Below are 144,179 nucleotides of genomic sequence, written 5' to 3'. Positions count from 1 at the left end.
TTAGAAAACATTTTAATAAATAAATTTTATTTACCAAAAAATACGATAAACAATAATGAATACAATATTATAATTTAAATGTTTGTTTTGTTTATATTATATTATATAATACTAATAGTATGTACATGTACATTAACTTTATTTTTATAAGAAATTACGTTTATGATATATTTATCAGTTTATCAAATTTTTCAAAATAAATAACAAACAAAGTAAAAACACGTTTTTAACTAAACCTACTTTTTTCTTAAAAATGTTGACTAGACTCGGTAAAAAAAACTGGACTCAATAAATATTAAATATGTACATTCCATCTAACGGGACTCAATTAATATACGTATTATTATGTACTTACCCAAAATGATACTCGGAACTATTATTATTAGTTCTAACTGATTTAATAATTGATTCATAGTTTAATACAACTTAACAATTTCTTGATAATTTACCCAACGACACTTGGGATATTAACATATATTACAAAATCTTATTTTGTTTTCGCTGGTTTGTGTGTTTTTCTTCAAAAATATAATGTTATACTTGTATTTTATGGGTGTCATAAAAATTCCAACTACTCGTATTTTTTTTTCAGGTTGTCAAACGAAATGTACTTAAAAACTGCTTGTGGTCTTCTCTATAGCCTATATTAAATATTATATTTTCAAATTTGATTTCATAATTTTTTTACTTTATTCTTTATGACCTTGTACAAAACAATGCTTTTTACGTTTTCTTTCAAGTAGTTTTACTATACCTTAAAAATAATTGAATTAATAGAATAATACTTTAAAATTTAATATAGTACTCGGTTAAATATTGGTTATCATGGGTAAAGAGTATAGACAAGTGTAGATTTAAAACGATCAATAATAATTAGAATTTTACTGAATATATCTATTATTTATTTAATCAGACTTCTTTGCGCACGCCTACGCGTGTGTGTATGTCATACTGTATTTAAACCGTTCAAAAAATTGTATTATAAATATTAAATTTGTTAGAATACATTTTTTTTCACATTATGTCACTTTGTAAAGGTAAAAATAAAATCTTGCATACAGCAATTTGTTTAACTACAGATGAGGTATGAGTGTATTTTTTTTTTTTTTTTACTACATGTTTTTGACTAAATTTTAATTTATAATTGCATTTTCACACAAATAATATGAAATACATAAATAGTAATAACAGTATATAAACAAATGTAGAATTTTTACATAAATGTAATAATAATAGTATTAACTTTGTCGGATAAACGTTATATTATGCCTAAATAATACTATAACACCTATAATATAATACCATAATCATATACAATATAATGTGCAAAAGAATTATTTTTATTACATTTATGAATATATTACATTAAATATATTAAGATTTATATAGGAAAATGTTTAATATAAATTACATATTTTTATAATTATGATTCATTAACTATAAATCATAATACGAAAAACGCGCGTCATTATTTAAGCTTTGACGATATCTACGACAAAGAGATACCTATACATAATATATATATATTTCTATAAAGTAGTATTACGTTCACCACCCGAACAGGGCTTAAAAATATAATATATATATATATATAAATATATTTATTATATACCTTACATTTATAGGTTATTATTGAGACTAACGGGTTCTAAATAACAACTGTAAAATGAATCACACGCAACAAAAGAATTATAAACACTTTCGCCCATATTCGCAAATGGATCATTGCTATATCTTTAAAAACAATGTAATATAACATTGGCTGTATATAAATGTATGATATATATATATATATATAAATACAACATATAATATATAAATAATAAGCGCTTAGCTTTGATCGAATTCTTGAAAACCGAAACGATCGCTACAAACTTCGCGTACGTTTCGCATTCCAAACACGTAGTAGTTTATGACAGGGAAAAAATACCTTATAAATTGTAACACGCAGATGTTATTAGAAAGAAACAAAAAAAAACCGTTGGCCGAAGTCTGGAAAATCGAAAAAATATAATCGTATCTCTTTAAACCAAAATCATTGCTAGCTGATTGGATTTTCCATTCGTCCGTTGTTTACACGATGACAGACGGTTCCTACAAAAACTGCGATAAAATATGTCACATATAGTGATAATACGATTAATCGCAGTAAACTACGGAGCTTATTTCAATATTATGGTTTTGTGTGTACCTTACTGTTTACATTTTTTTTCACCGAACCTAAGTTATGGAAATGTGTCAACATCATCATCGTTAGTCATCTTAAACGAAAACCAAAAAACTACAAAATCAATAACAATATGTATATCGTAATACTTGCAAATATTAAAATTTTAGTTTAATTGTTCAAACTTAAAATTATTTTAACTCAATCAGTGGGATCATTTAACTTTAATATTTTCAAAAATAGACGAATGGTTTTAATTTATATTATACACATAATTGCATTAAACTAATCATTAGTCACGTTTTAAACTAATATGCTAATCTATATGTACCTAAAGTTCTCATTACCGATTTATCAACTAAGTATTTGTTCAATATGGTCACATACTCACAAGTCACAACATAATGAGATTAATTTAAAAAAAAATTTTAAGTCATAAAAATTAATTTATAATAAATCTCCCATATGAAAAACAAAGTGCGTAGCTCATAATATGTCTATATCTATATTTTTTTTCGTAGGCAGAGAAAAATAATAAACTGAATTTCGTAATTAGTTTTGTTGTAAGAACACAGACACTATTTTGTATCTTATTTGTATATAATACAGTAGTATTTATTAATTATAATCGAATTAGGTTCTATAAGTTAGATATTTCGATTTTAGATCATTATTTAACAATGAAAAGCTATGACTGTAAGATTGGGTTTAGGTGAACATAATACTGATGTTTTTAATTTGTATACTTAATTCAACTAATGAAATTTATGGTAATCCTCAAAGATGTCAAAATCGTAAATTGTGTAGAAACTTGTTATGCTAATATCAATTAAAACTAAGAACTATAATTAATAAATAAATAGGAAGTGTCACAAACCGGTAGTTTCTTTCGTGAGCTGTTTGATGTATTAGATACTATTTTACTTAACTCGATACTCTTACTGGACCTGTATGTTCAATTTATGTATCCATTTAAATTTTAAAAGATAAACATACAAATATTTAATTAGGTTTTAGATTAGAAAACACTATATGTACAACATAATTCTATGTTTGTGATACATTTTTTGCTATAGATAATGAAGTTGTATTATAAAGTTTATATATAATATTATATAACCTTTGTTGATTTTAATATCTGTTGTACGTAGTATATAAATATTAGCTTAGTCTAAGTTATTAAAAATGAGTTATAATAAAACTCATTTAAAAATAAAAACTACATTTTTTATAGAATTTATGTTTCAATGTTTACGTTAATAGATTTTTTAACTTGAAATACAATATTCAATGATCCCGCTTCGTGAATTGAATTAATACTTACTGCGTTAACTATATTACTTCTATAATTACATAGAAAAGAATATTATGTGTGATAATATTTTATAATATAGAATAAATAAATTAAATATATAAAAACCTTACAATCATAATATCATATGATCACACGGATATAATGCATTGCATTCATCAATATTTTCGTCCAAAATAAACAAAAAAAAAAATTACCAAGTTCACAGTCAAGTCCATTTTCAGAAAAATAATTATATATAAACAAACTATGGATTACATAGATAATATATATCTTACTTCAAAGTTAAAATACTTTTGAAAATGTTCAAATTTTTCATAACGTCCTTACTAATATTTTACCTCTAGCATATATATTGTAATCCACAAGTTGATATTTTCCGCCAAAGGATCTATACAACTACAACTGCACTTCTGAGAAAAAATAATATGTTTTGACTTTCATTTAATTTGGTTCATTTTACGGCTATTTTGTTTTTGTCAATAATTCATCTGGACATATTGAACTTCCTAAACTAAATATCTAACAGTTTTTTTTATTTTTATGTTCATCCTATAAGTACTTTTACGATATCAGTAATTTATTTTTCAATGTATTTATACTGTTTTATTAACCCGTTCACTTTATTGACTATAATAGCAGTTAATACTATTTATATTTTAATATAGTGTAAAACGTAAAAATGTGGCGATCAAGATAAAAAATAATAATTCAATAAATTATTCAATATCAAATGATTTAAAATCTTCATAATGTTATACTATAAAACTATATTGTCTCGACAACGATATTAAAGTAAACCATCTGCAAATTTGTTTCGATTCTATACGATTAGTATTATAAACGGGTCATTCTTGCACATATTTTATTGCAGCAGATATAGATAAATAAAAATGCGCCAATAAATCTTTTCGATTATTGTCCGTAACCTATAAGTAGGAAGCCGTTCACAAAATCAATCGAGTATTATTTTCATAAGTAATCACAAAGCAGAGACTTTTAACAGATTGGTTTTACTTTTTGTCGTTTTGAATAAGGGTGGCGATGAGTATAGCGGCGGGTAAACATTATACATAATATTATCATGTTAAAATGTATACAAAAACCTGCGCAGCAGTAAACCCAACACTTATAATATAGTAAAACGACAAACGGCTACCGCATAAGCATCGGGTCAAGCACGAATAAAATTGTTTTCATTAATTCACCCCCTCCTCTAGCATACACACCATCACCTTAATCCCTCTCGATCTCGACGCGTAGGACTCTTTTTCCGTGGCCGTCATACGTATGATTATTATATATAAATAATAATCCTTTCGTCAGTGGTGAGGAGCACAGCACACAATAATAATTATGCAGCAATAGTTGGGCGCGGGCACTCACACACGCACACACACACAAATCACACAAAAGAGGGTTTATAGGGAAAAGTTAATGAAGAACATTTGTATGTATATACGTATATACGTTTGGCGTTTGCGAGCGCACGTACACATGAGTTTCAACAAGAAACTACTCTCCGCAGTCTCTTCGCAGCCGTAAACACACACACATATATATATATATATTATACCCATTGTTGTCGGGGCGGCGAAAGGCTTCCGTAGTAGTACGCGAGAAAGAGAAAAAGCCCATTTAAGCCGGTCGGAACATCACAAGAACGACCACGCGCGTACAACACAGCCCTCCGTGCGCAACTCTCCCCCCCACAACTATATACGCACCATATTATATATTATATTATACATCATATATATATATATATATATATAGTGTATATAATGTGCTAAAAGGGGACACTGGGGGAGACGAAAAAAGGGCAAACGGTAAAAATAAGGGATTTTGTCGGAACAACGGAACTATACATATTATATATGTATATACTACGTTATGGTGTCGTCGTCGTCAGCCCGAGGGTCACACGACGAATATGTGTGGACCTCACCCCTCCGACGACGATCATCGCCCAGCTATATACTTATCGACTATAGACTATGACACCAACACTTTATATATACGTATATACATTCAATGCGTGTCCGTGTGTCCGGAAAACGAAACTTATTAACTACGGCCAACGACGAAAAGCCCCTCGCGACGAGTTTTCCAATAATCGAAAAGTTATTATATTATTATTGATACTTTTTTTTTTTTATTTTACAATTTTCGATTTGACTTTTCGCTTGACGCCAAAAACGAATAGCATTACTGTATAAAATGATTCAATCGTAATTGAATTTACATCGTATACTTTTCAGTATTTCACTGTCCCGACAACATATTATGAAAATACGCACAAATAAAATAAATAGGTACGTTTTTTTTAAATTATTGTACACTGTTCAATTATTATATTATAATATAGTTCTCACAGAAACATTTGTTCCCTTGAAAGTTTTTTTTATTATTATTAAATTTAATAACTTATTGAATTACTTTACAAATGACACCGGATCAATATTGTAAGTATATATATAATTTATACAATTCGATTAGCGTACTAAACTATATTTGCTTACAAATATTCAACCCGACGGATTCAAATATACTCTTTAAACAGATTTTTACTTTAATCGTCATACATACTAATTCCATTCTTCCATACAATTCGTCATTATAATCAATCCAAATACTTTCAAGTATAACAATTCATATTTAAATTATCCAATTCCATCAATAAAAAACATTATTTTATAGGCTATATTATGTTGGCCGATTTTTAAACAGTAGCGTGTATAGGGCTTAACCAAATATTTTACCAAACCATACAAATATACCACAATACACTAGAGAGGTAAAATATCCAGATTTTAAGAGGTAATTAAATAATAACGGATAGATTTGAAGCTGCGCCTAAGAAGCAAATCAAAGTTATTCGTGTTTGAACAAAGAGTCACGTCAAAGAAGAAGATTAACGTGAAAAATATTTTGAGTTATAAAATACAAACCCAACAGGAAATTTTTCCAGAAAGTTTTCAAAGTTCTATTTAACAACCGTTTACAAGGCTCTTTGAAGATTATTTTCTATATAATTTCCAAGCCCGTATTTTTTACGTATATATTATAAATTATAATAAAGAAAATTGAAGTATATTTCACCGAAAATATTATTATTTTACTTAGACATATATGGAGATTCAAGATATTATTATAGTTTATAGTATTTTAAACTACAATATTGATTTATAAAATAAATAAATCAAAAAAACTTTTTCTCAAAACATGTGAATTATTTAACATTATGTAGTAAGAATGTGGTTCATAAATTCATAATAATAAGTATAAAAATGTGATAATAAGAAAACGTTATTGCGTTGGTGATTTAATAATTATAGTGGGTAATTCTTAATAATATACACCTATTTGTATTTTTATTTGTGAAAATTGTCTACGCGTCGTGTTACATCTTTTTTATTTTTATATTTTATGTAAAACCATTACTAAAGATTATTACACAATATAAAAAGTAGGTATTTAAAGATTACTAACTCAGAAACTACTTGATAAAATGTTGATTCAGATGCTTCAACATGTTAAAAAAAAATCATGCGCTTGATTGACAATCTACAAAAAAGGGATGGTGTTCATTAAATAAAAATAATAATAAGCATAATCACGGAATACTTCTTAAATGGAATACACAATTTAAGTACATATCTGGAAAATATATAGTCATTAACTTTAGTATTTACTCATTAATTATTATTATTTAGTTATTAAAAATTCCAAAAATCAGAATTTAAATAAATGTTGGTATTATTAAAAGATAAAAGTGAATAAGAAGTCACTCTATATTATTTATATAGTAAATAGTTTATAATAAAAAATAAATATTTGAAATCGTTTAACACTATGTTATTTAAGAATAAACTACTATGAAAGAAAGTCGTTAGATTGTAAACCTTTTAAAATATTATATATACGGTTAATTAACAAATATTTATGATTTCACTTTCACATTAACCTTTATGACTATTATAATATAAGTTTATATTATATAGGATTCTGATTGTTTTCTCTGTCTCTCACTCTCTCTGTTTCTGTTTAAATTGATAATTTGTTTTATGTTTTAGGGGTTGTTTTATATCTCTTATAGCTTTTGAATTAGTAATTTTTTTTTTCATTCATAAAATTAATTTATCTTTATTACACAGTATAATTATTACTTACTACTTAGTGAAATAACCATAAGTAATTACAAAGATTTTTTTTTTTTATTGCTATGAGTTGATTGGTAAAGTATTGCAAGTGGCACTTTAGATTGAATTTAGAATTCACAACAGAGAGCATTGGGATTGAGTTTTGTTTATATACTTTATAAATACAGTTTTTCTTAAAACTAATAAATTGATTCTCTCGGTCATTTAAGTTTAAGTCTTCTTAGAGAATTATCAGAAAAAGAGCTTAGTTATGAATCATAATAACTGTGTATATAAGTTCATCTGAACTGGTTTTTATAAACACAAAAACTCACTGTTCACTTAACTGGGATTTTCTTTATAATAGGTATATTGTGTATATTATAAATATTCATATTAAAATAGTTTAAGTGTATAATACGACTTGCACATATTATACGGATACGTATAATGTATGATAAATTATGTATATTGTACTATGTATACCATATAGAAAATATTATGGGGTAGATAGGAACGATTTTTATCGCGATTTAAGATTACATGAAATTAATACACACAGGAAACTCTTTGAATGGCAAAAAATAAATACAACTATCCATAATTCATTAATATTCGTATCAATTCATTATTAAATGATAAAAAGGGGAATGAGCCTGCATATAGTGAATCACCCTGTATAATATACAATATGCATACCATAAAATGCATATTATTTGGACGTATAACAACCGCATGTGCGTGCGCGTTAGAACGGTTTTTATTCTTTAGATTTTTTATTTATTTTTTTTATTTCCGTTCCCACGTACACGCTTATGTATATATTTATGTATTTATGTCATACGCGTATGCGAGCCCGCGCTACGGCGTGTCAAGCCAAAACTAGTTTGGCGAATTTATTATTGTTTTTTATTTCATCGTCCTCATCTTCGCTATATTATTATATAATTGTATTATATTATGTAATATATAGCACTGTAGCACTGCAGTTGTGCAGGGGGTATAATATACAGGTATAACGCGCTTCGGAAATAACTGCAGTCGACGGCGGAAACGATTACGTGACTCGGGCGGTAAACGGTAAACTATATTATATTTATATACATATAAATATATATACGTACATGGCTGCGTCGCGCCCAAAAAGTTTGACTTAATCAGCTGTTGGAAATAACCAGTGCCGGGTTCCACATGAAGCCTAGATATGAATAAAAATAGGTAGTACGAGATACTCCACAGTCTCCACACGCCCTGAAATAACCATTTCATTTTTTACTTTATTTTTGCAATATAAACAGCTGATGCCGTATTATCATGTATAGGTGCATGTTATTTTCTTCACGCATATTGCAATATTTGCAATATAATAATGATTGTATAACAGTTTGTTAAAATACTTATTTTACAATGTAACCACAGTAGTTATTTAACTCATCTGTAGTACCGGATTTTTTTTTAAATTTAATTAAAACATCATAAAATTACAATATAATAAAAGCAAAACATTATTGTTTATTATGTTCGGTATTAAAATTGTTCAACCCCGTTATAGTATAGGTGTTAATAGTATAATTAACCTAATATTACAAAATATATCAAATATAATATAATAAATCAACAAACTTGGTTTGAACTAACTATACGGTAACTTTATTATAATTTAAGCCGAATACCCGAAATACCTTTTCGTATAATAATAACGAACAGGCAAATCAGAGTAGGTACCCATATAAAACATTTAACCACCTCCATGCCTTTGTATACTTGCGAAATTCACGATAATTAGCTGAAAATAGTATATATATATGATTTTTAGTTCGTTCTTATTCGGAGTTCAAAATGGAAAAGCTTTTAACTTAAGGTCACTAAATCCGATCCAAAATACGAAAATTATCTGATTTTCCATAAAATTATCTGCACAGAGAAGATCGCGTATTATTGCGTGACGGCATCGTGCAAAACAACGGACTTCTTCACGTATTTTAGAGATAATTAATAATTACACAATAAATACTATCCCTACCGATTACTTGAGTTGATACAAAATAAAACGATTATTAAATACGATGGACTTTGATATAGGTTACGTTAAAAATTTTTCCAACACACATTATTATTCCAAATAATTAAACAATGTTTTTAATCAAATTACGTAATGTTATACTAGTATCTTTTTTATTATACGGTCCGCATAAAAAGTTTATATTAGTTTATATTATAAACTGTTGCAGTTATTGTTTGATAACGTATAATTGATGAATCGTTTTAAATAAATAAACTTTTTGACTTTTCATTTGAATTATATACCTACTATATAAATAAATTAAGAATTACAATTGCGATTATTTAATGATGTTATTGTTTTACTGTTAGTAATGGAAAATCGCACACTTATTTGCCACAACAATACGTATAATCTATAAAATGCACATTTAAATATCTTAAATTATTTTTATGAGATCATAATTATTTAAACTAAATTTTCTCAAAACACATTTTGCGCACAATGACAAAATTACCGTTATATTTGTCATAACTTGTATAACTCATTAATATTTAGTATCTACTATAATTTTTATACAGTAGAAAATATAAATAACGCGATTATGAAATAATATTATAAATGTTTAAAGATTTTAATAATCACGATATGCTAATCCGGTACTCTTTGTTAGACGATGATGAGATATTATTTTTCTTTATTATTGATTCTTTTTTTGTTTGTTTCATATAATATTATGTATAATCATTTTAGGATTTGCACGTACACTTACACGTGTACATGGTATTTACTGAAGACCTGTATTAAAGCATCTTCAGTGTGATTGGTAAAAATGTTTTCCGGGACAAAGCACGCAGTTGACCGGAAATCCGTGTGATTGAACACGTATACCAGTGATGAAATGATCCTTGTACCGTGTGTTTCTACACTAATGGCAAAATAAATGCAATGTATTTATATAGGTGATATTTGGTAACACTAAGTGACCGTAAATCGTTGATATGAGATTAAAAAAATAAGTAGGACAGACTGCTGAGACCACTTTAGTGCAGGCGTGTTGTGATTTCAAATATATATTTTGTATAGCCATAAAAGTATTCGTGAGTAATAATTTGTATCGAATTATAAAATACGATTTTGAGCTGAACGTGCTGTTATATTTCTTCAAAATATTGACGGGTTTTGAGTAGATTTTTTTTTATGTTTAGCTAGAAAATGTATTGAGGAAATTAAAATATTACCTTTTAAAAATAATGCACAGTACGCCAGTGCGTACATACTGATATACTGATATTAACAATAAGTTCCCGTACATGAAATTTTTATTACCCAAAAACCGTTTATCCTACCAAAAAAACATTAAAACACACAATCGTGCAAACAATAGTTATACGAATCTAAAAAAATATCTATACCTACGTCACTTTATATTCATTAAATTATATTGCTAATAAGACGCAAGTTTTAATGCCAATACGAGTAAACATAATTGTTCCAGTATTTTATGGGAACATAAAAATAAAGTTTTCTATAACATTGGCATGTCATGTTCATTTTGACCTACATCCGGTAGTGCGACTATAAACGTGTCCTTTTTTTATTTATTTATTTATTTCTGTTGCCAAGCTTTAAAGCCAATTTTTATGCTCTCTGAGTTTGAAATTGATCCCTCTACTCATGTGTAACGTATTAGCTCCGAAGGTTGTTGTTGTCTGTAGTCTCATAAAACCAAAAATAAACGACAATTGTACAGGGATATGCGGTAACGTATTGTTGCGGGAACATACACGTTTAAACGTGAAATTTGAATTATTTCCACCGTAGTATTAATCTTGGAATATTTTTTGCGATTGAGAATCTTAAAGCGTACCGTTTCTAGAATAGGCAATTTCAAAATCATCATAATCACAAAATAGAGATATAGCCGATATATAGGACTAATTACAAGTCGTAGCTGTATAGTTATAAGTTACTAGTTTACAATATTATGTTATATGGAATAAAATAGTATAAATAACTCGTAATTATACTCAGAGACAGTTAAACGCATTATTATAAACTGCGATCATAAACCTTATACCTGCTATAATATTAATAGTCATAACACGTCTCGTAAAATATCGAAATCGGTACACAAACACTATAAATGTCGATTACAATACTTGTTGTTTCCGCGGATGGCTCTTATTACTGGAGATGTGAATAAAAGTATCATCCGTCTCTAATTCTTGGTATACGCACAAATAATATAATTAATTCCGCATCGCGTTTAAAACGTGAAAACCGTTTGATAAAAAAAAATGTAATCCCGTAGTAACCTAACTATGCTTATAACAGTTATAACTATATTCAATAATAATTATAATAGCATAATGTTAAATGGTGTACAATATTATTCTACCTAGTAAAACGACTCTAGTATAATACCGCGTGTAATGTATAAATGTATAATTTATAAATCATAGCGGCGCTCCTTCGAGACTACGCCGTGTTTGATTACCTTTAATCATCACATATTATATATAATATGATAATCCGATAATATTATATATCTAATCACTGACCATCGAGGCCCGGAATTCCAACTATGTTTTACGGATCTTCTCGCGCTCTATGTAAAACACAGCAATACATTTAAAATAATTCTAAACCACGGTTGGTTGTGGTCAATGGTCATAATACTATACCATATAGGTTGAATATTTAACTACGTCTAACCCACAATCGTATGGTGGATAAAATATTTAATCTGTAAGTACCTATATGAGTGTATAATATTATACGCAAGTGGTAAATATTTGCAGGAGCTTACTAATTCTTATGCGTTATTGAATTATATTAAAGGTTTGCGCCATATAAACCATTAAAATTTAAAAAAACCAGCTTTCACCATTAACCGTTGTAAAACAAAAGAGTATAATAAATTAATTGTAAAAAACTTTTCACAAAACATTTTAGGTCTAATGAACGTTTAGGTGTTTAGGTGTCAATTCCAATATGATGTCTTTCATCACTGTATGCAAATGCAATTTGTTTAAACTGAAATATAAGGTACTTGCAATTGAAATTTTATAAGATTTTAAATAATAGTAATAATTAATCAAATTAATTATTATTCTCTTCCCGAAAAAAAGTTTGTATAAGAACGACTTTTTAACGGGCCCCTGTAGAATTATATCGGGGTCATTGATGAACTAATTAAATCAGCTGCAGTCGAATGTCTACGCATGTGCGTGTTCTCGTAGTGTGCTCGATTTTTATATTTTTACCTCTATACCATCGGTTTTGAATTACATTTTTGTTTAGCTATATACACATATACAATCAATCTACAAATATAAAATAATATGGTACATAGATGTACGATATCGGTATAAACAATACAAATTACATAGTAAATAATACTACCGAGTAATCCTACCACACGTATATTTTAGGTACATCGTGTAATTGGGTTACCAGTTGGAATTATAATATAATACTATATTTGTTTTTGGTCGTTAAGTTTGCTAAATTGAATTGAACATTGATTTTATTAAAAACTGTGATCGTTGAAATATTTTTATCTTCATATATTTTGACAATTATATAGGTCTAAATATTACAGTCTTCATATATAGATATAAATTTGTACTTGATTTTTTTTTATTCTTCAAATTATTGAAACGGTAAAGTTTTGTAGGAAATACCTCATGATAATTCAAACACGCGGCTGTAGTCTGTTTACTGCCAGTGTTATAAACACGAAAAAATAATTTAAATATTATGACATTACGGTGTATGAAATTATGTTGGCTTGGACTATTTTATAGCATGTATATCGTTGTAATGGACTGATATAATACTTCAAAATTAAATCAAAAACACTGCAGTTTTGACGATATTGTTTTGAAAAGTTCGATTGTTTATCAATTCAATTACATTTATTAAAACTTCGCACGCTATGTACATTATCGTTATGGAGCGGACGGCGACGCATATATATAACAGTGTACACACGGCTACCGAATATATTGTCAACCCTCTCTTATAAATAAAAACAAAAAACGTTCGGGTGAACTAAGAATAAGTATACAAAAAAAAAAAACATACAATTTTCATCTTTATTTATATCCCACGACCCGTACGTGACATTATTCCGGGCAGGTCGATGTGTACATGCTGCTGGGGTGGAGGTCGTCCCGAGCGAAATGATATAAATTATTGTGTCCGTGGAGTCTAGTTACTCGGTGAGGGTCGAAGGGGTTAGTGCTGCGGGTGGATGAACGACTGACGGGAGGGTGGGCCTATCAAAGGAGCAATGAAGCACGTGGATTATGTTTCCGGTGTGGTGGCGGAAGACTACTGTGGGTGGCGAGTGGCAGGAGAGGCGGGGCCGGACTGGTTGAATGGATATCGATTGTTTGTCAAATCCGCGATGGGTGAGAGGAGGACTGAAGATAAGTGGAAAGTTTGATAATTCGCTGCCGGTGTATGGTAGGTAAAGTGGTGACGGGTACGGAGAAAGAGAGAAAGAGAATAAATGGATTTTTTTATTTGCCAGTTTTTGGTATAGACATTAGACGGTAACAACAAAGGTGGACGACAGCAAGTATTGCAAAATAAGGGTTGAGTCTACAGTCATACTTGTTTTTTTTTTAAGTGTTTGACATGTATATCTACCACTTATTGTCGACAATAGTATAATCAGTATAATAATAAATAAATTGTAACTCTTGCAAGACTTCTCGAAATTTCAATAAACACAGTCGTTCTTGATTGGTTATACACCTACTAAATCAGTTAAATATATATATAGTATTGAACAAAAACATTGAAACGGTAAGTCGATATATAAGCGTCACGTTTACAGGAAAACCATTAGGTACTATTAAATATTAAAAGTATAGTTTACTTTTTTTTCTCTAAGCATAAGCAAACGATCAAACCAAAATTTTTCCGAAAACATAAAACTGCACCATTATAATAATATAATAGGCATATATTACAGTAAATAGTAATTATAGTTACTATTACATAAGTAATACTATATAGTTTATTTTGGCTTTTTTTATAAATATAAAAATCAACAGTACAGCCAGTACAGTAGACACACCTCATAAAACATTCGACGCAATTTTTATCAACACCTCCATTTCGGCTATAGAATATCATATTACTAAGATTTTTACATTTATAACTGTGTCATAATCACGGAATATTTAAACAATGGATAAATAAAACACAATGTAGTCTACATTCATATACGATTCAATGGCGTACAATTGTGTGTCGTGTGCAGCACTGTGAAATAGGTAACTTACTCACAAATTATAGAAATTAATATACTTTCTAATAAAAACTAGTCGATTTTAAGCTATCGTAGGTTTGCATAAATGTCAAATATATCGGCGGATTTAAACCGTTTTGACTAACAGTATATTTTTACCCAACAACTTGAAAAAATGGAATTATTTATGAATTCATGATTTATATTTTTATAGTTTTTTATATTCTGCGTGGCGTTTCTTCATTTTGATTGAAACATAAAAATGTTGTTTGAAATAACATTTGCAATAAAATACTTCATATTTATATACCTACTTTTTGAAAAAATATTTATTACACAGAATTTGTTACAGCCTATAATAGAATAATATTTTATAAGTAGAAATGATATATAATAAGCCATAAATATAGTTGGCTGATAGGTACATATTTTTATTTTAACTATTTCAGATATTTTCTTATAAGTTACAAGAATTTCACGAACATATTGACATAACAACATTATGTAGTGAAACCATGAAATAACCACTAAACTATATTGTAATTATAAATGTTATAAGACTGAGAAATATCAAACTAAACTTTTCACAATCGTAAATAAGTTGTATGCAAAAATTAAAAATAATTATAGTATTTATAACAGTATAGTTTTCTTTCAAAGTATATGTGTAAACGAATATATAATAATATATTCTATGTCTGAAATGGGCCTATTTTGGTTCCGGGTTAGTTTTGGAACAACTAATCAAATAGTCATGAAGTTTTTTAATTCATAGAGCACACCAGGGAGCAGATTTTAAGTATAGTTTAAAAGCGAAATAGAAGATAATTAACTAAAACCGAGTTCGGAGCTACGTCGACTGTCGTGTTATGTCCAAAAGTTGAGCTCGGTCCAACTTTAGAATTTCCCAATTTCCCGGAAGATCATGGTTAACGAATGATTCTATAATTACAACGACCAACCAGAATACGATAAAAGGCAAACCACAAGACAGATGAAGTGCTGAAGTAGTTGTCGACGACGTGATTTCAATTCAGTTGTATCTAATTCCTATCCTTTTTGTTCCTGTGAAATTGAGCGATAAAATAAGAATACATACCCGTGGCGCTATCTGTACAATAGTTAAAGTATTTTTTAAATACCCATTCATATATATTTTTGAACTGTGTAGAATAGACTACAGAATAAAAATTTAAATTGAGCGAAATCCAGTATCCCAGCTAGTATATCATAAAACCAAAATAATATGAAATTAAAAAAATAATAAGAAGAACTATCAGTTGTTATTTACAACAAAATATATTAGAGAGTCAATAGAAGAGTGTCACGTGTTTGACATGAAGTAGTGCAAGGAATTATACTTATGAGTTTATTACTAATACAATAATACAGTACAGTGTGTTTAATTAATTAATTGTAATGTATTAACTATTAAGCTTGCATTTTTCGTCTGATTATAATCTTTAACTTTTTTCGTATGTTATTTTTAAATGTTATCGTTCATTTTGTGGATATATTTCCATTTGTACAGGCAGGTGCTTATCAAAGTAAATAATCATAATGTTTATCTATCGGTGATTACTGATTATAGTTCTATTTATATATTTCGTGTGCATTTTATAAAAAATTATAACACCTATTGTAGTATTACTAGTATTAGATATATAAACTAACAAAAAAATTAAAATTAAATTACTATGTTTATAATTATTATAAATGTATAGTTTATCTTTATTGAAATCCAAATTGATAAGTTTAATTTGTTTGAAGGCAATTAGTGGATACATAAATTGAAAGTTAATTACTATTTTCGATCGATAAATATTATGAAAATGTTATAAAATTAACCATTCCAAATTATCGTCTAAATCTTAACTTATCAATTGAAATTTTTTACAATTTCAACTACTTATTTAAAGTTAAGTACTTAATCCTAAATCAAATATTATGTTTATTTGAATCAAATATAATATAAATATTAAAAATTATATTTTATTGTTTCTAAGTAGAACATTTTCTTCTTGTATATATATATATAGATAAGTATGTAGTATTTATTCCCCAAAGTCAAAAATTTCTAAGTTTGGTCGTAAATGAATAAGTGCCAATTGGCAGGTTTTAAACATGTGGTTCAAAAACGATTAAAAAATGTTCAAACATTATGTATGATGTATTAAAATAGATTTATTTGGTAGAATGGTAGATATAATTAATTTTGGTAAACTTAATTATATATATCAAGTGATTCAATTCGTATTCCTCATTTATGAGTAGAAACGAATTCCAGCGCACAACCTAAATATATGATTCACATTATAGGTATGAATGTTTTCATTAAAAGGTATAATACCAACCTATACCTATTTTATCTCTCCGCATAGATAAGTCAGGTTAAATATAGTACTTAATATTAAAACTAATTTAAATTTTAAAATTAACATCACATCAATAACTTTAGTACTATGAAGTTTTTAAAATAAAACCACGGTGTTTATTATAATAAAATAGAATAATATAATATCTATTCATCAATTATAGACTAGTGATTCTTAACCTTTTTTCATTTATGTCACCTTAAGCCACTAGAATCAAACACTACGTCACCCTAACATCAAAATAATAAACAATCTCAACTGTAGGTATATTTTAAAATTATTCTTTTATACATTATATAAAAAAAAAATACAGTATGTAGAAAAAATAACAAGTATACTTTATTTGAGTTGCTGGATTTTCAATAAACTTTGACACTTTAAACTTTAAATTGGCAAATAAAAAAAATAAGAGCAAAAATAATAATAATTTGTATACATTTAATGGGAAATTCGAACCAGGCAAAGATTTCGTGTCACCAATAAGTCGGGTACATATCACCCCGATTTATAACTACTGTATTCGACTAAGAATAATTATCATCTATAATATTATATTAAATAATATATGTTACTGTAAATTTTATTTTATTTTACTCGAACATAATATATTATTATATACTATACATAATATATTATATATACTCATACATAAATTCATCTATTTATGTAATTTATTTTAGAGAAATTTATAAACCAGTACTTAGTTATTTATGGAGGGGAGAAATAACTAGTGTAAGCATATTTGAGAGGAAACTCATAAATATAATTATAAACTTTCTGATCATCGGAAGCAACTAGTATTATTAAGTATAACCTTTTTTTATTTACGAATTATGATATAATCATAAAAAGAAATTCGTATACTTTAGGAGGTAACTATAGTACGTATCGTATGTATCGATAATCACAACACTAAAGCTGAAGAATGAAGACTTTTTTTTACTATATATTCGTCTAATCTTATTTTCTATCGCAATTATTTCTTGTTATCATTTCTATTTTATTTTATACTTATAAAATCCTTGTTCATAATTTTAATAGTATTTAATATTTAAAATATAATTTTAACACTCGTCAATTTGTATTATTTTTAATTAAAAAACTCAAAAACTTTTTTTATTTCAAAATAAATAAATAAAACTTCTCTTACTTTTTTTAGTGAGTTGAGTTTTGTTTTGTTTCTTATTTATATTATTTTTCTATAAACGAGAAAGATAAATAATTAACGTTATTTTCGTTATTTGTTTATTTTTTGATAAGTAAACAAATGCATAGCACTTAACAAACACCATAGCTATTACAAATTACAATAAAGTTCATGTTTATCGTATGCAAAAATTAATACTGCGTTCTGAAATTGACTTAATCGAATTCAAATTTACTATAAGGTATTAATTTTTTAAATTTAATTATAGATATTAGTTTTGTAAGTGAAAATGCGTTGGTGTATCATAATATTATTTGAAAATACGCTAACTTTTATAGTCGTTTGTTAATACTGTTAATAGGCACGTCAATGTCGCTAGGGTGTAATAAGATATATGCAAGTTTCTTAATTGAAATACTGTAATTAACAGAACACTACGCATCTTGTGAATCTAAGTTGTATAATATAACAATATTATACTTTATTATTCTGACAAATGACAATAATGTTTATTAATAAAAACGTACGATGAACATAAATGCGATAAATTATGTCTTAAAATTGTTAAATAGCTTTATTTATTTAGATAATTTCCATTTAACACTAATTTAAAAACTTTCTTACAATTTTAAGCTTAATCATTCATATAATTGCTACTTAATTACAAATATTAGGAAATTATTTACTAAATGAACACATTTAAAATATAGTTTATTGTTATATAATATTTTTTAATAGTTTGTTAATATAAATATATAATTAACTACAAAATAAAAATGTATTCAATAATTTGTATTGATGTATCGCAGACTACACTATTAATAAAATAGCAACACGTTATGTTGTTTGTACTTCTGTAGGGTAATTAATTGTAGACATCAAATTATTCATGTATATCTATTGGAGCAAATTTTACAACTAATAAAAGTAATCTAATTTTCTTTATTAGTTTTATATTTTCAAACTTTTAGTTATTTTTAAAAAGCTTGAAGTGTAAATCCCTTAAAATTGTTTTGTTCATCGATAATTAAATTTAGATATTGGGAAGTAGCTTAGGTATAAGATAAAAAATAATAATTAATAATTAGTATTAATTAGTGATAAGCATTAGAATATGAACATTAAAATAATTCCTGTTTTTATTTAACCCATCGATGAATAACAAATGTTCTCTTAAAATATTTGTACTCGCAAAGTATAGTATTGCATACTCCATGTGTATCAAACTATTTATATTCAAAAATCGCGAGGGGATCATAAAAAAATATTTAATACGTGTTAAAATTTAAAATGCATACTAGAGATGTTATAATATACCCAATGTCGTCATATGGTAATTGCCTGTATGGGATATTTTGATGATAATGTCTATATTTTAGTGTAAAATGGAATAATTGGGCGTGATTTTGGTCTCTATTTTCATTTCAAAAATCATTTTGGTTTATTCTGTGCATTCGATCGAACCACTGTTTCCGCTACCGCGACATCATCCCCTTATGACTTTGGCAACTTCCCAACACCCTTATGTGAAGTTTATTCAAAACGTGTCCGGTTGTTACACAATACGCTGCTACTGCAATCATTTGCATTGTACAATGTTTCAGTACAAGTGTACAACACTATATTATATTCACCAGAATTGTTGAAAATAGCAAATTGCATAAGTTCAAATTATATTTTTGAATTTGTATGACTAAATTTGAGCTAACATTATAATATTCATGAATAATATTAACAATGTGAATTACAAAAACATAATAAATTCACACACTTCAAGTTATTATTGACTGTGGTCTATTGTTTATAATAATGTTTTTAGTGGTTATGAAACAATAAAAACATAATATTGCGGATTTATTTAGTTGAAATTGTATACAATATTGTTAAAAAAACTTGTAAAAAGTTAAGATATAACTTCGATGCGGATAATGATTTTGCTTTATCAATATTGAATATTTTAACGAATATTATTACTTATTTGTTGTATCAATTTAAATTTAGAAATAAAAAAAATATTAAGCATATTTGTGGAGCAGGTAGTAGATATTAATAAATTTCAATATAATCTATTTGGTTCTTATAATATATAGTTATATTAGAATATCGATATTCGTATTTATATGAGTGCTCAACAATTATACGAGTACATATTATATATTCTTCAATTACATAATACTATTTAAACGGCTGGTTACCTCAGAGCTCTGAATAACACTTTCTCTAACGCTGACAACATAAAACGCATTTTTTTCGTGTTTAATTTATTAGCACAAGCCATTGTTCTTAGTAAAGATTTCCATAAAAATTTAATTACTGCCTCAAATTTGAAAATAACAAAAAAAATAATTTAAAAACATGATTTTAAGTTATAAAATTTTAAACATATTTTATATATAAAAATATGTTTTCTATTTAGATACATTTTATGAAATAATCAAATAAAGAATTTATTCATAGCATTACTTTTTTTTTTTTTAAGTACATTATATGCTACCTACTATTCAGAAATAAATAATTATGTTGTTCAACATCACTACGTTAGTAAGCCTTCTACACCATTAAATTAAATAATTTATAGTTGATAAGTGTTTGACAAAAAGTATATTCATCGTTTCGCTTAGTATTTAAATTTAATTACTAATTACGATTGAAAAAAAAAACAATTCGTTAAAAAATATATGCAGATCGTATTTATATTATCCATATTATAAAATTTAATTTATTACATTTAGTATTATTTTTAAAAACTCGATATAAATATTATAGAATATTATGTTTTCTATTTTGCTTTAATGTAAATCCATAATAATAATTTCGGAAAGTTATAGTATACGTTACGCAAATATTGAAATATAATATTCTTGTTGTTCTTTAGTGCTCTGAAATATATGTTTATATAAAAATTGAATCTTAAGAGTTAATCCAATTTTGTAAACTTTTATTCGATTGAAAATTTAAATTATGTATAAATTTACGATGAAAAATATTGTTTCATACATTTTTATTATTTAACTCTTAAATTTAAATCGTTTGTTAGCAAATTAAGAGTATAACTAACTAAATATTAGAAGTTAAAAGTAGTTTAATATTACACATAATAACGTAATAATACAATAATATAGCTTATACAAAAGCTAATAATTTATTATTATTCATATATTATATCTACTAATATTATGACTATAAACGCTCTTTTAGTCACACAAAGGCCAAAAATGATAGTATAGAGTATAGCGCACATACGAAATTTAACTATTCAAGTATTTCAACTTATCACGTATTCCTTATTACTTTATTATAGTTATTAGTAATTTGTTTAATTTATAAAAATGTGTAAATTTAAAATCATCATATCAACAATAGTAACAATAAAACGTAGAAAACCTCAAATATTTAAATTTTATTACATTCGGAGCCCTCACTCCAACAATTTAAAAAAATGTATCGAGAATATTTTATTTAACCTAGAATATTATATTTATAAAATAAAAATATCAACTAATAGTGATTTTGTCATAATGGAGACAAAAGTTATAACATAATTATAAAGAACATAAAATGTGTTAAATTTCAACACAGCATCCGGCATATCAAATAAAGTATGAAGTCCTCCCCTATCTATATCATTTTTTATATTGTATTTACATTATAGGTATTATATTATATTATATTATATTTGTATAAATTAAAATTATCAAACTTGTAGTACCACGCTTTAACATGTTAACACGTTTTAAGTATAGTAAATAATATGAACAAATTATTATAATATGCATTTACTAGGTCCGCTGTCCTTTGGTTTTGGTGTACCTCAGTTCGGATATACATGGACATCTAGGGTTGTTTGGATTAAAACTTTCCATTCACGAAATTTATGTCAAGTAACATAGTAGCATTTACTTTATGGGGTATTGTTAAAACCAGTGTTGGGAATAGATAACTAAAAAATTATCTAGATAAGATAAGATAATTTTATCAAAATATTATCTAAATAAAAATAAAGATAACTTGGTGAAATTTATCTAGATAAAGATAAATATAACAATACATTTATCTAGATAAAATATATAGATAATTTTCATTTTTTTTTTAAACTTATTTGTATTGATATTTAATATTTATTTTTTTAGTTAGATTTTGTCATCACTATGATGACATAATATTTATGATAACAACGGATTGAGCCTTTTATTTAAAACAATTTAATATTATAAGAATGAAGCTTCATAACATTTAAACCATTAACCAATACCACTACTCAAAATGATGTAGTTAGGTGATTATTTGGTAATACAATACTTATACTCCTATTTAGTTATACATAGGTATGCAAATAATAATGAATAAATAATAATTCATACATGTTAATACAAATTAATCAAGTAGAAAAATTATTAATTTATATAATGTCAAGGAAAAGTTGGTTCTAAATAAATCTTGTCAAATGCCTATGTATGTACTTATAGGCTATAACCACTTGGTAAATCATATTAAACAAATAACCTTACCAAGGATGAACTTCACCTTTAATATTTAAAACATATAAATAGTAAATAATACATTATAATCAGTGTTTGGTAACAAATAGTTAAATGCTAAAGTGTATTGTTTTATTACATTTTTTTTTGAGAATTAAGCCATAATAGCAAGTTGCTACTAGAAACAGTACCTACACGGTATTTTTTTAATTTAAAACATAAAACTGTGTATTTTTGGAATGCTGATTAGTATATAAATTTTACAAATATTGAATTATGATAGTATGATTAATCAACTGATCTAATAAAATATGAGGGGGACATGGGGTACTAATCTATACTACTATGAGGGGTACTAATATAAATTGCTTAAGTATTAATTTGCATCAACAAGATAAACTACCTACACAATATACTTGACAAACAAACTATGTATTAAAAATTGAAGTGTCGTTTATCAATCTTTTTTTAAATAAAATTAAATTTGAATAATTAAACTTACCTTTATATGGCTTAAAAAATTACCACTTGATTTTGTGGACCCACAAACAACTTTAGGACAGTTTCGACAAACAGCTGTCATTTTAAGATTTTCCACATTTTGAATCTTATAAAATTCGTCAAATAAATATTTATAATAAAGTGCAAGTACATTTGCAAGTGAAACATGAGTAGAAACGAGAGTTGTTGGGTCGTCCACATTTTGAGCTTCTACTGGTTCGAGGTCCAAACGAATTTTTTTATTTGATGTGGAAGTTATAAATCGATCCATGATTTAACTGCTCAATATAAAGTCACATTCACAAGTAATAAAATGTTTTTACGTTTTACACTTTTACTATAGAACTAGACAACGGTCGTCTTATATGAGAAATCGTTAGTCGTTACTAATCACGTAGCAAATATGACTATTGACTATTGAGTATAAACATAGACTGAATAGTAATTAGTAATTCACAATAACCACATTTCACGTGCATGTACTATCCTGTATGTATGGATAGACTCTTTAGTCTTTGTCGTTATTCATTTTATCAAATATTATGATATCTACGAATTTAATTTTGGTTTATTTCCCCATCCATTTTAAAAATAAACCAAATACCTAATTTATTTTAATCATGCCCTTTAATGGCTTCAGGCTTGTAGAGAACAATGTATAGTACCTACATGCCCGCACGCAGGTTCACATATTATCCGATTATCGTAATATCGTCGTTGGCAATAATAACAAGAAATGTAGCTATTCTTCTAATTTTATAAATAACTAACTGCGCAAATGCGTAACCGCGGCACGTTTTATTATATTATAAGATTTGATTTCTGATTTATATATTTTATATTAGAATAGTAACATTGGTTTTGTAATTTTACAGAGGCACCATACTAATTATCTAGATAAGCCATTTTTTATCTAAGCTAAACATTAGATAAATCGTAACATAATTATCTAGATACTTTAAAAGATAATTTATTTAAAAAAATCTTACTTAGATAATTCCCAACACTGGTTAAAACAAACACAAAATGATGTAGCTAAATTGCATATTCAAGACGCCGTGTTATCATAAATTTACCATTATAGAACAACCGTCAATAATGCTGATACTGGAATGAAGGATCCAATAATGGTGGTATAAATGCTACCATATACCGGTACAAGAAAACGGAAAAAATGAATCTGTGTTATATTTTATTTTCTATAAATAATAAACATAATATACTTAATTGAATTACAGAGACTAATTTGTATATAGAATAAAAAATAACAGTGATATAATACTAATATCAGTAATACAGTACAGTAAATGAAAATAAAACTTAAAAAAGCTAACAAAAATAATCATCCAACGGTACTCGGTAAACATAGTAAAAAAAATTGGTATAGATGTATAAAAATTAACATAATATAAGTCTACTGGTATTTTAGTAGAAAATACAGCAGGGATCAAATTGGTTTAATGTTGTAATACTCTTTAATTCATTAACAATAATATATTTTAAATAAATTCCATTCGATTTTTGAATAAAAATAAATACAATAATGACGTCTATCTACAATGTAGATTCTACATATTGTATTGCGATAAATATACGTGGTGTAAATAAATATTATGTAAACAAATGTATCACCATTATTTATTATTGGTTTTGTTTGTCTTACACAATGCGCGCATATCGCAAACATGTTAATATTCTTGAAAAAAAATTGTACGCACCGATAAAGTCGAGTACGATATTAATACACGCACGACTAGAATATTAAATATTTATTATATACCTGAAGAGCGTGTGTTATAATAACGCCGTAACTGAACTATAGTTCCGTAATTTAAGGATCCAATTAGTTTCGAATAGCTATTATATTGCACGTTGATAGTGCGCATTTCACTCTCAGAAAATATCATGTTTGCCGTTGCAGTGTAATACGCGGTCGGACGGTTATTAGAATATCATACTTGCACACGTATATACATATTATACATGTATATACGCCACGGCAGATAGCCATTAGTGTGAAAATACGTAGTGGTAATTTTTTATTTATTTCCTCCCCTCATTCTCACCCCTTCTCAAAGATTTTCGAATACCCACACACACACATACAAGATACAAACACACGTATACACGTATATATTATAAGAACCTAGTGTGTGTGTGTGAGAGAGAGAGAGGGAGAGAGAGAGAGAACTCTCCAGAGAGTTTGTACAATAAATCACAGCTTGTCAAGTCGCCTTACACAAATACACGGAAACGCACACTAAGAATATACGTCCTACACATCTCCGAAAGTGAGTGTATGCGTGTGTGCGTGTGCGAGAGAAACGAGTCGAAAATTACACGCACGCGCACACTGTGATACGATTGAAAACTATGTATATAAATATAAATATATATATATATATATATTTATATATGATATGTATACAGTGATATACGCAATATAAAAAAACATACCGCGTATGAAGTAGCTATTCGGTAGTCACGCGTAAGTAAATAAGGTCGTGTCTCATACGTTTTAAATCGATTTCTGTACATGTATATAGTTGTTTTTCGCGGTGTTTGTTTGTACGCTGCAGCAAAGTAAATAACGAAATAAAATACCATAATTGTATAACATATATCGTAGGTCAGTGACTCGGTGCTTGTAATATATTCGTGTACCTACGTATTATTATGCGTATATTATATTATTATATTAATGAAATGCAATTAACTATTGCACTATAATCATATATTATACTGTACTATAATGATAATAATATGGCGCACGGCGTGCACGTGATTTTTCAGAACTGATGAAATAGTTACAACGTTTTACTGTGGTTCGATTAATTTCTTATGCTAGGCGACTTGCGTCTATTTTAAGGATGACGAATCGGAAAAATGTGTAAGCGACGTCTATTGTATTCTCATGGTTGTGGCGGTCGTGGGGCAGAAATGTACCGTCAAACAGTGTTAAGGATTTTATTACGCGCACCGAGTCGAAACGGATTGCACTGATGATATACAACTGGCGCCGTGTGTTTATAATGACATAGTATCTTACTGCATATTATAAAGTGCAAAGTGCAAAATATCCTCTTAAGTATTGAATATCAACCTTAACCCAACAAATTGACTCGTAGATCATATAGGTGCAACTAGACCTCAAAAACGTTGGGTGCTAAAACTGTTGACAGCTTACCAATTGATGGTATTTCACCCAAATAATAATAGTTAAGTATAAGAAAAAAGGGGTGCTAAAGACCATTTTGCAACCCCCTAATTGCGCCACTGCTCGTAAAATGGTTTACTGTAGACGTGAATAGTGAATATAAGGATTTGAGAAGAGTGTGTAATGTGTATAATATATTAAATAGTTAAGCGCTCGACGTTTTGTATACAATAGTTATCGTCCCAACTATACAATCGTTCTCTCTTTACTACTATCGTAACTAAGAAAATCTTATATTATTTTTTGACAAGAACAAATATACTTACATACAAAACTAGATTAAAAAATATATGTTTATTAAATCAATGATATATGAGTACTTATGTTTATAATAATATGATCATTGATCATCTTCTTAATATACTTATGATCTATAATATATTATATATTATTACTAAATTGTGTTAAGCTCCATAATAGTTTGCAGTTGTTTTACTTGTTGTTAGCTGGTATACATATTATTTTCTAAGCTGTTTTGATGAGTAATTATTTTGTCAAGTATAAAAAGTTATCTAGTTGTTGTAAAATATCCTCCGATTGTCAAGAAATATAATATCAAAATATTTTTCAGTATTTATTAAAAAATTAAGACAATCACTATAACAAGGACTTAAATCGTAATAATATATATTTTTAGATCTTCGAGTAGTCAAAGTTATAAAATGTTTTTGTTTAAACAATAAAATATTTCGGAAAATATTAACTATTATTGTTAACAAAAGTTAACCAACTTTGAGTTAATAATATCAGAAAAAAAAATAATAAAATTTGATATTTTCATTGGAATGACCATATAATATATCATTGGTGTAGATACCTAGCTATAACGTAAAAAGGACAAACATTATTTATAACTATCTTTTTAATTTACATACTTAGTGTTTATTGTTAATTGTCAACTATGTTTATAATTGATATATTATTTAGTTAAATGGTATTCAAGTTTTTTGATTTTTGTTAAATTTTTTAATATTTTTCTGTTACAACCTGTCAGCGTTGTACAAAACATTTTGAAATTCTGATTGTAATATGTGTAGACGTCAGATAAACTTTATGTATACAGAATATTATGAAAGGTGTAGAGGGGTGACATATATGCAATAGTCAAAATTGAAAGTCAGTGAGAAGATGACGGAAAGTTAACACCTCTGAATATAATTTTGTCTGAGAAATATAAACTTATTAGTAAATAAGATTTAAAACTTTTTTAATTTAAATTCATTAATCAAAAGCATATTTTATTATTAAGTGCCGGAATAATATTAATATAATATAATAATATATAATAATATTAATCAACTTAATTTTATACATTTTGTGGAACCAAATATATACCACCAAATGAACCTTAATAAATGATAAATACTAATAATACAATGTCGCCATATTAGTTGATTTATGTAAGTATATTTGTACTTGAAAATATTGAGGGTGAATCATTTTTTTTGGAAGCGCGTAATAATATTATGGTAGTGATTATGCTATGCTATGTAAATTATGTTATATTAATAATATTAGCCAAACGGAGCGCAGTAGAAAGTCAGTTTCTCTTTTATTGATGGGATAATTTCTATTGAATAATTGCTACTGTTATTTGGCCATGGTTCGCACTCAATTACCTGTACCATAAATTACAAAATAAGGCAATTAAATAAATTTATTTTGATAAACTTTTCTCAAAATAAGCAAAACGTTTTTTATGAATAGATTGCATATTTTATGTTGTTTTATAAGTATTAACACAAATAAATTTTAAATTTTAAATAATTTTATAATTGTTATATACTATAATTTTAGTGTACCTATTATTTTAAAATGGTTTTTCAAATTCCAGTGAAACAACCCTTAACAGCCACCTCTAAATAGCGAACAATTTTATGGCTAAATTTTAATGATTTTTATCGTAATGATGATTTAAGTATATTTTATTACAATGTGCATTTTACACGTTTCATTCGTTGAATTAGTTTCATACAAATACAAAAAATATGTAAGTATTAAACCAGCGTAAAGTATAACAGCAATTAATATGTACCTACCTAAGTTTACTTTTTTTCAATTATAAATTATTATTTCCAAATTATTACACCTTCAATTAACCGTGAAACATAAAATGCTATCAAAACAATAAACTTTTTTTTATATGTATAATTATACAATTTTATATTAATTTACAACAATATGTGTATAAGTTCAACTATTTCATAAATAAAAACTAAGCTAAATTTATATTAGGATAATAGGATATAGAAACTTGTAAGTTGGTACTATCGAGATACTATCGAAAAAATAATCGATTTTAATTTTGGTGCAAATTACAATTCCTATTTCTGACTACCTGAGGATGGTACAATTATAAACGCATTTTAAAAAAATGGTTCAAATTCCGCATGTATATATTTTGGGTCAATTTTGGTACGAATAATTTATTATAGCCATTATACCAATCTTATCCGTCGAATAGAATGGCCGCGATCTCATTCGGTAAGTAAGTGATTTTGTTTTAAATAATATAACATAGGTATGATAAGTATATTCATAAATATATACAAATAATATGTTATCATTTTTTCATTAACCTTTTCCCCTCTATATAGTGGACTAAATTTTATTAACCGAAAATGCCAGACATTTAGAGGTTTCAATGTTATAGGTACCTCTATGGATTTCTACTTGCGTAGCTTTTTAAATGATAATTGCTAAACGAAATAAGAAAAGGCAGAAAAATGACTAATGAGTACCGCTCTGCTGTACGATCAGTGTCGGGTGACTGAGACAGTCACTGTGATCGATATGTTTGTATCCAATGATTTCAATGATATATCAATGTTGATACGAAAAACGATTCTGATCGGAAATAGTCTATCAACGTATACGGGTATCACCAAATATATTAATTCAATATGTCATGTTTTTTGATATTGCTATTAGATAAATAAATAAATTTTACTATTACGGTAATACGAAGTCGGTTAATTTAATTTTTACGAAATATTGTATTTGAAAATATTGTGTGCACTTCAAATGTTTATAAAAATAAATCACACCTATGTATTTTAAATAAATTTATGGTAGAATCACTAAAATCTATAAGATAAATTTATGTGGAATCTTTCACTAAATATAAAATAAATAAAACAATCACCATTGTTATTCAATTTAATATACATTCATCGCTTCGCTCAGAATTAAAAGACTAAAACACATGTGAATTGTTAATTAATTATTATTATTATTCTTAGTATTTTGTAACGGTAATGTCGATTAAGTATAGTAACTTTTAAATAACACTTCTTCCTTTCTATTTACAATATTTGCATGGACTTTGAACTATCTATAACAAAAATTCTACAGGTATCAATCAATAATTTTTTTTTAAATATAATTTTGAAAAATTGTGTTACATCGTGTTTATTATATAACTAATAAACGTATAATTTAATTGTTTAAAATAAAAATTTAATTTTATGTCTTATATCGAATATGCGACTCAATATAGGACTTAGTCACTTATAATACTGTAGATTTACAACCATTTTTGTGACTTTTATTTTCATTTGGCCCATTGAGCATTATATTTATACTGTAATATTGTATAGGTTATATTAGGTTAAAATTACGGTTATAATTATTATCTATAGCCGTGATTATAATATTAGATACCTACGCATGATTTCTAATGTACATACTATGGTTGTTAACTACAAGATCTGGTCAATATGTATCATGTTTTATTATTAACTACAGTAAAACCTCGATAAGACGGAATCGCTTGGGACCATGCAATATTTCCGTGTTAATAGGGTTTCCGTTTTGACGGGATTCAAAAAAATGAAATTTGAAAAAAAAGTACCAAAGACATTTTCCGTATTACCTACCAGGGTTTCCGTTTTACCGAAGTTCCGTCTTATCGAGGTTTTACTGTAATAATTATTATTGGTAAGCTCTTATTATATTTTGTTATCAACATTAAAATTGAGCGCTGACGTGATGTTAAAATATTATGAAATAGATTTCAATCAGTGCTCAGCAATTGTAGGAAAAAATATAGTAAAGACTAAAGACAGTGAAGTAGGTACTTCAATAAAAAATATTTAAAGATTACATCGCTGATTAAAGATTGATAAATTTCAATTAACATTAAAGTGATGTATAATTAACGATAAAAAACATACAAATTGACTACCTATTTACTATATACAATAAATTAATAAAAACCTTGTTTGTAAAATAGAACGGTAAGAAATAAGAATAATAAGTTAATTATAAATCGATTAGGTATTACATTATACATAATATACCTATTGTAGAAAAAAATGTTCCACGTGTTTTTCAAGATCAAATTCTTTGATTTTACAAAATTAAATAAAAAAATAAAAAAGTTATAACAGTCAATACAGTCATAAGACGCGTTTTAGTTTCCTATGAATTAGTGACTTTTACTTAAGGGGTCGCTATATCAACATTTCTTTTCTCTATCTATTTCATATACATAATATAGGAACAAAGATTATTCCGAATTTCCACGATTATGACTAGTTCAGTTTAGGGCAAAGGCTGGTTGCCTTAAAATACATTAAGACCAGGGCCTAAAATACATCTGATTTCAAGGGACACACTTATTATTAATTAATTTTTATACCTTCGGGCTTTGACAGATTTCTATAGCAAAAAAAAAAAATGTATGGACGTTATTGTAATTCCCAAAATTCCTTTTTTTTTATGAATCATTTACAATACACATAAAATTATTTATAAGATACTGGTTCTAAAAAGTAAAAATACATAAAATAAATACAAGTATAAGTTTAAAATATTTCATCAAAACTACTATACTATGTGGGAGATAGACACTAGACAGAGAAAACAAATATTGATATAGCGGCTTTGTGGGTCCTTAAGGACTTTTAACTAATCGATGCGTGTAATTTACTAACCATACTTCATGATTAATTTTGTTTTGCTTATAACTGTATTAGCTATGAAATAAATTTGTATTTTGTATCGTAGTATTGTATTATATCAAACCACATAGGTTTATTTAATAGATTTAAGGAATTTATTAAAATTAATAAATAATCAATTATTATCAATTCAGGTATACAAGTAATCATTTATCAATAATTTGTTCATTTCATAATACAATAAAAATTCACTTCAAATAAATAAAATCATAACATAGATATTAAAAAATAAAAATAAAATTGTATTCTTGTAGTTGGCAGTATAAATTTAATGGAAAGATTAGGACAAACTTTCCTTTATAAAATGTTAACAATTATAGAATATAAATTTAAACAATTTTACAGCTTAATAAAGATTTTTTTCTGACAACGTTTATCTAAAGTTTCTATTATTAACACATAACATATAGTTACAAGATTAAATAGCTATATATTATACAAGTTTATTATTTTATTTTTTTTTTAAATCAGTAGATTATGTTGTACAGTTTTTAATAATCTTAAGAAATCAATTAATAACATTTAAAGTAAAAAACTGGTTGTACATTATTGTTTTCATAAAAATATTAAGAAAATAAGCTTATAAAAAATAAAAATATATACACATAGGATAGATAAATCATAACAAAAATGCATTATGTTTAAGTCTCTTTAATATTCTGCTGTAAGCATTAATTGATCTGCCTACAGCTGACCTGCATACAATTATGACTTAATTATTTACATTTATGTATTATTTCATACAGAAGATACTATTTTTTTTATCTAAATATTTTACTAAATATTAATCACTTAATGTAAATTAGTGAATTGTACTAATATTGTTGGCAATTGATCGCGATAGTATTTCTTTGGACATCGATACCTGAGCACACTGGCAGATAAACATTTCAAACTCCTTGGTACATTGTTTGTTAAATGAAATAAATCTGAAATAATAATTATACATAAACAATAAAATAGAGTTAAGTTAATTAGGATAAAATAATTACTCGACAAATATCCTGTATGAGGACAAACCCCAAATTTGTTAACAAAATCTGTGTGAGCACCAGCATTCAACAACTCCATCACCATTTTTCTTGTGTCTAAATAATCACTGTTGTGTGGTATGTGAGGACTTAAAATAAAAAACATGACTATTAATTTAAAAAAAAAGTGTTCCCAAGACAATAATACAAACACTTACAAATCAGTTATGAATTTACCAATGTAATGAAGGGGTGTATTTTTATCATTGTCAACTGCATCTACGTTTGCTCCACAATGAACTAATAGTTTCATTGCAAGAAAATTTGGAAAGCTACAGTAAAAAATACAAAAAATTAGTTATTCTACTAATATATTCAACATAGAAAATAATAATTCATATAAAAAATGTATGTGAATTAAACGCTATTAAAGAATTTAAGTAAAATCTGGATCATAAGAACACCTAAATGTAACAAAGACAATATTATCAGGTAAATCCAAACTGCTATTTTTCAGTTCTTGAATGTACTTAAATGTAATTATCTTACCAGCAAATTCCTGTTGTAAAGATATTGTCAACATTTGTATCATAATTAAGACACAAGTGAAGTAATGTTTGGCCTTTATTTGTTTTGAGTTCAAGTTTATTTATTTCCACTATAACTTTCATCAAATCGCCTACCAACGGATCATCTTTATTACCATTTTGTAATAATGCAATACTGGTTATAATAATTAAACCAAGTGTTGATTTTATATTCGAGTAATATTCATTCTATAGAAATAAATCATTTAATATTTTTAATTTTGATTTTATTAATTTATTATTTAAGGATATATAACTCAGTAGAGTAGCCACAAGTATTCACTATTTTTTTGATTAGAAAAATAAACGGGCACTTACATATTATCCGAATTACTTGGGTTAATCAAGAATTTATCAAACTACTGTTTACAACTAGGTATATACATAAATTTTGAAGGACTACTGTTTTGGTATATTTTTATATATTAATTTACTATTCTCTATTCAGGTTAGGATTGGACTGTTTTTGAGCACTTAGATTGTGGCATGGTTCATAGTCCCCTAAGCTGCCTAAGCTAACACTATGTGTTCTGTAATTGATTGACAATTATTGATGACAGTTAATGATCATTTATGTTGATGCTGTTGCCATGTATACAGAGAACCATAAGTTGCAGTTGCGACCATCAAGTGGTAAGGATGTGCCAACTCAACGAGTTTTGGTGGGCCAAGTGTTTCAATTTTAAACTGAATAGAGTACATAGATATTAAAGTGCACAAGGTTACCAAATTTTAAATTAGGTAACGAATGTCTATAGTAACATTATAACATTATTATGGGTAATTTAGATACCAACATAATTTATCACAAATTATGTAATAATATATGCATAATGGACTTGATGATAATTGTTAATATGTCGACAAAAGTACTTAATATTTATAGTGTATATTAGTAAATTAATATAAATATGTGAAAATAGTGTCTATCCAAATAAAATGTATGTACATGTATAATACTGTAGTCTGTAGTCTAGTTAATTCCTATACGATCTAGTAGTTCGGATAATACATAAGTACCGTAATGTATATGTAATTATAGTATATTAATATTATACCTTTGATAATTCTTTTTCAGATGAACTATCAGCCTCGGATAATCTTTTTTTAATAGTAATCAATTCATTACATGCAGATTGTAAAATATTCTTTAAGTCTAATAATTTGATGATAATATTATTTTTTATCATTTGACAAAATACCTGAAAAAACATATGGATTAGAAATTGTATTACATTACTTGGACTAAAACATGCTAATTTAGAAGCCTAGTATGAAGGAAATGATCCAGAAAAATAATTATATATTTTATGAAAATTAAATGTTATTTATTTTTAAATATATGTTATTTAATATTTGTGATATTGTGAGTGTAGTAGCACATGAAAGCTAGGCAGGCTGTAGGTTGTTGACTACTATAACTTATTAATTTTTTATAAGCAATTTTTTTAATAGATCATGATAAATTTTAAATTCAAATTAATAAATCTAATAACAAACTTTGGTTAGCAAAATTGTTATGTTTAAAAATATAATTAGTGACAAAAATAATGTTTTTTAAATGTAGTTAAAATTTGAAATTATACAAATAAAAATGAAATACCATTACATTTAAATGAAACAGTCTGGTCAAAAGCAATATTAAGAAGTTTATTAATAATGCTATTATTTGTGAAACTACATAATATAATATGTAATAAACTATGCAAAATAAAATTTTTTAAACATTTTTTTTTTTTTGAAACATAAAACGTTACCTGTGTGAATCGTAAAAGATCTCTTTGGATGCTATGTTTATTATGATGAGCTATTTTTAAGGCATGATTCCAGAGAAGAATACATGGTGTAAAATGTTGTGCATCCGCATAAACAGCACCACGGTATATAATTGATTGCAATAAATCTGGATTATTTTCTCCTAAAATCCGTTCTCTAAAATAATAAACATTAAACAAAATGTATATTAAAAACTGATTAATTTTTTTCACTTAAAAGATACATTGCTGTTTTTTTGTATGTTCTATAACTAAATAAATTTACTATTTAATAAAAAAAGCATTTTACAGTGTCAATCATGAATTAATACTCAATGAACTAATAATTAATAAATTATGCTGATATAAGAGTTATTAGAAATAATTTTAACCAGGAAAACCTTTAAACATTAACCATGGAGTACTGCAAGAAATCTTATTTCTTCTTATACTTTTTATTAGACATACAAATTAATAATTAATGATAATTAATGTACATACTAAATTATATGTTTTATGGAAGACACTGTAATTATCTAACATGAAAAATTATTAATAATTTGGTTATTAAGACAAAAAGAACCTTAATCTTAATAAAACAGTGGTTTAAATAATCTTTTCATTTAGTTAACTTTTCTAATTTTATCATACTTTAGTATATAAAAAACATACAGCTGATTATTGCAGATCTAGTATTTATTTTTATGAGTAAAGCCGAACTTGTGCCTTATTGGCTTTTGCCTAGTTGATTTCTTCCTTGCCAAATTTCCACCTCATACATTTTAATTAGATTGACAGCTATGGTGACATTGTTATTATAGCCTACCCATCTATTTTAATAAGTCTCATTACCAATGATCCTCTTATAAATTACAACCCTCAGTCTACTTAATTAGCATAGAAGCATTCATTAACAACAATATTGATTTGCTCAAAATTTTGTCCAAATACAATATACTTTATCAACCCATACTTAAACTTCTAGATAATATCATACAACTACATAATTGATACTATTTCCAATTTAGGTGGTGGCCTCAATTATCACCACCCTGCATGGGATGTTGGTAACAACCACCACAGCAATGTCAATATATAGTTATCTCTAATGCTGTCGACTTGTTGATTCCCCACAGCAGTTTTTACCTATCCCTTATGTGATTTGTTATAAAGATTATGTATAAAATAAAAGAATAGAATGTGAATAATAATTATCAAATTGTATTGATAATAAATAAAACTTACCTAATTATCAGAGATTCAAAATGTATAGCTTCAGGATTGTCTTTTATATCTAATAATTCTTGTACAGTTTGACATTCAACTTTATTATTATAACATTCAACTGTTTTGTTAACTTTTTTATTTATAACTGGATCCTCTTCGTACCTAAAATTATATACATTTTTTAATATGTTTAATGTTCAAAAAATGTACAATATAATCTTTTATAATATGATATTCAAGGCTCCTTAAAAACTGGGAAGAGTTTGGCCAAATATACATATTTTACAAAAGTTAAAACCAGTACTTACATATTTATAACCAATGTAATTATAAACAATTTCTACTTTTATTAGATAGCATTAAATGTGTACAATTAAAAATTAGAAATAAATATCAAAAATATTAAGTTTTAGAAATGTTATTAGTATTTTTTGTAGACACAATGCAACATCTTACATTTGTTCTAATACCCTAGTCGTACTTAAAATTACACCATTAAGTGTAATTCGTGTTAGATATATCATTGTTGAACCATCGATTGTAGATATTGTTAATGTTATTAAATTATAGTACGATTTACAAGCTAAATTTCATACCTCCTTTTCATCGCTCGAAGTAGAATACTATATCCACGGTGCAAGTCATAATGATCTTTGTCATTCAAAAAAGAAGCACCTAGTAACTCTTCAGCTTCTATCTTCTCTTCTCGGGTCAAATTTAATTGACTCTCATCAATGAGGAAATATACAAAATTATGATGTGTTCTTTCGGCTGCCACTAAAATTGGAGTTAAAGCTAAAAAAAAAAATGACAATTAATTCAAATCATTAATTTAAGAAAATCAAAATATGTACATACATTGTTCATTTTTTAGTTGTTGGGCATTAAATGTTATGAGCAGCTTAGCAATTTCCAAATTATCAGCTTGTGCAGCAAAGTGCATGGCTGTAGATCCGCAATTAGTTTGTTTATTAATATCAGCTCCTTTTATCAACAAATATTCAACAACTTCTTTATGATCTAGGATAAAAATAATATTTTAATAATTCAATAATGTTTTGTATTGATAAATAAAAAATAATTATTCATAAATCATAAGCTATTGTAACATAAAATTTAAAAATGTAAATTAATCATACAGCTAAAAATGTACTATACATCTTTTATGATTCAAACAAATAAATAATAATAATAGAATTATTACTATTAGACACTAATAGCTTTTTTCTATACTCTTGTGAGTTTTCTGAAAATGGTTTTTTATATTTGTGTGCTGAAATGTAATAATACAATTATAAATATGTACTTACTATTATGAGAAGCAATCATAAGACATGTGCTATTATATATATTGGTTATATTAACATTTGCCCCGTGTTCAACCAAATATTCAACAATATTTAGATGTCCTAAATAACAAGCCGCTCGTAATGGAGATGACTTAGTTTCAGTAAGAAAATTAACGTTTGCACCATTCTCAACAAGAATTTTTACCACTTCTATGGATCCGGTTCCTAAAAAATCAAAAATTTCAATTAGTTATATGATTACAATGTTATTTAATGTAAACAATTTATACTTGTAATGATTAATATAATTTTCTACTTTAACTAATTGAAAAATATTTGTGTTCATTAACAGAAATATAATTGAACATTACATAGAACACAATAATTTTTTTGACATTTTATTACAAATTCTCTTATTAAAATTTTCATTTTTCAATAGAAATCTGTTGGTTATAAGTAGTAAAGAATACATAATATAAAAGTCTAAACAGTAGTGAAGACTACACATTACATTAGATAGGTTTATAGTGGCAAGAAAGAAATTGAGGTCTTGATTACCAATTTAATATTGTTCAATTTCTATTTAATAATATAACGTCTATGTTTATGAATAAAATTATATACTGACCAGCTGCACACCACAGTGCTGTAGCCCCTTTGACAAGTGAACCAAAATGCACCACGTCTCCTATGTTGTCCACTGCAACATTAAATCTGTTGAACAATTCCCTCACAATTTTTATTTGGCCATTCAAACTAGCTTCCATTAGTAGCGTAAACTTCTGATCACAGTCACTGGTGTAAGTCTAAACGGGACAGAACACAAAACATTGTAAAAAAGGGAAGACTACTAATGGAAATCTGTTTCATAAGAATTAGTATTACTCTATTGATTAAAAAATCTGTATCGACAAAATCATCCATTTCGATTAAATTAATAGTTTCGATGAAGCGCATGTACAAGTATTTTTTGTCAGTCCCCAATTGATTAGTGTAGGATGAGAATGAGTGAACGTGATATGGATCCATTATATCTAAAGGCGAATCTGGTCCATCTAATATATGTCGTGACATTTTTGGGACAAAATGAATGGCGATTACTTTTGGTTGGGCAAGTAAATTCTTCTGCTCACTTTTGAGAGTTCTCTCAAATTTGATAATTTGACATTCGTGTCATCCAGTTCCAGTACATTAACAAGTAAATAGTAATACATAAATAAGTAGTTAACTAGTAAACACTAAATATTAATATTTGTTATTTAAACGATGTGTAGTAATATTATGTGAATGATAATCAGTAATCACTGAAAAGTGATTAGTGGAAAAGTTATGAGTGAAGGTGAGAAGACCAGCGATCGAACGACTATTGCAGTGTACAATTAGTAACGACTAGTGACTACCACATTGATAATCGGTATAATCACTATAGTCTATAATCACGAATTAACAATATCATTGAACAAAAATATCATAAAAAAAGGATAGAAGTACTAAAGGGCATACTAGAGAGCCTATATAATTAATAATATTTATTATCTAGGCTCTCTAGGGCATACTATTCATAGATAATATAAACATAATATAAATAATAATTAATCTATGATAGTGCAACAAGTCTATGAGTACCTCAGGCACAGACTATCTCAGATCATAATATGTCTATATTGCCTGTCCAAGGACTTAAATATATTTATTTATTAATATAATAATATCCATATGTATATGTATCAGTGTATGAAGGCCTTTGAAGATGGTCCTAGAAGATCATGTTTGCAATGTTTGCATAATCCGTAGACCTGATAATACATTTTTTATCAGGTTTATGCACAGATACATATGTGTCTATGGGTCTATGATATCATATTATCACAGAATGTATAAAACTAACCTAAGTCCTAACTTGTAGCGACCGGTTCAGACGTGTTATGCGCCGCACGTTTAATGTTAAATAGGTAATTGTTTTAAATTGGCGGCAGGTAATTAGTAAATGCACATAATAGCACATTGCACACTTTCAAAGTTTCAAACTCCAACGTCCAGTTCAATGGTTTATTTTAATAGAATCACTAGAATCTAGTGATTTTGTATTTTTCATTCAGCGGTCGATACCGCGATTTAAGTAATTTAATATACCTTTAGTTTTGGTGGCTAGCCAGCACCGTGTTTTTGTTGAACAGTGTTATATTAATTATCACAATTCGCATAATATTACATATAATAATTTAAATTCTCGACCTCTAAAGCAAACGAAATGATGTCGACTGAAGGATGCCAGAATAAAGAAGTGCAAGAGTTTATGTGCCGTATAAAGGAACTGAACACCAGAAGATTGTCCGGCCAGTCTGACTCCGATGATATGAAAAACACAACGGACACTTTTCGTTGGCTTCGAAACAACTCGCCCTTTCTTGATGATATTGATAAATGCCGATTGTTGGATTCTGGACTGATTGAAATCTGTTCATGGTACTGCAACACTTATTTTGCCAATGAGTCCCTAAGCTGTAGTATATTGCTACAGTTTTTGGCCAACTTCTCTGTGGGCCATGAGAGTGCTCAGCGGCAGATATTTGATGGTTTCTGTAGCACGTTGAGGTAAATTGTTCTATTTAAGACTCCTTACCATAATAAATAATCAATATATTATGTAATGTACACTCATCTCTTCAAAATTATTCTAACACATTAGTCAAAATATTGGTGCATTATTTATTCATATTGAATATTTAAATATTTTTATTATTTTTTTTAGACATTTTATTGTATCTTCTCAGGATTCCAAGCTATTAAATAATTCAATGATGCTGCTGTATAATCTGTGTTTGTGTGATGTAAACTTCAGAGAAAAGATCTTAAAAGATGCAAATATAGTTCAACAGATTATGACACATTGGACTCTAAAAGAATTGGAATATAGGTATGTACAGTGTTATACATAATACAGAAGGAATATTTTGTAAATAGTAGTCATAGTCATATCCATTAATTTCATAGAATATAACATTAATTTACAATTTTTCAATGTTACTGTTAACTACTTTTCTACTATATAATATTATGTATTGATTATAATAGTAATTAAATCAAACATATTTTTAGTATAATATTTCTAGATTCAATCTTTTCAAATTCAAAAGATTTCTTATTGGTCTTTACAAATCTGCCTGACTGTTCTAAAGATGAATTAATGAACATTATCTCCATTTGGCTTGACAATTATAACAAAGAAGTATCTTTAGATGTCATTGTTGTAATAAGAAATAATTTTTTTATCGATTGTCCCATAGAAAAAATAACGAGACATGTAGTGAATGTTCTTGCTAAGGCTTCAAATATAGAAAAATTCAATTCTGAAGTAAAAAGTCACACTACTCTATTAAAAAAAATTATGGGTATAAGATTAGTTTATTATGATAAAATATGGGTTGTGTGATTGTTTAATAATAACTAATGTACCTATCTTAGATTTGTTGGTATTCATACATAAGTGTGCCAAGGATAATGATGATTCAAATGACTTTAGTCGTGTGAAAGATCTATCAGCTTTATTTAATTCAGATGTACAAACTCACAATAGATTTTGGTTCAAATCAGATCTAATACGATTGATTGCAAATATGTGTTATAACAACCAAGAACATCAAAACCTAGTAAGTATACCATATTGTAACTTAAGTCATAATAACTTTAGAATGCATAAACATATATATATATATAGTTATAACATTTTCTTTACAGATGCGTTCTGATAATATTATTCCCATACTGTTGGAGTGTTGTGCATTTGATGCCAAAAATCCCTGTAAGTTTCATTTATTAATATATTCAATGTTAGGCAATTTAAATTTATTTTATTTATACTATTTTTGATCAAGATTAAATTTATTAACAAAAAAAATTCTCTAGGTTTATTTAATACATTTGTTAATAAAAATTATGCATTACCAATAGGACAGTAGCTAATCATATACATTTTGTTCCAGTGATGCGTGAATGGAGCTTATTTGCACTAAGAAATATTTTGGAAGGAAATCTGGATAACCAAAATTTTGTGGCTAATATAGATTCTATTGGATCCATTGACCCTGAATCATCAGTTAAACTAACCAATACACTTAAAATGGCTTCAATTAAGAATTCTATTTCAGATAGCGATACTATGTTCATCTAAGTTAAATAATTATTTTTATTTCTTATTTTTACTTACCTTTATTTTATAACCAACGTTAATGATAATAATTCATATACCTCTGTAAATTTATGAAGTATTATAATAAAATGTTATAATCTAAGGATTTATAGAAGGAAATAAAAGGAGTTTTTGCAATGGTTAAAAAACAAAAGTCTAAGGTGAATAATTATATTATTTTTTTATGGAATAAACTAAATAGAATCATTTTATAATTTTGTAAATTTTCCGCCCATATGAAAATGTTTGCCCCTAGGCACAAAATAACTTATGGCTCTGACTTCGTGTAGTTATTGAAAACAACTATAACAGTAAACTATTGTATTATTTATTAATTGATTAACTATGTTGGGAAATGTTAACGTTAATAAATTGATTGTTTAAAACATACAATAAAGAAAAATACTTATATACCTATATTAATACAGACTAAATAATAACTGAACATAGCAACGAATAAGTCATTATAGGATTGATGACCATAGATTAGTTTAAGAATACGTTTCCAACTTGTTTGTCAGCTATATTAACTGGTTGATGGGTTGATTGCAAGTATAATTGGAAACACTTAAGGAGATGATAAACAAAATGGTGCAACAAAGTGGACGGAGTGTTGAGAAACTGAAAAATGTATGTACCATCAATAATTCTCAGAGAAAAGTTCTTTTTTGAAATCTTGAATATTTTGATCTGTACTCCTAGGTCTCTATAGTTTCTTTTTAATTTTAAATATTGACAATAGAATAACTTACTATATATACATTAATTTCTGTCTTGTAAATTATTAATTATTGTTTTTTTTTTTAAGGTTTATAATAGTTTTAATATTGAAAAATCTTCAAAGTTGGCAATCTTATCAATAAAAGTATATGCTGACACATTATATAATGTATCAGGTACGTGCACAGGGCAGTGTTTTGGGTGTTCAAATACTCCCCGAAATACTTGGGTTTTTGTATTGTTATTTACTTATTCAATTTTAATGTTATTTTTTCTATATCAATGTTTGTATTTTAATATTTTTTTATTAAAAAAAAAGTTCTACTTTTCAATAACATCCCCCCCCCCCCCAAAAAAAAAAAAAAAATTTCTGCGTACGTCCTTATAAAATATACAATACTTTTGTAATGTTGGAGATATTTTAACCTTTAAATTTCATCATATTTTGAGGAAGTCACCACATTGGATATCTCTATTTTACAAGTGCACAATATGGCAAATCTTGGCAGTCTCTGTTTAACTTTAGTATGTTTAATAAATGAATTCACTGAATTCAGTATTTACCTATAATCTATTTTATAGGTAACAACAATATCTGTAGTTTGTGAGGGATTTTTTAGATACTTTAAGTTTGAAGTAAGTTATATCTTGTACAATACAAGATATTAAAATTTAAATTTAAAAAGAAAAACACTTTTACACTTTTATTTTATCTTAGGGTTTGATAATAGGTCAATTCACTCTAATATTAAAACTAAAAGTACACTATTAAAACTGGTGGGCAAAAATTTACTATGTCATATGTGTGTAAAATGGAGACAACACATGCAGGTGAGCCGTCCTCTTAATATTAAAACTAACTAAGTTAAACATGAACTGCTGAATATAAATATTTTGCTATATTATACACTTTTAAGATGGAAAATATGTGTGTAGTAACTTTTTAAGAATTGATAATGATTAATTCTATAAATTATTAATTACTTCTCCAAAAACAGCAGTTCCAAATTCTTTAAAAAATTCTTGTTGTATTTTTAATTCATCAGAATCCATATCTTCAATTTCTAATTTAGTTTCATCAATAAAATATGGAATATCTTTATCGTTATCTACAATAATATCTTCATTATATTCATTGTTTATTAAATTTAAAAATGTAGACATTTTAGTATGGTCACAATATTGACTGAATTTAGTCTGAAACTTTAAATTAACATTAATATCTTCATCATATAAAATCACTTCATAGAGACTGCCGCCAGTAAAAGTTGTTGATGAAATAGTGTCAGTAACCTAAAATTAAAAATTGATACAATATTAAAAATATACATATAAAAAAAAAAAAATAGTATTTAATATTTACTAACTTTTAAATATAATTGATTTTCAGTCATATCAAATAAATAATCAATTAGTTCATTTAGCTCATTGCCTGTAGGTAATATATCTTTAACGCCACTTAGACTACATTCAATCGCCTAAAAATAAAATAATAATAAATACAAGAATCCATTATTATTTAAATTCAACTACAATATTGATATTTACTTGGAATGGTAAATAAGTAATTAAGTCTGGATGTATTATAAGCAATAAATGTAATTTGATATTAAAAAAATCTCCAGTGTCCACAAAAAAAACTTCAACAATTCCATTACCACATTTTTCAATAATTTTAATGCGGTTATACCTAAGCCACAAAATTGTTAAAATAGCTATGGAATACATATAATGCCATACTAAAATTCTTACAAATTAGTTTGAGGATGTTTAGCTAAACAAATTGCTCCACTAATAACATGTTTTAACTTTGCTGGCTGTTTTTCTTCTACATATTTATCAATCATTGATTGAAGATCACCAAGTCTAAAACATCATATTTTAATTACTAACTTTACTAAAATAATCTTAAGACATCTCATACAGCCAATTGGATTCAATATGCTACCAGTAATCACACTTAAAGTTGAAAGATTATAGTAAAAACAATAAATTTATTGCTCAAAATCTAAAATTGAATGTCTAATTCGAAGATTAATACCTTTAAAAAGGCAGAGTATCAATATTGAAAAAAACATTTATGTTGAGTTCTTAAAATATTTTCCAAAAAAAATAAAAATAAAATTATTCTATAACAATAAAGTTATTATAGTAATGTAATCTTTTAAAGGTTTTTTATATACACAAACAAATAGAATATTTTACCTATCATAGTACTTGACATTATCAACAAAAAACAGTTTAGGACTGATAAAACATTTTACAGCAACTAAAGTGATACTTTGATCCAAATGTGCCCATTGGGGTTGAGGCAATTTATAAATTGACATAAATTCGTCTATGCTGAGTTCTTCTAAAATAACATGAAAATTGAATAAAATATTATGGATAGTAAAATCGTTTATTTAACTTACTATTATTCTCAACATTCATTTTTAATTGGAGTGGCCTGGCAATACCAGCTGAAATACTGAATTCTATTAAATTTTCGATATGTTCAAAATTTATATCAGCAAAACCAATATTAAATAAAACCTCAGGCAAAATTTCTCCAAAGCCATATTTCTTTAAATCTGAATCCCAATATTTTTCATATAATTTTTTTATCCATATAGTAGTTCCTAAGGCCATTTTAATCTGGAAAAAATTATAATTTGAACACATAAAAACCATATGAAACATAGTTATTAAATATCATACCGTAACAATAATTGGATTATTGCAAATATTAGCATTCTTCAAATGTTTTAGAACACGATTGTTAGCATGGGTACACCATGTTTTATCAAAGCCAATTGGTTTAACGGATGCCAAAAACATATCGACAGTAGTAGTATGTATACTTTTTAACAGATCAGGTAACAAAAATACATTCCATTTCTAAACGCATATCAATGGTTTTAATACTAGAAATGATTTAAATTAATAAATGCTAAATACCGATATAGTTTCAATATATCCTTCATCAATTAGCTTAACCCTCACTTTAGGGTTTTTTGTATTTTTGTCGACTACATTGATAACAAGTGCCCTGAAATATTCAGTATTGATTATATTTCCAGAATTATTAATCTTTACAGCAACTATATCTCCAGGGTTGGGGTTTTCATGAAGAACTCTAAAAAATTTAAAAAATATATTAAAACGTAATTTTATTTAGATTTATTTAATTTAAAATTTACTCAGAATTTCTATTTGAAAAGTAAGAACTGAGGTTAGAATTAATGACGTCAGAATGGTCCTCTACATTTGACCAATGTTGTTCATCATTGAGATTATTTGTATTATTCACTTTTAAAAGTTTAGCAGAAATGTGAGATGCATCATAAACTTTTAAAATTTTTACAATAGCTAATCCAGATCTAAAAAAAAAAAGTTTAAGCATTCATGTAACTATTAAATAGTATGGTCATAAATGATAACCATAATTTATAACATATTTAATTTAATTATAAATATTTCAATGTTTAATTATAGTTAGTTATAAACTAATTAATACAAGACTATTTAGAGTAATACAAATTAACCTAGGAATGTTAACACCAGGTTCATCACGTTCCTTGAATAAAATGTGACGACTCTGGCATGTCATAGGTTTAGAACAATAACCAAATTGTTGTATTTCGCTGCAGAAAACACAATTTATCTTTTCTTTTTCAAGAGAGTCATTTATATTCTAAAAAACATTTAAAATTTTATTATATTGTTCATATCAAAAGTACAACACATCAAGATATGTTCATCTCTTACATCTGGAATATACAAAAAGCTAATAACAAATACCACTATAAATTATTTTACAGCTATTATGTATAAATATTATTAGAAAACAGAAAAATTGTTTGTTTTAATATTTATTATAGATAATAATATATACTTTAACTGAAAAAAAAAATAGATTTTCCAATATATGACAAATATTTGTTAACTTCTTCATTTTTATGTAATATCCTCTTAATTGAGTACTAGTCTAGTAGGTTTCGCAACTCAGGTCTAGTAAACACCCGTTATTTATATCTCGTGTTTTTGAAATTCTAATTAATTGATATACAATATATATACTGCAGATAAAAATAGCATGACAATTATAAATGTTAGGTATTTGTATGAAATTCACTTATTAGATATTTTAATAATAATGTTTGGTAAAATCAATGAAATAAAATTAATAATATAAGATAGGTATAACAGCAGGTACAGTATATAATATCACCGATCAAATTATTAAATATTTAATCAATGATAATATTATGGAGTATTTACTTAAGTTATTCAGTTGTCATTATCACTGAAATATATATAATATACTGGAAATACTGCAGTATAATAAATGCTTTAAATAATTTTTGTGCCACGTTTTCTTATAAATTATAAAACACAACAAATGTGAGTAACGGAGATCATTTAAACCTAAGTAGCATAAGAATACTTTCTTGGCGAGGGTCAACTAGACCAGTACCCTTAATTGCTTATATCAATATGTATAATTATTTAGTTGCATTTTAAGTTTTTAAAACCTTGGCATGTTTCAGTAAAATAGGATCCACTGCACCTTTACCAAAAACTTTCATGATTTCTACTACTTTTGGCAACTGCAACATGTCTTTAATATTGTTACTTAAAAATATATAAGTACTCCGGTCTTTATTCTATAAACAAAAAAATAAAAATTAAGTTTTAGTAAGGCGATTCAATTGTGATTAGCACATCAACTTAGGAATGGATGGGACGATGTCCATCCATTTAAACTTTTGACATTTTATAAATCATTAAGATTACTTACATATATTATATTATATTTGAGCTATACAAAATTGTTGCTATAATTTATTTTAATATGCAGTATTTTAGTATTGCTTAATATATATAATTTTTTTTAAATTAAATTAACAACAATATAATTTAAAAGACTCACTTTAAGAACATTGTTAGAATTTTGTAGAAAACTGAATCTTATTGAAAATTTGTGTTTATCAGCAGGAATATCATAATGTATTAAACAATCAGCATCAACAATATAAAAATCAATTAACATATCATCACTACAAATTAATAAACGTTGTTTTTTTTCTAATGGCTTATTCCATTGTTGCAATGTATAAACTAAACAAAAATAAAGCCTGTATATAAAAGTAAGTTATTTGGAGTAACCTTTTATTAATTTACCATTAGAAATTCTCATTTGACATGGCACTATTACCTCTATATTAGAACTATGTTGTTGAATATAATTAGATATTATGCATAGTTCATCAACATTAGATGTAACCAAAACACTTTGACTGCACTTTATTGTATCATTAATATTATATTTTAAGAACTCTGGAATTTTAGAATTAAATAATAATTAACACATATGTAAAATTAATCTTTAAAAACATTGTTTACGTAATATTTTTTCTAGTTTATCATCTTTGACATGTACAACATTAAATCCTATTTTCATATAACGAGCAGCTTCTAGGGGAGATCCAAAAATATATTGCCATTTCAGGAACAACTGGTTTAAAAATGTATCAACTTCTTCATTCCATTTGACTGATGCAGATATTAATTGTATATTATATTTTTCTTTTTCTTTAAGTTTAGTTAAAATTTTAAAAATATAACCCATCTAAAATTTTTTTTTAATTAAATATTTTCTTATTTCAAATGTAATATAATAATGTAGTTACTATAGTTTTATAGTTATCCAGCAGTAGATCTATATTATCAAAAACAAAATGTCTTAGATTTGAATAACTAAATATTTTTGCTTGAGTAAGTAAATTTTGGAGGCCAGTTGGAGTAGCAATTAAAATATCACATCCATTACATAAAGCTGCCTATAAAAATAATAAATATAAATTAAATTAACAACTTAAACTTAGTATAAAGTTTTACTTTATTTTTTTTATCATTTTAAACATCTTAAGAGGTTGCCATACATATAAATTGCTTGTAAATGATAATTGAAAAACAGTTCTATACGGAAAAGAGCCACTTTACTCTATCTCAAAAGAGAATAATCACTTTTTTCGCATACTGACTTTTTCCCTACCTTGCTAACCGATGTCTCAAGAGGATATAGAACCTGCATTTATTGTCTCCATCTTACACATGTGGGACATAACAAATTTTTGTTTACAAGTTTCAATATTGTGCAGTTAGTTTTGATATTAGAGTGAACTGACTTATTATAAAATGTAAAGGTAAGATTATTATTCAGGGCCCCATAAAGCCTTTTATTGATATTGTTATTATTAAGTATGTTATAATCATTTTAAAATGTAGTTTCAAAAAAGTCATAACTTACTTAAAAATAATAATAATAAAAAGGCTACGTGGGACCCTGGATAATAATTTTACCTTTAAATTGTATAATAGGCGAGTTCACTCTAATATCAAAACTAACAGCACAATATTGAAATTAGTGAACGAAAATTTGCTATGTCTCACGTGTATAAGACAGAGACAACACATGTGGGTATTATGTCCTCTTAAAGAAAACACACAAACGTTTACAACTAATATTCCCAATTATAGTGACACCTAACTTAACACCTGTATATAATAGATACCTCTCTTAACAGACAAAATGACCCGGTTCTGCAAAAAGATAGGCATTCCAATGTATTTGTCTATAACGGACTCTTTGTATTACAGACACAGACACTAATATTTTACCCCTGTGATTTAATATCGGACAAAAATCCTAGTTCAAATCTAAATTTAATATCAAATTATAAACTACGAAACAGTTTCAATACACAGCGCAATTAAGTACACGTGAAAACACAGATTACAACCGATTGCATTATCCCCGATTTCGATAACATTAATTGAGAGTATATAGTTAAATGTAAAATATAATAATATAATAATATGTACAATATAATATAATATACGTACAAAAATTTCATTTTCCCTTAAACAGATATGTTTCTAATTTTACTTGTAAAACACTCAAACCTGTCTAAAACAGACACTTGTCTATAAAGGACAATTATTTTGGTCCTGTGACTGTCTGTTATATACAGGTTTCACTGAAGTAATATTATTATAATAATAATTTATTTTTTGGTGGAAGATTTGTAGGAATCGACAAAAATCAGTTAACCAACTGATTATTCTCTTTTAATACAAAATTTAGCTACAATTATAATTTAGAAATTACATTTATAATTGATACAGAAAGAAATATTCGTTGTTTAGATAAATTAGCTATGAGGTATAATTTTAATAATATTTTGAATTAATAATATAAAAAAAAGTAAAACACAATATCACAGAAAATATTAAAATCGGTATCATCTTATATTTGGTTTCTTACTATGAAAGTAGCATTGTAGCCTGAGTAGTTATTTTTGCAAATAACTGTTTCTCTATATAATCTTGGAATCATGTGATAAATGTTTATATTACTGACAATAGTGTATTTTTAAATGTTTTTAAAATTGACTGTATCAACCTTGAAGCTTTTAAGAAAAAGTGTGACATCTTCTTAAGTGTTTCACTTACTATTGTATGTTGTACTGAAATAGACTCATATGCTAAAACAATATTAATCTTTTTATTGGTCGAAGAAAAAAGTCTTTTTGATAAATCTTCTAATGTAAAGCATGTTCCTAAAGAACTACTAAGTATAATAGCTTTGGGCCCAATGACAGCATTTTTCTGAAAATAGTATTGTTTCAATTATTTTTATTTTAGATAAATTAAAAAACAAAACTAAATAATAACACAAATTTCAAGTAGTTAAAAATATTAATATGTTTTCTTTACATAAATCCATTATACATTTTATAACATACCACTTTATCTTCACTGTTCCTCATAATTGAAGAGTAAATACTTGCTAAGTAAGAAACTGATTTTCCTTTTGAAAAACCAATCATTGCCGTATTATAATGTTTCATCAAGTATAAAAATGAATTCTGTTGTATTGGTTTCATTTGTTTAATATTCATTTCATCAAAGGCCTGTAAATAAATAAAGTATACAATATACACATACCCACCAACTAGTATATAAAACATTTAATATAATAGATGCATTAATATACAATATCTATGAAGTTAAGTAGATATCACTATGACTATTAAAGTTGAACTAATAAGACTAATCTAAAAATGAATAATTTACAGAAAAAAATAAGCCATCTACCCAACATAAATAAACTTTTAAATTGGCTTAAAACATGGAATTGCATTGTAGCAAATTTATTATATTGAAAATATCCAACTAAGAAATAAAATAAAAATAATGTCTAATTAAGTATATCAAAAAATTTAAAAACATGAATTTATACCTGCACAATATCATGATGTATATCGGATTGACCCCAATCACTGAGGTGCAGTTTTTCAAAAGGTCCATAAACTGGTGTTGAAGTTGCATTATTTTTTGATCCATCATAATTATATAGCAGACTAAAATAATTATATAAGTATTATAATATATATATATATATGGATTAAATCAGTTTAATTAAAGCAGAAAAAATTCTTGATGTAAGATATAAGTTGAATAATTTATTAGGACACCCAAATAGGTATGCCACCTGTACTTTTGTGACTAATTATATGCTAAGAAGTCATAGTTAAAGTTAAGCACAGGAAATGAAAATAGAACAAATATTTTCATCCCCCACGATATAATTAATACAATTATTAATTAAATGGTATAATCTTATACAATGTACTTACTCAGTATATTTTTTAAAGTCAATCTGATTCGCCATATTAAATTCGATAGTGAGAATAACTAATCAAATAACGGATGTAAAAAATTAAAAATAATTAATTAATAATATTTATAACAAGAAGTAATAATAACCGAACAAATGACGACGAAAAATCAAAATAACTATTATTGGACATAATAGTATGTACCTACTATTAAGTATTCGTTATTCGACTAATGTCCATCATGGATCATACTCGATTAATACTGCGGGAAAACCATGAAAATTTAAACATAGGTATTTAGTCGTTATTATTTAACTTGCCTAAAATTGATAGGTATTGGGTTTAACACGTGCAGCTGCTTAGATCATATTATCATAAGTAATTGCATTGTTTATAAACAGCACGTGCGACTGATAAACATAACAGTATGGACAAGGTGGATATATATATATATATATATATCTAATAATATTATAGTATCAACCTTGATTATGGAGTTGCACCGGCCACACAGTGATAACAATAATAATAAATAATATAATAAAAGATAGCAATGAATCATTATCATTACTTTTTGTTCCAAAGTAAATTTGTTCAAAGATTGTCTTCTGTGATCTGTACATAATATCATTGGTTATAAATATAATATTGATATAGTATTTATAATCTACGATAATATATAAGTGTCTAAAATGTACACTTATTCCAACATTTACTTATTTGGTATTTTAAGTAATATTTGTTACAATGAAAAATTGCCTCACAATCTATTTAAGACAAGACAATAGTCAATACTTCCATAATATTTCAGCTTGGTTTTAGAGGCCGACGTAGATATAGATTTTAATTTCTGTACATTGATTTTCAATCAAGAAAAATGTAAATCATTGAACTAGCGATTTTGTATATTATACAATCAATTAGTACAACGAAAAGTTGCTACTGTGAAGTTAGTGTTGCGAAGAAGATGACTTAGTATGTTCTATAATTTTTAGAATTATAAACATCAGTGGCTCGAAAGATTTTTACAGTTTATTGACTAAAGTGAATTGGGTTAAAATTACAGCTTGGAATAATATTTTACTAGCTGAATTACCCGTCGCAGCCGAGTTACATTCTTCTTTCAATTCTTCAAATCTTGGAAAAAAATTCAAATTCAATTTAAAAAAAAAAAAATAGCGATGCTTTCAAAATATTCATTAATTATGTATTAAAATGTAATAATTAAACAATTATTATAGAGCATATGAATAAGTTAGACTTAAAAGGACGTCATACCCGCATGTGTTGTCACTGTCTTACGAACGTAAATCATAGCAAATTACCGTTCAGCAGATTGATTCAAATTACAGTAGGTGAATCATAATAATATATATTATATTAAAATATTATATGAATATATTCCTTATTATAATGTATTTTAAAGTAATTTCAAGAGAATTTAGGCCTTAAAAAACTAAACATGTAGTAGTCGTAACTATTTGTATACTACATAAATTGTAGAATACTAACCTTTTTTTTAGTTTTCCAAGAATACTTTTGGTTCATTTGATTAGTCGTATTTATAAACAATGTTAGAAAAACACGGAATAGTGATGATTTTCCAAGTATACTGTCGACATCCATACGACATGGTAAGTACTTGGTAAGCACACCAGATGTAGGAATGGGATTTAATTATTATTACACTTACACATTAAATTACTATAAACAAAACAAGTATAGTATTAAAAAATAAATATTAAAATCATAGAATTTAAATTTTTCTTAAAAAAAATTTAAATTGTCAATTTGAAAGCACTTAGAAAATTTGTACTATTTTTGGTGATATTATAATATATGCAAAAGCAACAACTTCTGAGCACTAGTAATGATATATAAGAATGTATGTCAAAATAAATTATGACGTATGATACACTTAGCATATTAGGCTTGGTATTAAAAATAATTGGGAAATGATTTTATATTTCACGGCAACTACTGTCGATGAAAAATATGATAGGACTTACTAAGAAAGGTTTAAGTTTATTAGTATTGATTTGTAAGTTGTAAGTAATACCAATAATACGTTTAAAGTATAACATTACAAACAATATTGTTGTTGTGGAGAATTGTGAATATTATTATTATTACTATTCATCGGTATTGATACCATGATTCATAAATATGAATTCTTCTCAAAGTGAGTCCAGCACAACGAAAAATCTTAGTTGCATTAAAAAATTTGGTGGTCCTGAAAAGGACCGTTTTAAGGGTTGAAGATGATCGATTTGGATCAATTTACTTCTTTTTGGGAGCTGCTGTTTTCTTGGTTGGAGTTTTCTTCGCCTTGGGTTTGACAGCGCCAGCAGGTTTTTTCGCCTTGACCGGAGATTTTTTCGGTTTGGCAGCCTTAGGTTTAGCGGCGACAGCTTTTTTGACTTTTTTAGCTGCCGGTTCGCCGGAAGCGGGCTTCACCTTCTTAGCGGACGTCGATTTCCTCTTTACGGCACCGGGAGCTTTGACTTTTTTGACGACTGGTTTCTTTTTCTTGACTACAGCTGCTTTTTTCGGTTTGACCTCGGCGACCGGTAGTTTGAAGTGACCAGAAGCGCCTGTGCCTTTGGTCTGAACGACTGTTCCGTTGGCGACGGCGGCTTTCAGAAATTTCCTAATGAACGGCGCCAGCTTGGCGGGATCGACTTTGTAATTAGCAGCCAAGTATTTCTTGATAGCCGGTAAAGACGAACCTTTTTTCTCCTTGAGTTCCTTGATGGCAGACGTGACCATCACGGAAGTGGTCGGATGAGTCGCGGCGGGCTTTTTTGCCTTGGCAGCAGCAGCAGCAGTCTTCTTCTTAGCGGGCACCTTTTTAGCGGCCGGCGACGCAGCGACTGGTGCCGGGGAAGCGAGAACGGCGGTTTCTGTCATGGTACCGTTGGTGATGATTTAGACTGTAGTACAAGTGAACTAGTAATATTACTATTGAATATAACGCCGAGCAACGAAACTGTTGTTACATATATATACTATACCGTACCGACTAGTAAACCGTCGTGATTCGCGTCGTTGACACAGCTGCGGTTGTACAGACATTTTTCGCGATTTCTCTGCAAGAAATAGTTGTACGAATCTGGTTTTGAACTTTCTAGAAAGCCAACTAAATTCCAAAAGATTCCATATAGCTTTTCTGACGTTATCTGGTAACATAAAATCACCACGGATCGTTATTCACACGCTTCCAACCGTATTTTCGTAGACCACGTTTAATGGTCTACCGTATGACGGAAAACAATCTTAAAGTTACAAAAACTTCTCAACCACATTCTATACGAGTTTCCCAAGACCTGAGTGTTTGCAGATTGCAAATCGACCGATATGGTGATGAACAGTGGCTTTTCAAAATTGACGATTTTAGGTTGCTGTTATGGCACGGCGTCATTGACGTTTATACCATTGAAATGTTTACACGACGGACTTTACCTATAAATCTAATCTTAATCGTATTCACCTTAAATATTCTTAAAAAATAATCACAGTATTACTCCATTAAGGGATTTCGGTCAAAATTCGATTTTAAATAAACAAAATTTAACTTAGCTGTACATCATCGGTTATCTCGTATCTGATATTTATCATAGTTTGTACGCGTAGTAAACCGACGTCGCAGCTCACACTGTACACTATTATTTTTTTCTATGATTTTTTAGCATTTAACATGTTGTTGCAGGTACCTTGATGATGTCATACTGTTTTTATATAGAGTATCTTATTCTTTATCATCTAAGACATGAATTGATAGCACAGGACGTTGCCGAAACCACCGGGGAACCTAAGACACCATCTGATGTACAATCAGCGTTGACAATGTTTAATAACAAACGTAAGTATTATGTAAATTTTAAAGACAATTCAACTCATAAAATTGTATTCTAAAACTTTTGATATTATGATATCACAATGAAATAGGTAAATATACTAATCTTTTTTGATGCACTGCAATGTCACAGAGAGCATTTTATTCAAACGGGACATTTTTGCGGAGAATAACATATGTATACCGAACATTGTAAACGGAATAAAAACTTGTAGGAAAACAATTACCGAAATAAAATAATATGTGTCCTTAATATTTTGACGATAATTTAAGAACTACAAATGTTATTGATGTGAACGGATTTAAATTTTATATCGACCAATCGAAATATTATATTATATATTTGCATTTTTTCTAACTATCGAAGTAGGTAGGTGATTAATCTTTTGTATAACGTAGGAACAATGTGAATACTGTACAGGGTAAAATTTTTAAAAATAGAATAGATACTTTTTTAATAATTATATTTTTTACAGTCGATAAAAAATAACAAAAAGATTACCTCTGTACTTATAAATTATAACGTATTTGTAATTAAATATTATTAACGCTACTGTAAGCATTTAAAACGTTTTTATTAAAATACATTTTCACAATATGGTTGTGTACATGTGTAATATTATATTCTGTGGTTTTTTTTTCCAAAATTCACCAATAAGTTACATACATTAATGTTTTTTTTTTATTATTATCGCCAAAAACACTCTTCTTATTAAAAAAAATGTGTAAATTATTTATTTATTAGAATTTATTATTTAAAATAATGTTGACGACTTTTTAAATAATAAATAATAATTTGTAAAATTATTTCTTTTTTTTTATACATACATGATTATACAATACAAGATTTTTAAATTTAATTCAATTTAAGTTAGTACACTGTTGTACCTATCTATTAAAAAAAAAAAAATTGATATCTGGCCGGCGATTGGTGGTAGCGAGTAAAATTATTTGTACCTAATGTGAGATAAAAACCTGATGGCAGATGCGGATGATATTGTTGCTAATCATTATTAATCACTATTATCGAAAATGTAAATACCTAATTAATTGTTGAGTGTATATTTTAAGCATTTTCATACCGCCCAAATAGACAATAATATTTTGGGTCTACGCCTCTATGGATGTAATCACCAGGGAGGTAAACTATTGAATATTTATGTCTATTGTCTAATAAGATTAAATAACTTTAAATTGATAATATTAAAACTACAAAGGTCCTTATTTACTTGCTAAAAACACATAGCATTAATGATGTGTAAACGGGGCGGTCTGACGTTTTTACCCGCATAATAAAAGCAATGTGTTTGGTCGAGTTTCTTACAACGTGTTTGAGCGAAACAATATAAAAGATAAAAATAATGATATAAAATCAGATCTATAGTTAATTTTAATCAACCTAAATATGGCACAGTCTTACATGCAGGTCGGGCAACTAGAGTTATCATAGTTCTAAATATCAATTTGCTTGAACAGTGAAATGTGAAGTTGTATTTATAATGTTAGTGAGTTTATGTCAAAATATGGATCTTAAAATTGATTGACAAAATGAAATAATCGATGCATTTCAATTGAAAACCATATTTTTAGTGATTTTAAGTATATTAAAAAAAAAGTTTGCCCAAACGTATTTACGCCCGTCTAAACGAAAAAGATAGTTAATTTTATAATTCCATTAGTTTGATTGTAATATAGAGTCAGGAGAGGATATTATATAAATGTAGTAGTTGTTTTATAATGTGTGGTGGCCCTGAAAAGGGCCGTTTTAGGGTGAAATTAAAACTAAAATGGTTAAGCACGTTCTCCACGGATACGACGAGCCAGTTGAATGTCCTTGGGCATGATTGTAACACGCTTGGCGTGGATGGCGCACAAGTTGGTGTCTTCAAACAAGCCGACTAAATACGCCTCGCTTGCTTCTTGCAATGCCATGACAGCGGAACTTTGGAAACGCAAGTCGGTCTTAAAGTCCTGGGCGATTTCACGCACCAGACGTTGGAACGGCAATTTGCGGATCAACAACTCCGTGCTCTTCTGGTAACGACGGATCTCACGGAGAGCGACGGTTCCCGGACGGTAACGATGTGGTTTTTTCACACCACCGGTGGCTGGTGCGCTCTTGCGAGCGGCTTTGGTTGCCAGCTGCTTCCTAGGAGCCTTGCCCCCGGTAGATTTACGTGCGGTCTGCTTGGTTCGGGCCATTGTTGAATTTGGTTGAGTAGATTGTATGTCTAAGTGTAGAACACGATTAATTTAATGTGGTCGTAACGAAACTCACCATTATTTATATACAAAACGGATTCGTATCTTTCGTTTTCATTGGTCCGCGCATTGTCGATAATCGGAGAGTGGGAGAAATCAAATAGAGCATTTCGATTGGCCGTGCGTGCTCCGTGAAACGTATAAATACAGAGACATTTGATAAACGGGATCAGTCAACGTTCAGTGTTCATTGGAGCAACTTGTCAAGTATTCAGCTAGAAACTACATAAAATCAACATGACCGGACGCGGTAAAGGAGGAAAAGGTCTTGGAAAAGGAGGCGCCAAACGTCATCGTAAAGTACTTCGTGATAACATCCAGGGAATCACCAAGCCTGCCATTCGTCGGTTAGCTCGTCGTGGTGGTGTGAAGCGTATCTCTGGTTTGATTTACGAAGAAACCCGCGGTGTGTTGAAAGTATTCCTGGAGAACGTAATCCGTGATGCAGTCACCTACACCGAACACGCCAAACGAAAGACCGTTACCGCCATGGACGTCGTTTATGCCCTGAAACGGCAAGGACGCACCTTGTACGGTTTCGGAGGTTAATCCACATACATTCCCTACCCACCACGTACATCTTCTAAAAAGGCCCTTTTCAGGGCCACCAAATAAATTGTGCTAGTTTTTGTAAAATATCTTGTGGTTTTTAAGTGCGCCAATTAATAAAAATGAATGTGAGGTATTTACGTAGCCTTGAAGAGAAGGAGAGGCTAATAGAAAATTATTTACGTAAATGGTGGTTTGACTATCGCGAAGATACGATTAATATTTGAAAAAATATCGAATTTATTCAACATAAAATCCCTTAAACTGTGTCGGTGGGTATAATAAATAATACTACATTATAATATATTTCTCGATTGAATTTATAAAAACTTTTTGTCTATTTCTGCTGACGAAACAACATATCATTTATTTTTGTGTAAAATATCGATTTTATTTATTAGCACACAACTGTTCGTGTACGAGAAATGTCGTTGTTTACAACTTGTTAATTGCATTAACAACGTCGCATTGTCAAGGTGGATCTACCAGTCTTAGGATTCCAACATTTGATTACAGTTACAGCAACTGTACGGTTTATTAAATTTTAATAATATAATTATGATTTAATTATATATTAAATTTTTTTTTTTTGTTAATATAGTCATAATAATTTAACACAAATGGTGGCAGACAATATAATTGTGTTGAATTATAAAACCGTTCAGTTGCTGTATCTGTAATTTCTAGTTATTCACTACTTGTACTAATTTATCAGTAATATTAAATATTACTGATGTAAATAATATATTGTATTTATTATATATTTTATAATAGAAAAAAATTACAACTAAACAATCATAACCGGTACTGCTCAATTATTTATGCTTACTATATATGAAACAAAATATTAAATACTATCTATATTCATCATATAGATAAGAATTATAAGTCATTACACACACTACGTTGTATAATATTCACTAAATTTACTGTGAAAATTAATACAATTGAACAGTGTTAATAATAAATAAAATTTTATTTGGTCATAATAAGAACCGAAATCCACACATTATGTTATTTTACATCCGTGTTATGGAATGAATTTAGTGGCCCTGAAAAGGGCCTTTTTAGTAGAATATTATTTATCATGGGTAGTTACTTAGACTTTCTTTTCAGTCTTTTTGGGCAAAAGAACGGCTTGGATGTTGGGCAACACACCGCCTTGTGCGATTGTAACACCAGACAACAATTTGTTCAATTCTTCGTCATTTCTGATGGCCAATTGCAAATGTCTGGGAATAATACGGGACTTCTTGTTGTCACGGGCAGCGTTACCGGCCAATTCCAAAACTTCAGCTGCCAAGTATTCCATGACGGCGGCCAGGTATACGGGCGCTCCGGCTCCGACACGCTCGGCGTAATTTCCTTTTCTCAACAGACGATGGATACGACCGACCGGGAACTGGAGTCCGGCACGGGACGACCTGGTTTTGGATTTGCCTCCTTTCGATTTTCCTGCTTTACCTCTTCCGCTCATGATTATGGCTGTGGTTGACGACTGCTTCGAAGTAAACTCAAACACTGAATGGTCCGATGACAGTGAAATATACACATTATATAGTAAAAAACAGAAAGACAAACCTGTGATTGGATAGATTAAACATTATGACGATATAAAACCACACCGTTTGCTTTGTATATGCAGCTAAACGATGTTGTTTTAAATCATAATAATAATAATTTATGTTCATGAAAAAACTACTATTTTTATTAAACACATTAGCGCTGTTAAATCCTTTTTGTTCCGTCATACCTATTAGAATTTCTCAAATGGCTGTATGACGTGCTATACTTGAGTTAGTAATATATACGGTCGTTTTCTGTAATTCGACATCATACGTGTTAGAAGTGTCTCATCGTTAACAACTAACGTTTTACCATATATCAACCATGGCTCCAGGAGGTAAATCCGCAGGAAAAGCAATGAAAAAATCGTCGGGCAAGGCCCAAAAGAACATCGCCAAGTCCGACAAGAAACGCAAGCCAAAGAGGAAAGAATCGTACGCCATCTACATCTACAAAGTGTTGAAGCAAGTGCATCCCGACACCGGTGTTTCCTCTAAGGCCATGAGCATAATGAACAGCTTCGTCAACGATCTGTTCGAGCGTATCGCCGCCGAGTCCAGTCGTCTGGCCCACTACAACAAGCGATCGACCATCACCAGTCGGGAGATTCAAACCGCCGTCCGACTTCTGTTGCCCGGTGAATTAGCCAAGCACGCAGTCAGTGAAGGAACCAAAGCCGTCACTAAATACACCAGCTCCAAATAATTTACAACTACTGTGTAAAACCGACAATATTAAAACGGCCCTTTTCAGGCCACTACTTTTCACTATCAACTCCATAACATTACTACTACTGATTAATGATAATTTAAAATTCAATTTTTGAATAAAGAATCCCGTCATGGCATTACAGGAAGCCTGGGAGGCGTATTAAACCTGGTAAAGTTTTCGTTATATAAAATACAAATATAAGTAGTAAGTACCTATAATAAAAATGGATACAAATTTAAATTTTTTTGTTGTTTTTTTTTTTTTTTTTTGAAAACGTCTGGTGTCCAAAAATTCTATATTAGACTATAAAACGTGTTAAATACACAGAACATGGATAAAGAAAATTTTCAAAAAGAAACAGAAAACTTTTAATTTGTATACATACCCATTTACGTTTTGAACTCTGGATCAGTTCTGAAAGGAAGCATATATTTACTTACACATTTTTATTAAATAATGCCTTGCTTTTAATATCATGAGGTTATAACTATAATAACATACAGCGTGTAAATAATATTACTGTCGTATACAGTATGTGAGTAGGTGACTATAAACATTATAATGTATTTATGATATATTATACAATATATATTTTAGTTTGTAAATTATTATCATAAGTAGTGCCCGAAAAGCAAATAATTGTGTTTGGGGTGACGGTAGTGTTTCAGGAACGGCCATCACCACGCGTGTACGACAAATAGATTGTAATATAATCTATAATATTATATTATACGAACGCATATTAATGAATTGAAGATTTCGAATCTTTTTTAGTCATATTGTACATATAAACTAGGTATATAGTGGTGCATTTAAGGGGTGAGGGGGGGGGGTGGCAAAAGGGACAAATGCCCCAAGCGGCAAATTTTGAGGAGTGGCAAAATATTCTAATTTTTATTATTGATATTGCTCTAAGAATACTATTATAGTTTTATGTACACCTTCAAGGAATTTTTTAAAAGGGTCAAAAATTGAACAATGGAAGAAAATCGTTTTAATTCATTAGCAATCCTTAACACTGAAGCTGGCTTAACAAAAACTATTAATTTTAATGATATTTTTGAAACTTTTGCTTCTCAAAAGTAAAGAAAAAAATTATTATCCATCGATCATTTTATTATATATAATTAATAATAAATATTAGATATTTAATCTAATATATGCGATGTTAATGTTTGTACATATAATAAATATTGATTCTGTTTTCTATATTATTCATATAATATATATATTAAGAAAGGAATATTCACTTTGAATAAAAAAGATTAGGTTAACGTTAGGATATGTATTACTATTAAATTATCTAATACAAAATCACAAAACAACTTTATGATTTGTTTCATAAAGTTAATTTTTTAATTGGTTAACTTAGAATTTATTTTTTATAAAAACGGCAAAAAATGAGGGGTGGGGGTGGCGAACAAATTATTTTGCCTCGGAGTGCTTATATATAAAATGCCCCTCTGGGTATATAGTATCTGGCCTAGTTGTGAAGCAACATCAAATTAATACGACTCGTAAGTGTGAAGAGTGTTTTGCCATTGGCGTAGAATTCGGTAGGAATGTTTTATAAGTATGACGGCCGTGCGTTGGGAATGACTACACATGGTAGTTATGAACCAAGCTTTATAATATATACCTATGATGATATGGACGCATTCTAATTTTTAACACACCGATTTTGAAAAACCGACGACGTACGTAAAATTGTGGTTCAGTCGGATAGGGCACGAAAGCAATGTAGGATTGAGGGTACGAGAAAGAGGAGACACGGTGTCTGGCGATAAGTCACCAACGCACGTTCTCCGGCACCCCGTGGTATGACGACTTCGCAGGTGTCACACGCTCGGTTGTAGACACGTTAAACTGCCTTTGACGGCTAACCGAACGACACCACCTATTATACAATTACGTGGCACGGCGGCTAGCGGTACCGGAGTGGATAACGATGTTGCATTAACAAATAACGACACCAGGGTCTATTCTAATGAATTTTGTGAACAACGCATTAAATTTCCTCTACCCCTGTATCACGGTTCACAATTATAACTCTCCTCTATAATATATATTCTCTTCCAATAGTTGCATGTATTTTTATGACAACAAAGGAAAACGAATTTTCATCTATTTATTTATTTATTTTTTTTTATCTACATATTTAGTAATTCACTCATTAATGCCTCGACCGAACCGGTTCTAGAGACTTGACATTTTGTACAAAGCTTAGCATGTAGTTTAAGAAAGGATTTTTCAATTTGACCTCTATAAAAGAGATTTTTTTATATAGCTATAGATATATGTATTTTTAATTGTTTCAATATTGTTTGTTATTTCTTTTAAGTGGTTGCTTGGATATTAAAAATATGTCTAATTACTTTAAATACTTTTATTTTTTTATCGTGTACCTACGGTGTTATCATATATACCATTCTAATTCCAATTACAGCTCTTTTAGTATTAATGTAACCTACGAACTATCTATATCATTACACATTCATTAATTTCAGTAGTTTCGGAATTCAACACATAAATAATAATATTATAGTATAGATGTTCTTAATTTAGTGATATTTGATCAGTAAGAACGGTCATCAAATTTTATTTAGTTATATGTTTAGTGGGACAATAATTTTTATTATTGCAGTTTATTATGAAGTATAGAAAATGTAAAAAATTGTACGAACTGCAATTTTACAGGACATTGAATTAATACATTATTTTGGGTTTTCAAGTACAAATTAATATTGTACTTCAAATATTCCAGGACATTGAATAGAAAGCCGATTAATTATAAAGTAATTATCGGCAGAATTGAATTGAAAGAAACTATAAGGACCGTATACTTATAATAATATTATATTTATAACGCATACAAATAGTATATATTATTAAACTATGCTGCACATAATATTGAATCGTACAGGTACATTGGAACTATGTATAATATGTTCAGTGTTATTTTTCGGAAGTTGATTACATCTACATGCTTACACTGAACATAGAATAGACCCTGGTGTCGTTATTTGTTAATGCAACATCGTTATCCACTCCGGTACCGCTAGCCGCCGTGCCACGTAATTGTATAATAGGTGGTGTCGTTCGGTTAGCCGTCAAAGGCAGTTTAACGTGTCTACAACCGAGCGTGTGACACCTGCGAAGTCGTCATACCACGGGGTGCCGGAGAACGTGCGTTGGTGACTTATCGCCAGACACCGTGTCTCCTCTTTCTCGTACCCTCAATCCTACATTGCTTTCGTGCCCTATCCGACTGAACCACAATTTTACGTACGTCGTCGGTTTTTCAAAATCGGTGTGTTAAAAATTAGAATGCGTCCATATCATCATAGGTATATATTATAAAGCTTGGTTCATAACTACCATGTGTAGTCATTCCCAACGCACGGCCGTCATACTTATAAAACATTCCTACCGAATTCTACGCCAATGGCAAAACACTCTTCACACTTACGAGTCGTATTAATTTGATGTTGCTTCACAACTAGGCCAGATACTATATACCCAGAGGGGCATTTTATATATAAGCACTCCGAGGCAAAATAATTTGTTCGCCACCCCCACCCCTCATTTTTTGCCGTTTTTATAAAAAATAAATTCTAAGTTAACCAATTAAAAAATTAACTTTATGAAACAAATCATAAAGTTGTTTTGTGATTTTGTATTAGATAATTTAATAGTAATACATATCCTAACGTTAACCTAATCTTTTTTATTCAAAGTGAATATTCCTTTCTTAATATATATATTATATGAATAATATAGAAAACAGAATCAATATTTATTATATGTACAAACATTAACATCGCATATATTAGATTAAATATCTAATATTTATTATTAATTATATATAATAAAATGATCGATGGATAATAATTTTTTTCTTTACTTTTGAGAAGCAAAAGTTTCAAAAATATCATTAAAATTAATAGTTTTTGTTAAGCCAGCTTCAGTGTTAAGGATTGCTAATGAATTAAAACGATTTTCTTCCATTGTTCAATTTTTGACCCTTTTAAAAAATTCCTTGAAGGTGTACATAAAACTATAATAGTATTCTTAGAGCAATATCAATAATAAAAATTAGAATATTTTGCCACTCCTCAAAATTTGCCGCTTGGGGCATTTGTCCCTTTTGCCACCCCCCCCCCTCACCCCTTAAATGCACCACTATATACCTAGTTTATATGTACAATATGACTAAAAAAGATTCGAAATCTTCAATTCATTAATATGCGTTCGTATAATATAATATTATAGATTATATTACAATCTATTTGTCGTACACGCGTGGTGATGGCCGTTCCTGAAACACTACCGTCACCCCAAACACAATTATTTGCTTTTCGGGCACTACTTATGATAATAATTTACAAACTAAAATATATATTGTATAATATATCATAAATACATTATAATGTTTATAGTCACCTACTCACATACTGTATACGACAGTAATATTATTTACACGCTGTATGTTATTATAGTTATAACCTCATGATATTAAAAGCAAGGCATTATTTAATAAAAATGTGTAAGTAAATATATGCTTCCTTTCAGAACTGATCCAGAGTTCAAAACGTAAATGGGTATGTATACAAATTAAAAGTTTTCTGTTTCTTTTTGAAAATTTTCTTTATCCATGTTCTGTGTATTTAACACGTTTTATAGTCTAATATAGAATTTTTGGACACCAGACGTTTTCAAAAAAAAAAAAAAAAAACAACAAAAAAATTTAAATTTGTATCCATTTTTATTATAGGTACTTACTACTTATATTTGTATTTTATATAACGAAAACTTTACCAGGTTTAATACGCCTCCCAGGCTTCCTGTAATGCCATGACGGGATTCTTTATTCAAAAATTGAATTTTAAATTATCATTAATCAGTAGTAGTAATGTTATGGAGTTGATAGTGAAAAGTAGTGGCCCTGAAAAGGGCCGTTTTAATATTGTCGGTTTTACACAGTAGTTGTAAATTATTTGGAGCTGGTGTATTTAGTGACGGCTTTGGTTCCTTCACTGACTGCGTGCTTGGCTAATTCACCGGGCAACAGAAGTCGGACGGCGGTTTGAATCTCCCGACTGGTGATGGTCGATCGCTTGTTGTAGTGGGCCAGACGACTGGACTCGGCGGCGATACGCTCGAACAGATCGTTGACGAAGCTGTTCATTATGCTCATGGCCTTAGAGGAAACACCGGTGTCGGGATGCACTTGCTTCAACACTTTGTAGATGTAGATGGCGTACGATTCTTTCCTCTTTGGCTTGCGTTTCTTGTCGGACTTGGCGATGTTCTTTTGGGCCTTGCCCGACGATTTTTTCATTGCTTTTCCTGCGGATTTACCTCCTGGAGCCATGGTTGATATATGGTAAAACGTTAGTTGTTAACGATGAGACACTTCTAACACGTATGATGTCGAATTACAGAAAACGACCGTATATATTACTAACTCAAGTATAGCACGTCATACAGCCATTTGAGAAATTCTAATAGGTATGACGGAACAAAAAGGATTTAACAGCGCTAATGTGTTTAATAAAAATAGTAGTTTTTTCATGAACATAAATTATTATTATTATGATTTAAAACAACATCGTTTAGCTGCATATACAAAGCAAACGGTGTGGTTTTATATCGTCATAATGTTTAATCTATCCAATCACAGGTTTGTCTTTCTGTTTTTTACTATATAATGTGTATATTTCACTGTCATCGGACCATTCAGTGTTTGAGTTTACTTCGAAGCAGTCGTCAACCACAGCCATAATCATGAGCGGAAGAGGTAAAGCAGGAAAATCGAAAGGAGGCAAATCCAAAACCAGGTCGTCCCGTGCCGGACTCCAGTTCCCGGTCGGTCGTATCCATCGTCTGTTGAGAAAAGGAAATTACGCCGAGCGTGTCGGAGCCGGAGCGCCCGTATACCTGGCCGCCGTCATGGAATACTTGGCAGCTGAAGTTTTGGAATTGGCCGGTAACGCTGCCCGTGACAACAAGAAGTCCCGTATTATTCCCAGACATTTGCAATTGGCCATCAGAAATGACGAAGAATTGAACAAATTGTTGTCTGGTGTTACAATCGCACAAGGCGGTGTGTTGCCCAACATCCAAGCCGTTCTTTTGCCCAAAAAGACTGAAAAGAAAGTCTAAGTAACTACCCATGATAAATAATATTCTACTAAAAAGGCCCTTTTCAGGGCCACTAAATTCATTCCATAACACGGATGTAAAATAACATAATGTGTGGATTTCGGTTCTTATTATGACCAAATAAAATTTTATTTATTATTAACACTGTTCAATTGTATTAATTTTCACAGTAAATTTAGTGAATATTATACAACGTAGTGTGTGTAATGACTTATAATTCTTATCTATATGATGAATATAGATAGTATTTAATATTTTGTTTCATATATAGTAAGCATAAATAATTGAGCAGTACCGGTTATGATTGTTTAGTTGTAATTTTTTTCTATTATAAAATATATAATAAATACAATATATTATTTACATCAGTAATATTTAATATTACTGATAAATTAGTACAAGTAGTGAATAACTAGAAATTACAGATACAGCAACTGAACGGTTTTATAATTCAACACAATTATATTGTCTGCCACCATTTGTGTTAAATTATTATGACTATATTAACAAAAAAAAAAAATTTAATATATAATTAAATCATAATTATATTATTAAAATTTAATAAACCGTACAGTTGCTGTAACTGTAATCAAATGTTGGAATCCTAAGACTGGTAGATCCACCTTGACAATGCGACGTTGTTAATGCAATTAACAAGTTGTAAACAACGACATTTCTCGTACACGAACAGTTGTGTGCTAATAAATAAAATCGATATTTTACACAAAAATAAATGATATGTTGTTTCGTCAGCAGAAATAGACAAAAAGTTTTTATAAATTCAATCGAGAAATATATTATAATGTAGTATTATTTATTATACCCACCGACACAGTTTAAGGGATTTTATGTTGAATAAATTCGATATTTTTTCAAATATTAATCGTATCTTCGCGATAGTCAAACCACCATTTACGTAAATAATTTTCTATTAGCCTCTCCTTCTCTTCAAGGCTACGTAAATACCTCACATTCATTTTTATTAATTGGCGCACTTAAAAACCACAAGATATTTTACAAAAACTAGCACAATTTATTTGGTGGCCCTGAAAAGGGCCTTTTTAGAAGATGTACGTGGTGGGTAGGGAATGTATGTGGATTAACCTCCGAAACCGTACAAGGTGCGTCCTTGCCGTTTCAGGGCATAAACGACGTCCATGGCGGTAACGGTCTTTCGTTTGGCGTGTTCGGTGTAGGTGACTGCATCACGGATTACGTTCTCCAGGAATACTTTCAACACACCGCGGGTTTCTTCGTAAATCAAACCAGAGATACGCTTCACACCACCACGACGAGCTAACCGACGAATGGCAGGCTTGGTGATTCCCTGGATGTTATCACGAAGTACTTTACGATGACGTTTGGCGCCTCCTTTTCCAAGACCTTTTCCTCCTTTACCGCGTCCGGTCATGTTGATTTTATGTAGTTTCTAGCTGAATACTTGACAAGTTGCTCCAATGAACACTGAACGTTGACTGATCCCGTTTATCAAATGTCTCTGTATTTATACGTTTCACGGAGCACGCACGGCCAATCGAAATGCTCTATTTGATTTCTCCCACTCTCCGATTATCGACAATGCGCGGACCAATGAAAACGAAAGATACGAATCCGTTTTGTATATAAATAATGGTGAGTTTCGTTACGACCACATTAAATTAATCGTGTTCTACACTTAGACATACAATCTACTCAACCAAATTCAACAATGGCCCGAACCAAGCAGACCGCACGTAAATCTACCGGGGGCAAGGCTCCTAGGAAGCAGCTGGCAACCAAAGCCGCTCGCAAGAGCGCACCAGCCACCGGTGGTGTGAAAAAACCACATCGTTACCGTCCGGGAACCGTCGCTCTCCGTGAGATCCGTCGTTACCAGAAGAGCACGGAGTTGTTGATCCGCAAATTGCCGTTCCAACGTCTGGTGCGTGAAATCGCCCAGGACTTTAAGACCGACTTGCGTTTCCAAAGTTCCGCTGTCATGGCATTGCAAGAAGCAAGCGAGGCGTATTTAGTCGGCTTGTTTGAAGACACCAACTTGTGCGCCATCCACGCCAAGCGTGTTACAATCATGCCCAAGGACATTCAACTGGCTCGTCGTATCCGTGGAGAACGTGCTTAACCATTTTAGTTTTAATTTCACCCTAAAACGGCCCTTTTCAGGGCCACCACACATTATAAAACAACTACTACATTTATATAATATCCTCTCCTGACTCTATATTACAATCAAACTAATGGAATTATAAAATTAACTATCTTTTTCGTTTAGACGGGCGTAAATACGTTTGGGCAAACTTTTTTTTTAATATACTTAAAATCACTAAAAATATGGTTTTCAATTGAAATGCATCGATTATTTCATTTTGTCAATCAATTTTAAGATCCATATTTTGACATAAACTCACTAACATTATAAATACAACTTCACATTTCACTGTTCAAGCAAATTGATATTTAGAACTATGATAACTCTAGTTGCCCGACCTGCATGTAAGACTGTGCCATATTTAGGTTGATTAAAATTAACTATAGATCTGATTTTATATCATTATTTTTATCTTTTATATTGTTTCGCTCAAACACGTTGTAAGAAACTCGACCAAACACATTGCTTTTATTATGCGGGTAAAAACGTCAGACCGCCCCGTTTACACATCATTAATGCTATGTGTTTTTAGCAAGTAAATAAGGACCTTTGTAGTTTTAATATTATCAATTTAAAGTTATTTAATCTTATTAGACAATAGACATAAATATTCAATAGTTTACCTCCCTGGTGATTACATCCATAGAGGCGTAGACCCAAAATATTATTGTCTATTTGGGCGGTATGAAAATGCTTAAAATATACACTCAACAATTAATTAGGTATTTACATTTTCGATAATAGTGATTAATAATGATTAGCAACAATATCATCCGCATCTGCCATCAGGTTTTTATCTCACATTAGGTACAAATAATTTTACTCGCTACCACCAATCGCCGGCCAGATATCAATTTTTTTTTTTTAATAGATAGGTACAACAGTGTACTAACTTAAATTGAATTAAATTTAAAAATCTTGTATTGTATAATCATGTATGTATAAAAAAAAAGAAATAATTTTACAAATTATTATTTATTATTTAAAAAGTCGTCAACATTATTTTAAATAATAAATTCTAATAAATAAATAATTTACACATTTTTTTTAATAAGAAGAGTGTTTTTGGCGATAATAATAAAAAAAAAACATTAATGTATGTAACTTATTGGTGAATTTTGGAAAAAAAAACCACAGAATATAATATTACACATGTACACAACCATATTGTGAAAATGTATTTTAATAAAAACGTTTTAAATGCTTACAGTAGCGTTAATAATATTTAATTACAAATACGTTATAATTTATAAGTACAGAGGTAATCTTTTTGTTATTTTTTATCGACTGTAAAAAATATAATTATTAAAAAAGTATCTATTCTATTTTTAAAAATTTTACCCTGTACAGTATTCACATTGTTCCTACGTTATACAAAAGATTAATCACCTACCTACTTCGATAGTTAGAAAAAATGCAAATATATAATATAATATTTCGATTGGTCGATATAAAATTTAAATCCGTTCACATCAATAACATTTGTAGTTCTTAAATTATCGTCAAAATATTAAGGACACATATTATTTTATTTCGGTAATTGTTTTCCTACAAGTTTTTATTCCGTTTACAATGTTCGGTATACATATGTTATTCTCCGCAAAAATGTCCCGTTTGAATAAAATGCTCTCTGTGACATTGCAGTGCATCAAAAAAGATTAGTATATTTACCTATTTCATTGTGATATCATAATATCAAAAGTTTTAGAATACAATTTTATGAGTTGAATTGTCTTTAAAATTTACATAATACTTACGTTTGTTATTAAACATTGTCAACGCTGATTGTACATCAGATGGTGTCTTAGGTTCCCCGGTGGTTTCGGCAACGTCCTGTGCTATCAATTCATGTCTTAGATGATAAAGAATAAGATACTCTATATAAAAACAGTATGACATCATCAAGGTACCTGCAACAACATGTTAAATGCTAAAAAATCATAGAAAAAAATAATAGTGTACAGTGTGAGCTGCGACGTCGGTTTACTACGCGTACAAACTATGATAAATATCAGATACGAGATAACCGATGATGTACAGCTAAGTTAAATTTTGTTTATTTAAAATCGAATTTTGACCGAAATCCCTTAATGGAGTAATACTGTGATTATTTTTTAAGAATATTTAAGGTGAATACGATTAAGATTAGATTTATAGGTAAAGTCCGTCGTGTAAACATTTCAATGGTATAAACGTCAATGACGCCGTGCCATAACAGCAACCTAAAATCGTCAATTTTGAAAAGCCACTGTTCATCACCATATCGGTCGATTTGCAATCTGCAAACACTCAGGTCTTGGGAAACTCGTATAGAATGTGGTTGAGAAGTTTTTGTAACTTTAAGATTGTTTTCCGTCATACGGTAGACCATTAAACGTGGTCTACGAAAATACGGTTGGAAGCGTGTGAATAACGATCCGTGGTGATTTTATGTTACCAGATAACGTCAGAAAAGCTATATGGAATCTTTTGGAATTTAGTTGGCTTTCTAGAAAGTTCAAAACCAGATTCGTACAACTATTTCTTGCAGAGAAATCGCGAAAAATGTCTGTACAACCGCAGCTGTGTCAACGACGCGAATCACGACGGTTTACTAGTCGGTACGGTATAGTATATATATGTAACAACAGTTTCGTTGCTCGGCGTTATATTCAATAGTAATATTACTAGTTCACTTGTACTACAGTCTAAATCATCACCAACGGTACCATGACAGAAACCGCCGTTCTCGCTTCCCCGGCACCAGTCGCTGCGTCGCCGGCCGCTAAAAAGGTGCCCGCTAAGAAGAAGACTGCTGCTGCTGCTGCCAAGGCAAAAAAGCCCGCCGCGACTCATCCGACCACTTCCGTGATGGTCACGTCTGCCATCAAGGAACTCAAGGAGAAAAAAGGTTCGTCTTTACCGGCTATCAAGAAATACTTGGCTGCTAATTACAAAGTCGATCCCGCCAAGCTGGCGCCGTTCATTAGGAAATTTCTGAAAGCCGCCGTCGCCAACGGAACAGTCGTTCAGACCAAAGGCACAGGCGCTTCTGGTCACTTCAAACTACCGGTCGCCGAGGTCAAACCGAAAAAAGCAGCTGTAGTCAAGAAAAAGAAACCAGTCGTCAAAAAAGTCAAAGCTCCCGGTGCCGTAAAGAGGAAATCGACGTCCGCTAAGAAGGTGAAGCCCGCTTCCGGCGAACCGGCAGCTAAAAAAGTCAAAAAAGCTGTCGCCGCTAAACCTAAGGCTGCCAAACCGAAAAAATCTCCGGTCAAGGCGAAAAAACCTGCTGGCGCTGTCAAACCCAAGGCGAAGAAAACTCCAACCAAGAAAACAGCAGCTCCCAAAAAGAAGTAAATTGATCCAAATCGATCATCTTCAACCCTTAAAACGGTCCTTTTCAGGACCACCAAATTTTTTAATGCAACTAAGATTTTTCGTTGTGCTGGACTCACTTTGAGAAGAATTCATATTTATGAATCATGGTATCAATACCGATGAATAGTAATAATAATAATATTCACAATTCTCCACAACAACAATATTGTTTGTAATGTTATACTTTAAACGTATTATTGGTATTACTTACAACTTACAAATCAATACTAATAAACTTAAACCTTTCTTAGTAAGTCCTATCATATTTTTCATCGACAGTAGTTGCCGTGAAATATAAAATCATTTCCCAATTATTTTTAATACCAAGCCTAATATGCTAAGTGTATCATACGTCATAATTTATTTTGACATACATTCTTATATATCATTACTAGTGCTCAGAAGTTGTTGCTTTTGCATATATTATAATATCACCAAAAATAGTACAAATTTTCTAAGTGCTTTCAAATTGACAATTTAAATTTTTTTTAAGAAAAATTTAAATTCTATGATTTTAATATTTATTTTTTAATACTATACTTGTTTTGTTTATAGTAATTTAATGTGTAAGTGTAATAATAATTAAATCCCATTCCTACATCTGGTGTGCTTACCAAGTACTTACCATGTCGTATGGATGTCGACAGTATACTTGGAAAATCATCACTATTCCGTGTTTTTCTAACATTGTTTATAAATACGACTAATCAAATGAACCAAAAGTATTCTTGGAAAACTAAAAAAAAGGTTAGTATTCTACAATTTATGTAGTATACAAATAGTTACGACTACTACATGTTTAGTTTTTTAAGGCCTAAATTCTCTTGAAATTACTTTAAAATACATTATAATAAGGAATATATTCATATAATATTTTAATATAATATATATTATTATGATTCACCTACTGTAATTTGAATCAATCTGCTGAACGGTAATTTGCTATGATTTACGTTCGTAAGACAGTGACAACACATGCGGGTATGACGTCCTTTTAAGTCTAACTTATTCATATGCTCTATAATAATTGTTTAATTATTACATTTTAATACATAATTAATGAATATTTTGAAAGCATCGCTATTTTTTTTTTTTTAAATTGAATTTGAATTTTTTTCCGGACAAAAAAAATCTTTTATAAAATTACTTTTTCTTTTGTGGATATACAGTTATATGCAGTTCTATACAGATAAACATTAAACTGGAATTTTCGTTCTCTTAATACATGAATCGGCTTACCTAATAACAGGTCTTACCACATAAAATAGAAAATAAAAATAACATTTAATTTAAAAATTAACCATAACAAAATTTAATTTATGCTGCATAACACATTATTACACGTATGTCTTTAGGTATATAAATAAAAATTAAGATGTAATTATTTTTTATAGTATTTACTGGTGAATTTATATAATATAGTGATGTATTAGTTATAATTTATAACTAATACATTAAATTTATATTCTTTATAACTTATAAAATATGTATTGTGTTTATTGAACTATTGACTTTTGTATTATTTAATATTTAAAACTTTATAAATATTTATGAATAAGGAGTATAGCGTATAGACGTTTAATAGTCAATAAAATTTAATTGGAAATAGGTATATTGGAGTAAAACCAAATAATCTATTTTCCAACTCATGATTATCTGTAATAATTTATATAAATATATAGATTGAGGAAACGTGTATTACCATTTACCACTAAAATCCGTGAGGGGAACGTCCAAATATCGTCTTTATCATACTTAACAAGTTTTTACTTAACGATAAAATACATTCGTAGGTACCTACTTCTAAATTGTTGACGTAGGGTTCAAATTAAAATCTCCTTTCTAGCAGAATATGAGGAATATTTAATGAGCTAAACCTAGTGGGAATTCTCAAAAGCATACAGATAAGCTGGGCCAGTCAAGTATGGTCAGCGGAGAGCCAACAGTACACGAGATCACAAGAATGAAACCCAGACAAAAAACGACCGATAGGACGATGTAGTAAATCGACGTAATCGTTTTACTATTTAAATATATATTATATATATATCAACGTAGTCATTTTACTATTGCTATTATGTTAATATTTATTAATGTACCTATACCTATTGCAATGATATCACTAGTTACTACGAGTCGTCGTGACCATGCTGTTTACGCATAATATGTTACATTAATTGGATTTCATTTCTACAAAATACACAATAAATAAATACATATTTGTACTATTAAATCATAATCAAAGGATTATTTGTATTAGCTCTCCCAGAACCGTGCCGTTAAGATTTGGCGCCCAGGGCAAAATTAAAAATATTCACCCCCTATTTTATTTATCATGATACATTAAAATTTTTTGGCGCCCCGTTTAAACCATGCGTCCGGGGGGCATGCACTCTAGCCTCACTCCCCACTGGTACAGCTTTGAGCTATATCAATATATTTTCGGCTTCTTTTATAAAACAATTTTTAATTTTTAACGTGTATTCGTTTAGAGGAGACTTTGTATATATACAGGTCTTTACATGCTGTACGATTAGATTAGTCTTATATCCCAAATCATCAGACTTAGATGAGTCATTGGACCGTGCCCTAACATTGCCGCTTGTACTCTGGGTCCAGATCTAAAGTATTAAATTAACTAATTTCTCGGGCAGAGTTATATCACTCTGCAGTCCACAAATTTACTTTTTTATAAGATTAATATAATATAAGTAGGTGCCATCAAATTCCTAGAAATAAGTTTTTTCATTTAAAATCATACTTGTTAAATTTAACTATATTAGTTTTAATTTTTGACTTAACTCCCAATGTCCATCACATTGACCCTGTATATCCTTCAAATTTTATCAAACTTAAGATTAGTGCTAAATAACTATAAAATACATATATATATATATTGATGCAGCATAATTAAATAAGTAATGAAAGGATTAAAAAGCAGTATATTTTGAATAACAGTTATTGAATGCCAACAATATTATCAAGACATGATATCAAAACAATGGCATTTATCGCATATACCTAATTAAGATTCCGCAGTTCATTATTCTATCCAAGAACAGTGCAATGTTATACCTGTCCAATACTAATATATAATAATCCATACTATTTCGACTTAATCTTTGAGAATTCAAATAAAATTATTTATAATCAGCAAGAAAATAAATTATAAGGTTATCTAAAAAGTAGTAAATATCAAAGACTCCTAGCTGTAGTATTATCTATATGTTTTCTGTTACATAGTTAGTCGATATGATCGGACACCAAAATCCACATCTAGCTATAAGCAAATTGTCTTGAGATTTTATCTAGTTAGTTGTTACAGTCAAATCTTGATTGGTGGCCCTTAAAAGGGCCTTTTTAAAGTAATAATAATAATAAACCGTTAAGCGCGTTCACCACGGATACGACGAGCCAGTTGGATGTCTTTAGGCATGATCGTGACACGTTTGGCGTGAATAGCGCACAGGTTAGTATCTTCGAATAAACCGACCAAATAAGCTTCGCTGGCTTCCTGCAACGCCATGACGGCGGAACTTTGGAAACGTAAGTCAGTCTTGAAGTCCTGGGCAATTTCACGCACCAGACGTTGGAACGGTAATTTGCGGATCAATAGTTCGGTACTCTTTTGGTAACGACGGATTTCACGGAGAGCGACGGTTCCTGGACGGTAACGATGTGGTTTCTTCACTCCTCCGGTGGCAGGTGCGCTCTTACGGGCGGCTTTGGTGGCCAGCTGCTTCCTGGGAGCCTTTCCTCCCGTAGACTTGCGGGCTGTCTGCTTCGTACGCGCCATTGTTAACAAGACTGAGAAATAAATTTAACCCGTATGTAAACGCGTTCGACTGATGTTGATCAAATGAATGCACCCGTATATATACGCAAAATCGTATCTTACACACCGCGTTCATTGGTTAAAATACAGCCAGCGAATTTAAAAAGTGGGAGAACCCGTTGTCTTGTTACGATTGGCCGGTTTCACTATAGAAACATATAAAACCAGCTACTCGCACAACAGCTGTACATCATACGACAAATAATTGTAATATTCTATATTAGTTAAAAACATTTCTCCAACAATCATGACAGGACGCGGTAAAGGAGGAAAAGGTCTTGGAAAAGGAGGTGCCAAACGTCATCGAAAAGTACTCCGTGATAACATTCAGGGAATCACCAAGCCTGCCATTCGTCGTTTAGCTCGTCGTGGTGGAGTGAAACGTATCTCCGGTTTGATCTACGAAGAGACCCGCGGAGTATTGAAAGTATTTCTGGAAAATGTGATTCGTGATGCAGTCACCTACACCGAACACGCTAAACGAAAAACCGTTACTGCCATGGACGTTGTCTATGCTTTAAAAAGACAAGGCCGTACACTTTACGGATTTGGTGGATAAAATTATGAAACATTAAAATTTATTTATACTTAAAAGGCCCTTTTTAGGGCCACCAAATTTTTCATTTACATCTAAGACATTTGTATCAACAACTAGTTTCTAAAAATTTTTAAATTATATATCTATTCCTAATTTCTTATAGAACAAAATGTCAAGAAACCAATTAAAAACCATTATTTTTGTCAAAAAGACAAACGTTTGCAACTAGAACTATTTTAACTATTATGATTTTTTTAATACGTATTACTTCCAATAAATTTTTTTTCAAAAACGTTCAATATACACTTTCAAAACAGTATATCTATTATCTATTATTGTATTCATAATATGTTATTACCCATATTACTATCTTAATGATATAACAGTTAAACTTCATTTTATATAAATGCTGATAATACCTATTTCGTTAAGCCTTTAAAATTATTCATATTAAAATATGATGTATTGATGTGGTTCACAACAAAACTAACATTTATACAATTATACATACAAAAATAATAATATGATTCAACATAAAATAAATTTTATGATAAGCCTATCAATTACATATGATTGTAATTTCCCACCAAAGTTAGAAATTTTATTTTACTTGTCTTGATCGTTTGCAATGGAAAATCATTACTGCTGAAAGTTTGGAAATAATATGTTTTACATAGAAACACATATAGTATCACATAACATAATTTTAAATAAACGATAGTGTTTTATAAATTAGAGAACTATAAATCTTTTATATAAATCGTATACACAAAATATAAACTGATTTATCAAACAATTGTTGTAAGCGTGTACTGCATACTTCATATTATCATCATAATTCATCATGATCTTGTTTTAAAGATTAACCTTCGAAATATTTTGTAGTAGAATAACATAAAACATTATTTGAATAACAGTCTCAATTAATATAATTTTTATGGAGGGACAGAAGTTACTGGAAAGTTGGCTTAATGAAATAACAGATGTAATACGTTTTAATAATTGTACAATGGGATACATCAGTATAGTTTAATGCAAAATATACAGCATCAATTTGAGTTTTCTGTATAACATAAATACACTTATGTAAATATGTTACAGTATTTTTTTGGTTTTAAATTGTAAATCTTAATTTATCATTCAAGTGATATTGTTATAAATTATAAAAACCTATAAATAATTTATTTTAAACACAAAGTATCAGCATCATTGCTATATTTTAAAGAACTAACTTTTTAGGCTTTGTTTTGAATTTTAGTTTATAAACACAAATTTAGAATTTTATTTTAATATAGTATTTATTAATATTATACAGTATAAATTATTATTATTTATTTTTATTTTTAGTATATTCTAACTAAGTATATACTAATAATTTTTTACCTATTCATTATAATAATATTTTCTAAACTAAAAAAATGTTAAAATTCAAAATATTTCTTTAACTTAATATTCAGTTAATATATTCATTAGTATCACACATGGAAGACATGTTATTATTTACTTTTTTCACAGTTACAAATTAATATTAACATTAGCTAAGAAAATAAAAATGAAAATGTTTTTTTTTTTTTTTTATCGCGTTTTATTGAAATTATAACTTGTAGATACAATTAATTTCATAATTCACACAAATCATATTAAAATAAAGTATAAGTTATAACATTTATCCATTTTCACTAAAAAGTAGTGCAATAATTTATAACAAAATGTCCATGTTTATGACATAATAATTACCCTAATAGTTATATGTTAATGTATTTATTAAAATTTAAAACAACAAAACAAAAACAAATACTTTTTAAAATAAAAACATCAATAAAATTGTACATTTAAATTAATTAAGACTAGAAAACAAAGTGATTTACAAAACTAGCTAGTATAGGCCATAGGGGTACAATGGGTGGATACATAAGTTTCTTCTTAAAAACTATTATTATTATAGCTGGTTACGAGAAGTAACCAATTGACTAGAAACTGTGTGAATTATCTGACTAGGTAATATACTTGTAATAATAATAACACTGTTTTGTAATGTAAATGCATTGTTGAAAATCATAAAATTTGGTAAGTTCAATTCTGGAAGCAATAATGAATAAATAATGATATAGGAAGCTTAATTTATAAATCACTGGAAGAATCGTAATTATCATATTATAATATGTTATAAAATTCCGAACAAATGAAGCAACTGAGCACCTCGAAAAACAAATAATTACTTCTAATAACAATATTTCTTTTAACATCATAATTACCACAGACTTAAAGGTGTACTACTTAGTTCTACATGTGTCATAGAGCTAAAAATTAACCCTATTTTTAGTAGCAACACTGGAAATACATACGTACAGTAAAATGACGCTCTTAGGATTCAGCAAATAATAATAAAAATAATTATTAACAAAATAGAGTTTTAAATAAATTTGACTTAATATAAACAAAAAAATATATTCAAGCTTTAAAGAAGTCTAATTCAGGTGCAGTATAAAAGAAGTCTTTTCCTTTACAAATAATATATCAATTAATCACGCACTTTGGCGATGATAGAAATAGTGATTAAAAAACATTTAAGCAGCCATAATTGACTTTAAAATAATATGCCTTCTTAATTTTAAGCCTTTAAGGCATAAGAAACTTTCTTTGAATTCCATTTACTAATTGTTTGAAATTATAATAATGATTTGTTTTTTATTTGAAAGTCCTGAAAAATACGCTGCCTATTTATATATTGGTCAAGAAAAATATTTTTTGTTGCACTCAGATATAATAAATTATAAGTCACATATTATTATATATATATATATTATTATATTATTACATGTAGAATAACTAAATGTTCAGTTGATTGCAATAAAAACGCTTGCCAAAGGATAACGGTAGATATGTGACCTAAATTTGTTTGCTATAAAATGTATAGATTATATCGTAAACAAACTTAATAACTTATTATTATCCTTGGCAGTGAAATCACAACAATTTGAAACATTAGTTATAGTGCGTGTTTGTGTTGGAAACTATATTATACTTGCAAAATATATAATTATATGTGTATATAAAATAATTATATATCTGAACTTAATATTAGATAAAGACAAATTGCAATAACACAGGAAGTTAAAAATGCAATCAAAAACTATTCAAACTTAAAGTCGACAAGAATATAAAACAATATAGTTTCCAGACTAAACACATATGTATTACATGAGCATTTGCCTAAGAGCTGTCAAAGGTATATATATATTTATTTATTTATATTTATATGTACTTTATATATACATAAAATGTAGATTAATTAGAAGGTGTATGGAAGTAAGATGTTTGAGTCATAAGTCTTCGATTCAATATTGAGAACACATCAGTCTATTTTGAGTGTTGGAAAATTTTTAGCAACTATCAACTGTTCGTGTGGGAAGTCCAGTGTAATGGTAAAGTGGAAAGCCATGTTTGATACTGCAAGGACATACTCGCTGAGTGCAAACCATGTGAATGCTGAAACCAAGACGACAAATTTAAATGAACAAACACTAATGAGTATTTTAATATTATGTTGAACATTACCCAAATCATGGCAGTAGAACCGATGTTTGATAAAGTAAATTATCAATGTGAATGTCGATGTTATGCAAATAGCGAATAGTATTTTCTTAATTGTATACGATAAACGCTGATGTTCCGTCATAGTTGTGTGCACCATATTGAACGTCTTAATCATGACAATCATGTACAACAATGAGCTGAGCATGAACAAAATGAAAATTTTCTCGTGCACGGCTAAAAACGATAAAACGTAATTATAGATAGTTGTTAAAATGCAGTAGATAATAATATGATAAACTAGGAAACACACGATAATTTTCTCTGTTGGATATGTAAGTTACACCACAGATAGCGGCTATTTCGATGAGATTGAGCCAGTAGCAAAGATTGATAAGTATGTAACTGGTGGACTTGTCGGCAACTTTGGACATCTGGCTGATAAAATAGTTATAGTACACTTGGGCGATGACCATGCGTGGTCCAACGTGAAAAGCGACAGCTATCCGCCACATATACGTCTGGGGTGTCACACCGGTGATGGCACTAATCGATGGTATTACATTGTAGACCTGACAGGATAAAAATAAATATTAATATATATTTATAAATCACATCACTGTAACAATATAGAAAGCCCAAAAACGCAGCACGCGACTAAGGAACATCCGCGAAACGGTGGAACATGATTGTGTTGTGAAGGGCAAGTTTTTCTATTTTAAAAGATATGTGCATACGAATATATAATACATTAATTTATAAAAATTATATTATTTGCAATAGTATGTAATATTATTAAAATTCAAAACATGTTTAAAACAATTAATAATGTATCACCACAATACAAAATCAACAAAATTGCTTATTGAAATCTTGTCAGACCTGCAAGTACAGCGTTGGACAAAATGTTTATCATTAATAGAGGATTTAAGTTAAAAAATATTATATTTATAATTTAAAATTGACGAATTTCTATAGATAAATTAATTGAATTTATCAATACTTAAGGATTAATATTAAAATTAATACAATTTGACTATGTAAAAAAACTAGTTAGTCAAATTTATCGCGTGCCTAAATCTAGATTAATTTTGTTTATTTGTATTATTTATAAAATATTTTTCTAAATTACTAATAAATTACTATCCGGATTTAATGAAATTCATGAATACATATATCAATTATAATATTATAATTGTTATTTGATACAGTTATAAAATATGATACGATAAGTTGAAATCCAAAATTGCTGCCGCCAGAAAGCAAAATAAGAACCACCATCACGGTTCGGAAACCCTTTTCAACATTTTTTTTTAAGTATTTTAACACAGAAGTTAAAAATGTAAAATTTATCAAAAATGTTCATATCACCAAAAGTTGAGTGATGATAAATAGGTACATAGGTAATAAATTCATACTTGATAATTTGTTAATTATTTATATAAAATGATTTGTGAATAATGTAGTACAATTAATACCTACTGGCTACTAACCTACTTGTTTGAATTAAACTCAATAATTAATATATTAACATAATCAGTTATTAATTATTTTACACTAATAACGTATTATACCTATAACTAATAGATGTTCTTGACCTATTTGTGTGAAGTAACAATATGGTTCATCAGTTTCAAAGTTTGAAAAATATTGTTTTACTGTCGTGATTGTAGCGACTATAATAATTGTTTAAATAATATCTAATAAATTGTTCATAATATATGAGTTCAATATAATATTAAACAATTATTTATGTATTATTTAAATGATATGGGTAGGTAAAAAATTATAAAACTACGACCATTAAATATTAGTAATTAAAATTGAGATAAAAAGGATTGAAAGAATCTGCCAACTAAAAACAGTATCTGCAAACAGCGTGTATCAAGGCAATTGATCTTCATTCGGGGTTGATCACTATCCTCTAATCATTCTGACCTACTGCAACATCTATAATAATATGCACTCACTCGACAGTGCGTTTCGTGTACGTCATCGTACTGGAAGACGTACGCGGTGGCCAAGCATGTCAGCAGAGTGATGAGCGGCAAAGACACGCCGACGAACGCCAGTTTGCGTATGCTCAGGTTGAAGAACAACAGCATGTGCTCAAGCGGGTCGTCCACCGGTTCGTTGGCGGACTTGACGACAGCCTTGGCTGTCATGTCGCGGGCGCGCGTGTACAACACCTATACGCAGGACTGTGCGGCCGGGACGACCGAGGTCGAGCACAACACCTGTCGACAGAAACACACGTATAATACAGTAACGAACGATAATAATTATGACGACGTTAGACAAACAAAAACGCGTTACTTTTTCAATGTCCACCGGGTAATTTTAAACGGTGCGCAGGCCGGCCGGTGTCACCTGCCGACAAGTCGCGACGTGGTCGTCGCCATGTCTGTCACCGGGACTGGCACGATCGTCTTTTGCTATATTATAAAATGTTGTTGTCGCGACGTCCCCGTTTGACGACAACAACGACACAGAGCTGCTCACCGCGTAACGACGATTACTGCTGACGAGCGATCACGGCTACTTTACGGCGGCGATCGTGTCGAAAACGGAAGACTTTTGCGCGTTTTATCGCGTACCATCGATTTATGTGTAATATTATTTTATCAAGGCGGTCGGCGACGTATGCGCGCGCGCGCGGCGACGTGAGCCCGAGAGCGAGAGAGACGGTGACGGCGCGAATCGTTGGCGAGCGTGCCGCGCGCGCGCGGGAGACGGGAACGGTGCAAAAAGTTAGAGCGCGCGCGCGCACGCCACCGGCGAGCGAGCGTTTCGCCGTCGTACACGTTTTTAGCACACAGGTCGGTGGCCGCGTATTATTTTTATCCTTCGCCGCGCACATTAATAATTGTCGCGTTTCCCGTTGTGCGTGGAGCGTGTGTCCACGATACGTGGGTACAGGGGACCGGGGTAGGCAGGTACTGTGGTTGTACCATCGTATAACGATCGCGTGCGCTTGGTTTTGTTTTGGATTTTGTGAGCGAAACCGCAGGGAAATAGTTGCGCGCGCGGAGTATTGACGTATTTTAAACGTTGTTGTTATATTGTTATTGTTATTATTATACAAAAACATAAATTGACAACGTCGTCGCCGCCGACCTCGAGCGCTGCGCACACCCGTACACTATATTATACTAATGTCTAATATAGTAGCTGGTGGTTTTGTTGTTTCGTTTGTTATGGTAACAAACGCGATCTATAAACGTTTTTTTTTTTTACGATACGACTGCGTGCCCCGGAATTCGACGAGTTTGTTTCGGTTTCACGGCGATATGGACAACACTAACATTCTATAAATAGAATAGGACGAGGTCGAACGACCTCTTCCGCGTTCGGTTTCTACCGTTAATTTTTTTTTCAATTCTAGAAAGGCCTGTAGGCTGTACCTGTACGTTATTTTTCGACCGCAAGGTTGTAGCCAAGATTCGTTTCACGTTGATATCAGAAACCGACAAAATAAAAAACTTTAATTATATTTTTAGAACCCCAAGTCGTATTATGCAGATGTGGGTATACTCGGAAACGCTTTGCTCTGATTGGTCTAATTGAATTGCTGCCTTTTAAATTTACATTCCACAAGCTACAGATATTACATACATGGCTAAATATCATCGCTTTGACGTTATTGTATACTTAATACCTACAGTTTTTCTTTCAAATGACGTTAATAAATTGTTGACACCGTTAAACGTTTGATGAACCTAAATGAAAACTAAAAAACGCAAACCAATGAACGAATAATTAATAGTAAAATAATGATTAAAATTTTAACAATCTACTCGTCTATACGGTCGATACTGGTATAATTTCAGGATTTAAGTCGCAACCAGTATGCGACGCCGTATGGTATAAATGTATGGTCATATAACGATATAATACCAGTACGTATCGAAATGTCGATAGATATACTATAATATACCATAAAATACGATCATATCTTAGTATACCGGCATTGTTGATACAATGATACCATAATTATATCAGATACCTACTGAAATAAAATAAAAAATAATACGTACAAATATCTATAATATAATTTTATATAGGTATTATATAAAATATATGAAATGTGAAAATATCCTATTTAAATGTATCTTTTAAGTAACGTGCACGTGGTGCAAGACAAGTGCTCTTTTAAAAAAACAAATATTTTACGTCTTTTAATTAATTTATTTATTTATCTGAAACCAAAATCCATATGGTAATAACTAATAATTATTTAAAACATACTATGTTTGGTACCTACTTCATTTTTATACCGTGGTATATCATTCAAGTAGTATTTTAGCAATCACCAATTATTACTAAACACCATTAACCCTACAGGCTATAGGTACTTGTCTAATACCAAATTACACACGTCTTGTCTTACTTTGTACTTTTTGATCTACTAAATCTACTGAATTCTCGGAGCATATCTCTAAAATGTCTGTATATTAGCAGATGTCTGTTTCAGCTTACAGGCGACGAGTGATAAAAAAATCCATGTCACTTCATTCGGCGCTTTTAAATTCTATTTAAGTACTTCATTGTTAATTTATAACACTAACCGTCATGGTTTCGTTTGATACACCTTAATACCTTACACAATGGCCCCAATTAGCTAGTACTGCAAGTTGCAACCCTTTGAACTGTTGAACTTTAATTTTGGATCGCGGTGAATCGTTCGCGATTAATTCACCGGATACTAATAATTTTATACAAAAACCGATGTCATCATTATTCTCGGTTTTCTATAATGTGGTCCACTGTTCCTAGTTTTTATCTTACAAAGTAGTCAGTAGATACCTATTGTATAACATCATACCAAAGATTTAATATAATAAGCTTATATTAATTATTCTTTTTAAAAAAAATGACGTATTTACTAACTTGGTAACTCTTCTACTCAAAACAGAAATATTACAAAAAAAGGGTGAGCAAGTGATGGGTATCGCTCTGCTGTATAGTAAAGATGGAGAGTAGGTCACTATAATAGATGTGTTAAATTTAAATGCAATGACAGGAATCATCATTGTATACGAAAAATGATTCTGAACGGAAATGATTAAGGATAATTATTAATAGGATATATTATATTATTACCTGTATATTTAAATTGTAATATATCGTTATTTTACGCCATTCCGTAAAAATTAAATTTCATACGCTCATAAAATTTGTTCTATATTGACGCTTGAATTTTTTTTTTTTACAGTTATTTGAAGAAAAAGTTATAGAGAATCTAATTGTATTAGGTTTTTTAACCTTAGGTATGAATAGCAAAAATTTTATGAATGTCATTTTTCATTTTCAAAATTCCTTGCAAATTTTCGTGATTTTGACATATTTCGTAACATTGTGACTAACGATTTTTGATTGTTTTTTATTACGATAAGTATAATTTATAATAAACCTTGTATTACATTTTAAAGATTTTTTGGTTAGCCAATTTTTTTTATAGTCATTTCAAAAAAAAAATACTTAGAAAAATCGAAAATTTCAATTATCTAAAAATAACTTAAAAAAGGTCAAAATATTTTTTAAATGTAATCGTAAATATATAACGCTGATATAAACATTTGGTGAAAATTTCAAGTATTTACAAGTTTTTGAGTTAGAGCAAAATAAAAAAATTGATTTTGTCAAAAACTGCAAGTTATGCGTAAAAATTTCCGTTTTTTCGTTACTTTTTTAAGGTTTATCTTGGCGCTTTTGAAAACTATAGGACATTTTTTACTTTTTACCCCCAATGTACCAATTAAATTAATTTTCCATTTCAATGAGGATCTGATGTCAAAAATCAAAGCACTATTACTACTCCAAAACGTGACACAAAAATAAAAAATTTAATTTAAAAAAAAACCACATCATTGTAAAATCAATACATTTATCACTGTTCAGATTCTAAAATATATAATTGATTACCTATGGATATTTTATTTACACTATTTAAAATGAGTATAAAGCATGATTTTTAATCATAACGTCCAGGTCATAAAATAGTTAATGCTAAATTTTCTTTTTAAATCAAATCATTAAGTACAATATTGTACTTACCAAATTATATGTCTATTTGAATACTTCATAAAAAAAATAAACCAAACATCTTTTGAAAGACGATTTATTTGAACCAAATAATCAACAATATTGTCTCCTTTCTTTGTTATTGCCAAAACTGAAGACAGCATATTATTGTCTACCAAGAAATACCAAACTGTAAAAACCATATAATTTTAATCAAATTTAGAACACATTTATTGTAAAAATAATATAATATAATCGATAGTTATATGACTATACATGCAAATACTTTGATGTCAGACATCAACATTATAATTTATAATTCTAAATATAGTACACTTGAAATTTGAATCTTATGGTCAAAAAATATGACTATAAAAATTTAACCTAATTAATATAACATATGAACCTATACAATTTTATATATAATGTCCTTTGTTATCCTTCAGACAATTTTTAAAACTAGTAACAAAAATATATCAACGTAGATTTGATAAATGTATGTAATAAAATTGTCAGTGGCGGATACAATGGGACCGCCTATAGGAGCCACTCCCTCCTCCCAGAGATCTTCAACAGTATCTTTTTACTCACAAAAAAATAAGTGCAAATTAGATTTTATATTATGGAACTTATTTTAGTATAAAATGATTAAAATATATCATAGTATAATTATTATAGGTACCTAACATAGACGATTTCTAATCCAACCAAAATAAAATTAATAACATTCCTTTAATAACCATTCTTTTCACTGTTAGGAACACATGGGTTAGAACATTATAATGTATATATGGCTTAGAAGTAATTTTTTTAGGAGCCCCCCCCCCCCAAAAAAAAAATCAACCCTAGATCCGCCAATGAAAATTGTATAGACATAATACCGATGGTGACAAGGCAAAAGTGTCTAACGACAATTTGGGTTTAAGCGACACGACTTATTCTAATGGTTGGAAAAATACATATTACATCCATTGCGCGTGCGCAAAAACAGCTGTGACAATTTGAATATTTTGTATTTTCTAATATAGGGTCTAAACGACAGCAATAGGGAACAAACGACATTAGCACAGTTTTTAAGGGGACAAGCGACATTTATGCGTGACGTGCTCGTACCCACATTTTTCGTACGTTTTCTTATGATAGGAATGATAAGGTTATAGTAAAACTGACATCAAGCTTAATTAGATTTTGTTTGCGTTATTTTTAGCATTGAAATGGTTCTTTTTACCAGAAAATTGTCGATAACGATGACTATTAGTGTATATTACACACTTTATAATTACACAGGAATTTAGTAATTGTTTATATTTTTTATAAATTTATTATTTTAATCATATTTTAATAGTATTTCTGTATCAAATAAAGTCTAAAAATAAGTAGTTCTTTTATTTTTATTTAACATTAATAAATTTAGTCATGTGATAAAAAGTAACTTTTTATGTTGTTGTTATTAATTTAGTATTGAAGGATACACATTTTTTTTACATTATTTTTATCATAATATTTGAATATAGTTTCATATTTTTTTTTTTTTTTTACATAGATATAACAAGTGTAAAAAAAATTGAACCTAAGCACTAAAATTATTAAAATTACTTGTTGTTGTTAATTACATTAACAATGTAATTAATTGTTTTAATTACGGTATATACATGTAAATAATTATTTAAAGTTAATTAAAATTATGAATACACATACAGAACATACAAACAAAAAAAAAAGTATTCTATGGAAAATTTCCATATTCTTACTATAAAAAAGTTATTGCTTATATAGAAAAAAAAATTTTTTTGGCTCTCCTGAAAACTATGAATTATGTTGCTTAGACCCTTTTACCTTATCACCATAGATATGTATATGTATACCCATAATTATGTAGACGGGAAATTTAACTTTCCAGGATCTTTACAGGTACATTAAATAATTATTACAAAACTTGAATAAAAAAATAATGTGTATTTAAACATATTATAATACTCAATTATGTTTTACTACATTATGGAAATTATAATATGAACTTATTGTTTATTATTGTTATAATTAAAAACATATATATATATATATATATATATATATTATTTATCCTATATTAATATTATATAAAACATCATATTAACTATTCCAAAAATTGTGTTTAAACTTAAAATTATAATTATTATTATATCTAATAGTATACATATCAATATACATTTATATATTTGATATTAAAAGTAGATAATTAAAACGGTCTTAATTGATAGGCAATAAAATAAAATATGGGTTACAAGCTAAAAAAATTGTTTGTTTCAAATTACAACTAGTTGACAGTCAAAAATATTTTAAATAAATAATCAATGTAATTGAAAAAAATCAATTGTAAAATTTTTAATGTTTATAAATTTTGGTTTTATTTACAACGCTCATCCAATATTACATCATCAAACAAATACAGATCTATAGTAAATGTCAACAATTGAGCATTAATAAGTCATTACAATTGTTTAAAAATATAATAAACTTAAAATTATTTTGTTGATGTTTACATAAACGTATGTATAGAGCACATATAATTTTGATCTTCTAATTGCGCACTCCAAAGAGTGATACACAAATCTCACTAAATATATTATTATTTTTTTGTTTTGTTTTGCTTTTGTTTTTTTTTTTACATGGTAGGTCTTGTTGATGTAATAGGTACAATTGTAACCATGTGCTTAGTTATTTATCATCATCATAATAACAATGATGATGATGATAATAATAATAATAATAATAATAATAATAAAATAATATATATATAAAAAAAAAACAAAATTGTTATAGTTTAGAAAAAATACTATCCACCAGTAATAAATCCTCCTGCAGAAGTACGACAATTGTTAATTCTATCACCCAATAATGCACCACTTTCCATTTCGCTCTCCTGAGTATTGGTAGTCTGTAAATTGTTAGTAGCATCAATAGTAACAGAAGTAGTATTACGTTGTCGACATAAATATGGTGTGTCAACTGGGGATGGTGTGTCGCGACCCTAAAACAATTAAAACATATAAGAATATTTATTTCATGATTTTACTACTTTAAATGCTTATACCTGTTTTGACGGGCCACAACATGTTTGCAATTGACATGGTATGTCAGTTTTTGGACAATCCAATACACAATCTTCAGTAGGAGTCTGGTTTTCGTTCCTATTTTCGGTTACCTATGATTAGATATTGCATAAAACCAAAATCTATTAATACTAAATAAGAAAATGATTGATAATATCTTATAGCATACCTCAACTTCCACAAATTCAGGTTGAATGGTAGTTGAATGAATACCTTCATTATGGAAAAATTCTTTAACTTTTTCTGCTAACTTCATATATTCTGGTAAATTTCTACACCTAGTAATAATTACACAATAATACAATTTTATTAGGTATTTCTCTAATTAAAATTAAACTCAAAAATATTAATACCTTATATGTGCAGATGCTATAATTCTATCTCCAGCCAATTGCCACACATGGAATTCATGTACAGCTAAAACTCCATCAACTCTGTCTAAAAGTCTTTTTTGTATGGCATCTACTTGAATATGAGTAGGAACAGTCTGAAGTAGAATAAGTGCAGACTCTTGCAACAATGGCCATACTGAGTGCAAAATGATTATAACCATTAACAAACTCAAAGCAGGATCAATGTAATCACGGTATTTCCAATCAGTTAACCACACAATCTAAAAACAAGCATAATTTAATAATAATCTACATAAATAAATAAAAATCAGGAAGTCAATACTATTGTTTATTTAATGGATACCTAATATAAACAAAAATTGTCTAACTTCTAAACTTCAATTAAACTTACAGTCTATATGAAAAATAATCAAATCAATTATTACAATAATTAATTACTAAAAACAACTTAATCTATTATCCTTGTTCTACTTGTTTCAAAAATTAAAATTTATAAGAAAATTATAGCTATGTATTGCAGAGTTTCCCCAACACTACTGGTAATCAATATAAGTATCAACTCATAATAACACTATCGGTTCATAGGACATCAACATATCAATAAACAATACATTATTGTATGTACTCTTTAGCAAAAAATAAGAGTAATGTAACTCCTTACATAATATCTGTGTTTTTACTACTTTTTATGAACAAATAACAATGTAACAATGCTTTTTTACAATTGTATACAGCAGGTTAGCAAGGTAGGGTATTGGCGAGTTAAGTTATTTTTAATTAAATTATTTAATAAATTGCTTTTTAGTAATAATTACTAATTTAAAAAGTTAATTGTTTTTTTGCAAAATATGCATTAACTTCAGTAAATTATTTTTAGTGACACATTAAGTTAATTTTTTCTTAACATAAATTATAAGCCTTAAGGATTTAAAATATATTATTTTTTTTTTATTTAAACAAAAAAAAAATGTCGGAAATATCAAATATTAGTAAGTATTATAAGTAATATTTATAAGTCCTACCAAATTGTACTGTCAAAGAATATACTATTAATGGATTCTATAATTGTGATCAAAATAACTTACATAAATACAAATGTACACAAAATATATGAAAATAAGTAAATAATTATTAAGTTTATAATAATATATACTGTATAGTATTATGTACCATATATAAGTAATACATAACATATTATATAATAAAAAATTAATAATATAATTATAAATGTGTAAAATTTAATATAAATAGATAATTGATATTCAACAGAAAAGAAGTTATACGGGGTAAATGAGTAACCATTGTTGAGAAAATAAAAATAAAACTAATATACCTAATATCCCATACATATTTTAAGGATTATATACCCATTATTAGTCATTATTAATTAATAATAAATAGTTATTTTTATATCTTTCTAATAATAAAAAATATGTAAAAAAAATGAATTAATTTTTGTGTAGACAATAAGTATACCTATAAAATATTACCATTTAAGTTTTAACAATGTTGGGTAAATACTCATGAAGTAGGTGTTTAGCTGAAATTTAAGTATGGATGCAGAATACCTTAGTCTTTAGTTATAATAACGATTATATTACTTTAATTATAATAATATCATATACAAACCCTATACCAGCTATACCAGTGGTTCACAATATTTTTTTTTTTTAAAGGTACCATTGGATGCTTTATAAAAATCACACTCTATAATAATATAATATATGAATACTTTATATTTTTCACAAGACACTAGTGCCACACAATACTAGTTGAGAATCATTAAAATTTACAATCAAATAATATGGTAAAATAAAATAATAGTTTAATTAAATATTTTATTTTTAATATTAATTATTACATATTGCATAATTAATTACATTCTAATAATGGATTTGATTATAATAATTAAAAATAGTTATAGATTATTAAGAAGAGAAATACATTAATATAATTTAATTATTTTATACGATTTCATCATTGATTAAAGTATCGAAGTACCTACAGCAATTAATTTAAATATAGATATTTTTAAAAAAGGAATGCAAGTAGGTATTTTTCTGCTGTACATTGGGTGTTGAGTCGATAACTATTATGACCTATGGGTGTATTACATTTGAATTCAATAATATATAATTATTATTTATACACAAAAAAAAAAAAATTTGAAAAGAAACGATTTGACAGTCTATATTATTAAGGATATTTTGTGATTAACTTATTCAACTCAAAATGTAATAACATCTTTCTGTAAATACCATAAAACAGTGAAAATAGATAATAAGATACCTAATATACGTAAAATATTTAAATAGCCACAGATTTTTTTAAATTATAACAAAATATTTAACATTATTATTTATTGTGTAAATAAGTTATTTTGTCATCATTTTAACATGAAATGTTTATAAAAATAATTCTTTTAAAATATTTTTAGACTATGGATCCAATATGAACTACTTATAGGAAATCTTATATTAAATTTCTAAAATAGCTCAACATGAGTTGAATGTGTTTTTACATTTCATCATATAATGAAAATGATATAACATAAGCATGAAAATTTCAAGTATCCACAGTTATTGGTTTTGAAATTAGAACAAAAAAACAAAAATTATTTAGAAAGAAATAGTTATTATTCGAGTAAATATTCAATGTCGTAAAATTCAGAACTTTAAATATACATAAAAAAAAATGTATTTGGCTCTGGTAGAATTTTTTTTTTTTTTTCATAACGTTGAAAAATTTATTAAAATCTTGTATTTTATTTTAAAATCTTAGGTCTAAATAGAAAATTATTTATGTATTTCTAATTACAAAATTGTACTTATCAAAATTTTCAGGAATTTTATTAAAATTCTAAAGTAAATACTTAAATAAAAATATTATGATTATACATTTTCAAATAAAATTTTAAAGTTTTCATACATTTTTATTGACCTTAAGTTCAAAATATTTTGAAATTTATACCCTATACACAAAATGATAATATAAATATTTGTTGAAAATTTTCAGTTTCTGCAGTAATTTATTTTTGAATTATTACAAAAGTCAAAATCTGGTTAGGCATAAATAAAAATTCAAGTTTTCCGAATATAAAAAAGTACTGGGAATATTTAATTTTAAGCTTCAAAAGTACAAACTTAACTTAATTGTCTATCCAAAACAACCCTCAAAGTTTAAAATTCAAACATTTTATTCAATACTTATAAAAAGAATAAAAATCATCATTGAAAAATCAATACATTCATTGCTCTGCTTAAAATCTAAAAAGTAACTAATTTTTTAGTCAAGTTACTTTTGCTTTTTTATCGTGTTTAAAAGTTTAAAAAAAGAAAATTAACTTTTAACTTAACTTAAATTCATAAACTAATTAAAAAATAAGTAGGCTTGCCCATTGCAGATAAATTATTAGTGTTAAATTGGTTAAATATAAAATTATAATTAGGTAAACATGTTTTTACTAAAAAATTAAGGAGAAATAGTTTTCTTGAAACATTTTTAAATAAATACTGAATAGCAGTATTATTAGCAGCAAAATATAATTTATGGGTTACAAATCGCAGTGTTTGTAAACTAATTAAGCAACTATCTTGATAATAATATATGAAAAAAAAACCTAGACAATTTTTTTTTTAGTGAAGTTTACATAAGTCAACAAACAGTGAATTTTTAGGTTGCTATTACAAAAAGGATGGGAAACACTGGTCTATAAAGTATTCTTCATTAAGTCATTTTTATAAATTAGTTGCTTTTGAATAATTTTAAATGAAAAATGTACAAAATTATTTAATGAATTTTCTTATGAACAATTTTCTTATAAAATGTATGAAATAGTTGACCAACATATTATATTATATACAATATTAATCAGAAAAATAAGATTTTCTGTCTCATTTTTACACTATAAAAAAAAAACAAATATGAAAAATTGGATTAAAATAAAAAAGCTAAATTTCTATACATACCAAAGCTGATACAATTACAATGACTGAACCTAATGCATCAGCTAGAAGATGTAAAAATACACCTCGCATATTCATGTGACCAGCAGAAGATTCATGAGTGTGATTGAGTGGTACATTGAATCGATGATCGTTATCATTGTCATCAGTAGCATTAGCACTTGCTCCAGCGCTTACTAATTGAGTTAATCGTGTGTGGCTACGTGATATACCACCATGTGAATGACCATGTCCTCCTCCACCATGAGCTAAAATATATTAAAAGATTATAAAAATATAATATGAAAATCTTAGGAAAAAATGAATATATTACCATGGAACAAAAATAAACCCAAGATATTGACAAATAATCCCAAAACTCCAACTACGACAATGAATTTTGGATTGTGGATAGTCTCTACTTCAATGAACCTTAAACAAAATAAATTATAGATACAATTTTTACATATTATTTAGATAGATATATACATACCTCTTACAAGCTTCAACAGTAATTGAAAAACACAAAGCTACTAAAAACACAGCATTTACTAGTGCTCCAAGTACTTCAGCTCTGGCCCATCCAAATGTGTTTTTTGACCATTTTTTCGGTGACATCTAAGAATAAATTATTTGTTAACTGTAATCGAAATATTCATACACTTAAAAACATAGGAATCTAGAATGGTTTTTTTTATAACTAAATACTTGTCAAATAGAACGTTTAAGTTATCATTCTATCAAAGAAAGAACAATTTAATATTATATTAGAACTACGACGTTTGCATAACAAAATTATGTGTATTCAAGTCTCAAGAACGCGTATGATCATTGACTGGATCAAGTGTATTTAATTACATTTATATTAATTTTTAACGACTCTTAATGGACTGCGGTATAAAACTCGAACAAACTTCAATAACGTGTATTTCGATTCTATTCTCTAGTGAAATAGGTATGCATGCTTATTAATATTAAAATAGCTAAAATGTATTATAAGTTAAAAAAATGCATATATGTATATATATTTATATATTATATATATATATAATTATGGATGATATACGCCTATTTTTTAAGACCAGATTTTAAATGCACGATTTCAATGTTCGACAATAATATGATATCATATTTCTACTACTATATTGGTTCTTACTTTAACAGATAAATATGCGACCACCAACGCGGCGACGTCACTAAGCATATGAAAGCTATCCGCGACAAGGGCCATTGAGTTGGTAATATAGCCGACAATGATCTCTACCAAAAAGAAAAATGTCGTCAGCCAAAACATGGTGATGAGTCGGCATTTTTTTCCGCTGTATCGACCCATTATTAATTAATCTGTAAAAATATAAATAAATAACAATAATATCAATAACAGTAAATGGCTGCAATATATAACATATAATTTATACAACACACTGACACTATATAATATTTTAATATGTCCTTATTATTTCTATATTCTATTTATATACGTTAAACAGCGAAATCCTACAACAGAGCGTGAAATACACAACTACGAATATTATATAATACATGCAAGTCGTTACAACTAAACAATAGAAACAGCTGCAGATATACTTTACATTACACGCATGAATCAAATTAATAAAATAATGATAATTTCCATTGCTTGATAGTTTGCGAAAGATAAATAAAAAGGATATTCTTACAAAAGTATATTAATCATCTCGAAATGTATTAATATTTTAAGTTATTTACAATTTTGATTAGAAAAATAAATAGTAACCAAGACTTGACGGGGTACCCTCAACACCGATTACTAACATTTAATACTAACGTTCATCTGAACTTCAAATACTTATTAGTTATAAGTACCTAATTCACCATTTGTTCGATAATTGATTGTCATTTAAAATGTAAAAAAATTAAGATAACGATTAAAAATTGAAAAAATATAATTTTTTTTTAATAATTTTGTTTAGTTGCAATTTATATTCAAAAATATGTTCATTAACTTTAAATTAATGCTGTTTTAGAATTTCAAATGATAAATGTTTTCTGTTAAAATAATCATCCTGTATAATATGAGACTACATCAAGCTGCGCGCGCGCTGTAGCCACATTTAATTACAACTAGAGAAACGACGCGCGATGACGCTCGTATCATAGTTATAATCATAGTTATAACAGCCAATTTTTAAAACTACTCAAAACAAAACAAGATATGGCAGTCGAACAAAGATATTACTATTAAATTAAGTACACGTTTTATTTTAAACATTCAAAATTGTAATTATTTGTCATTAGACGACAAGTGTTCTTCCTGACATGTTTTTTTTTTGTTTTTAAGATCACGCATATTGTATTTTAATAATTACTTTACTTTCAGATTTTTTTTATTGAAATCTATGCAATACCAATCTGAAACAACACTTATTTATAGAAGCACATAAAATCGTACTGTACTTCTGTAGAATAATTTAAGTCATACATATTATTATGTAGGTAACTAGTATTACATAAGTCATAATTGTTTAGCGTAAACCTCCAAAAATGAATAATGAACCAACTTTAAAGGATGTAGGTATATTATAGCAGAAATATAAATTGCAAAATAATGTTATTATTAAAACGATTTTTTTTTTTTATTATTATTCGATTTAAACAATATTTTATTACCTAAATTAATATGGTTTTATTATTTAGTGACGTAATTAAATTCCACGAAAATATTCTCATAATATAATTTATTATGAAACACCCGAACTAATAATAAAATCCATGTGGGTTTGACTGTTTGAGCATACCGATGTTACATATTTTTGCAAATTTAACATCAGCAGAATAATATCTATTTCTAAAAGATAACAATTTGTTTAATTTACAGTTACCATTACTATAAACAAAATAGTATGCTGCTTATAATGCTTTGAAAACAATATGAATACATTCATCAATTAATAAATATTTTACGAGTAGGTACCATAATATGTGATATGAACTTAAACATATTAAAGCTTATTCTTCGAGTTTTGTATACCACAAACATATCAAAATACTTATTTTGAAATATTATATAAGTAGGTATTTTATAAAAAATACAAACAACTAAATTATCATCAAACTCCCACGTTATACAAAAAAAAATAATCAATATACAATAATGGCATCATATAATATAAATGGAACGATTACAGTTACTGTTACCTATTTTAATGAATTACATTTGAGTGTCAAGTAGATTAGTGTACTTAAGTTTAATAAGTATAGTTAATTTATAAAGTAAACATATAGACACTATAAATCAAATATAATAGTTTTAATATTATTAACAAAATACAAAAGTTTTAATTATTATTATGATTTATAATAAAGAATAATATTAATTTAATTAAACTATAACTCTTTAGGTGTATCTTTATAATTTATAGAAAGATATTTCATGAAATGTTATTCATTTTTTCTAAAAATTACAAAACCACGATTTAAATTGGTTTACTGGTTAAAAAAAAAATTATCATTGAGTAAATGAATAGTATTAGTTTAATATCATAAAATATGTAAAATATTATTCACCGTTATCGACAAAATAATAAAAACAATTGATAATTTAATCTTTAAGAATTGCAAATGTGCAATTAAGTCGAATATAGATATGTAAAAAGTATTAGAATATCTTTATTCTAACTAACGGGAAAACTTTTATCTTTGCAGACACTTCAATAAGTACTTAAAATTGATACCTAAGGAAGGTTACGGAGTAATAAAATTATTGAATTAAAAGAAATATTATTTTTATCATAGGTCAGTCAATGCAAGTACCTACTTTAGAGTTTAGTTTTACTTGTACTTAACTAAGTACTTTTCTTTTTTTCGAGACTAACAATTAAGTAGGTTAGGTCACCAAAAACTATTAATTACTCAATTATAATTTCAACTGTTTCGAGGAATTTTCACAACAAAAACTGAATATAAAATGTATTAAACAACCAATATTAAAAAAATTAATAAGTACTCGTCACTCGTCTTAGTATGAATTTTATTAAATATAAATAAATGTAGAATATAAAATATACAAACACGCACATCAAATATAATTATTTTTCTATACTACAAAAAAGTAAATGGAACTTATTTTTGTTAAAACTATACAATATACAGTGTGATCACGATTTAATATACCATTAAGCTTGATGACTTGACTTTGTATTGAAGTGAATATTTTGGAGGGGACCTAGAGGGATTTAAATACACATTTATTTATGATTTTAAAATTGTTAATATTTTTGGTGTGCGCATGCGCAATACAATTTAATTTTAATACATACCTATAATACTATACTACACCTAGTCCTGTATATATAAAAATAAATTTAATTTCAATCAAATTTATAATTAGAAATTCTATACATGGTTTTAATATAAATTTATAGATTCATATTTATACGCCGTGGAAGTAATGCAAATGCAGTTAGGTGTCCACGGCGTCGTCAAAAAAATAGTTTCGTGGTTATTTTGCGGGAATTTTGGTTTACTATTAACATCAATCAATGATAACTTTAAAAACTTTATTTAAAGGATTAACAAACAGGACACATAGTGGATATCAATAAAACACGTAGAAATGTATAAGTAATTTGGACATTAATCATTTCATATTAAATTATGTATTTTATATTTTAATAAATTATAGAAATATGAATATATCAAAAATCGTTAATTACTTTATAAAATATGGATAGTGAATAGGCGATTGACGATAAAAAAAACATTATTCAAATGTTCAAATAACATTTTTATTGTAGTTCCTATAAACTGTTGTCCTCAGTGGTGTATTTACGGGTGGGGGAGGGGTCAACTGCCCCTTAGACATTGATGATTTAGAAAATAAGAATAGAAAGTTTGATTTCATTTTATAATTTGACAATATTTATACATATAAATGTAGCTATAATGTAATAAACTTTTCACTACTCTCTCCCCGCCCTAAATACATCAATAAATTGAAAATTATACACTACTAGTTGTCCTTAATTAATACATTAATCAGTAACGATTGAAAAAAAACGTAGGTTATTATAACAATGGTTTTGCAAATTAATTTTATTTTAAATTTCACACGGAACAAATTGCATCGAGCTAATTGTTAAGGGTTTAAATGTATTGGTTTGTAATGTATTTCAATTTCTAACAAATAAAATGTTTAGCAATATTTAATTAAGTTTGATACATTAATATTAAATTAAATTTTATGTTACTGACAAGTAACAATTAATAAAAATTTCTAATGTAAAACAAATACATAACTATATACATATGAATTAATGATAAAAATTAAAAAAACAATCACAAATTAATAAAATAATTTAAGGTTTAATTCTCTAGATTGAATTATGATTTGTCTATAATAATAGCTGTATTTTTATAAGTCATTAAATTACGGGAAATGATTGAGACTTATTATGTAAATATTTAATTCTTTATGATGACAATACTCATTAAAATTCCCATTCATACATACATTAGAATTTAGTTTTTTAAGAATAGGTACTCACTGAGTCACAGACCACAATATTTTGAAATTCAATAAAAAGGGACAATATTCGATTAATCGACATCACATTATCAGTTTAGGAAAAAAACAAGTAAAAACGGTTTAATCTTATCGAAATATAATGTAATGGATAATTAGGGCACTTAAAAACCAGATAGGTACAATTATTTCGGTAAATTATAATTCAGTACTACCGTTATCTCAACTATGTTATATACATATTAAAATTGTTTTAAGTTTCTTAACTAAGTACAAATACAGGTAGGGATATCATTATTATCATACCTTCTTATTGTATAACACAACTTAGGTATATATTCATCATTAATTGAATATATTTAACAATATTTTCTTAGTGCAAGTTTTTTAATTTTTAATGAATAGTTTTTTATACGTTGAGAAAATCGTTATTATTTTTTAGTATATGATAAAATACAATTATTATAGTTATTAATGTTATTATACACATAATAATTATTGATAGTATTATACTACCGGTTCCTGATATTCCTATAGTAAAAATAGTATTAAAGAGGTAAAAATCATTAAATTTACATTTACATTTTTATCCCATAAGTGCTATTTTATTGTTATTAAAATGTATATCAAAATTTTAAAGTAGTAAGTAATTAGGTAACCTTTTTCATAATTAAAATACTATCATCCTAATTGATAAAATTTGAAATAATTTATCGGCTATAGGTATTATATAACGTAGAAGTTGGTAAATACCATTGTTACCATAAATACCGAGTAAAAACAGAGTACAAATACGCACCCTATAACTACTTGCAGAATAGCGGTAGGTAAATTTCCATAAAACATTCCCTAACTGAGAAAAAAATAATGAAATTAGAATGATTGTAATAAAGTAGAATAAAATTAATAACACTTCTTATTGTTTGATGTGTAATAAGTAATAATTAATAATAATTATATTATATACCTATTTAAAATATAACGGTTAACAAATACAATAAATACATTAATAGACACAATTATGAAAAGCGAGAGGGTAATATTTAATTTAATCAAATAATAAAAATGCACAATTTATAATAATAATTATTAAACATATACATCTTATATAATATACTATATAGTATACTATTATTGACTATTGTATAATTTAATCATTATCACGTCATGTTATTCTTATTATATCTGTATACATTATACATTAAAATTTTATTTTATTATTTAAATTATTAACTTTTGGAAAACATAAAAATAATTTGAGTTAATGGCACATTGAAACAGCCGTGCACTAGACGTTGAAAAACGAGTTAAAGGTGTTTAAGATCGATATATTTTTATGCGTATGGAGTTCTGGGTTAGATTTAACATACAAATATATAACCGTGGCGATTATATTTTAAAACCAGAAATAACAGACTCACATGACGAATCGGTTCGGAAGATATTCTAAAATTAATTTCCAAAAACACCCCAACACGATGGTGTGTCGTAGATCAATCACATTTTTAATTTAGGCGATTTAGTGACAATCGCCTGTAAATTGTACTCTACTATAAGCCCACAGTCTATAGTCAATAACAGGGGTGGCGAACCTTTTTGGGGTCAAATGCCAAATTTTCCCAAACAAAGTTTTGAAAATTTTTCACGTGCCCAAAATAAATTAAATTTTCTAAGTTTAAAAATATAGTTATTGATGTATTATATATTATTTTATTAAGTAAGCACACCTTTTTATTTTATTATAATTTTGAAAATGTATATAATTTGTTTCTTTGAATTTCTTATAACAGTTATAATCAAAACATAATAAATAGCATAATTTTTAATGGGTTAAATTTTTTCACGCGCCATTGAAATTTGGTTAGCGTGCCGTAGGTTCGCCACCCCTAGTCTATAATATATTATTGATACAATAAAACGTGGATTCATATATAATTAAAGAGAATTTTAGTTTTGAAAATTAAATTATAGAAATTTAGATTCGTGAATTAAGTAGATAAGTACAGAGAAACCAAATAAAGATTTATTTAAATTGTAATGTAATAAATAATAATAATAATTCTAAACCTTTATATTTTGAGAAGTTTTAAAAAATAAAAACAGATATAGAGTAGATAGAATAGTTGGACAAAATTCGGCGGAAATGCCGTGTGGCTTATGTGAAAATGTCTAGATAAATCGTCAAATAAATTGAATATCAAGTAAAAAATCATTTTTAAACATTAAGACATTAAATATGATTTGTATATGGGTAAATTATAGTCAGTTTTCAGTACTCATAGTCATAAAGTTATAAAGTCATATAATCTATAGTTAACTTTGTGGTCATCCCATCGACCACAAATATAATAATAACTAATACAATTTTTATTTTTTATTTATTATTCAATATAACACATAATTATACATCCATATAAGTTAACATTTCTAAAATTATAATATTATTTTAAGTTTTAAACATTAAAAGCTGTAAACATCCGGTAATTTACGTGGTAAAATTTCCGGTAATATTCTTGGAATAGTTGGAAACATGTACCTTACGCATATACCCATAAATACATCAATCATAAAATAAAGATTACTATAAAATATGATGACCTTGGTATAAAAGACTACTATCTTGATATTAATATACAAAATACAAATACTATCAATAATACATAATAATTCTTACATATGACGAAGAATTCCTACCCATTTTTACATGCTATATTAATAATTTGTCATAGTGTTATGATAATTTAAAAACACTTACCTAACCCAATGATAACGATAAATTTATAAATAATTAAATTAATTTTATTGAGTCATCAGATATATAAAATGACCTATACAAATTTCACAACTAAAAATAGGTATATTGTACATTACACTCAACATGATATATCTAAAATCCTGGAACACTAAAAATGTTAGCCTTTAGGCCCAAATGAATTACGACCAAGTTAAAACCTACCTGGTGCATTATCCACATGGAACGAAAACTAGTTTATTAGTTATAACTTATAAAGTTAAAGCACATGACTGATCATTATCTTAATAAATTAGTTGCATTTTAAACTAATTTTGATATCCTCATAAAAAGTTATATTTGTGCAATGTATTCATGGATTGTTAATTTTAAAATTGAAAAGTATAAAACAAAAAATTACCATCTTATATGTATATTGATTTATAAACATAAATAATTAAAATAGGTAGGTAGTTCACAAAATATTTAATATTTATGTATATTTTAAGTTACTTTTTAAATAATTGCATTTTATGAACCTACATATATAAATTTAAACCATAATATGATCTACTGTGATAATGGCATCAATAATCACTAAATGAATGCTCACATAAAAAAAATATTAAGTTGAATCTTAATTTAAGAACCTTCTCCTTTTTTGAAATTGTTTAGAAAATAAATGAACCGTGATTAATTTAATAATATATTTTAATTCAATATGAAACTTATAATACATAATTATATAGCTATTACATTTATAAAACAAAAAAGTTCATCATACTTTGTGTAGGTAATATATAAAAAAAATTGCATGGCTTGCATACATATATTAACTACTGGTTTTTATATTTATAGAATACTTTATTGTTATCAAAATATGCATTATAATATGATTATTTGTAAATTGTTCTAGAGAAACAACCAATTAAAAAATAGAATAGTAAACTAAAAAAGTTTTTACATGATAAATACTAAGAAAACGCTATAAGATCTGCTATAAAAAATTACAAATACTAGCTTTTAAATAGAATGGGTGGTTCAACAAAAATACTTAATGAATTAAACAATACATTTCCATATGCATGATATATTTTTAAAATAATATTAAATTAAAAGCTTTCGATCGCTACTGGAACATTTAGTAAAGATTTAGTAATTACATATGTTTTTTACAATTTAAAACCATTTGTTGTTTTATTGTTTAATTACAATAATTACCCATAGGCCATAACATAGTACAAAAAATACAGTCAAATAATTATTTAAGAGTAATATAATGAAAGAAAAATACTTGGAACAATTATAAGCATAAACTTAACAAAAAAGACTTAATACTTTTTCATTTATTCAACAATCATAAACTAAGGTAGGTATCAGCTAGGTACATTTACCAAGAATACCAAGATAAAAATTATAATTTTTTTATTGTAAAAAAAAATATAAATATTATTTGAATACAAATAAGAACAAAATTCTGTCAAAACATGTAGGTACCTATATAAATATTAGTAATAACTAACTACTTAAATTGTATATAGCCATTAATTAATCCAGTGACTACAAGAGCAAAATTACCTTGAAAATTAGTAAAAGATCATCTGAAATAAATATCTATGCACATTGCACGCGGCACACTTATGTGAATAAAATTGTATTTTTTTTTTTTTTTTTGGTACTTTTCCAAATACAGTGAAACTAATAAAATCTATTGTGACAAAACAAGTTCACTTTTTATAATAGTTATATAAAGATAATTTTTAATAAAATAAAATGAATAGGTATAGGAATGATAATACTTAAGTGTACCTTAAGTGTTATTCATTATTGTACTAAATAGATATACTAAAGATATTACTGGGAATATTACAATAAGCAAAAAACATGAATACTGCAAATTTAGTGACTATTGTTGTAAAAATTGGAAAATTAAATTTATCAAAACATATATAACAATCTAATAATTTAAAAAACATTATTTTAGTTCTTAAATTTAAATCATACATTATTAAAATATATTAACAAAGATATTAGAGATACTATTTATAACAATGAACAATAATACTTTTTTGGACACATATTAAGCTTCATTTAATTTAAAAGGTAATAAAAAAACTTAATTAAACTATAATTATACTAAGTTATCTTTTTTTTTTAATTTACAACTTTAACATTTTATTTTAATAAATAATAGAACAATTTATCTATTACTATTTTGTACTCCATCAATAAATATTTTAATAATAATTGATTAAAATTGTACAATTTGATTTCAGTAAAAACATTGACATACCACAGCACAAAAGTAGCTAATTTATTTTGAGAGTACTTTAAACGACAATTGGAAGTATAAAAATTATTTATTTTTTTTAGTAAAAGAATGTTTACAAAACTATACTTCAGCATTATAAACAAAAACGATCATTCTTTAAATATATACAACAAAAATTATATAAATTATATAAGAACAACTTTATTTTTAATCTAAGTATAGTCTTAAACCAAAAAAAAAAAAAACTCTAATTCGACGGAAGTCAAATATCTTAGAATTACTCTCGACAAGAAACTAACCTGGGGTCCATATTTAACTCGTTTAAAATCAAAAAGAAAAAACTAAACAACCACCTACACCTCCTACTACCAATACCAAGATTTAAATTATCATTACATACAGAAAATATTATATATAAATCTCTCTTAAGACCCATGTGGATACATTGTAGTTTCGAATAAAATGTTTTATATTATTTGGTGGCTAAATGGTAAACTCAGTTAATAAATAATGTGCATTACTTATAATATATACAGTAATCCAATGGAATGGCTTTGCACAGCACGAAAATTTAATCCTGTTTGCTCAAATATAAAATAGATCTAAAAGAGATTTGTATATAATGCAAATTAGTTATAGGTTGGTAGCTTTGATTTTAAAATTAGACAAACAAAATATTTTATTATCTATTGAAATTTTTTTATAGATGAACACATAGTCATTTTTAACATTCTTTTGTTAAAAAGCCAAAATATTTGATTTACAAAAATATTAAGATTAGAATGCCTTAGAAATTAAAATATGAAGGGATCTCATCTCTTTAATATAAATGATACAAATACAAATTTGTCTGAATTTATTTTAAATGAATTTGTAGTGTGCTACATTTTTCATACAGATCATTTTCCACAATAAGTATTGCAGTGTTGTTTACGTAAGTGGCGTAAATGCTAATGCTAGTACTAGCTCTAATGGCTAATGCTATTAGTTATTCAGGTAGGTATAATAGAAGTATAAATATTAAATAATTTTGGAATAGGTTGCTTCTCGGGTTGCTGACTTATAGTAAATAGCAGCTTTTATGTCAGGCAATATAAGAACAATTTTTAAGATATGGACTAACAGTATGATGCTAAATACAAAAATAATTTAACTCATAATTTAGTTTAAGTTTGAAAATGTAAATTATTACCTCATAATTTTTTAAATAAACAATTTTTAAAATTTTAATATATTTTGTTGTATATTTTATTTGTACATCGTTTGTATCATGTTTCTGTACATGATATAAAAAGTGGTGTTAATAGTTAGAATCATTTGAATAGGGTGGTATGAAATTTTTTATGAACAATGCATACAATTCTTATATAAGAAGTCGAGAAGTATTATTACTATATCATCATAATTAACCTATTATTCGTTGATAAAATTATAAAACACACCGGTAATATCGTAATCTAATACAGATAATGTTTACATAGGCAGTTTTCAATAGTAGTAGTGTTGATACAGAGTTGCCATGAATTTTATTGTCCCCACTCAACTATTAAACATTTAAACACAAATTTATACTAGCATATGATGTATACATTATAGTATATTTGTGAATAAATTGTGTAGTGGCAATCACAAAACGTTTTTATCATAAACTTTGATTCATAATAAATTCATAACACAATAATATTGTTTATTAAGTAATTTTGTATAAATGAATAATTATGTTTATTATTAAAATATTATAAGTAAATTTTATAAAGAAAATAAGTAGGACAGCCACAGTTGCAGTATCTAAGTAGATTATAAACAAATTGAAGTGAAGTTAGATATGCCACAAAATGTATTATTTTAATAAATATAGATAAATAGAAATATATTAAATATACCAACTAAATTATAATCTAACCATTGTAATATAACAATAATAGGTATATTCATAACTAACTGTCTATATCCAAAATATGCTATTTAGTAGTTTTCAAATTTTGTATGTTAATCACTGTCATTGTATTATAGTTTATAGAGGTACATAGGTAATTAATTAAAAGATATTTTAACAGGATGTGAAATAAGACATTATTTATGTATTGAAATAATTCTTTTGAAAGATTAAATGTGCATTTTATATGGCTTAGTAATGGTAGTCAATAGTTTGTCATAAAGTCGGTGGATACCTATACCATATTTTATCAATAAACTATAGACCTTGATAACCTAAAACTAAGAAAAACAATTAGGTATTTCAAGTAGGTAGGTATAAAATACGAGGCAAAATATGTTTTCAATTAGAATTGCAATCTGTATAGATCTGAAGTTTTAAAGTGTTTTAAACATAAGGAGATACCTAATAGGTAGGAAGAAAAAATGATCCAATTACAAGGGTAAACATCATATATTTAAAATGCTAAATTTCCAAAAATAATAATGTAGGTTGGTACATGGTAAAGAAGTAGATAATCAAAACATTTGATGGCCCTAGCCAGTGTAAAAAAAAATACTGAACTGATATACCTATTTGTTATGATAATGATTCGTGTCCAAATAAATTTACACCAGTTAAAATAAAATTTTAAGATGATATAGATACCTCTAGGTATCTCTAAGCACAACAAAACTAAAAGTGGAGGTAAGATTGACAGTTACTTCTAAATTTTAAGAGATATAGGAAAAGACGAGTGATTTGGTAAAGTAGACAATTATTTTTGTTCATGTAGACTTGCCACTTGGGGTGGTCAGCTCAAAAATACGATATCAACATCATAATATTATTGTTGTTGTTGTTGTTAATGTACTATCGGTGATTAGAAGAGTCGAGATGGGAACACTACAACTAATTAAAATAATATTATAGGTGATTGGTGACGTTCTGAGCGTGCATGTAGACTTATACGACCGTTAATCATTATTTTAATTGCCGTACGCGACGACGTCTCAAAAAACATCCGAGATACAACACGGATTTCCGACTGCGATACCTGCTGCAAAGCCATCGTCACCCTTACCAGCATCGTCATCGTTCGAGGAGGCTCATGTTTCGGCAGTTGTCACAAATAGAATATTCCGTCAGAAGCGCGTTAAGGACCAGGAACGATAACACCGAGGGAGAACGTTACGATGATGACAACTCAAAAACGCTCAGTGGTTTGCGGGTGTGTAGCCAGTAGGTGCGGCGCGCGGACACGGCTTTGACTACGAATTGTGACACCCGCTCCGATGTAATGACTAATGGCGACAGGAAAACAAGACTTGTTCGGGACCATCACAACGATCGGTGTAGTATTACATCGCACACGCTGGTCGGGAAAAAGCTCGCGCTATCATAACCAGGCAAAATAACAATAATGTACTTACGTGTTTTCAAGACGCAAAGAACCGCCTATCGTTGCGTCGAACGCCAGCAGTGTCCGTCTGTGGTCGTTGTCTGCAAGTTTTCCACACGGATGTCGACGAGTGGTCTGGTGATGGAGAGCACTGCACACACGGTCGCGACTGGAGCAAACGCGCACAGCGAACAATAAACGATGAGCACGATAATCACCACGAACGCTGCGCAACGCCGAACTGACAGAGTGCCAGGCGGCCGGCAGGCCTCGAGGTGTATCGTCGCATAGTGCGCACGCGTGCGTCGAAGCACCTTGAGGAGTAGGGAAACCGTATACCCAATACCTGGTAAAGTTTGATCGTTGTGCTGTTATCGAGTGATAACGGAACTACGAAAAGATCATAATTCATAATATTATTTATAATTGGCCCGCTGGCCGCTGTGTACCACCCACAATAAAGTCAAGAGTTCGATTGGAACGAGTTGCAGATCGAATGGCGACAACAGTTTAGATTTATACTTTTTTGCTTTTGTTCTATTCTTTTACATGCATTAACTTGCAGTAAAAACATAGTATACGAAACAAATAGTAACCTTGGCCCGAAACACGATTTTGTGACATAATGACCGTTTATTATTATTATTATTATACGTATACCTATCTAAGTGTTCAAACACGGCTACAGCTGCGGCGCGCTTGCACTAGTACAAGTGCATTATAAATTGTCTATAATATAATGAATAATAAAATTATAAATAATTATATCTTAATACCTAAACAATAGCATATTACCACGTAGGTGTAAACATAATTATTATTTATGATTGTCATTTACGCGCCACTTTTAATTTAAAAATCAAAGATGAATATCAGCTACGCGTATACATATCATACACTTGTATGTAGTATGTATACAAAAAAAAACAAAATTATAAAATCAATATATTCATATCCATCTCAAAATCTAAAATACAATATTTCGGGAGCGTGGTGTATGGGTTCTCCGCATGTTAGCGTACTCCTATGAATTATGATTTATATCATTTAAGTATAATGTATATAACCTATATTAAAGCGACTGGAGAAGTCACTACTATATAAATGGTATAAGAATTCAAGTAATAAAGGGTTTTGAGTGAGTAAAAGTTTTTTTTATTTTTTAGACTTTTTCGCTAATACCTATCTTTATTAATAAATTAAAAAAGTAATGTACCTACATTTTAAGATTCTGAGTAGAGCAATAAAGGTTGACTTAATTAATTTTACAATAATGTGATTTTTATGAACACATGGAAGTGCACGATGAGTAGTTGGGAAATTGTTTCAATCTTTAACTATAGTTTCTAATAGCAAATTGGATCTAATTTATAAAAATTCTTTATATTTTTTAAAATTAATCAGGTAAAACAAACGAAAAATTATGCAAAACCAGTTTTCAACAAAATTGCTTTTGGTTTTTTGGTGCTACTTGAATTTTTTAAACACATAATCGTAGCTATAGCCTATAGGGCGCAGATACTTGAAATTTGATCAAATTTCATATTATCGATTTCAACATTACTCCCTCGATATTAACATTATAATTACCAAAATTGTATATCCTTACTAAGACGAAATTTATCTGTGTCATTATTTTTTTGATAGCACTACCCAATAATTTTTAACAATCATTTGAAAAATACAAAAAAGTCAAATGTTCTCAAACCGATAACTTTAAACGTATTTAAGTTATCCAAATAATAAAAACCCTACGACATAGATAAAATTGTCCTCTATATGTTGTGAAATTTTGTTTATTCTATTATAATTATAATGCGAGAAAAGTTGTCCCGCGCGAAACAGTTTTTACAACCGAATTACGAGTGGTGTGACGTCCAAATACTAATTGCGGCACTGGGTAAGAATATTATTAATATTATTATTACCTACATATGGTGAATATAAATGTATAATATATTATTAAACTATCATGGTCATTCACTAACAATATTGTCAATATTTATATAAATATACATTATACATGTATCTATCTAGTGGCGTAGACATGATTTCTGAAAAGGGGATAAAAAAAACGACATAACTAAACATAACTTAATTTTTTTTACTTTTTTAGTAAAATATAGGAGCAACCAAACAAATAAAGAATAATGAATATGATTTTAATTGATTCAAAATTTGCATTAAACACAATATGGAAGGTTATCCACTCCAATACTCCATAACAATACTCAAGTCAAAATTTCTGTATTATAAATGCTACATCATTAAATGTGTAATAAAAATAATAATAATAAAATTAACAAATCTAGTTTACTGTTTTTTTTTTTGCTAGTTCGTCTAAAACTTCTTTTGCAGTAATTAAATATTTCTATAAATTTGAAATTTCCATAAGTAACTAATAACGGTCATTTAGCCGTTCCTGAAACATACATTTTCACACATTTTCAACCCCCCCCCCCCCCCGAGTGTTTCTTTTTTAGATTTCAGATAAGTGAATGGTAGGTATATACTATAAACTATATATACGCGGTAAACTAAACCCGTAGCGGTCGTAGCGATAATGATCTAATTTCTCATAACTTAGGTAATAATAACGATAATATCCTATAACATTTTATACACACTCACAGTAGAAGCATAGCCCTTTTAGTTGAGCCTACGTACATATTATATATATAATATATATAGTATTCTCTAAAAAAAAAAAAAGCTATAATAAAGTACAATCACAGTCGTCACTCGTCATTGACCATTTCGACCAAATAAACAATATTTTGATTCAAACACAAATAAACAAAAATAAAATTATAATGGTATTCAGTATTGACAAAATTGTTAAAATTCAATAGCTCGATAGAACATAATATTATAAAATATTACATTATAACGCATACTATATAATGTAAGCAAAAACAAAAGATAATAAAAAAAGCCAATAGGGGAGATTTGACCCCCACGTCCCGCCATTGTATACGCCACTGTTATCGTAATATATTATGTCTGATGTTATCCAAACAGTCAGTTTTAAGTCTGTTTATTTATCGGTTGGTGATCTGGCAAGAGTTCATCGATCGCGGGGCCCTGGTTACGTGCCAAAATGCCCAATGGGAAAGAGGTGTCTGCCGAAGATCCCGAACTTACGAACACGGTATTGGAAAATTATAACATCACTGAATGTCTCGTAATTTTGTCAACATCAAGTAATCACTTGACGATCTGAGCACCACATTAGATTACAGTATAAGTTAATAATAATTAATTATTACACAATAAATAAATCTAATAATGGTCGCTCATAATTTACAGACATCATTTAATCTAAATTTTAGAAGATTTGTTTTTTCTCGCATTACTTGTTGGGTAGTGAATATTGATCCATTTTTGAAGAAATATAATTAAGATTTCAAAATCATTTGTATTTTAAAGAGCTATAGGTACAATCAATTATATATATTTTTTTAATTAAAGGCTCATATATAATAATAATAATAATATATTTTGTGTATCTACATGCCAATACACTAATTACAATAATAATTATAAAGATATAATGATAATATTATAATTTATAAATTATATTATGTTATTAATTTTATTTTGGAATGTTTATTATTTATTTAAAATTAATTTTAACTTTAACAAAACCAAAGCCATTTTACAATAAATAGGTAAAGTAACATAAATATACAAAATTCATAAATTATATATCACATGCAAATAAAAAAAAAATTAACTAAAGGTGATGCCAAAAATATAATATACTAACAAGATTTCTGTTAAATTAACATCACAATAAATCCGTAATAATAATAACATATATTTATAAAAATGGACTGAATTTCTAAATGGAAGGTAACATAAAATTGAAAGAATACAAACAAAAAAATGAAAATAAAACAAAATTATGCCTAATAAAATGTATATAATATACCCATAAACGATAATTGTTGATTCATATAATTTCACAATACTTAATTGTTTTCAATTAAAAAAATCCACAGTAATGATTTTGATAGAACAATTTTATAATCAATATAAATAAAATATTATATAAGTAATTTAAAATTAAATAAATTATAAATAAAAAAAATTATTGATAATTTTAAATAAATAAAAATTGAATATAACAATTATGTTTCTGCATAAAATATATAAGGAGTTATAATATGTTACTTGTGAAAAAAAAAATATAAATATATTTATAATCCACTATGTTATAAAATTTCCAATACATCACTTTTGATGTTTATCTAATACTTCTAAAATGTTCACTCAAAATCGTATCCAAATTTTGTAATTTTAAGTATTTAACTTAAAAAACAATAAATTAGGTAACTGATGTATAATTACTTACATATTTTTGTAACAATTTAGATATGATTTTGTTTAAACCGAACACTGTACATTAGTACACTGTAAACATCATGTACCTATTTTAATTTGATACACGTTTTTCAATAATAATAATTTATATATAACACGTAATACACTATATTATATTGTATTTTATAGACATGGGAGAGTATTTATTTTAATTTGATTAAAATATAAATATATTACAGTTATACCTTATTGTTACTAATGCATGGTACCTATCTTAATTATGTTATCTAATAAGTATATCTGATAGAGAGTGTCATAATATTAAATAATCATATAGCTATATAATTTTTAAATGGATTAACAATATAGTATTGTCTATTTAATATTTAATGTTATATTATTATTACATAAAATAATATTATATTTATTATAAAATACATAATATATAATTTTTTTTATTTGTAAATTAATAGATATTCATGAGGTAAACGAATAGGATATAATTTAAATCAAACTTTATTTTATATTGCACTTAATATTAAGTTATAAAACTTAACAAGATCGTAAACTAAAATTGTTACTTTATTCCTAAAGGAACAATCTCTTTTTCATAGAACACACATTTTTTATCTCTAAGCTAGAGTTTGCCTATTTTTAAGTAATAATCTAAATATAATACTTTATGTTTAATTTAAAATGATTTAGGCTAAAATAGGCAGAATTTATTTTGGGCATTATTTTATTCTTATACTTTCACAATATAAGTATAAATAATAGATTTTTAACTAAATAACAGTAATACCTGAAATTATATTCATTTTGCCAATTAAGAGTTTGAAATTATGGCACTAGGGTTGTTGCAATGATAGTTATTCTGAGAACCCTTTATAATGTGTATACAATAAAAACTGTACATTTCGCTTTTCAGTCCCAGTTTATTTCCTAAAACAAATAACAATAAATATAATATAGTAATACTTAATTTGTGTGTTAGATTAATTCACATGACTTTTTTTTAATACAGAACATAATAAGTAGATTACCTTATAAACCAAAAGGATCTAAGACAGGCTGTGGTTGAGAGGTCTGAGAACTGGAAGGAGCAGTCATTCCAAGATTACCACCACCTACTGCACTACCACCAATACAGCTGGGTTGTACACCCTTAAGATATAACACAAACTTACATAAGAAAAAATGTACAAATATTGTTCAAATTATAACTTAATAGTTGTTGTTGTTGTTTTTTTTTTTTTTTAATACATCATTATACTAGTAATAAATTAATCGAGTTGAGGATATATACAAATATTAAAGTTTGAACAATGATGTTTCTATTTAGTAATATATTTATAAAAATATATGTTACCTTACTTATATTAATTAAAAAGTGAGCCCATCTAGGCTACACATATGTCACAGATACACAAGAAGTAAATTTATAAGATTAGACTCTAAAAATCATTAGAGCAATTCAACCATAGGCATAAGGAGCTTTGGAGGATTACCCTCTTCCAGAATTATTGTAGTCTATTTTGTAAGTAAATTATGCTTATTATATTGAATTTGTGGTGAATAATATATTATATAATTATATAATTTATAAAGTAATTTTAGCCATCTCAATATATTTAATCACCCTATGCCTAATAATTAAATTTAGGCATATAGAAATGTATGAATTATTAAAATTAATGTAATGGGAATTGATAAATATAACCTTAATAGTAATAACAATATTATACAAAATAGCAAGTTCAAAATATTTATTATATCATGATGAGCTTATATAAATACCACATAGATACTTATTTACACGATACAAATATACATTAAAAATTTCAAATAAATTATATCAGTGATGAAAAAAACACCGCATCCTATGCAAAGTATGAATGTGCAATGATAGCCAAACTAGCAAAGCTACTCAAATTAAGAACAAACTTTTTCAAAAAAGAATATTTTACTATAGAAATACATTTAAATTTTAAATAAAAAATGTATAAAAACTGACCTATTATGAGTTCAATAAAACATGCAGCCTGATATAAAAATAATTGTTTGTATAGTAAGTTATTTAGATGAACAATAAATGAAATGTTCAAGTTACATGTATAAATTAAGATATTTAATTTTACTAACTCAAAAATAGTATAAGCAGCAGTGGAGAAAAAATGATTTATCGAGACTTTGTTATTTATACTGAACAAATAATTAAAATAGCATAACAAATAATGGTTCATCATGCTGTCACTGGCATAAAGCAGGGAAGTGCAATTAAAATTCACTAAAGAGACAGTTTTACAACTTAATTCTTACAAGCCAGATTTTATTCTAATTTTTTTTTTTTTTTTTTATTAAGTTATAAATAATCAAAAATATAAATCTTAAAACAGACTGAATAAAAATCATGTTAACCATCCTCAGTATAAAATATAATCATAATATATTTAATTTTTAAGTTAAAGTATTTAACAATAAAAGAAAATAAGTAATTTAAAATATGTTGAACACACAACATTTTATTAGAACTGGACAATAATATCCAAAATTCTTGTTCAATGTTATATTCAAAAAAATTTAAATTATAGTAAGTATATTCAATGCAAGTTTATTTTAAAGCAGTTTTACAAGTGAATATGACTTACCATTGGACCATATGTTGATACAAATGGTGAAGGGTTGGACATCATTCCTTGACCCTATAATCCAATATACAGCAAGCAAAAAATAAAATAAAATAATAATAAAAAGGTATGTACATAAATAAAAACATGCAAAAAAATGTATAAAAACAAAAATGAATAATTATTGGCAATATTTTGACTTGTGAAGCAATTTACAAAAGAAAATACCAAAATACAAGCATAGGTATATTACATAGAAACAACTCAATCAACAAAAATAGATTTTTTTAAGCTGTTCACAATAATTTAAAAATATTATTTTTAAATTGTATATTGAAAACAATTAATTAACATTTGCTACATACCATTGGTCGATAATTTGCACCAGTTGTAGCAGCCATAGGCTGAGGGCTCCAACCCATTCCTGGTTGACCATTACCAGGTTTTGGAGTATTTTTAGGAGAATTCCATTGAACTCTTAAAAAAAAAAAACCAATAAAACCAATTTTTAAAAGATAAATATAAAATAATTACTCACGGTGGCGGTTGTGTAACTTTATTAATGGTAAGATTTTCTGCTAATGATGCTAAACTGCTATCTAAATCTCCAGTTAATACCTTCTTATTACCTGAATCAGGTGCACCTAAAATTAAATACCATAAAATAAAATTAATAATTAAATATTTGATCAAAAAACAAAACCATTAAAGCAAATAAAATATAATAATAATGGCAGCTGAATACTGAAAAATCATATTAATAGCTAAAAAATAATAGTTATAATAAATTATAATAATGCCCATGCTACTTACATAATATAGCATTAAATATAAATATTTAAAAAAAAAAAACCACTGATGTTTACTCAAGTACGACCTTACAACATGTTAAGCCTATAACTTGTATTCTTGCAAAAGCATTAAATAAATTAAAATAAAGTGCTACAGGCTAGTAATTGAGTGCCTGTTTTGAAATAAAAAACTACCCGGAAATCAAGAAAATCATAATTCACACAAAAGAAGGCCGAAACATATATGTCTGAATACAATATCATATTATATTGTATACCTGAAGCAAGTGCGGCCAAATCGGTTTTGCCAGGAGATCCATAAATAGGTTGAGGGACACTTTGAGGAAGGAAAATATCTGCTGCCAAATCCAAAACAGGATTAGGATCAGGATTAGATGATGGAAGAGAAGTAGAAGGTGGAGGAGGTCTCGGTGGAGGTATTGATGCCCCACTAGATTTTCTGGACTGTGATTTTTCTATAGATGGAGGACTTGATTCAAAAATATTTGAATCAGAAAAAACATTTGAGGAAATAAAAAATGTCCCAGGACACGCAGCTTGAAAGATATATACACTCAGGGAATTTTTTATAAACATATTCTTCTATTTATTGTTTTATAGTTAGAATTATTAATTTACCTGTAGTAGTGGGAGCAGGACATGATTGGTTAGATTCAGGTTGACCAAAAACAGATGTAAATGATTTATCATCAACGAATGCATTGCTAGTATTTGTATTAAATCCATTGCTCATCCAGTTGTTAGCAAGAGGAGAAGACATATCATTTGAAGTATTTGTTTGTGATCCTGTCATAGGAGTTGAAAACATGTCAGCAAATGGATTACTTAATTGAAGTAAATCGTCAGAAGCTTTAGTTGACATCTAAAAAAGGTGAAAGTTAAATGAATTACCCACTTAAAAATATCTGATGTAATACCTGTGTAGCTGGAGCTGGACATGAAAACAAGTCTACAATAGGCTCAGATGAAACCAAGAACGGATTGTTGACTGAAGCAATTGTGCCATTCACAGGACTGTTGACTTTGGCCTGGGATGATAATTTTTATTATGAAATAGTTTTTTTTATATACTATTACTAAAGAAAAAATTATAAAATACCACTAAATTACCTTGTATTGATTTAAAACAGCTTCTTCTTCAGCCAAAACAGCTTGCTTCAATGACTCCTCAACTCCATCTGCTTGCTGAGCAATTGTTCCAAAAGAGCTGCTAGTGGAAGAAAGGGCAGATACACCAGTCTTTACATCTGTCCGATGAGTGCTATATGATTATGTCAAGGATAGGACAGGAAATGGAAAATAAAAACAAAACAAAATACAAAATTCAAATAAAAAAGACAAACATAAAATAAAAACAACTGCAAACACTACTATTACTTATTTCTAAAAATGTGATTATCTAAAGAAAACTTAGTTATAAGTAGATAACATAGGGTGACCATATTTATACAAAATAAATAGTAGAAACAATATTGCTAAAGACCTAGAAAAATGGTTTCACCCTTTTATATTCTTGGTGATGATGATCTGTTTATTCATTTAACTAAATGTGTTATTGGATAATCTAGTTGGGTGGTAATCATACAAGTCTATAGTATGAGCTTAAATTTTGAACAAAATGTTGTGCAAAATTATACAATTCATTTTAATTGTGTATTATATTACATTAAAATCATTAAAGGTGTTAAACTGTTGATTTATATAAATAAATAATAAATAAATAGAATAAAAAATGTCTTGGTATAATTATTGTTGATAATATTGTTTGACACTAAAATACTAGATGCCCATTCCACGAAAATAGATGTCTATAACATTGGTTTCAATATAAAACTGCAAATATTTGGTCTTGTGCACAGGTTGTATCCATTACTCACATTTAATTTTAAAGAGACAATGAAATTAAAACAGGACAAAAAGAGTCCAAAGTGACATTTCAATATACTGACAGCTGACAAAATTGTTTTAAAAGGAATGGTCACCCTAGGATAACACAAAGTGTAATCTACAAACAAAAATATGAAATTTTAACAAATTATTTTCGTAACTAATAATAAATTAATACCAAAAGTTATGTTACCCTATTAGTATTCAAAAGAAATAAATTATAATAAACAAAACATTTTATTTTTATTTTTTTAATATTGTTTTACAAATTTTTATTGGAATTTTGTTGTTTAAATTATTGATCAAATATATTTATACTATTATTTATTGAAATTACATGTATGTCTAAAATATATGTATTAAGTAGCTATTGAGTACTAAACAGATTAAAAGTTAATAATAAAATATAAGTATGTAAACTTGTATATATAGTGTAACATACAGTGGCGGCTTTTGGTGAGTCATGTTTGGCACATTCTCTCTTTTATAATCAGAGATAAGAAAAACAATTATAAATATTTAAATAGATATTTTTCATTTTCATTTTTCTTCAAGTTCACACAATAATTTATATTGTTTTAAATTCTTTATAACTATTAGTTATTTTATTTTCAATTTTTGATAGTTTAAATTTATAAATAAATCCAGAAAATTAAAAATATAATAATTAATAAAACATTAACACAACAACTATGGATCCAATATGACTATCGCAAATGTTTGTCGTATTTGATTAGAAGGAACAATTTATCAAAGATGTAAGATAATGAAAGAAGGTTAAAAACGTATCACGATAAAATGAAACAGGAAAATAGTAACTTTCAGTGTTCTTCAATCGATTAATAAATTGCAATATTTCACCAAAGAGAAATTGGTATAAAATTCTAATTTAAATGATTCTTATTAACCAATTATGATCATTAATTTAGTAAAATTAATTATGATTTTGTGTTTTATAATTAATAGTTTAAAGAATATTTTTATTTAAAAAAATGTATATAATATAATATTAAAAATATTAAATATATTAATATATTATATTTTTTATTTTTATATAATATTATTAATATTTAATTTTAATATAATATTTATTTTTTTTTTTTCTAGAATTTTAGGAAATACATGTCTTACCAAGGATTAGGTACACAAGTTTCCTAAGTAGCTAAAAACTAAAAATATATTTTATTTTGACTGAAAATTTGTAATTCTTTTAATGTAAACTTGTTTGATTTTAAACAGCAATAAATTAAACAATTTTTGTAACATTTAATAACATCTATTACTTTTTTTATATTTAATTTAAAGTATATTCATCTGTTTTTACACATGCAAATTAAATAAAAACAATTAAAATCATAGTGTAAATTACTATTGCTATGTCATCCAAATAATATTTCAATAGCTTTAGGTCATTATTTACTTATCTAGAGAAAACACAAAAAATTAACACAAAAACTGTAATAATTCTTTCAATTAATATACAAAATCTAAAATGGATAAATAGTAAGTTTAAATGGGTTAAATATAAATAGATATTTAAATTGTAAAAAAATGATATACATTGTTGTAAAATATCAACAGGTGCATCAATATAAAACTAACTAATAGGTAGGAGGTACTAAGGGAAAGCAAAATATATAAATATACTATATAATAATTAATAACAATATATAATAGTCACAAGAAATCTATAAAATAAAATGTAAAATCATTTTCATAAATGATAAAGTTAAACAAGTATGTATACATTTTATAATACCTGTTAAATTTAACTTAAATATATTACATAATTTAATATAATTTGATTTATCTTATATATGTCAGTATGTCACCATAATTAATGAAACTCTGGCAATGTAATAACTAGAGCCTAGGCAACATCCATGATGCCAGGTGATCGGTATATATTTCTGTAGTTGACTAACATGTTTAATCAATGTAATTTATAGGTATTTCCTATCTTGATTATTTATCAATTAAATTTTTAGTTAAATTAATACCTTTTTAATTAGTGGAGAAGGGTCATATGTAAATCATTATAATAATTGTTTTTATGAAGAAATTAATAATGATAATTTCAAAAAATATAATTTTTCAGTCAACAAATTTTTTTTTTTTATTATTTCAATGGGAAGCAATGTCTTTCACATACTTAACCAAAGAGCTTAGCAGTTTTCCTTAATGTAATGTATAACATATTTTAAATTATAAAATTATGGCCATTAAAGTGATATTGCATGAAAACAAACAATTTCTATAATACTGAATAAAAGTTGTTTACTGAAATTATTGAAATATTAGTGATAAATAATATCATATTTCATTATAAAACATTGAATTTTAAAATGTGTTTATTCGTATCATACCAATAAAACTTTTTTTTGTTTTTTTTGAATAAATTGGCAACGTTTGAAATTTAAAATGTACCTATAATGTTTTTATTATTCATTTCTATAGTGTATAACATTTTAAAGTTCTGCTAAAAAATAGAACAAATTTGATTCAAAAATATATAAATTAATGTTACTATGCGAATTATTTTTAAACGATAATAGTTTCTAATAAAGAGTCAATCATTAGGTGAAAAACTACCTACTTAAATCACATTCAAACACAATTTTCTAAATAATATTTATCTATAGTACGTATAATTAGATATAATTCATATAATTAAGTCTAACTAAACAACAACAACACGCACATAAAATAATATAAGGATGATTTGAGGATTTTGAAAAATTGTAATAGAAAGGATCTTATATATTTTTATTTTTATTATTTATAATAATAAAAAGTGATATAAAAATATATAGTAAGAGAAAATACTATATACTCTATATTATGTACTTTATGGGATGATCCATTTGACATAAAACACTCATTATTTCAGAATAAACAAATGTTTTTGAAAATATTTCTTTTACATAACTTTGAGATGTTAAACCAAACAACATTTTTAATTTCATATTTAAAAATAAAATATTGATTTGAGTGTTTCAATCCATAGTATCAAATTATTATCAATTAGTTAATTAAATATTAAGTATTCAAAGGTTTATGAGCAAAGTAGAAGATTAACATCTTATAAGGTACTTCTGTTTTGTACAACTCTACTCCATTCGTCTAAACTTTAAATACATATCTCATAATTTAATTAATTTTTTAACAATGTAATACTTTAAAAAATATTCTTATTTGAAATAGGAATTAAAAATATATGTGTCATTAAACAATTACATCAATAAAAAATAATAAAATTAATTTTATTATTAAAAAATAATTTTTTAGCAGTTTAAAAATATAAAAAAAAAACTTGATACTTTTTTCTAGCAAACATTGAATTATATAATATGATTTCTTTAATTATAATTAAAAAAATTATCTTGAGGTTACTATGGTAATGTAATTAATCATTAGTAAGTTGTTAGGTACAAATGAAAAATGTATCCAGATTCTGTGAGTTTATTATTTATTTGATGACTATGATATCGTAACGCAAAATTAGTCTGATAACGTAATATATTGTGCATTAGTTGCTAAAGGCAATCAAATTTACTATAATAATAAAACATTAATTTCATATTTATTATTGTTTGGTTGTCACGATCAAAAAAATAATGTATCCAGTTACAATATTTGAAAAACATTTTTAAGATGTTAATAATTTTTTGAAATAGTGTGTTTTACGATAAATGGAGCATTTCATATGATTCAAAAATCATATTATTTTTTTTATTATTATAAAAACTTAAATTAAATAACTTATTTTATTATACCACATATTAATACTATCATAAAGTATGTTTTAATATATGCACAAATCTAACATACTACATATTACTTTATGGTAGCATTAAATATGATTTACTATTATACCAAAATTAATAACTTTTATAAAAATATGAGGTATTTGAAATTCTATAAACTCATTTATATAAGTTATTTATTATTAGTGAATTAAAATAAATATGAAACAGAATAATATAATAGTTAATGGTAAACCAAATAATTTAAAAACTTCTAACACATTTATTTTCATAGAGAATAAGAAATTATGCAAAAATAAATAAATAATAATGTTTGAACATATTATAATTTTATTAAGTAATTAAAGAATATGAAATTGAAATGTATTTAAAAAAAAAATATATTGAAAAACTAAGATCATAAGCTCATATATAGTCATTATCAAAGTTTTACAAACACATAACATTGCAAATCTAACATTCAGAATAATCTATTAAACTTGTTATTTTTAATATTTTAAAAGTTTTTTTTTGTTTTAAATTTTTAATAACTTGTTTTAAAATTCAAGTATCTAAAAAAAAACTTACACAGATCAATAAACAATATTTTAGCATTTAAACTTGGGAATAAATCAATTCATTCACATATTAAAAACAACATAGCAAAATGGATTACCTATTCTGAATGAAAAATTTGCTATACTATGAGTTAATAAAACAAAAAATAAATAAATGAGAGTATAATATTGTCATTATACTCTATATCACATTCATTAGTCATATAAAAAATAAAAAGTAAAATAAAACATTTCTTCACATACCTTGTTGCTTGTGTGGGAGTGTTTGCTGCAGATTTTTTGCCTTCGATAGAAGCTAAATGTTGTTCTAATGCATCCAATAAGCTACTCGGAGCCTTAAAATATACAAATAATTTAATTATGTAAATAATAATTAATAACAGTCATATTTATTGAATTTAACATACTTTAGTTAGATCCGGTATTTCACCCTTGTCGATTCCAACATTTTCTGCCACTTTAAGAAATTCGCCTACACGATCCATTCTAATGAGAAACTTTTTGTATAAATCTAAAGCATCCCGACATTGCTTTTTATTCATATCAAAATATTTTTCTGAAAAAAATAAAATAACAAATTTGTGTTTAATGAATACAAAAATATAAGCTATAAATAAATAACAATATCACATTAATCTAACTATTTTTAACAGTGATGAGCACAAACTATGTTTGGGTTTACATAATTACTGATTAATAAATATACTTAAATTTATCATGTTAATACAATTACATATGTACAAATCCTACCTAGAAAAGCAATCTAAGATACTAAGTTTAGTTGAGTTCATTACATAGCAGTTTGGATTGGGATATTACTACAGTAGTATTAGCAGCTTGAAAGTTATACAAATTAATAATTATCAATGGTGAAAAGTAATTTGTATTATTACAGTTTTTAGAACACTGCAAACAAAATTAATTTATTAAAAATAGACATTTGCGTAGGAATCCTTCCATTGATGGATGGTATACAAAAATGGTATTGAAATATAAAATACTGTCTGTTTCTAAACATTTTTGAGCTAAATAACATTTTTAATTATTAATTCAGTTAAATAATACTATTAAGAATACCGAACCAACAGCCAATTTTAATTCCCTTCCATTTTGCCACATCAAGCTGCATGATTTTGTTCCAAAAGACAGTCTTTTCAAATAGTTTGGCAAGAAATTTTATATTCATTTCTAAATTTTAAATTTTAATTTAAAATATTTAGACTTTTTAAGTTAAATGCCCAACACTGTTTTAAATTAATTTATCATCATATAAATACCTAAAAGATTAATGATACTATCATTATAACCAGCAAACAATCGGATAAGATCACGAAATAACAACATGAATGCCATGTTAATTACACCATTTGTGAGATCAGCAGCAGAACAATCAAACTCAAGTAATGCATCAAGTTGTGACTGTAAGACTGGTAAAGTCTTCAATAATTTTTCTGAATTCATGGTGCGCAGTACACCATCTTCTTTGCTAAAATTAAATGCACAATATTCAATAATAATAATTGAACAATCTTATTAAAATACAGAAGCATAATGTATAACATTTTGTTTTGATAACTTATTAATTATAAGTTTATTTATTTTATAAAAATACCTTCTTTTAACTTTACAAAAATCAAATGCCACGGTACGATAAGATAAAGCTTTTTCATTTAAGTATTTAGAATAACGTCTAATAAATGGTGACATATCATAACCTAAAAAAAAAATAATAATAATAAGCATTAACATTTTGATTTAATTACCTAAATAATAGAATATTTAGAAATATTTAGAAAATTATATGTACAATAAATACCTACATTCAATTATATTATTTTTTACAAGATATTTTTATTTTTAATTAACTTATTTTGTTTTAATTGTTATTCTTACCAGATCGTACTCCAACAGGTCCTAAATGTACCAAGCATAAAAATAAAAACAAGTGTACTTTTAATACTAATTTTTTCTTCAGTTTAGTTATTAGTATTTTCATATATCATATAATGACTTAAATTAAACTAAAATAACATAATTTATAATTATTCACCTTGTAAACTGCTTTTATCCAAAAAATTGCTAAGTTGAAAGGAACTATTACTGGATGCCAAGTATTGTGTAAATCTCTAAAAATATATAAAATATTTAAATAATTAGATTAAATATACAAGATTATTTATACTAACCTCGTTCCCATAACACATTAAATGATGAACTGTGATTAATGATTTAAATACTACAACCCAACTGGCATTTTGTGACCGTTCAATTAATAGATTGGCAAGTTGAGGAATTGACACATTTGGTTCATTAGTACAGTGAATCAAGTCTAAAATAAAAATAAATAATCATATTTTATACATTAGCAGATACAGAACTAAATGTAATGTCTTAAAAATCAAAATACAGATATGAATCAATAATAATAATATTATTTGTTATAATTATATGTATATTTCAAAGTTGTTACTAATTATATAACACTCAGTACACATACCATAATGTTATGTATACCATAATATCCAGTGGCAAATGCCACCTCCCATTAATCATTTTTTTTATAACTGATACATATCACATTAGTGTATTAATTAGGAATAAGTTAATACTTGATATACGTGGTATTGGTTTTAAAAAAATACCAAATCCACCAACATAATAATATAGCAAATGTAAAACATATACAATTTTAAGAACAAAAAATAAAGTTAAAATATTGATTATTTTATGATACTCCTTGATATCTATCTTAGCAGTTCTCAAACTTTTTTTTACGTACCACTTAGACTCAGGTATATTATCAATCAGTCACATACCACTAATGATTAAAAATAGAATGATCCAAAATCCTAATTGAACAGTTAAATATATATTTTTTTTTAAATAATAAAGCAGTAAAATACTGTAGCTACAGTACAATTATTTTTTATTTATTAATTTTTTTAAAAAAGATATGAATTAAATAATTGAATGGGTTTATTATCCAAAAACAGCCCTCTGTGTACCACCATGTACCTAGTCTTTTACATATCACAGTTTGAGAACAGCTAATCTTTTTCTATTAAGAGGACGTTATATTTTAATTTTTAATCCAGTTACAAGTATTTTAAAGTTTTATATTTTACATACCCATAACTCACTTAAAAATTAAAATATCAATAAAAGCCTAGATGCCCTAGATAATATTCTTATCTTTAAAGTTGATAATAGGTAAATGTACTCTAACATTAAAGCTAACATCACCAAATGTGTTCTGATGAACGAAAATTTGCTATGATCTACATTAGTAAGACAGAGACAACACATGCAGGTAAATATCCTCTTAAACAATGATGAGAAGAAAAGCTTTCTACGTAGTATTGTAGTAAATTTTTTTTCTTTTTGGGGGGGAGGGAGAGCACCTAACTTTTTATCAAAATGTTTGCATTGCTAGAATACCTACTTATATATCTATCACTTTATGACCCCTTTGTTTATAAAGTGTATAAACTATTTACTACACATCTATTTTTTATAACTACAATTATGTTATAACAATTAAATTGGTATATTTAACCAAACAATATATTAAAATTAATATAAATGTAAACCATAGATTAATGTATTCATTAATATAAGTGTATTAATACCATTATATATTTATACCAATATGTGTTGTAAACAAAAAATTTCATTTTTTGATTGAATATTGTTACTATTTAGTATTTACTAACAAGTATACAAGGTATACTTTTTAAACATATTATATAAAACAAGCAATAGCTGATCTTATACAAATAAGATAGTTAAAAATAAAAGGAGATTAGCAGTTAAACAAATTTAAATGATATACATAATAATCAAGCTATTATGTTATAGCAAAAATGGGATTCACTGACCACTTGTATTTCTTATCTAAAATCCGTGTTTATCATTACTATTTGACATTTATAAATACAAATTACAAATCATTTATCAAACCTTGAATTTTATGAAAATGTATATTAATAATAAAGGTAACTTACAAAAAATGTATGTACAATAAACTACCAACCAAAAAAAATAAAAATTTTGGGTGGGGAATGGGGCACTGGACTGTCTCTAGGTACAGTGTTAATCTCTACATTGTGTCTATGATAATGCAGAACAGTTAATCACGATACAAATACAAAAATATGTTTTTAAGCGATATAATTGATAATATTCATTTTACTGGAATCATAATATTAAAAAAAAATGCAATTCTTCATTATAATATTTCCTTTAACAGCAATATCCAGACAATGATTTCACATTTTTAGATTCTGAGCAAAATGATAGATGTATTGATTTTACAATAAAAAATTATTCGCTGGGTAAAAATGTTTAAAAATATCATATAAGATATATATTATAGATTTCGGAGTGTCCAAATTGGTTCTGAAACGTCCGAATTGGTTCCCGGGTTGTTTCAAAGGGTATATCCTTTGATATATATATATCCGAATCGGTTCCCGAGTTGTTAAAAATTGTGGCTTTATAAATAATTTATAACATACATTTTTTTTTATAGTTATTATTTCCCATTATTGAGGTAAAAACTTATAACAAACATTTTCTAAAAATTCAAATCTACTGATTTCGTTATTTTCATATTTGTCCATTTCTGTTTTTATGAGTATTTCCTTATTTTTAGATTTTAGGTTTTGTAGTTTGTTCAAACTTCGCAATTGTATCTAAGTTTCAATTTGAACTTCTTTTAATACATCCATAAATTGAAATATGTTTGGATGTGCGGAATAAAAGCAACTGTTAAATGATTCACAGCAATTAGTAGTTCATTCTATTCGTATTTTGCTTTTATACCACATAACATTATTCAATTTCAATATTTATCAAATAATAAAGTTTAAATATTTAAAAATTAAAATATGTGATTATATACTAAATAATATGTATTATTATTTATTAGAGAACAAATCAGACAGACAGGATACGGCAACTGGGTGTAGGACATTAGTCTCGGTTCATTAATTTCGATAGAAGATAATGATAAATAAATTAATATTATTGAATAAAGCAATGATAAATTATAAAAATATAGTTTTAGGTAAAGCTAATATCGATACGAATATAAAAATTACAATCTTAAAAGTTTCGTGTACATGTGTTATTTTAAAAATAAAACGAATAAAATAATGTTTACTAACTCTTTAAAAAAAATTATAACCTTAAAGCCGGAATTTTTATAAATTATATCGAAAGAAAATCTAAAAATTACATTTTTATAGCATTATGATCTAGAAATTACGAAGTAATAGATAATTCAAACATTAACGAAAAAATGTTTGAAATTTTAATTAAATAACAATAGTTAATGATCAATCATTGCATTTATTAGCAGTAATATAGTTTTAGGCCGTTAGTCGTTAGGGTAACTATACTGATATAAAAAAGTATAAACACTAGTTATATAGGAGATTGTGTTATTTTATACTTAATAGTTTTCGATTATTTTTCATACAGCATATTATAAAAAATCATTTTTTTCACGAAGTGTGCTCTCATACTTAAATTAGAACGTTCTACCAATAATTTGTTTAAATACCCGATATTATTTTAGTAGCGTCGGTCCAAAGTAGATTAAAGTAGTGATTAAACACTTAAAAACACGATTGTTGAATAATAAAGGATAGCATAATATGATCATTTATTAAGCGTGTATAATATATATAAATACATGTAATAGATAATGTACATTTCAAAACATCAAATTAAATATTTAAAATTAAAATAAGTAGATAGGTATGTTATACATTTATAACTTATAATTTTATAACCATCTACAATGTGGTACCTATACTATAACATTTAGCTTTAATGTTTAAATAGAAATATACATAAAACGTTTACATTATATTTTAATTTTTCTATACATTTAATCTGCTAATGATTGTTTTAATCAGTATTTGGATAATCCTTCATATGTTAAACTTAATTTATATTCATTATTATTATTTTTTTACTAGAAACAACACATGATGAATGTTTTTCATCATGGGCGGATACCACGTTTATAATTGATAAATACATTAAATTAAAATTGTACAACAGTAAAAAGTATATACGTTATTTGGTGCCACATAATTGCATCAATCAAGCTAAGGTGAAAAGTCAAATTTCAAACACTCAAAATTTAGGATCAATATTGCTGGGGTCATCATTATTAACGAAAACACATTTAGCTTAAATCGAAGGTTATATTCATCAAGGAAGTTCACGTTAGATTCAGGATTGGTATTTATTAGTTTTTGGATAAACAAGATTATACAAATTACAAATATTACATATCTGTAGCCAAACTGCATTTTTAAATTAATACATTTTCCTACTAGGAAATATAAATTCAATATTTCTAAGGTCGCATATATTCTATTTTCTCCCCTTCGCAATCGATGACCTAGTTAAAATTGACGTTAATACTAGAGTTGCTAGGAACGACCAACAAGCACGATTATCCCTTATATTATTATATTATTATTTTAATAACAAATATAAAAACAATTGTTAAAATATAAATATTGCATACTACATAAATTGAAAAACATGTCCACCATACTAATAAATACGTGTTTATCTAATTATTAGGAAAAAAATTAAATTTAATAACTCCACTAATCACCTAGTCAGAGGCATACTTTTGGTGATTTACGGTGGATGTCCAAAAAATTCCTTAATGACCCAATGAATTTCGAATAATTCCTGGATATTATAGATAAACTGTAAACAATGCAAAACTCTAAATATAAATAACCGTATTTTATAAGCACAAGTCAAATATTAATACATTAGGCAATTGCTTTTTGAAATCAAAGGGTGTTCACTGTACAGACATAAAGGAAAACCCCTGCCCCTCAAAAAAAAAAAAAAAAAGCCACTGCACCTAGTTAAAAATGTTAAAATTGACAATTAATAATTTTAAATCAAATTAAGTATCTTTTAAGATTATTTAAATAATATAATATTGTATAAATAAAAAAACATCATTTATCTTTTTTGTGTTGGGCATTATACAATTTTCGTTCACTTTCAAATATTCACGCACTAATTTAAAGACCACGGCGACATTGCGTTTTTGTGTGTGTGAATTTTACCTTATATAGCGCAGGTAAAACGGACTCTTGTTCGGCAATTGAGTCACATTTTATTTATCTGCTTTTTTTTAAAATAATATGCCACAAATAAATTACTAAATACTTTAATTATAAAATACTTTTAAAGGGTATTCAAAAATTGGGCTACAAATATATGAATATATAATGTTTATTAACTATTGAATACGACTATAGATATATAAATATTTTTGCCAGACATATCCAACAAATGATTAAATAATATTTTTTTTAAACATTATAAATTCTATTTTACTTATAATAAATTGCTTAATTTACTCGTATATTATCGTATTATATACAATAATTAATATATATCGTCTAGTTTGCTAGTTGCTACCAACGATCACGATGTTTCATATTCTTTGTGAATACACTTTTGGCTATTTTATCCATTTAATTTTATGGCAACCTAAAGCTATTGTCGAAGCTGATAATTATTTATCATTGGCTAATTTATTTTCTTTTAATAAGGTATGCTATGAGTAAAGGGTTCGTGTACGCTATAACGGTATACCAAATTATGTATATTTTATATTATTAGTATTTATAATCATTTGCAGGGCCTAAAATTGTGTGCAGTATTTTTTTGGATTTTATAAATGTTTTGGCTAATTTTCAATGTTGATTATAAAAAATTATTAATTAGTAGAGCACGGATGTTTTAGTACTAAAAATTAGTAAAATTGATTGCAGTATTACGCTAATATATACCAAAAATTGCACTAAAAAATTACGGTGTTTTGTTATAAATGTTTTAAATTTACTATTATCTAAAATTCTACCAAAAATATAAATATAAATACTATTTTATTCGAAGTAGCTGAAGAACAAATTTATAACATTATAACGCATAATTTTTAAATAGTCATATTACACAAATTATTTTTGTGCTATATTAATATCTAGTCCTATACCAACTTCAAATTATGTTTATTTCATAAGATAACACAGATGTTACGACGGTTGAGTGTCGACTATATTATAACTAAAATAGTAGTACAAAAATGAGTAAATTAAATAAAATTGCAAAAAATTGCACTTAAAATTTTTTGATTTTAGTTCGTATTTAAATGACACGTATTTAAAACATACTTAGCAATATATTGAAATAGTAGAAAAAAGTTGTAAATGCAACAATATTTGTGCCCTTATAATAACTAATTATTAATAAGTACCAACAATAATATTATGTAATGAAGTTATATATGTGGCATGATGTGCATTGTGCACTACTAGGTCTATGATTATTAATTTAAAATATTTTGGTGTGGAATTAGATGTGCAGTAGCAAAATACCCTAATTTTAGGCCCTGAACAATGGTAATATTAATTATTTTATTAAAATATATAGTGGCCCAATTACCGTTACCTTTTTGATAAAAGGTTCGTTGTGGACAATTCCCCGGCGCCGACTACACGTCGGGTCCGGTGGGACGTGAAATTGATAGGAATCAGTTATTATGTTAAATACAATATTGTGACATCTACAATAATTATTAAAACTAATGACATTGGTTTTTAATGAGTTTTAAACGAACCACCCTCTTACCCACAAACAAAACAACGCATTGTACTCATATAGCAAGGTCTAGATCAGTGTTTCTCAACCAGTGTATCATGACACAATAACGACATGACACTGAAAAAGTCTAAATGTGTATCAAAGTATATTAAATGAAACAAAATCTCCCAAACTCTATTGGCACAATTTACAAAAACTTATAGGTATTTGAAATAATTTCTTTGATGATTAAAAATTAGTAATCTGTAATCGACATTTATCCAGCGGCGAATTACCCACTAGGCTCGTCGGCAGAAACTTGTAGGAGGCGGTAAATTTGTTATTTTATTTTTATTCTCAAAAAAAAAATTGAACCATTACTATTTTTTACTTCCGGGGCGACTATTACCCATCAGTCATCACTCTTCGATATTAGCCCGATTAAACTACGATCCTTGAATAGTATTAAAAAAAAAAGGCAGTAAACACTGAGCGTGAGTTATGAGACCGAGAAGATTAATCAGCCACTGCATTTATGATTATTTTTTGTTATTTTTAATTGTATGTTGCAAAATATAAAATATTTTAATAGTGTATCGCCATAATACAAAGGTAGAAAAACGCTGGTCTATACACTCTATATACTATTAATATTAGAAGGCCTCAGACAAGAGTAATATATATTTTATTTTTTATTAGGTATAATGATTATATTTGTAATACTACTCTGAGAACCCAACTAACAAAGGTAGGTACAGTAATTTATTATATGTAATAAACCTGCTACTTTGTGTATTCCGCATTATCAATGTAATATATTATAATGGTAAGTTCGGATAACGGTCCAGAACTTATGTCTAACAAAATATTTGATGATTTTTATATAATTAACAAGTTGGGAATTTATAACTAAACATAAAAATAAACATGGTCGACAATTTTAAATTTGTTGTGCATTTTAAAATTTTTAAAACTCGGTTTAAAATTATAAAATTAAAAATAAGTTTAGGAGGTTCATTTGATAATTTTATGTTTACATTCAAATTTGATAATAGGTAAATTCACTATAATGAATAAAGGAGAGGGTTTTAAGAACGTATAATTTACTGTTATGGGTTTATAAACCCATCCGTCAACAGAGACAACTCATGCGAGTGTTTCGTCCTTTTAACTGTTGTTAGTTTTTACTGTAGTAAGTCTTATAAATTAGTAAGTCATCTTTATTAAATGTCAATTGTTTGTATATTTGTAACAATAAGCCAAAATATTATTATTACTATCATTATACATTTATACCTATCTGTGTCATTTAATATAAATATTCTGCGTAAATACAAATTTTCTAATTCAACAAAAAACATAGGTATAACTGTATAAGTCAAAACAAAACGAAGTATTTTTTTCTACGATGAAGTTGAAGTATGGCATTTTATATGTTATGACGTGTGTTATTTACGAGGTTATTTATGCTATTTCGTTAAATCAAGTATTTATTTATAAATATAATACATGATTAATAGGTACTCCGATTATTATTTTATATAAGTAGTAGGTACTACATATTGTATACCTAAATAATTTATACACACAATATTTTTTGTGGTGCCACATATCTACAATTGATTCAGTTTATCATCTTGTATTTATAATTAAAAATATTAATTATTACAACTTTAAGCCTGAAATTAATTGATGATAATGAAACAATTTTCAAAATAATATAACTATGATTATACTTGTATTCTAAATTTAATGAAACACTATTTAATAAATAAGTCTTACATTAATGTATGCTTCAGACTTTATGAGTTAACAAATTATAAAATATATCTGGTGCTAATGGCCTTGATGTCAAGACGTAAATTATTTTAATTTAAAAATAATAATAGATGTTTATTTGATAGCTTATTAAGCTATTTAGTTTTACCCTATAGGGCATATGCTACAGATATGTATTATATTATTATTTATTAAATGATTCATTATTTTCTTAATTTGCAGCTAAAAACTAAGTTGTAAAGCATTTGGTTTCTATATAATTATAAACCTATTGGAAAATAAGTACACTTTCTTAACATAAACTTAAATACAGTAAAAATCACTTTAATGTCAATGGATTTGTGGACTTTGAATGATCAAAATATTTTATTATTTAATACTTATATGTATAGCTACATATTATATAATGGTGGTGTTGGAGTCAAAATGTCTAAAATGTACATGTATCATAGTTAACCAATAGTATCACCTCTATAGTAATAAAAAATATTGTATTAAATTATATTTAAAGAATATATAAATCTATATTTAGACAAAAAGTTAAAATGAAAAAAAAAAAATTTCATTATTAATGTGTACTATTTTTAATCTTATACATAAAAATCAAAATAATTATTATAACTAACCTAACTAAAAAAAGTGTCTAATAGCTATATAATTGATATGATAAGAGTAATATCACAGAACTAAAAAATCATTAATAGTAAAAACTTTAAGAATTTCATGCACAAGAATTATATATTCACAAGTTAAATACCATATAATTAAACTGGTAAACTACTCAATTTACAAATTATTTAAGCTAAATCTATGATAAACAATAAACATAATTAATATAATTAATAAAACGAAACTCAGGGGCGGTGGACTATAGTTTAGAAAAATCTGATTGGATGGTAGCAAGTCCGACTACTGCCTGTTATAACTAATTATTTATATTAACTGATGTTTAATACAATTTTATTATAAATAATTTATAAATAGGTAATATTCAAAATAATATTATTTAAAATTATTAGATATTAATGTTTAACATTTTTAAAATGATTATGTATTGCTAAATGTTATGCAATGTCTAAACAACAATTTTAAATAGTTATATAAAATGTAAAAGCGATTTTAAAAGAAGTTGACAAATAAATGTGGATTTTCTAATAGCCATCAATATAAACATTCCCTAAAAACTTAAATTTTGATTATGTTGTTTACATGAACTAAATGTTGGCCACTAATGATATTAATTAAATAATAAATAAGAGCAAGTGGCTATGAAGATACCTATTATTATTTTCATATTATTATTGTGATTAACAATATCTGATTAAGTACTATAATAAAATAACATGTTTGCAAAAATGTTTTATAAATTAAAAATTTACCTAGATAGTTGTTTTCAATTAAATTGGTTTTCTAACCGATTAGTTAAATATTTTCTCAATTATTATAGTATAACATAATATGGTACGATATGAATGATATGAATGATTTAAAAAATATGATGCTGATTTAAATTGAAAACAAATCCATAACCATAGTTTCAACATTTTAAGTAGTTTACTTATTCATCAAATAAGCATGTTGGCTACAATATTATCATCTTCGACATGCACTATAAACTGAATATTTATTCATAACCTATTAAATTAGTAATATTATTATCAAAACATATATCAGCTAGAAAAAGTATTATTTTTTTAAAACTTCTTATTATATTTTTAGATAACTTTAAGTAAGATGTAAGAAATATAAGAAAATATAAGTAGATACACTATATAAATATAGATAAGTACTATATAATAAATAATTCCATTCAATGCTTTGTACTCCAAAATACATACGACCCAGGTAAATATTTTTCAAAACACATAATAAAACATACTGGTTAACCTGAAACTTGAAAAATATATTATATTTCAATATGAATAAATGTTAACGTTTATTTTTATTAAATTTTGTTTTATTCATTTATTCAGTAGTATACTGAAGTACTCTTTTTACTGTGTTTACCAAGAGACCAGACCACTTTGTGCATCCGACTGATAGAAATATGGGCGAGGAGGTCGTAGCTATCAAGTGTTATAGTAGATGAGCTTTTGTGTCATGCAGGTATGGTTTCTCGATGAATTTAGTTTGTCAGTATTATAATATAATGAGTTAAAATAAAATTCTATGGAATATCCTGAAATCTAAAATATTAGATTTATGTACAATACTTATACTTATATAATTTTCAAATTTCATTTTTCTTAAACTACCTTATCTTGATTTATAATTTTAATGATTTTAATGTTAACATTTGAATAAATGATTTGGGTGTAAGTCACGGTATTTTTTTTATGCCTATTAAATTGTCAAAACAAAAATATGAATATAAAACAACTTTTAAGGTTAAACTTATAGATAAACTACACTTAAAACCATAATTTTACCAAAAAATAAATATATAATTGATATAAAATTACAACTTTGGTTAAAAATGTAATAGTAAAACTAATAATGAATGTTAATATTTCTGATCATTACACAAACTATCTACCTATTATGAAGGTAGAAAAGTACCTTAGTAATGATAATATTTGAACCATTTTAAACAATAAAAATAGGTATTTAATTTGATTCAAATTAGATTTTAAAAAAATCTAGATGCAAATTTATTTATCATACTTTTTTAATTAAATTTGTATATAATTTTTAAAAATGTTGAGAAAAACTACTACTAAGTACCTAGATAGGTAATATAAAACATAGTAGTTATTAACTTTGGCACTTTTCCTTTTTATTTTTTTTTTAACACATATTTATAATAACCAACATTAAAAAAAAATAAAATAATCAATTCAGAACCAATAATAGTTGAATTACTGTTATTATTATTAATATAGGTAGTCCAAGTACCTATGATCCATGAAACTTTGTTTTGTTATACATAAAAAAAAAAAATAAATAAAACTGCTCTGATTAATATGTAAAATTGAATGAAACAACAAACACATGTAAATATTAAAAGTTATACGGTAAAATACAGAGTAAAATATACTAAACTTTTGTCATTGGAAGATGATTAATATTTAGGATTTTTAATAAAATATTAAATACCTAACCTATATAACAAGTATAGAATCAAATAGATACTTAATAAAAATAAAGTAAAGAAATAATAATTTAATTAGTTTTTATTTAAATTAGAATTAGGTAGATTATTGTTATTGCAGAAAAACTAAAAAACACATAAATTATGGATACTTACTAAAAGAGATATTATTTATTTAAATAGCTAAATTTAAATAAATTCTATATTATGTTCTTATACATTACCTATTGTTAAAAAGATTAGTATCTATTTGTTTAGTAAATAAAAGTTTAGTGTTTAGTATCTCTAACAAATAAAATATCTATAATATACCTCCTTAACTACTTATATGTTGAAAAAGCTTATGATACTTATTTATCTTTCACATAGACTATAGTTATTATCGAGATTAAAAATAGGGTACCTATTGAAATTTTACTCAAATATTGGTTTGGGTTAAATTATGGACAATTTAACTAATATTTTTCAGTAATACGTATAATAAGTAGGTAAAATTATTCTAAATCAACATACCTAAACTTAACTTATTCTGACAATTTAACCAAGTAATGCATACATACCTACATCATAAATAATAAATGATAATAACCCAGTGTTTTTAAAAATGCATTTTAAACATTTTGTTGCATTCATATTATTTAACATCAATGCCTTCAAATTTTAGAGTAAAATTAAATAATATAAAAATTTAAAAATAATTAAAACAACATGATGTTTGGAAGTTGAAATTATTACTATATACAACACCTACCACCTACTAGCTATTACCACACATTTATATCTAAATCTATCTTTCATAAAATTAAGCAACATTTAAGTTATATTGCACATTTGCAGTTGATATATCAAAAATTAATCATTTGCTATTTCAAATTGTTGTTTACGTTGATAATGAATATTAATAAAAATCCAGATAATAATATTAATAATAAGTATGCACTCACAATCCAAATGTTTCTTTTTCGGTCCGATTAGCTCTTCAGTGGTGGCCTTGCATACGGACTTTGCCAGACCTTGTCCAGCCAAACTGTGTCGAGCTGCCAATAGTCTATCTTGTATTGTTTGACCGGCCATTGCGAAGGATTCTTCGAGTTTATGTGATCAGCGATTTTCGTTTTTCCTTCTCTCTCTGTGATGTTTTACCGTCAGATGGACTGCAGACTTAGGCGGGTTTTAAGGAGCGTGATCGAAACAAATCTGTCTAATCGATCACTTGGCAACGGATTCGCGAATGATTTCGCAAGAACACGATTTTTTTTTCTAAACCTTAACGCGTCGTTAAGGAGAGACTCGAATCCCAATTCCTATATAGCTAACGTCAAGTGTGGTGGACTGCCGTCTCAGTCTGCCAACCAGTAGCCTGTCGCCGAAGTTCCTGATAATAATAATAATGACAGCAATGAAAAAAAAACACACACGCGCACGCACTACTTATCACGGTTCAATAGACCGTCGTCAGATTTGTTTTGCCGGTAGATCGCAGCCGCCTCGTCATCTGTAGACGAGATTATAATATATTTGGTGGTGGTTACTGGTTAGGTTGTCTTTTTCGTACAGCGCGAATGGCCGAACTATTCGCCGTTTCCTAGTTTTCCACTGGTAGACGTGCACATAAGGACGGAAAACGAAAAATTTTATTTGAGGAGGTGCCGAGACGGGATTCTGTTCACGAGTCACTGATCACTGGCCACTGCAACAGTGTAACTATAGTACTGTTCAGTGTTCAGTGTTCACCGTTCGGTGGCGCGGTGGGGTTTCGCACTTTCGCACCCGTTCGCAGGCGCGAAAATATTTCCAAGCCGTTTGCGCATGCGTTCGTGGGGTCATGGTCGAGTTTTTCCCATCCCTAAAACAACTTCACTTTTATCACTTATCTCTCACCCAACTGATAACAAAACATCGCTTATTGGAGTTGTTTGCTTCGCTTCGCCGACTTTAGGTATATCGCTTTAGTTTTTAAATTTCTAAAATAAGTTGCTGATTTCTGATTTTCGGACGAACATTATTGTGGCACAGTACTCATAGTTATTAACGATTAATAAGCTCACATAGTCACATAACGTATTAACGTATCCCGCACTCAGTGATAAACGAGTATAATATTTTATACGACGCTCATAACTAGAAAAGTTTATAACGATGGTTCGAACCGCTGTTTTGTCCAGAACCAATTATAGATTGTGTAAGCGATATGTAGCGGAAAAGGTAACGATTATTTTTTTTACTTGTACCTATCTGCTAGAAATCAATAATTTGTATAAAATCATTATTTTCCAAAATGTGCCTTTGAATGATTAATATTTAGATAAAATAATACTCCAAATCTATAATATAATGATTATTGAGCAATATAAATAATACAACATAATATTATCTACTTAGCATAGGCGCGATTTCAATAAAAAAACTGAGAGTGCTTAATCTCTTCATTAGGGCATAGCGTTGAATAGTTACTGATTGAAATAGTATAAAAAAAATATTTTAGGGTGCTACTTTTAAAATTGGTGGTACTAATACCCCCTAAGCGCCCCCCTATTTGCGCCTATGCTACTTAGTCTTTATTATTTTTTTTTTTTTGAAAATATGTAGTTGGAAAATCCAGTATGATGTTTTAACATTGAAGCTAAAAAAATTAAATGGAATGATTTTTAATTTAACAATCAACAAACAATTATTAATATGCGTAAAAACAATTAGTATAAATATTTTATTATTATATAATTTATCATTAAAACTTATTTCATCCAAAAAATGTTTAAATTAAAAAAAATTCCCTCGAGTACTTATATTTTTTACTCCTATTGTATAACATATGCTTTTAAATAAATAAAATAAGTTTGATTTCCATTATTAATAATAAATCATTAACTTTACTATTATACTTATTATTTACTAAAGTATGTATTATATTTACTGTTATTAATATATCAATAAATAATATTTTTTAATTCCTTAAAATGTTAAAATCTTTTTTAAATGTTAATAACACAATGAATTAAATTATGTATTAGTTATAAGTTCTATTAAGTTTATATCTTAATGACTAAATGTTTTTAAATGTTTCAGGTTGCCTGTGCAATTAATAAAAATTCAACAGATGTAGTAAATGATTTTATAGCTAATCTGAAAATAGGCAAAGGAAATTCCATGAACGATATTGGTTTACGTATGCCTCTTAATATTCTTCAAAAACATTTTGGAACAAATTCATTTAAAGATTTTAAAATACCAAGTCATGAAATAACAACTTCTCAGTTAAATCCTCAACATGTAATAATACATTTAAATAAAAATGATTTTATTAATGATGTACTTAAAAACAATATTGATGTAACTCGTCGACATTGTATACAGAATTCTAAACCCTGCATTATTGAATTTAGGTAATTGGTAAGTTAAGTTACTCATATATATATATTTGAAATATAATTACATTTCAATTACTAAGTACTATGTCGAATTAAAATACATTTCAATCATTACAGTTCTCCAAACATTGCAAAACCATTTCATGTTGGTCATTTACGTTCAACTATTATTGGAAACTTCATTTCTAACTTAACAAATTTTATCAATGGTCGTGTTGTACGTATTAACTACTTGGGTGACTGGGGACCTCAATTTGGTTATACAATATTAGGATTGGAACAAATGAAATCAGATATGTCTAATAAAAATATGACCATTGAATCTTTATACAATGCATATATACTAGCCAATAAAATGGCAAACAACGACTCAAAAATTCATAATAAAGCTAAAGCCATATTTAATGATTTAGAATGTGGTAACTCTACCACAGATATCAAAAACCTATGGAATGAATTTAGATCAATTACTATTAACGAATTAGAAGTTATTTATAAAAGACTGGGAATAGTATTTGATGAATATGATTGGGAATCAAAATATTCAAAGGAAAATATTCAAGATGTTCTAAAAAGACTCAATGAAATTGGTTTATTAAAATTTAAAGAAGATGGATCTACTGTTGTGCATTCTAATAATCAAGAAATCACAATTTTAAAAAACGATAGTTCTACATTATACATTTCACGGGATATTGCTGCAGCACTTAGACGCCACGAATATTATGGTTCTGAAGATCTATTTTATGTTGTTGATAATACTCAAAGCAAACATTTTTACTTACTTAAATCCTTAATTGCACAAATTAATTCAAATATAAATGTGCATCACATTCCGTTTGGAAGGATACATGGTATGAGCTCCAGAAAAGGCCAAGGAATATTATTAGATCAGCTTTTGAATCAGGCAAAATCGACAATGAACTTAAAAAGGAAATTTTCTGAAAGTTGGTATCTATATTTATTAGGGTTCAGAACTTTTTGCATATATTTATTTATTCAAATTTTTGTTTTTAAGGTGACATTAATTACAAAGTTGAATTTTGTACATTTTTGCATATTTTTTTATATTTTACAAAAAAATTATGAATAAAAAATTTAAGGATTTTAACAGTATTAAAATCTTATTAGGGCATTTTTTATAATTTTAATTGCATTTAAAAATATATATATAATTGCTATAAGTATTGAACCCTAATAAAATAATATTTTATTAATATCAATATTATCATCCTTTGTTTACTTAAATTAATTTTAGCCACCAAAATTAATTCAATGGACGATAATGACGTAGCAGATGTATTAGGAGTATCTGCTATAATAATAAATGATCTAAAACAAAAACGAAAAAAAGATTACAACTTTTCTTGGGAGTCAGCATTGCAGGTACTCGTGTTTACTTTTTCTTTTACTCAACAATCAATTTTAGTTTAAATAATTAATTAATTTTTTCAATGTTAAAATAGTTATTATAAACATATATATTTGTCAAATGTTTGAATATTTTACAATTAATGTATTGATAACAAGATTACATAAAATTAAGGAGTATAGAATATATCTTATCTATTTTTTTTTAGGTAAATGGAGATACTGGTATAAAACTTCAATATACCCATTGCCGTTTAATAAGTCTAGAAGAAGTAAATTCCAATATAACTGTACCCGACGAAGTTGTTGCTGAATGCTTTACAGAAACTGTCGCATTGGATTTAATTTTAGAAATATGTCGGTAAGTTATTTTTAACAACATAAATTGGATACTTATTATTATATTATAGTATTACACATTTATCTTTTTTAATGAGAAGTATTTGATATTGAATTTTTTTTTCTCAAAATTGAATACTAGAAATGTTTTCTAATATTTTAATTTATTTATGTGAAACACTAACACATAAAAAGATAAAATCAATTATTATGTAGAACTCATGATAAACTAAAGTATATCTTAAGTTTTCTCATAAATCGAAAAATATGATAATTAGTATATAAGTAAATTAGAATGTTACGTTAGAAATAGACAAAAAAGATAACCAATCTTCCTTTCAGATCTCTTTAAACTACATAAGATTTAATATTAATATAAATTAATGTTTATAGGATCTTAAGTCCCTGTAATTCTAATTTTATAACAATAAAATATAATTTTTGTTTTTTTCAGTTTTGAAGATATATTGACTGAAACAAACAAGGAATTAGAAGCATGTATTTTAGTGAACTATTTATTTCGATTATCCAATTGCATTAACAAAGCCTTAAAAGTTTTAAATGTTAAAAATTCTAGCAGTATTATTGCTCAGCAGAGGATTTTGTTGTTTCGCAGAGCTAGAGAAACTCTAAGTACTGGAATGAACATTTTAGGATTAGTACCATTAAAATGTATGTGATTTAAAACCTCATTTATGTAATTTTAAATTATTTTACTTAGCAATTTCTTTTCTATTATATAAATCTGAAGAATAAAATAAAAATTGTTTTTTTAAATGTTTTTACTTATACTTTTATTTAACATTGAAACCTACCATAAATATATTATTTTCAAATACATTAATATTAAAAATTATGTTTAATAATCTAAGATATTTCAATTTTTATGAATTGTAGATAACCCTCAACCTCTCATCATAAGTTATCACAGTGATATCCACTAATCTATTACCATATTTTAATTAGAAAAAAATCATTGTAATGTTCAGTTATTATGATAATTTGAGTTAAGTAGTTTTTTTTAAGCACAAATTGCAATTAAGTATTGATGTAATGTCTGTTCACAATTATATATATCTATTTAGCATTGCTAATTTATATGACTACTATATTTAAAAATAAATGTTCATGTTACCATAAAATATGTATGTTATTGTGTTAATATATTTTTGACTTGATTAAACAATTCGCTACTATTGAAATTCATCGTTCATCTATAATTTTAATAATTTTCATAAGCATGAAATAGTTAAAAATTGCACATGTGTGCATTAATATTGTCAGGTGCTATATGTTTATACAATTACTACAATTACAGCAAACCTATTTACTGATGTATATTTTTACGATCAAATAAAACCCACCTATATTTTGAGTAGAAATACTTTCTAAATTAGTCACTAAATCTATATTAATAAAAAGCTATGTCTATGTGTGTATGAGAGTGATACATAGCTAAGCTTATTGCACTAGCAGTTCAAAAATTTGGTATAAAGTAAGATAAATATAATTACCTTGGTACATAGGTAGTCCTGTTCTTGAGGATGAGCACCTTTAACATAATTTTTAAATTTTAATTGGGGATCTTAAAAAACAAATAAGCTATTCAGGATCAGCTATAATTAATAAATATATGATAATTATGTATCTATGTATATATTATATACACATAAACAGCTTTGTCTTGACAGAATATCGACGTAAAGTCTAAACCATAATAGGTAGAAACTTTGAATTTTGATCATACCTTAACTTCATAATGCAAGTGTGCATTAAAAAAGGATTTTAAAACATTTTCATTTATAGTGGTACCCGCACATGCAGTAATTTGTTGGAAAACAAAAAATCCTATTATTATTTTGTTCATTTATGGTTGCCATTGATTACAGAAAATAAAATAGTTGTTATAATTTATTAGAAACATTTTATACCTGTATTTTAAATTAGTTCAAAAAACCCCAAATAACTGTTAAAAGCTTTGGCCTCAGCCGCTAGAAAAAAATACAATTTTTAAGCACCAAATAATTAAATAATATATATGTAATCTGTTGTTAAGCATTTAATTGTTAAAAACATTTATTATTGAAGTATTTTTGAAATATATATATATAAATATTATGTAACTGATTAAGTTAATAAAACAACAACTAATAGACTAATTTTATCTTTTTTTACCCATACAGTAATGATTTATGTTAGGTATAAAAATCAAGAAAAAATCACACACTTTCGTAGTGTACCTATGTATAAAGTCAGATAAATTGCAATAATCGCATCACATTATAATACAACTGTAGTGAGCCGGTCTCGGTGAAGATGGCTCAGCACGATTTAACAATGAAGTCCACTTTGTCGTAGGTCTTCTTCAGTAAGCATAGGAAGTTTGTAGTAAATAAACAACATATTTATAAGTTTAAGTTGAAAGTCGTTTATTCACTAAGACAATGTATGTAAAAAGCTAGCCCGATAGGTTGTTAAGTATAGAACAACACCACCGGTCTATGCGTAATTGACTATGTCTAAATTCTTAATACTACCACAACCTTTTTTATATTAAACAAATATTGACGTAGTCTCTCAAAATGTAGGTACGTGTTATGGTAACGCGTGTAGGACCAATAGATTATAATATATTATACGAACGCACATACTAAATTGCAGATTTAGAAGGATTTAGAAAATCGTTCAGTCATACTGTACTTATAAGCTATATAGTATCTGTCCTAGTGGTGAAGCAACATCAAATTAATATGTTATTTGACGCGTAAGAGTGAAGAGTGCTTTGCCAATAGTGTAGAATTCGGTAAGAGTGTTTTATAGGTATGGCGGCCGTGCACCGGGGGGAATGACTACCACATCCACATGGTAGGTACGAACCAAGGATTATAAATAGAGTCCGGATTTATATTCTGTTAAAACGTTTGAAATATGATGTTTATAATTTATATGCACCTAAAATTGATGAAATATTCCCAAAAATATTCTGAAAAATATTGATAATATTAACTAATATAAGTAAAATAAAAGAAAAATGTAATACAATCATTGATTATGATTATGAATTTATAATTTATCATTATTTATATAATTATATCTTATGTTACATTATGCAATATATAAACATAAAAAAAAATACATTATACAATGTTTAAAAATGTACAATAATATAATTTTCCAAATTTCCCTGAAGAAGTTAGTACGGCGGTCCGTGATTAATGTCTCATATATGCTGAATAGCGTGATCTTTTAATATAATCCAATATAACGGAAATATGCTAAAATATTCTATAATCTGTACCATAAACTAAAATAATCTGAAATATTATCTGAAGTCACAATATGCACTAATATGCAAAAAAAACTTTTTTTGATAGATTCAACAGGTTATGAAATACAAACATTTCTTACTCCCATCAAAAAGCATACACTTGTTAAAAATATGTTTGTGCATAAAAATCCGAACTATAAATTATAATATATTATGATATGAACGCATATAATACACCGATTTTGAAAAACCGAAGACGTACGTAAAATTGTGGTTCTTAACTGAAGCCGTCGGATAATGCACGACAGCGAGACAGGACCGAGGGTATGAGAAAGAGGAGACACAGTGTCTGTCGAGTGGCGATAAGTCACCAACGCACGTTCTCCGGCACCCCGTAGCAGCGCCGAATGGACAAGGTATCGGCCCACCGAGTTTTAGGATTTTAACCGGCCCTAAAAAAGTAAACGACCCATTTTTCAATAAGACAGACATCAATTCCGAGCCAAATTTTAGGTTAGGGTAGGCCCACAAAGTTCAACATGGGTAACTCGCCTGCCCCGTGGTGTGACGAACTGACGACTTCGCAGGTATCGTATGCTCGGTTGTAGACACATTAAACTGCCTTTGACGGCAAACCGAACGAGACCCGCCTGTTATACAATCACGTGGCCCGACGGCGACGGTGACACGACGGCTAGCGGTACCGGAGTGGACAACGGTGTTACATTAACGACACCAGGGTCTATTCTAATGATATGTATCACGGTTCACAATAAATTATAACTCCTCTAAATGTAAAAATATTTATTAGATAATATAGTTACTTTCAATTAATTTTATTCCCATTAGTTTTTTTGATAATATGAAAATAAATAATTTTTTACACATCATCTTCCTAAACTATTCATGTATACTTAAAACTAATGGTTTGTGGTTGCTAGAATACTAAAAATATGTCTAATTAGGTACTTTAGATATTTTTTTTTTATTTTTTTACCGTGAGGCTACGATGTTATTATAATATTAGTACATAATAATTTATATGTTATTAATTAGTTTATAAAATAGGATGGATTTCGTGAGAAAGTGATTATCAGATTTTAAAATTTTAATTTTTCAGGTAAATCAATTTTATTTAAAATTTTTTTAATTTAGTGTTATTTTGATTAGCAAGAACGGTCGTCAAATTTTATTTAGGACTCGGGTACATGTTTTGTGGGAACAATAATTTATTATAATTGCAGTTTACTATGAAATATAAAAAATATAAAAGATTTTATGAACTACAATTGTATAGGACGACAGAAAATTAAATTAATACATTATCTTGGGTTTTCAAGTACAAATTAATATTGTACTTCAAATATTCCAAGATAATGAATAGAAAGCCGATTATTTATAAAAGAATTATAGGCGGAATTGACACGAAAGAAACTATAAGGACCGCATACCTATTATAATATTATATTTATAACGCATATAAATAATATATATTATTATACTATGCGGCACATAATATTGAATCATAATAACATAATAATTTAATATGTAATATTTAAAATTTGAAAATCACTCCATTAACATAGGTACCTACGCATAATTCACACAAAATTAT

General features: G+C 27.3%; 16 protein-coding genes across 25 annotated transcripts; 6 read left to right on the top strand and 10 right to left on the bottom strand.

The window, feature by feature from the left end:
* Positions 1 to 32,079: 32,079 nt before the first annotated feature.
* LOC113552367 (protein fem-1 homolog B-like) lies at positions 32,080 to 38,476 on the bottom strand. Its single transcript, XM_026955233.1, has 12 exons — positions 38,288 to 38,476; positions 38,031 to 38,208; positions 37,424 to 37,627; positions 36,972 to 37,133; positions 36,710 to 36,908; positions 36,132 to 36,275; positions 34,890 to 35,064; positions 34,191 to 34,334; positions 33,095 to 33,321; positions 32,764 to 32,877; positions 32,567 to 32,694; positions 32,080 to 32,503 (listed from the first exon to the last, which is right to left on the bottom strand). Exons 1-12 carry the CDS (start codon positions 38,474 to 38,476, stop codon positions 32,367 to 32,369), a joined length of 2,001 nt encoding a protein of 666 aa, XP_026811034.1. The 3' UTR covers positions 32,080 to 32,366.
* Positions 38,477 to 39,653: 1,177 nt separating this feature from the next.
* Positions 39,654 to 41,951, top strand: LOC113553454 (ataxin-10). Of its 2 annotated transcripts, none has more exons than XR_003405199.1 (6): positions 39,654 to 39,997; positions 40,155 to 40,319; positions 40,502 to 40,794; positions 40,868 to 41,052; positions 41,121 to 41,204; positions 41,386 to 41,444. XR_003405199.1 is itself a non-coding variant. In XM_026956787.1 (6 exons), the coding sequence occupies exons 1-6, from the start codon at positions 39,654 to 39,656 to the stop codon at positions 41,571 to 41,573; spliced, it is 1,239 nt and encodes a 412-aa protein (XP_026812588.1). In that variant the 3' UTR covers positions 41,574 to 41,951. The 2 variants fall into 2 exon arrangements, 1 of the variants encoding a protein (XP_026812588.1); XM_026956787.1 differs by having other exon boundaries at positions 41,141 to 41,204; positions 41,386 to 41,951.
* A 1,326-nt stretch (positions 41,952 to 43,277) lies between these two features.
* LOC113552564 (putative ATP-dependent RNA helicase TDRD12) lies at positions 43,278 to 51,344 on the bottom strand. The gene is made up of 20 exons (XM_026955423.1): positions 51,129 to 51,344; positions 50,999 to 51,056; positions 50,602 to 50,722; positions 50,105 to 50,272; positions 49,812 to 49,967; positions 47,987 to 48,136; positions 47,700 to 47,925; positions 47,478 to 47,633; positions 47,227 to 47,414; positions 46,829 to 46,960; positions 45,839 to 45,987; positions 45,494 to 45,673; positions 45,252 to 45,429; positions 45,012 to 45,191; positions 44,726 to 44,948; positions 44,517 to 44,664; positions 44,064 to 44,177; positions 43,860 to 44,001; positions 43,679 to 43,789; positions 43,278 to 43,604 (listed from the first exon to the last, which is right to left on the bottom strand). Exons 2-20 carry the CDS (start codon positions 51,031 to 51,033, stop codon positions 43,278 to 43,280), a joined length of 3,084 nt encoding a protein of 1,027 aa, XP_026811224.1. The 5' UTR covers positions 51,034 to 51,056; positions 51,129 to 51,344.
* Positions 51,345 to 53,213: 1,869 nt separating this feature from the next.
* On the bottom strand, positions 53,214 to 53,949 carry LOC113552800 (histone H1A, sperm-like). The gene has a single exon (XM_026955737.1). It carries the CDS (start codon positions 53,888 to 53,890, stop codon positions 53,261 to 53,263), a length of 630 nt encoding a protein of 209 aa, XP_026811538.1. The 5' UTR covers positions 53,891 to 53,949; the 3' UTR covers positions 53,214 to 53,260.
* Positions 53,950 to 56,544: 2,595 nt separating this feature from the next.
* LOC113552801 (histone H3) lies at positions 56,545 to 57,066 on the bottom strand. The gene has a single exon (XM_026955738.1). The coding sequence runs from the start codon at positions 57,036 to 57,038 to the stop codon at positions 56,628 to 56,630; it is 411 nt and encodes a 136-aa protein (XP_026811539.1). The 5' UTR covers positions 57,039 to 57,066; the 3' UTR covers positions 56,545 to 56,627.
* Positions 57,067 to 57,288: 222 nt separating this feature from the next.
* On the top strand, positions 57,289 to 76,049 carry LOC113552812. The gene is made up of 4 exons (XM_026955751.1): positions 57,289 to 57,628; positions 61,499 to 61,512; positions 67,769 to 68,146; positions 75,655 to 76,049. Exons 1-4 carry the CDS (start codon positions 57,336 to 57,338, stop codon positions 75,987 to 75,989), a joined length of 1,020 nt encoding a protein of 339 aa, XP_026811552.1. The 5' UTR covers positions 57,289 to 57,335; the 3' UTR covers positions 75,990 to 76,049.
* On the bottom strand, positions 58,643 to 59,168 carry LOC113552807 (histone H2A-like). The gene has a single exon (XM_026955745.1). It carries the CDS (start codon positions 59,122 to 59,124, stop codon positions 58,747 to 58,749), a length of 378 nt encoding a protein of 125 aa, XP_026811546.1. The 5' UTR covers positions 59,125 to 59,168; the 3' UTR covers positions 58,643 to 58,746.
* LOC113552804 (histone H2B) lies at positions 59,486 to 59,954 on the top strand. The gene has a single exon (XM_026955742.1). The coding sequence runs from the start codon at positions 59,538 to 59,540 to the stop codon at positions 59,916 to 59,918; it is 381 nt and encodes a 126-aa protein (XP_026811543.1). The 5' UTR covers positions 59,486 to 59,537; the 3' UTR covers positions 59,919 to 59,954.
* On the bottom strand, positions 64,737 to 65,350 carry LOC113552803 (histone H2B). The gene has a single exon (XM_026955740.1). The coding sequence runs from the start codon at positions 65,296 to 65,298 to the stop codon at positions 64,918 to 64,920; it is 381 nt and encodes a 126-aa protein (XP_026811541.1). The 5' UTR covers positions 65,299 to 65,350; the 3' UTR covers positions 64,737 to 64,917.
* On the top strand, positions 65,681 to 66,193 carry LOC113552808 (histone H2A-like). Its single transcript, XM_026955746.1, has one exon. It carries the CDS (start codon positions 65,712 to 65,714, stop codon positions 66,087 to 66,089), a length of 378 nt encoding a protein of 125 aa, XP_026811547.1. The 5' UTR covers positions 65,681 to 65,711; the 3' UTR covers positions 66,090 to 66,193.
* Positions 67,137 to 75,391, bottom strand: LOC113552798 (histone H3-like). The gene is made up of 2 exons (XM_026955735.1): positions 75,041 to 75,391; positions 67,137 to 67,518 (listed from the first exon to the last, which is right to left on the bottom strand). Exons 1-2 carry the CDS (start codon positions 75,389 to 75,391, stop codon positions 67,189 to 67,191), a joined length of 681 nt encoding a protein of 226 aa, XP_026811536.1. The 3' UTR covers positions 67,137 to 67,188.
* Positions 70,886 to 71,621, top strand: LOC113552799 (histone H1A, sperm-like). The gene has a single exon (XM_026955736.1). The coding sequence runs from the start codon at positions 70,945 to 70,947 to the stop codon at positions 71,572 to 71,574; it is 630 nt and encodes a 209-aa protein (XP_026811537.1). The 5' UTR covers positions 70,886 to 70,944; the 3' UTR covers positions 71,575 to 71,621.
* Positions 76,050 to 77,712: 1,663 nt separating the features above from the next.
* LOC113552797 (post-GPI attachment to proteins factor 2-like) lies at positions 77,713 to 82,140 on the bottom strand. The gene is made up of 5 exons (XM_026955734.1): positions 81,819 to 82,140; positions 81,473 to 81,739; positions 79,816 to 80,074; positions 79,527 to 79,739; positions 77,713 to 79,457 (listed from the first exon to the last, which is right to left on the bottom strand). Exons 2-5 carry the CDS (start codon positions 81,665 to 81,667, stop codon positions 79,324 to 79,326), a joined length of 801 nt encoding a protein of 266 aa, XP_026811535.1. The 5' UTR covers positions 81,668 to 81,739; positions 81,819 to 82,140; the 3' UTR covers positions 77,713 to 79,323.
* A 5,741-nt stretch (positions 82,141 to 87,881) lies between these two features.
* On the bottom strand, positions 87,882 to 106,996 carry LOC113552795 (zinc transporter 1). The gene is made up of 9 exons (XM_026955730.1): positions 106,770 to 106,996; positions 94,072 to 94,259; positions 93,409 to 93,533; positions 93,250 to 93,347; positions 92,940 to 93,184; positions 88,972 to 89,231; positions 88,788 to 88,896; positions 88,600 to 88,710; positions 87,882 to 88,536 (listed from the first exon to the last, which is right to left on the bottom strand). The coding sequence occupies exons 2-9, from the start codon at positions 94,246 to 94,248 to the stop codon at positions 88,342 to 88,344; spliced, it is 1,320 nt and encodes a 439-aa protein (XP_026811531.1). The 5' UTR covers positions 94,249 to 94,259; positions 106,770 to 106,996; the 3' UTR covers positions 87,882 to 88,341.
* A 4,547-nt stretch (positions 106,997 to 111,543) lies between these two features.
* On the bottom strand, positions 111,544 to 135,890 carry LOC113552791 (phosphatidylinositol-binding clathrin assembly protein LAP). Of its 9 annotated transcripts, XM_026955719.1 has the most exons (18): positions 135,647 to 135,890; positions 135,163 to 135,593; positions 122,901 to 123,043; positions 122,765 to 122,840; positions 122,608 to 122,628; positions 122,327 to 122,429; positions 121,992 to 122,200; positions 121,122 to 121,270; positions 120,958 to 121,049; positions 115,614 to 115,764; positions 115,421 to 115,531; positions 115,122 to 115,365; positions 114,761 to 115,039; positions 114,230 to 114,335; positions 114,057 to 114,168; positions 113,713 to 113,766; positions 112,108 to 112,228; positions 111,544 to 112,006 (listed from the first exon to the last, which is right to left on the bottom strand). In XM_026955719.1, the coding sequence occupies exons 2-17, from the start codon at positions 135,290 to 135,292 to the stop codon at positions 112,109 to 112,111; spliced, it is 2,100 nt and encodes a 699-aa protein (XP_026811520.1). In that variant the 5' UTR covers positions 135,293 to 135,593; positions 135,647 to 135,890; the 3' UTR covers positions 111,544 to 112,006; position 112,108. The 9 variants fall into 9 exon arrangements, with proteins under 9 accessions (XP_026811520.1, XP_026811522.1, XP_026811526.1 ...); XM_026955721.1 differs by having other exon boundaries at positions 115,614 to 115,713; positions 135,163 to 135,890; XM_026955725.1 differs by having other exon boundaries at positions 115,614 to 115,710; positions 135,163 to 135,890.
* A 204-nt stretch (positions 135,891 to 136,094) lies between these two features.
* On the top strand, positions 136,095 to 140,395 carry LOC113552794 (probable arginine--tRNA ligase, mitochondrial). The gene is made up of 6 exons (XM_026955729.1): positions 136,095 to 136,423; positions 137,285 to 137,601; positions 137,704 to 138,533; positions 138,845 to 138,972; positions 139,167 to 139,318; positions 139,751 to 140,395. Exons 1-6 carry the CDS (start codon positions 136,358 to 136,360, stop codon positions 139,974 to 139,976), a joined length of 1,719 nt encoding a protein of 572 aa, XP_026811530.1. The 5' UTR covers positions 136,095 to 136,357; the 3' UTR covers positions 139,977 to 140,395.
* The last annotated feature ends 3,784 nt before the right edge of the window (positions 140,396 to 144,179 follow it).

The sequence above is a fragment of the Rhopalosiphum maidis genome, chromosome 2 (genome assembly GCF_003676215.2).
Source record: "Rhopalosiphum maidis isolate BTI-1 chromosome 2, ASM367621v3, whole genome shotgun sequence".
NCBI classification, from domain to species: domain Eukaryota; kingdom Metazoa; phylum Arthropoda; class Insecta; order Hemiptera; family Aphididae; genus Rhopalosiphum; species Rhopalosiphum maidis.
Note: the sequence above shows the minus strand (reverse complement) of the source record. Positions and strands in the feature narration are given on the sequence as shown.

Bases quoted from the DNA above. Each gene is read 5' to 3' on its own strand.
- LOC113552800 (XM_026955737.1), bottom strand. From the start codon at position 53,890: ATGACAGAAACCGCCGTTCTCGCTTCCCCGGCACCAGTCGCTGCGTCG.
- LOC113552791 (XM_026955719.1), bottom strand. From the start codon at position 135,292: ATGGCCGGTCAAACAATACAAGATAGACTATTGGCAGCTCGACACAGT. The intron at 122,629-122,764 runs GTGAATAATTAT...TGGTACATTTAG, and splicing joins GGATAAAAGCAGTTTACAAG to GACCTGTTGGAGTACGATCT. The intron at 115,040-115,121 runs GTAAATTAATAA...ATATCTTTCAAG, and splicing joins TCCTGCTCCCACTACTACAG to CTGCGTGTCCTGGGACATTT.
- LOC113552564 (XM_026955423.1), bottom strand. From the start codon at position 51,033: ATGGCGAATCAGATTGACTTTAAAAAATATACTGA. The intron at 47,926-47,986 runs GTAACTACATTA...AAAAAATTTTAG, and splicing joins TGGATAACTATAAAACTATA to ATGGGTTATATTTTTAAAAT. The intron at 47,415-47,477 runs GTAAATTAATAA...ATTTTTGTTTAG, and splicing joins TCAAATGAGAATTTCTAATG to TTTATACATTGCAACAATGG.
- LOC113552804 (XM_026955742.1), top strand. From the start codon at position 59,538: ATGGCTCCAGGAGGTAAATCCGCAGGAAAAGCAATGAAAAAATCGTCG.
- LOC113552794 (XM_026955729.1), top strand. From the start codon at position 136,358: ATGGTTCGAACCGCTGTTTTGTCCAGAACCAATTATAGATTGTGTAAG. The intron at 138,973-139,166 runs GTACTCGTGTTT...ATTTTTTTTTAG, and splicing joins CTTGGGAGTCAGCATTGCAG to GTAAATGGAGATACTGGTAT. The intron at 139,319-139,750 runs GTAAGTTATTTT...TGTTTTTTTCAG, and splicing joins TTAATTTTAGAAATATGTCG to TTTTGAAGATATATTGACTG.
- LOC113552797 (XM_026955734.1), bottom strand. From the start codon at position 81,667: ATGACAGCCAAGGCTGTCGTCAAGTCCGCCAACGAACCGGTGGACGAC. The intron at 80,075-81,472 runs GTGAGTGCATAT...TTATCCTGTCAG, and splicing joins TACACGAAACGCACTGTCGA to GTCTACAATGTAATACCATC. The intron at 79,458-79,526 runs GTAATGTTCAAC...TCTTGGTTTCAG, and splicing joins GTTCTACTGCCATGATTTGG to CATTCACATGGTTTGCACTC.
- LOC113552807 (XM_026955745.1), bottom strand. From the start codon at position 59,124: ATGAGCGGAAGAGGTAAAGCAGGAAAATCGAAAGGAGGCAAATCCAAA.
- LOC113552795 (XM_026955730.1), bottom strand. From the start codon at position 94,248: ATGGGTCGATACAGCGGAAAAAAATGCCGACTCATCACCATGTTTTGG. The intron at 93,534-94,071 runs GTAAGAACCAAT...ATTTATTCTTAG, and splicing joins TCGCATATTTATCTGTTAAA to ATGTCACCGAAAAAATGGTC. The intron at 93,348-93,408 runs GTATGTATATAT...ATTTTGTTTAAG, and splicing joins ACTGTTGAAGCTTGTAAGAG to GTTCATTGAAGTAGAGACTA.
- LOC113552801 (XM_026955738.1), bottom strand. From the start codon at position 57,038: ATGGCCCGAACCAAGCAGACCGCACGTAAATCTACCGGGGGCAAGGCT.
- LOC113552367 (XM_026955233.1), bottom strand. From the start codon at position 38,476: ATGTCACGACATATATTAGATGGACCAGATTCGCCTTTAGATATAATG. The intron at 37,134-37,423 runs GTAAGTACATAT...TTTTTATCCTAG, and splicing joins TATGATTGCTTCTCATAATA to ATCATAAAGAAGTTGTTGAA. The intron at 32,504-32,566 runs GTAATTATTTTA...TTATTATTTCAG, and splicing joins TCATACAGGATATTTGTCGA to ATTTATTTCATTTAACAAAC.
- LOC113552803 (XM_026955740.1), bottom strand. From the start codon at position 65,298: ATGGCTCCAGGAGGTAAATCCGCAGGAAAAGCAATGAAAAAATCGTCG.
- LOC113553454 (XM_026956787.1), top strand. From the start codon at position 39,654: ATGATGTCGACTGAAGGATGCCAGAATAAAGAAGTGCAAGAGTTTATG. The intron at 39,998-40,154 runs GTAAATTGTTCT...TATTTTTTTTAG, and splicing joins GGTTTCTGTAGCACGTTGAG to ACATTTTATTGTATCTTCTC. The intron at 40,795-40,867 runs GTATAAGATTAG...TACCTATCTTAG, and splicing joins TCTATTAAAAAAAATTATGG to ATTTGTTGGTATTCATACAT.
- LOC113552799 (XM_026955736.1), top strand. From the start codon at position 70,945: ATGACAGAAACCGCCGTTCTCGCTTCCCCGGCACCAGTCGCTGCGTCG.
- LOC113552808 (XM_026955746.1), top strand. From the start codon at position 65,712: ATGAGCGGAAGAGGTAAAGCAGGAAAATCGAAAGGAGGCAAATCCAAA.
- LOC113552812 (XM_026955751.1), top strand. From the start codon at position 57,336: ATGACCGGACGCGGTAAAGGAGGAAAAGGTCTTGGAAAAGGAGGCGCC. The intron at 68,147-75,654 runs GTGTTACAATCA...ATTCTATATTAG, and splicing joins GTGCGCCATCCACGCCAAGC to TTAAAAACATTTCTCCAACA.
- LOC113552798 (XM_026955735.1), bottom strand. From the start codon at position 75,391: ATGGCGCGTACGAAGCAGACAGCCCGCAAGTCTACGGGAGGAAAGGCT. The intron at 67,519-75,040 runs GTCACGATCATG...GTATTCAGCTAG, and splicing joins GCGCTATTCACGCCAAACGT to AAACTACATAAAATCAACAT.